This window comes from Perca fluviatilis, chromosome 13, assembly GCF_010015445.1.
Source record: "Perca fluviatilis chromosome 13, GENO_Pfluv_1.0, whole genome shotgun sequence".
Lineage (NCBI taxonomy): Eukaryota > Metazoa > Chordata > Actinopteri > Perciformes > Percidae > Perca > Perca fluviatilis.
In genome coordinates, this window is record NC_053124.1 from 21,788,902 (window position 1) to 21,908,959 (window position 120,058).

At 40.6% G+C, this 120,058-nt stretch overlaps 8 protein-coding genes and 2 non-coding genes across 20 annotated transcripts; 3 read left to right on the forward strand and 7 right to left on the reverse strand.

Moving 5' to 3' along the window:
• Positions 1–7,612: 7,612 nt before the first annotated feature.
• Positions 7,613–15,343, forward strand: s100a10a (S100 calcium binding protein A10a). Its single transcript, XM_039820928.1, has 6 exons — positions 7,613–7,745; positions 9,108–9,269; positions 9,412–9,571; positions 13,832–13,900; positions 14,699–14,844; positions 15,049–15,343. Exons 2-6 carry the CDS (start codon positions 9,129–9,131, stop codon positions 15,196–15,198), a joined length of 666 nt encoding a protein of 221 aa, XP_039676862.1. The 5' UTR covers positions 7,613–7,745; positions 9,108–9,128; the 3' UTR covers positions 15,199–15,343.
• Positions 15,344–17,920: 2,577 nt separating this feature from the next.
• Positions 17,921–33,656, forward strand: snx27a (sorting nexin 27a). The gene is made up of 13 exons (XM_039820137.1): positions 17,921–18,397; positions 21,587–21,812; positions 21,992–22,184; positions 22,597–22,661; positions 23,780–23,884; positions 24,199–24,277; positions 24,586–24,749; positions 26,208–26,297; positions 27,379–27,528; positions 27,786–27,914; positions 28,151–28,210; positions 28,387–28,435; positions 29,389–33,656. Exons 1-13 carry the CDS (start codon positions 18,081–18,083, stop codon positions 29,457–29,459), a joined length of 1,698 nt encoding a protein of 565 aa, XP_039676071.1. The 5' UTR covers positions 17,921–18,080; the 3' UTR covers positions 29,460–33,656.
• Positions 33,657–38,969: 5,313 nt separating this feature from the next.
• On the reverse strand, positions 38,970–57,314 carry chrna11 (cholinergic receptor, nicotinic, alpha 11). Of its 2 annotated transcripts, none has more exons than XM_039820987.1 (10): positions 56,594–57,314; positions 54,009–54,148; positions 53,578–53,622; positions 52,833–52,942; positions 52,661–52,740; positions 50,147–50,314; positions 49,862–50,056; positions 47,403–47,489; positions 45,916–46,025; positions 38,970–44,381 (listed from the first exon to the last, which is right to left on the reverse strand). In XM_039820987.1, exons 1-10 carry the CDS (start codon positions 56,643–56,645, stop codon positions 43,644–43,646), a joined length of 1,725 nt encoding a protein of 574 aa, XP_039676921.1. In that variant the 5' UTR covers positions 56,646–57,314; the 3' UTR covers positions 38,970–43,643. The 2 variants fall into 2 exon arrangements, with proteins under 2 accessions (XP_039676921.1, XP_039676922.1); XM_039820988.1 differs by having other exon boundaries at positions 54,009–54,179; positions 56,594–56,631.
• Positions 57,315–61,861: 4,547 nt separating this feature from the next.
• Positions 61,862–69,848, forward strand: LOC120571552 (small conductance calcium-activated potassium channel protein 1-like). 2 transcript variants are annotated; one of them, XM_039820560.1, is made up of 11 exons: positions 61,862–62,364; positions 62,755–63,667; positions 64,038–64,133; positions 64,769–65,068; positions 65,266–65,301; positions 65,651–65,772; positions 66,188–66,329; positions 66,418–66,528; positions 66,952–67,079; positions 68,756–68,825; positions 68,940–69,848. In XM_039820560.1, exons 2-11 carry the CDS (start codon positions 62,789–62,791, stop codon positions 69,168–69,170), a joined length of 2,115 nt encoding a protein of 704 aa, XP_039676494.1. In that variant the 5' UTR covers positions 61,862–62,364; positions 62,755–62,788; the 3' UTR covers positions 69,171–69,848. The 2 variants fall into 2 exon arrangements, with proteins under 2 accessions (XP_039676494.1, XP_039676495.1); XM_039820561.1 differs by lacking the exon at positions 65,266–65,301 and having other exon boundaries at positions 61,863–62,364.
• A 56-nt stretch (positions 69,849–69,904) lies between these two features.
• rps27.1 (ribosomal protein S27) lies at positions 69,905–73,723 on the reverse strand. 2 transcript variants are annotated; one of them, XM_039820568.1, is made up of 4 exons: positions 73,588–73,723; positions 72,803–72,911; positions 72,078–72,188; positions 69,905–70,156 (listed from the first exon to the last, which is right to left on the reverse strand). In XM_039820568.1, exons 1-4 carry the CDS (start codon positions 73,591–73,593, stop codon positions 70,128–70,130), a joined length of 255 nt encoding a protein of 84 aa, XP_039676502.1. In that variant the 5' UTR covers positions 73,594–73,723; the 3' UTR covers positions 69,905–70,127. The 2 variants fall into 2 exon arrangements, with proteins under 2 accessions (XP_039676502.1, XP_039676501.1); XM_039820567.1 differs by lacking the exon at positions 73,588–73,723 and adding an exon at positions 73,505–73,558.
• LOC120572115 lies at positions 70,456–70,585 on the reverse strand. The gene has a single exon (XR_005641370.1). It is a non-coding gene; the product is annotated as a small nucleolar RNA SNORA35 (small nucleolar RNA).
• LOC120572116 lies at positions 72,377–72,506 on the reverse strand. The gene has a single exon (XR_005641371.1). It is a non-coding gene; the product is annotated as a small nucleolar RNA SNORA35 (small nucleolar RNA).
• Positions 73,724–74,301: 578 nt separating the features above from the next.
• On the reverse strand, positions 74,302–81,436 carry lrrc71 (leucine rich repeat containing 71). 5 transcript variants are annotated; one of them, XR_005641240.1, is made up of 20 exons: positions 81,250–81,436; positions 80,343–80,381; positions 80,128–80,262; positions 79,417–79,515; positions 78,738–78,833; positions 78,475–78,550; positions 78,310–78,384; positions 78,084–78,152; positions 77,793–77,952; positions 77,622–77,705; positions 77,406–77,480; positions 76,610–76,714; positions 76,452–76,515; positions 76,282–76,355; positions 76,138–76,164; positions 75,951–76,059; positions 75,488–75,579; positions 75,194–75,324; positions 74,852–74,952; positions 74,302–74,725 (listed from the first exon to the last, which is right to left on the reverse strand). XR_005641240.1 is itself a non-coding variant. In XM_039820564.1 (19 exons), exons 1-18 carry the CDS (start codon positions 81,317–81,319, stop codon positions 75,205–75,207), a joined length of 1,569 nt encoding a protein of 522 aa, XP_039676498.1. In that variant the 5' UTR covers positions 81,320–81,436; the 3' UTR covers positions 74,302–74,725; positions 75,194–75,204. The 5 variants fall into 5 exon arrangements, 4 of the variants coding, with proteins under 4 accessions (XP_039676498.1, XP_039676497.1, XP_039676499.1 ...); XM_039820564.1 differs by lacking the exon at positions 74,852–74,952; XM_039820563.1 differs by having other exon boundaries at positions 74,302–74,952.
• Positions 81,437–82,070: 634 nt separating this feature from the next.
• ash1l (ash1 (absent, small, or homeotic)-like (Drosophila)) lies at positions 82,071–112,504 on the reverse strand. Of its 3 annotated transcripts, none has more exons than XM_039819500.1 (27): positions 112,244–112,504; positions 111,219–111,313; positions 107,556–108,349; positions 101,898–106,290; positions 97,824–98,490; positions 97,496–97,669; positions 97,270–97,364; positions 96,668–96,741; positions 96,464–96,509; positions 96,110–96,218; positions 95,695–95,901; positions 95,330–95,476; positions 92,553–92,661; positions 92,258–92,407; positions 91,696–91,763; positions 91,340–91,506; positions 90,427–90,579; positions 90,081–90,135; positions 89,523–89,655; positions 87,871–88,143; positions 87,370–87,456; positions 87,165–87,255; positions 86,783–86,921; positions 86,487–86,659; positions 85,979–86,145; positions 85,161–85,614; positions 82,071–84,496 (listed from the first exon to the last, which is right to left on the reverse strand). In XM_039819500.1, the coding sequence occupies exons 3-27, from the start codon at positions 108,162–108,164 to the stop codon at positions 84,405–84,407; spliced, it is 8,832 nt and encodes a 2,943-aa protein (XP_039675434.1). In that variant the 5' UTR covers positions 108,165–108,349; positions 111,219–111,313; positions 112,244–112,504; the 3' UTR covers positions 82,071–84,404. The 3 variants fall into 3 exon arrangements, with proteins under 3 accessions (XP_039675434.1, XP_039675431.1, XP_039675432.1); XM_039819497.1 differs by having other exon boundaries at positions 85,134–85,614; XM_039819498.1 differs by lacking the exon at positions 112,244–112,504 and adding an exon at positions 112,018–112,208 and having other exon boundaries at positions 85,134–85,614.
• A 1,364-nt stretch (positions 112,505–113,868) lies between these two features.
• si:ch211-81a5.1 (E3 ubiquitin-protein ligase RNF115) lies at positions 113,869–119,304 on the reverse strand. 2 transcript variants are annotated; one of them, XM_039819502.1, is made up of 10 exons: positions 119,144–119,304; positions 118,829–119,033; positions 117,460–117,518; positions 117,238–117,295; positions 116,941–117,152; positions 116,228–116,296; positions 116,050–116,128; positions 115,718–115,811; positions 114,704–114,819; positions 113,869–114,484 (listed from the first exon to the last, which is right to left on the reverse strand). In XM_039819502.1, the coding sequence occupies exons 2-10, from the start codon at positions 118,904–118,906 to the stop codon at positions 114,362–114,364; spliced, it is 888 nt and encodes a 295-aa protein (XP_039675436.1). In that variant the 5' UTR covers positions 118,907–119,033; positions 119,144–119,304; the 3' UTR covers positions 113,869–114,361. The 2 variants fall into 2 exon arrangements, with proteins under 2 accessions (XP_039675436.1, XP_039675435.1); XM_039819501.1 differs by lacking the exons at positions 118,829–119,033; positions 119,144–119,304 and adding an exon at positions 118,002–118,792.
• Positions 119,305–120,058: the final 754 nt, after the last annotated feature.

Sequence of the window (120,058 nt, forward strand, 5' to 3'; positions counted from 1 at the left end):
TAACAAATGCTCCAGGTGAATGTGGAAAGCATACGTTTGGCCACTACGTTGCGCTATGCTTTGGGTTTAACTGTAAAACAGATTGTCACAGTGATTTCCTGCCATGTTTTGTCAGCTGTGGAAGAAGCAGTCCTGTTCCTTTACTTATTTAGTGTAGGCTACTTAAAATATCAAAAGTGAAAGCACTCATAGGCTAAGCAGAATGGCTTCTTATAATGTGTTGTGTAATTATTGTATTATGTGATTATAACTATTGATGCAATGAAACTGTAGCTGGTGGATGTGCAGCATTCAATCTTTTAAGGGTTTAAACTGGCCTTGGATTAAACTGGTTTAGCAGTGCATTATATACTATAAAATTATGAAATAGTTTGAATGTAAAATCTTAATCTGCAAACTAAAGCTGTCAAATAGTGGAGTAAAAAGTAAAACAATTTCTACTTAAGTAAAGTATTTTAAAATTGTTCTTGAGTATAGTAAATGGGAAAATGTACTTAGTTACTGTCCACCACTTTGATAAAATAAGATAAAATAAGATAGACTTTATTAATCCCACACTGGGGAAATTCCTGTGCTACAGTAGCTCAAAAGAAAAAATGTACACACATCAGAATAACACAAATACACATTAATTAAACATAGAAGAAATATACATAAACTATAGGAAATGGAAAAATGTAATATAATTAGTTATAATAATAATAATAGTATTAAAACAACCGTATTTACACAATAAACAACCTTTATATAAACAGACAGTATATAAACACAGATATACAGATGAGTAAGGTGCAAATGAATACATATTGCACAGTTGGAGGTGACACAGGAGTCCACAGTGAACAGAGGATATCCTGTGAGGGTTTAAATATAGGAGCCTGTCGAGACGCTCCCTGGCTCTGCAGCGCCCTGGTGTTTTAAGTATTCTTTCTAGCAACTATTTATGATTTAGAAAAGAACTGACAAAGCCTGAGGCTGCTAAACAGTCATGTAGCGGCATTTATCTACTCCAGGGAGCTGCACACTTGAGATGTTGATGCTTTCCTAATATCAGAACAGGATAAACTAAAGTTATTGGGCCTTGATGGTGTTTTAAGCCCCCAACATGGACTTCAAGGCAGTGCTGCGACCGTCAACTTCAAGGCACCTAACCTTAACCCTAACCCTAAAGGCCCAGACACACAAAACCGATAATTGGCTGTTGGACAGTCTGGCAAGGTCAGTGATTCGAGTCTGTTCGGTGTGTTCCGTGCTGTCGTTCGTCCGAGGGGCCGTCGGCCTTCATTTTGGCCAATTTGACATGTATAATCGGCGGGGCGGGCACTGCCGGTAGTCGGACTCAAATGACCCATCTGATTGGTAGAGTGCTAACCCGGAAACAGGGAGCGGAATGAGCGTGACTAGAGTGTCTCAAAATCTGACGAAGATCTGACCATTGTTGATCTGAAATGAAGACAGATTCAGCAACTGCGTGGTCTATTTCTTAAAATGTTTTCAGAAACACGTTTTGGTGAACTATTTTAGTAAAATATGAGATTGTATTCTGAACAAGCCACCACGACAGTCTGGCTTTGAATTTCCGGAGAAACCAGACCCACGTGACGCGTTTGTCCAATCAGCTGCCGGTTTTCATTTTTGGGCGACAATACAGTTTAGCGCCGCCTGCTGTTATGGAGACGTATTACGTCTCGTTGCTTTGGTGTGTTCCGAGGCACTTTTTTGACCAACTTGGGGAGACTGATCAGCCCAACTGCCTTTTCTGCCAACGTTTGGCCGTCGGCTCTGTGCGTCTGGGCCTTAACCCTAACCATTGCCTAATCCTAGTGCCTTCCAGGAGGCGCTGCCTGGAAGACGATGTTGGGGGCTTAAAACACCAAACACTGTTATTGGGGGAAAGGAGAGTACATAGTTCAATGGGTGTTTTTTACTGTGTATTGTACCTTAAGGTCATAAGTCTACATCAGCATATGTAGTTACAGATGTGCCTACATTTAACATTCAGCAATTCAACTGTAGCTAGAACTATATTTTTATGACAAGATGTATTAAACTGTGCCAAATTAGAAGATTATATAAAGTGCACAGTCAAACTGTATGATTGCATTGACAAGAATTACATCCAGAGGGAGGATCTAAGCAGTTCATTTATATTGTGTATCCTATTTCTTTCATGGCTTGATGCACAATAGAGAGCGTTCACACAGTGATCAGAATAAATATATATATATATATATATATATATATATATATATATATATATATATATATATATATATATATATATATATATATATATATATATAAAAAAAGTGTGTTTATATGGTTTTAAATATCTTGGAGTACAAGTGACACCCACTTTGGACAAACTATTTAAGGGAAACTATAACCCTTTGCTGGAGGAATGCAAAAAGAAACTTCAGACTTGGTCTGTTCTCCCACTGTCTCTTATTGGGAAAATGAATGTCATTAAAATGAGTATACTCCCTAAGTTTATTTATGCTTTTAATATGTTGCCATGTTATATCCCTATTTAATTAATAGATGTTTAACAAAATGTATATGGAACAACAAGACCCCAAGGATTAAGCTGTCCACTTTAACAAAATCATGTTTAAAAGGGGGCTTGGGACTTCCACATTTTTTATGGTACTACTGGGCTTGCCAAGTTAGAAATATTATAAGTTGGAAGTTGGGAATTAGTTCTCTTTGGGTAGCACTGGAATCACTAACATGCTATCCACTGGAGATCACAACAACACTTTATGTTAACAAACTGCAGTCCCTGATGAATGTAGAGGGGTTCCCCCCTTTACAAGCCACATTGAAAGCTTGGCAGGACTGTAATAGGTATCTGAGCACAGAAGATCACATAAGCAAAAACTCTCCTATTGCATTTAACCCCGACTTTCTAGCTCTTTCTCAAACTGACTTTCGAAATTGGTCACTTCATGGTTTGAAAACTTTTTCAGATATGTTTGATGAAGACTCTGAATCCGTTAAATCCTTTAGTGCTATTTGTGCAGAATATCAAATTCCTAGAACAGATTTTTTTTTAATATTTGCAGGTTCATCACATCATCGTATCTTTATATAAAAAGGGACAATTAGATTCTATCCCACTGAGCTGGAACAATTTATTATTTCTGCTACTTCGCTTAAGTGTAAGATATCTCACTTGTCTGAAAGTTCCCAGAACTCTTTTTCTTCTTTGAGAACAAATTGGGAATTAGAGTTTAAAAAGAAGTTTAGTGAAAAAGAATGGCTAACTCTGTGTACGGAATTGACCTCACCTTTAACTATAAACATTAAATTTAAGGAAACTAATTATAAATTCCTGTATATAACTCCAGTGAAGCTTAATAAGTTCGATCATATAAATTCTTCTATGTGTAGGAAATGTGGAACTGAATTAGGAACATTCATGCATTTATTTTGGTATTGTAAAGCTGTTTATTCCTTTTGGGAGAAGATTCATAAAGCAATTCATTCATATGTGTAACTGTACTTTTGAGTTATGCCCTATGTTATAGTTGTTGAATTATGATGTGGAAAATAAGTTTCACTATACAAAAAAATGTGTGTTTACAATGTTTTCCTATTTTGCCAAAAAAAATTATACTTACTACATAGATTTCCCAGTCAGGACCCATATTGGATCAATGGCTGGAGCAGATAATAGACTTGTTGCCCACTGAACAAATTACAAGTAAACGGCATTCAAGACTGCAAGATTTCTTATCCACATGGTCCTTAGTACTGAATTATATAAAGACTATAAAATGATGAATTCACATTGAATAATGGACAACCCACAGACTGTGGTAGCGTAGGATTATTTAAATTTTTTTTGTCTTTATTGTTTGGTGTGGTTGTATTTTGGAGTATGTCTTGTATGTCTAGTTTTTGTGTTTTAAATTGTGAATTAAAAAAACTCACTAAAACATGTCATTTGGTGCATAACTAAATTCATAAAAGTAACTAATCCAGTTCAAGCAGACGTATAAATAAAGCCATTTGTGGGGAAACATTACATTCATTCTATATTAAATCATACGCTCCTGCCATATCAGAACCAGGCTGCGCGGCATCTAGAAACACAAACTGTGTGTGTGGGGTGGAAACCTCTGGGAAGCGTTTAGTTAAGTTAAAACCAGTCAATGTGGTGGTCTCGCCCAACAAACTCCTTAAAAGATTCATGCAGAGGATTCAAAGTACCACATTGTTCTAGTTGTGCAGTTAAGCTGCTGCTTGGGCAGTTGGATTTCGTTGGCTGTGACACAAATAGATAATAACCAAACACACCTCAGGAGCATTACATGTAATGGTTGTTTTTCTAAAATACTATTTGGGTGTAAAGTATGGAGTTGATATAGAGAGCTGGTTAGGGGAGAAACATTCACTGGGTTGTCAGTAAACACCTGTGAGAAGAATCGCAAGACTCCTGACAGCAGTCTGAGTTTAGCATTGGTGGGAAAAGTACTGAGACTTTACTTGAGTAGAAGTAGCAATACTGATATAAAAATATTGCATTAAAAGTAAAACTTTCAAAATCATACTTATACTACAAGTAAAAGCACAGATGTATTATGAGCAAAATGTACTTAAAGTAACAAAAGTTAAGGCACTTATGATTTATCATGATCATTTAATTACTTTATATACTGTGGGGTTGTTTAATCTTGCATGAAACAATGCATAATGTTATATGAACTGGTTGTATGTTTTGTATTTAAATTATAAAACTACAACGTATCTGCAGCTGTGAAATAAATGTGCAGGCAAAAAAGTACATTTCTGTCTGAATTTTAATGGAGTATAAGTATAAAGAAGCATCAAATTGAAATACTCAGACAAAGTACAAGTACCTCCAAATTGTTACAGAAGTACAAGATTTGAGTAAATGTACTTTCACCACTGGGGGTTTATATGGCAGAGAATGAACAACAGCAGCTCTGGATATTTGTGTTTTTTAAATTGCGAACAAATATATAATTTCTCATGCAAATATATAAACATATTCATTAAACATGATGTTTAGCTACAGAAACTAAATATTATGCAGACCCTAAGGCGCATTACCAGTTAAATCCACAAGATGATGCACATGAAGCTCTATTCAGGCATCTGCTCAATCACTCAAATGCAGTAGAAATGTACTACTGCTCTACATTGATGACAGCTTTAGTTACTTTTTAGATTGATCTTACATAAATAACTGATTATTAGTTTACAAAATATAATGTAGTAATGAGTCATAAATGTATTAAATAGTAGAAATTAAGTAGAAAAAGCTCCACTTTGACCAGCTGTGACATTGAAATGACATTTGCACATGAATGCATCACTAATATTAATAATCCAACATTATATAAACAGACATGAACCTGACAGGGGTCATTCTTTATAATAAGTACTTTTACTTTTGCTGTTTTAATTTTGCTGATGCTAGGTTACTTTTGAAGGTTTTGAATGATTTTATTTGTAATGGAGTATTTTCATATTGCAGTATTAGTATACTTTTATATAAGTAAAGGATCTAGATACTTATTTCAACACTGCTGCGGTCCACATTTTATGGTTACATTTTACATTTATTAAACTCATCCACCGCTCAGTCAGTTCATCAGCATGAGAGGAGAATATGAACATCTGACCTCTTTAATAAAGAACACACGTACCTTTCTTATTAAAACATGCAAATGTTAAAAATGAGGATGAAAGCAGTTTCCCCAGGTGTCAGTGGCAGTTTGTAATACTATATGTTGACCACAAGAGGGCCCTCAATTTATTCATTACTGTAAAGTGAACACCAAAACAGTCCAAAGAGCTTTATTCAGTGGTGGAAGAAGGTATTTTACTTCAGTAAAAGTAGCAACAACACATTGCAGAAATACAATGTACAATACACTCCTGGCAATCAATAAAGTTGTATTAATGTAAAAATATCAAAATATATGTGTTGATTACATTATAACATCACTGAATCTGAAAGGTACGGTTAATAAATCTACTGAAGTCAGAAGTACAATTTCTGTCTAAATTGTAGAGGACAAGAAGTAGGCTATAGCTGAAAATTAAAACAGTACAGTACCTGCGTAAATGTACTTAGTTACTTTCACCATTGGCTTTATAGGATGAATAAAATAATGAAGACCATGCAAAAAATAACACAAAAAAAAAAACTCTAGTACAAAAACTTGCAGTCTATCAGATAAATCAGGTAAATTATTATGTCCTGGAATGTAATCTGTACTCCAGTACTAAAGTAGTCTCTATAGAGCAACACTATGGAAGTCAACACTGTAAACTCAGAGTTGACCTTTGCGCACTATGTAAGTTTCTTAGGAACTTTTAATAAAAAGGTTAGAAAAATGTTTGCGTGTGTTGTCACTCATAAAGGACTATAGATAGTGTGTGGTAAAATGCTACTGATTGGCTTAGCTGCTTATTACAATAAGCCCCATCAACAACTCCATCATGTTTTGTTGACATTGGTTCAGGCTCTCTTCATTGCTTGTAAGAAATCCTCTAGGTTGCTCATTAGCCTATTTATTTTCTGCTATGATGTAATTCATCTTTAGTCTACACAGACTCAACAAATAGCTGAAGGCACTGGTCTTTTTTGCTGCAGCAGTGTCATAAGTGACAAAGCACACAAGAACATTTCATTTGTAAGATGAGTTACTGATTATTAATCAGGTTATAGTCACATTTTCTCCTTTACAGCCTACTAATGAAGATCAGTCTACGCTCTAAATATAGCCTAGTGGTATATTTATCTATTTATTTATTTGCCAACTTTACTGTAGTCTTGTTATTGAGGAGGAGATGGAAGTTATAGTCCAACATCTTCCAAACGTTTATGGAGTTGTGGGATTACTTTGAAATATAGTCAGTTACTGAATATAAATTGCATGGCCATTTCTGTAATCAATAACATAATCCATTGAATTACAAAAAATAAAGAATCTAATCTGAATATTTTTTGATTACGGATTACTTCAAAATCAAACGAAAATGAAAATATTGAACCTCATACTTAAAAAGTGGACGCAGCCACAAAAATCCAAGTTCCACAAATATTCTTTTTTTCAATGCATTTACAGTTGGTCAAATCAAATGAAACCTACAAAATAAGTACTGGCACAAACTAGGTGTACTGTGTGTATTCTACAGCCTGTGAGATGCTGTTTCTTTTGTTGTTGCGATTATTTTTAACCAAAGGCCAACGCAACAGGAGCACTCACTTAAAATTGTCATCTTTCATTTTCAATGTACATAAAAACTCAATTTAAATTCAAAGCTAGGTCACCGTTAACAAAACTGGCAACCTGAGAGGAGTATTTATTTTGATAAACAGTAGTAGGACATATTCGGCATTTAGAATTGGAATCATCAAAAGAAAAGTTTCATAAAAGACGTATAGGCCTAATCAAAAATGTAATCAAGTAACCATTGACAATCTAACTTAACCTTTTCAACTGTAATATAGTTAAATTACATGAAATACCTTTATAATATATTGTATAATTTAGTAAATTGTAGCCTAGTTATTTTTTGTGTACCGTATTGCTGTGGCGGGTCCGCCCACCACCGTCTGCACGAGGGTTCAGCGTCCACACCACGGTTGACTCACACTGCCCAGCAGTCAGGGCGGCGCCTGACTATAAAATCTCTGCTGCACTTCTTCCCGACCTCTGAACATTCCCACCTCTCCTCTGCCGACCACGTCCCAGCCCTGCACGGTAAGAACTAATCCTATACTGCTCTTGTCTAACTGTTGGGATATTCCTAAACCCTGTAACGGCTGCAAGTAGCCTACAGCCGGTTAATGTGGATAAGGAATGTGTGGGATTCATTACTTTATCTGCCAATCAAGGCTTTTCCTTTATGGATAAGCATGTCGGTGGTTAATCTTTTTTTTATAAATAGTCTTTGTTACAGAATTCATGTAATTTCCTATGTTGTTAATATTTGTGTTTACATTCTTTGGAAAGTTACTGTATTCATACGATTGTCTTTTTTCTAACTTTTGAACTCACATTTGGCAGCTATTTAAGAATGATAAGATTCATATGTTTGGCTTAATAGCACTCACTAAAAAAACTACGACTTATTTTCTACAGTTTATGACATTTTACTGGATACTCTCTTTCTTGTGTTGTAACGCAGTTGAGTCCATACATAGGTACACTAAGGGTGTGGTTGGACTGTGGGCATGTACACACATGTAGTCTGCAGCTATAGGGTCCCCTCTCATTTGCTGCACCAAGTTGGTTATCTGCACATATTTCCTTCATCCAGCTGAAAATTTCCATTCCCTCCTCACACAATTAACACACACCCCCTGTTTTTCCTCCCACTTCTCCTTTTTAACTGTTTCAACTCTCCAACAACAGTGTTCAGAATGGTTGAAGTTTCTGATTGTTTTTCCATCTGTTTTTTTCTAACAACCTAATAACAGACCTCTCACTTCTCATGAGGCAAGGCGTGGCAAGGCAGCTTTAATTGTATAGCACATTTCAGCAACAGGACAATTCAAAGTGCTTTACATAAAACATTAAAGAGCAGTTAAGAACAATCACAAAATACGAGAATAAAAGTTACAGTGCAGTTTAAGAACAACAACTATTTAAAGAAAGGCAGCATTAAAATGAGTATTACTCATCAGTGCTAAGGGCGTTAGAACAAAGAGAAAAGTGTTGCTACCCCATTATTAGGCTACATCAAATCTCCCTAAAAATACAATGGAACTAACCTTGCAGAACCGAGTCTGAAATGTATTTCACCCAAGACATGGAATTATTTCTCTGCAAGATCCTCTGATGGAGCTCAGTCTCACTCAGAAATAGCAGATTGTTGATATGTCAATGCAGCTTTTTTTACTTGCAAAAAAAGGCTACTGTTTGAACTCCCCCATGCCCTTTAAACTCCTTAGATAAGCTCATCAGTAGAACATACTTGACGACAAAACAAAACAAGGTTTTATCATTAGTCTTTTCTAAGTTCTCTGAGGTCTTGTTTTAAAATTGTTCAATGAAGCTGAACTCTATGCTGTCATCGATCACGTTCAGCAAGTTCTTCTCTATTTGAACTTTGTTTTCCAGTCTAAACACACCTCAGCAACCATGCCTTCAGAACTGGAAACAGCCATGGAGTCACTTATCAAGGTGTTCCACCGGTACGCCTCTAGGGACGGTCGGAGCGGCACACTCAGCCGGCGAGAGCTTAGAGAGTTGATGGAGAACGAGCTGTCTAACTTCCTCCAGGTGAGAAGGGACCAACACATAAAATGCATAATCACACTGTCTAGAATTTTAACATGTTCATCATTGTACTCCTTATCACATAGTACGGTATAACTCAAAGTTTTCCTTGTCGATGCCCCCCCTCTCCCCTTCTTTAACCCAGTCTCAGAAGGACCCTGCCGCTGTAGACAAAATCATGAAGGACCTGGACACCAACGGTGATGGCCAGGTGGACTTTGAGGAGTTTGTTTCTCTGGTTGTTGGACTTTCCATTGCCTGTGAACAGTGCTATCAGATGCACATGAAGAAGATGGGGAAGAAGTAAACGACAAAAGAGAGGAGAAAAACCGAAAAGCATTTTAAGTTTTGTAAAGTTTGTTCATGAAATACATTGAAGAATTTCAAACCTGTTGTGTCTGGTGGTTATTGTATGTGTACATTACTGTATATTTAGGCACTGGTGTTTGCCTGCAGGTTGTCATACTTTTTCATCATTTATATAAAAAGTATTCCCCAAATCATTGCTATTTCCCAGCTATTACTCAGTGCTTATTGTTATTATTATTATTATGAGCCCAGAAGAAGCTCATTCCAGAGATCACAGTGTACTGACTCCCTTGGCAACTCTTCCAGCATACTAGAGGTGTGATGCTGTAATTCCCACCTGTAATTTATGCTTCCCTGCATGTGAATGCACAAAAGAACCTCTCCCACTAAGGTTCATAAAGTCCTCCTTATCGCTGCTCTGAGGAATCTGCAGAATGTTCCAGTCATGAACACACCTCTCTGTGAAGCTGATGTTGCAACGCTGATGATGCATTAATGAAGAGATAAACAAAGTGATAGGGTGCTTTGTAACTGAATAAAGTATATTGCATTTTAGTCAATTTGATTTTACTGAGCAAGACAAGAAATGTGGAGGGCCTGAATCACGGGGCACAGTGACTCAGTACACCACTGTTTCCATCATATTCCTTACATTGTGTTTCATGTCTGGTGGAACTTGGACGTCACCAGATAATGAACAGGATAACCACTCCTTCTGACTATTCCCTTTTTTTTGTTGCTCTAGAATGTAGTCTCCAGGCAGCACTTCTTCTCAGGCTATGTGCTGGCACTGACAAGTTCTACCAATCAAATGTTTTAAGTCATAAATGGTTAAGATAAGACTTCTGTAATTCAGGGTTTGGCCCACAGTGGCGGTCAGGGTCTATCTAGTGACGTAGGCAGAACTTTTACTGCCTGGGCAGAGCCAGTCTGGAAGGCGAAACTCAGGGTGAAAAACCCATGAGCGCCCTGCACACATCTCCTTTGGTAGAGCCTTGCCGTGTTCATGGGTTACAGGCACAGGGCAAACACGCAGGTTGTTAGGTTACAATTGTGTTTACACAAGCACCACACCCATGTGAGCCACAGCTGAGTGATTTCCTACTTTGCTGACTCTTTTCTTAATAATATCCCTTTTGTGTAGTTGAGTATGGGGTGCACTAAAATCATATGTATGTTTATCATGTGGCCTTAAACAATACAATCATTATTTGTAAAAAATATCTGAGGTCATATCTGTGAACAGACCTGAGCTTGATTCCTTAGCGAGGACACTTAATACATTTGTCAGTTGGAATGTACCTGCATACTCTTACAGTTTTAAGATTTCTCAACTGATACACAGTGAAGGTGTGTATTGGTTTGACTTCAGCCATTAGCCAACATTCACGAATGCATACCACCCCTTCCTTGGACACACACAGGCAGAACAGCCCCTGTCTGTGAACAATAATTGTTAAACAATAACAGCAATGATCGGAACGTACCAAACCCTTCCAACATCCGGTTTGTAGCTGTTGCCGTGGGAAATGACATCAAACCACTTGGATCTTGTTATAGCTGATGATAAAAAAAAAAAAAGTCAAAGCTTTTCATATCTGTTTTCTCCTTTTTGCTGTCACTTAGATGTGAGACAACGCTTTGCTCTGTAGGGACCTTTGTTCTTTGTCATTCCCCATCTTGTTTTTCCCTCATTTCCTGTTTTCTCTCTGCAATAAAGGCATAAAATGCCCCCACAAATCCAAATAATATAAAAAAAATTAGCAATCTTCTTTTTAGTTTCTGGTCAAATTTTCTGTGGGGTGTCATTGCGGAGAATAATGGCTGCAGTATTTTTTTTTATTCTTGGGTGGATGTTGAATTGAAAAGTGCCGTTGCAGCTAGTGGGGCGTTTGGGGTTTGGTTAGGGAATCGTGTTGTTTGGAGAAAGACACAAGTGAACACTAATGGAAAATATATGCTTTCTTATCAGTGTACTTCTGCTTGACCACTAGATGGCATAAGATTGTAACTGCAATCATAATGTTGGCCATGACTAGTACTGCAAATAGTTTCATATGAATCACAGCTGGATATAATACAGAATGTGGTTTCCATGGATACTCCCTCCCTGTTTTGTATATCTGTGTGAGTAAGATGGGGAAGGAAGAAGACAGGAAAAAGGACAGTGCAATGTAAAAATCTCAGATTGCATTATAAATTCAGCTGCAGAGTGCATTAATGTTGGTGACAGTGACTTCCAACCTATGATCTGTACTAGACTTTGAGTGAAGTTGTAAATTAGAGACCTAAACAATTGTACCCTGACCAAAGAGGAGAGACAGGAAAAGACCTTTGATATCTAACTCTATGTCATGCAACAGACCTCACGCATATTGAAACAAACATACACATAGACTTGCCACAGTGCTAATTTTTATGTCTCTGATTTCTGGTCTCTGCAGAATGACTCATGAGCTTCAGGGACATGACTGTGAGTCACGGCCTGCACCACAAAATTGCAAGGAAGAGAGGACCCACTCAGGACCATAACAATCCACCCTCAGTGAGTCACTGTGCCCAAATGTTTTCATTTTGGAATTATGCACATCTCAAACAATTAAATAAAAATAGAAAAAAACAATTATATACACAAAGAAATTAGTTAGTACAATATACAATTAAAGTGTTCTCTGATGCTTGGATAGAAAATACAATCCATATTTAACTTAGAACATACCTTGCTGCTCATTGCTTTGGTCTCTGATTTTCAAGAAGGGCATTGCAGCCAATGTCTCGTCACAATTGGTCTTTATCATTAGAAAAGTCAGAAAAATAATCAAAATGTATTTAGGGGTGTGTTGCACAGAAGCATACAAACACGTAAACTCAAACAAAGAAGGGGATGTGGAATTATGATTCAAAATGCAAGTGCACAAATTTGTAATGATTAAAGTTAGTTTTGTCTTTGGGGGAAGAAAAAGATGACTTAAAACTTCTCAAAACAGCTCTTTCTCTTTTGACCCCACAAACAAGAGTCTTGAGTGGTTTGTTTTTGCAAGGGTCTATGCTCAAGTCTATTACACATTTGTGGATTTTCTTTAAAATGGTTTAACAAAAGTGACCTCTAAATGGAGCAGCTGTATGTGACTACACCATTACAAAAAGTGATTCAGTTCACATAGTAATTACTGTCCCTCCATTCATCAACTAGCAAAACATCTTCAATGAACAAGAGAAATGCAAATAAGAATCCAGTTTGGGATGTTTCCCCAAAGTCCATTTCTTAAACAATTAATACTAACCGTTCTTTTAAGAGTCATATTTGTCATAGAAACACAAGTGAATTAAAAGCAAACATAAAATCCCACATGTCTTTAATACATTGCATCAAAGAGTGAAAAAAAAACTTTTTAAAGACTGTTACATGACTAACTTGGCTTAAATTATACTGTAGCTGTAACAGCCATGAAGTAGTACAAAACATCCCCTTTTGCTTTGAAAAACAGGCTTAAACATACACATGCTGTCTACAGTCTTCCCAGCAATAGTTACAGGTTCAAATGCAATCCTGAGATCATAACATTAGAAAGATCTTTTAAAAAATCTCTTCTGAATGCAAACATGCACGACACTCATCCAACTGTAAAACATTGTTCACATGAAGTGTGAAAGGGCTCACAGCAAACTCCTTAACAACCAGCATGAATAATCATCAGCTGTTAGTTGATGAATTTCTAAGCAACAACAATAAATCCAGTGTTTCTTAAAGAATAACTTGGGAAATTAAAAAGTATCAAGCCACGAGGGGAGAAGTGGGAGTGGTTGGAGATGAAAGGAGTGTTATGGAGGGAGGGATAACGGGTGTGGTGGTATATAAAGCATCTTTTGCATCCTTTTCCATCACTACAGCCAGTGACTTTCACTCTCCAATCTCCTTAAATCTCTGCAAATCAGCTTTGGTGAGTAGAAAATTCTTCTTAGGAAATTCTTCTTTGAGTGTTATTTGTATGAAATACAATTGCAGTTACCAAGTTAGCAGCTCTGTGTGCATTTTGTGTTTTTGAGCTTGTCTTCACTTGCAAAAGACATTCCTCATTTTGCTCCGCTGACAGTTATTTGACTAACTTTTGCCTAGAATGTCCTTTTACTGATGCATTGTACATTTAGAAGTTAGCATCAAGCTTTCTATCTTGTGTAAAATTCAAACCAAATTATACATCGGAACAGTAATATGGTATCTGTTATGTGCTAGACTCCTCCACAATTCCCATCAGTTTACAAACCCTCTGCTGCCACAATTTCCTCAGCTTACCACACCCCAGAGAAGGAGCAGCACCACGTGAGTCAGAATGTAACTAGAATGGACTCTCTTGGGTTCATAGAGTAAGTGGAAAAAAAACACTTTTCACGCATACAGCATTAAGAGAATAGAGGTCATACATCAGGGACTTTTTTTTTTTTTTGCTTCTTTACCTAGTTCAGTTGAGTTACCTGGAGAGATTAATTAAGCCGTTGCCTTGACAATGTATCACTCAGCAGAGACCGTGCGTTAGCAGCTGATGACAAAATAAGACTGGCGTTTCCCCAGTCGAACCCTAGGGTTTATTTTTATCCAGCTTGACGGAAAACCCAGAGAAAAACAGCTCTTAATAAATAAAATTAGAATTCATTCTTTTGATTTGTCTATGTAATTACACTACATATCAATGAATTAGCCACTTAAACTGTGGGAGGAGTCAAAAAAACTATTGGCCAACACTGGAACAATAGTGAAGCAGATTTGGATGTCAGATTTTAAGGACTACGCCTTTTCCCTTTCCTCCCCCTGCAACCATTCCGTTAAATTGTGGAGAAAAAGGCTATCCTTTGTTAACTTACAAATTTGACCACAATGACACACTATCCATTATAGTGCATGTCAGTGAAAGTTAACAGACTTTGCCTCTAGATGGAGTCATAGCAGCATTAAATGAGAGCATCATCCTTAAGCAACTTCTAGCCATCTGAAGATGTAGAAGGAAAATACTGGGCCAATCTGACCTGAACCCGTGCCACCCTGACCATACCATGCCAACACAGGGACATGAGGAAAAATTCCATGTTCCATATTTAACTTTATTCTTTCTGTCCCTTTGAACCAGCTATCATCATGTCTGATGTCCAGAAGGCTATGACCCTCCTCATTGAGTCTTTCAGCAAATATGCTGGCAAGGAGGGTGACAATCAGACCCTGAGTAAGGCAGAGCTGAAAGAACTGCTTCAGAATGAATTTGGAGATCTGCTGGGGGTGAGTGACCTCTGACCTCTCTCTATCTCAGTCCTGCACAACCCACAGGATGCACACTGGCTTACTGTACATGCGTGCTGGGGTGCATTGTATGGAAAGGATGGTGAATGCGCTTGGTAGAATTTGTGTATCGTCCCAGCCTGTAGTACTTTCCGGCCGTGCACATGCCCAGTGACAATTCTTCAACACTTTTCTCACTTGCAGAAAGCCAATGACAAAGCAGCAGTGGACCACATCTTCAAGAGCCTGGACGCAAACCAGGACAACAGTGTGGACTTCAACGAGTTTGTCAGCATGGTCAGCTGCCTCACTGTGATGTGTCACCAGTACTTCCACCAATCAGCCAAAAAATAGGGATCCAAGCACCACCTTGGGGCCAGCAAAGAGATAGAGATCCCATGAAAGCTGAAATAAATATACTATTTACTAAAAGATCTTGAAGTCACAAAACTATATATTGTAATGCACAATGAAATAAACTTCTTTCTTTGAAACACTTGACTTGTGCACTTGATATGTTACTGAATGGTCAACAATATTTGTGACAATATTGGATAGTTGCACAGACGTGCAGCTCCATAGTCTAAGTAAGCTTATGATACTTGCCCAAAACACTTGAAGTGGTTAAGTTTTGTTGACACTAAGCTTTCACACCTTAAAAGCTACTGTGACCAGTAGCTTATGGTGGCTAATGTTAGCAATCTTTGGATGTTAAATGTTGTTGTATAAGCTAACTTTATGACTATTCTCTACTTGTTCAACTAATATGTTAACAATCTCAAACAATACTACACAGGTGGGGTTAATTCACTAAACACGCTTTTTTTGCAAAATGCGTTTATGCATGCCAAACAGACAAATAAATATATATATATATATATGTATATATATACATATACATATGTATATATATACATATACATATGTATATATATATATATACATATATATATGTGTATATATATATATATATATATATATATATATGTGTATATATATATATATGTGTATATATATATATATGGGATTAAATCTGATCTGACAGGCTGGAGCTTTTCCATACTGTATGGAGGTCTGCATGTTTCCTGTGAATGCCTCAGTTCCACTGCACAGTCGAAAGACATGCAGCCAGGTTAGATGAACTGAATTACCTTTAGGTATGACTGTGAATGCAGTTGTCTGTATGTGTTAGCCCTGTGAGAGACTGGCCTGAGAGACCTGACCTGGTTACCAGGGTAACCAGTCTCTCACTTGCATGTCAGAATAGGCTGAATTGATGAGAGGATGTAGAAAGTAGAAAAAGTGGATGAATAGCATAGTTAAACTTCCCAACTACATGTGGATTACCAGTAAGTTCTCTGGTTATACGTTTTCAAGTAAAATGAATAAGAGCTTTGAATTGAGTATTTTCCATGGCATTGGTATTAGCCTACTTTAAAAAGATGTTTGATTACTGATTTAAATTAGTTTATTTTACTGTACACTTTTGTCCTTTCCGCTTCTTTAATCAACATACATTTTTAGACTCTAGTCCATGATCAATATTGGTGATGTGTGTCACTAAAGCAGGGAAAAGCTTTCGCAACAATATTCTTTTAACGCCATTTTGAAAATTAGTACTCATGTAACTTGAGGGGTGACAACCTGCAAGTTTTCATTCCAAACAAACACTGCAGCTGGTGACTTCACAGCTTACTTCTCCCTCTATGTTCTAAAATTAGTAATCAGCACCTCTATTGCACATGATTGCCTGTCCCTGATGGATTATGCAAGATAATATGAAACACAGCACAATATATCACTGTTTGGCATCAGTATTTAAACTGTGTCACAAGGCAGCAAATCAGTGAGTGAGAAATTAAATATTCGAGAGAGGGAGGGGGGGGACAGGATATCTAAAGGAACTTGAAAAGAGCCACCTCCACTATAAAAAAATGTATATGATGAATTGCTACTCTCCTTTAGGTGAAGACCCCCAGTGACCCTGGATAAGTGTTAGAAAGACACACAGCATTTTCTGGTATTAAAAGCTTGCTTTAAAGGGAATGGACTTGTTTTATTGTTTAAAAGTACTTTAGACAGACCCCCAGTCAGATAATGTTCAAATAAATATCTATATTTTCTATGATCTCTTACTTTCACTGAGAGAGAAATGGTAACGTAAGCTAAAAAGGAACTTACAACAAATCAATAAATCTCTTCTTCATATTTATTTTGTTACTGTCATATTAAATAACTTAGCATTGAAAGATGAGAGTAAAACAGACCAGACATTTGCCATGCTGATGGCATTACAATGCGCAGAAATATTGTAATATTGTATGTAGTGATTCTGTGTCGGCCCTTGCAAGCATAAAGCAAGGTACAGCCAGAAGTTATTATGATCTTCTTTATGAAGTTTTGTTTAAAAATTTGAGAATGGTTAGACATGGGAAAAATATAAAAATATAACGTACATGTGGGTCCCCGCGCATTCCGGTATTTCCACAGAAATGAGAAAGCAGACATGTCAATATTAAATTATCAAAATCAGAGGGAGGAAAAGGCATAGTGTGGAGAAAAGTAACTCAACAATGGCAACAGCTTGGGGATAACACAATAAAAGGGAGACATTTACACTCAATCCAAAAAGGAGAAGGCCTATGTATGTTATAAGGGGAACAAATGTATGTTATAAGGGGAACAAAAACAGAAAGAGCAAGTAACAGAAAGCAGGCTGAGAATTGGACACAGCAACCTTAACAGCACACATCACATTGTATGGATCATTGTGAGGTAGGCTACCAGAAACGTTAGAGCATGCTTGCAGGAAAGATATATCAGAGAAAAGGGACATGTGTGAAGAAAGGAAACTATTTGGGATAAGAGGAGCAGGAGAAGCATACTGGATTGTGGGCAAGACAGAAGATGCTTCCTAATGAGAACAGGACTGATGAGAATGAGATGAAAATCTGACATACTGGACACTGAAGGACTAAACTAACTCCAGAAGATGGCAGTAGTGCAACATTAAGGATGCAAGCTGCCCTTAAAACCCAAAGAAGAAGAACAGACCGCGACGCCTCCGGGAGGTCACGTTGTCAGGCCGTTGTCTCGTGACGCTACAGAGGGGCGGGTTTGGTTATCAACAACATAGTCTGTCTGTGGAGCTAACGTTACCGAGGAACAGAGCTCAAGTGTTGTTTTGAATTGACGATAAGACACCGACTGAAAGGGGGCTAGGGCCTGTGGATAAGATGGCGGATGTAGGAGACGATGAAACTCGGTCGACTCTCCCTTCGGCATCCCGTAACGGTCCGGTTGTCGGTTCGTCTGCGGGCACCGCGGGCCAGAACGCAGCTAGCATAATGGTAACGTCAGGTCCGCGGACGGTGAGAATCGTCAAGTCGGAGTCTGGCTACGGTTTCAACGTTCGCGGTCAAGTTAGCGAAGGAGGACAGCTTCGGAGCATCAACGGGGAACTGTACGCTCCTCTTCAGCATGTCAGCGCTGTTTTGCCCGGAGGTGCGGCAGACCGAGCTGGGATAGCAAAGGGTGACAGGATCCTGGAGGTGTAAGTCTGCTTCTATCCGTTCAGTATAGTCAGGTAGTTAGCAAGTAGGCTAGCTACCCTTAGCCCGTGTTCATCCAATTCCAAGCATGTGTTAACATTAGCTATTTTCAAGGTATAATGCTACGTGACCTGTCTTTTATGACAACAAACGTAGCTAGCTAACTGCCTTTTCCCCTTCAGTTTACGGGTTAATACGTAAACGAAACATTTAGAGCTGTAGCTAGCTAATGTTAGCTACACCAAGCTCACGCTAGTGAGTTAAGTAGAAAGGTAACCAGCTTACATAAATTGGACAACAGGCTGTGCATGTTGATTAGCTTTAGCTAGCGTCTTGTTTAGCTAGCCCTTTGCGCAGTGACTGCTTCAGCATGGCTGGTTGGACAACATTAAATGACAGCCTTGTTGACATTGTATTGTCATATACATAATAGTAGGAATGTGTATGTTGACCCTGCCCGAAGACGGTGGATCTGTGTGTGTGTGCGCGTGTGCGTCTTGTCTTGCTTGTCAGACTATCCTTCACAACAGGCATTTTGTTTACATGGGAAAGTTGTAGGTGCTTTCCAAGAAATAAAATCTTAACATAAAGAAATACCATTTCATTTCTATGGTGTTATCTTTTGTTTTGCCCGTTGTCCCTATCCGTGTACTGGATTGGCTTTGATATGCATGCCTTAATCCTGGAGACACCTTGCAGTGTTTTTTGTTTGGTCAAACACTTTCTGTTTGTGTGCCAGGAAAAGTCAGGCAAAGTAACTGTCAGTCTTTAACTAGAGGAGATTTGTTAAAATTCTATTTTTATATATATATACCAATACTTACAATATCCTAAAGAGAAAGCACAGCCTTTTTCAGGTCATATTTGCAGACAGTTATTTTTCTAAGAATGTCAGTCTCCATGACTAAACTAAACTATTGATTCTCCCACCATGGTTGTAAGTCTTGGCCTTAGTAAAGGGCAAATGCTGGAAATCGTAAAAGGAACGACTTTAAATGTTATAGGTGAATAATGATGTACTGTCCTACAGATAGGCTATGTGTTTCTTAGAAGACATTTTTTATGTGTCCATGCTATATGCTTTAACATCAGGATATGAGCAGTGAAAATATGTTCATGTATTACTGTGACTTGACTATAGGTTAAATTTAGAAAAAGGGAGAAGAGAAACAAGGAACACTGGTCTACTTCTACTTGCTGAGGCATCAAAAACAATTCACCCAACCTGTGTTTTCTGCATTTTAATTGCTAAATCTCTTTCTGGTCATATGACAGGACCAGCATTTATCATGTGACTTATTAACCAGCTTGAGCATTTTGCAAAAACTCTAAAGAATCCTCCAGTTAAGTATGTCATATGTCAGCATTTTACTAGTCTTATGAACAAGGATAGGGAACAATGCTGCTTTGCTGGTGGTAATAACCAGCTAACTTGTGTTATTTCATGACTCTACTAGTGCCTGACTATAGTTTGTGTTTTTAATAGTCACCTTTTAGAAAGAAATTCAATTAAAAAAAATGAACTTGCTGTGCTCTTGTATATGTACAGGAGAAAATAATGGGAGAAGTGTTGCCTTGGTGATAGGCTATTAGTGGATTAATGTCTTATTAATGAACTATTATCAGTTTTGATTATTGGTTTTCACAATTGAGATTCTCCTATTTTTTGAAAAAAGTTAATGATTGATAAAATAATTAATAATCTGGGAACATACTCAATATCTCGTAATTTCAGCCAACAAAATGTGAAGAGCTGCTTGCTTTTAGCTTTTTGCACTAGTTCATACTAATGTTTTTGTTTTTGTTTTTTACTGTTCGTCAGACATCACTTAGGCTATGGTAAATAAATTCAGAGTGCAATCTTTTATAGACTAAATATTTCATCAAAACATATTCGCTACACATTCACTTAGCCTAATTCACGTATTTCCAACACCCTTTGTTGCTGGTGATCAGCAACTGACACCTTTCTGGCAGGCATTGCTTTGCTTCTGTTTTGTCTAATAAGAGTATGATGTGATCATGTTGAGACCAAAAACTTCTCCTTCGATCTTCATCTTTTTGGTCACCTCCAACCCCCACTTTTGCTGTCCAGTTGAACAACTCAGAGGAATGCCGTCATGTCTATCTCTATTCCCATTATAAAACAGCTTTCCATCTCCCATTGTTGACTTTATTTTTCACTACCCTCTCTTTATCTGTTTGACTTATTCCCGCTTTGATCTATTATGCCATACAGATATACATTCATAAGCAATAGACCTTGCATGAAGTGGACCGACCAAGCTTGCACTCTTTCTTGCTCCCTCCTCTCCTGTGTCTGTCCCGCTGTTTCTCATAGGAAGATTAGCAGAGACACCTGATGCTGGTGCCATCTGGCCTCAGCAAAACCAAATTGGGAGGTGTCTTAAGGCTCCAAATGAAAGGGAGACATTCAAGCTGACCTGGTTACTTAGCACTCCCAACGTTGTATATATCAGTGGAGGACAGCATGCGTTGACATTACCACACACCATAAAAATGAAAGAGATGCACATTTGCAGCATTAGTAGAATATTATATAATTATGCCATCCAGATCTGAGATGAGTGTGTTGTTATTATTATAGTTAGTTATTTTGCGACATGACCAATCCACATAAAATACATTTTCTTTACCCAAGGAATTATAAAATTCAGTGTTTATTTCAGTTATATTCAGTCACAGACGTTCGACAACTGCCTCAGCTATTTGTGGCCTTGTGTTACCTTTCATAAAAATTATAACTTGCTGGGTTTTAAATGTGGGGAAAAGAGAGCACCAGTATTGGATTGGTATCTGACATTGAGAGATGCTCTGAGTTGAGGTATTGGAATTGGTATCAGGAGAGAAATAGTTGGATTGGTGCATCCCTAATTATTATTTTCATCAGAGATGCATTTTGAAATATTTTAAAAAGCTGCTTCAGTATACACGCTACACTAAATCTTACACTAATTTCACACCATAGCCCCACAGTAAAGGTGTAGTCAAGCCCCGCTCTGGTTGTTGTGTGTAGAGTGTTGAATTATCTGCCATGTTGAAACATAAATTGATTATGAGGGGAATAAACGGTAGGAAAGGAGCATTTTTAAAACTCTTTGCTGACTTTCTTTCTGTCTCTCCCTCCCTTCTTCCTCCACACTTTTTTCCTGCTCTGACTTTCCCTCCAGTAATGGGGTGAGTGTGGAAGGTGCCACCCATAAGCAGGTGGTGGACCTGATTCGTGCAGGGGAGAAGGAGCTGGTTCTGGCTGTGCTGTCTGTTCCAGCTCAGGAGGCTGATGGATTGGAAGGAGGAGAAGATGTCCAACCCAACTATGACTACAGTGACAAACAAGCAGTGCCCATTTCCATTCCCACATACAAACATGTAGAGCAGCACTCCGAGAGGTTTGTGGTGAGTATTGATTCGACACATTACCTTAACCCTTCTTTTCCTAAACAGGCTCTTGTGGCTGCCCCTTTTTTCCTATGGCAGTATTGAAAAAAACTTGTAATTCTTGATTGTAAACATCTGTTTCTTCTACTCTAATGCACTACTGTCTGTCTGTCCTGTCTTTGTCTCAATGACCATAGGTGTACAACGTGTACATGTCCGGTAGACAACTGTGCTCAAAGCGCTACCGGGAGTTTGCCATCCTGCACCAGAACCTTAAGAGGGAGTTTTCCAACTTCAACTTCCCAAAGCTTCCTGGTAAATGGCCCTTCTCCCTGTCTGAACAGCAGCTGGATGCTCGCCGTAGAGGACTGGAGGAATATCTTGAGCGAGGTAGGCTGATATGGAAAGGTCACTGGCGTTTAAACCCAATTGTGTGTTGATTTTTAACATGGGCAACAACAACATGTTTTCTGTTACCAATCCACATGCTGTTCGGGAAGAATTACAGCTCCATTTTTTTAAAGCCTGATATTTAAATACGAAAAGCTGTTTAGACCCATTAAATTCCACAATAGCCATACAAAGGAAAAAAAGAAATGATTTAACGTATACATGCAGAAATCATGTAGTTAGGATTGAAATTAGGCCGAACTCTGGCTGTGATCGATTTTCCACCGTACATGGAAATACTGTAAATCTGAGTAAAGGATACAGACAAAGTGACATTTGGCTATCCTTTGTTTATTTGATTTACTTTGACCTCCCCCTCTTTCTCTCCATCTGTCTCTCTATTTGTCTCTAGTTTGCTCTGTGCGGGTGATTGGGGAAAGTGACATCATGCAGGAGTTTCTCTCTGAATCAGATGAGGTATGCATATCATTTATTATTCGATATGAACAGTACTAGATTTGGATCTAGCTATTTCTATGTGAATTTTGATTCTGAGCTTTGAAAAGTTGTAGTGCTGAGTTTGAGCTTTGAGTCTATTTCAAAACTTTCTCAGATGTACAACTTTTGTCTTGTAAGCCAGGGAATATGCAGAGCACCACAGTACCCTCTGAGGTTTAAGGGCATTTTCAAACATCTTCATAAATTTACCTTTTTAGGGTATTTGCACATAACTGATCCCCATGTGTTTCATATGAAAATGTTCAGAACAAACTCAGCTTTCTTTATAGTGACACACAATCTGTCCCAGAGCAATGTGTAAAGAGACAATTTTGCGCTAAAGCTGCAACGTTGACATTCGCTTTTTGAAATTCCCTCAAATCCCTTTTGAAAAGAAACCTTAACTAATGATGTGTTGTACAAATTGTTTCTGTGCTTGAAATGAGTTTACCAAAGTCTTTAGGTCATATATTATTAAAATAGTAAATAAATGTCAAAACAAAACATCGTTTGGACGCACCGGTGCGTCTTTCGTCCTCAGAGGGTTAAACTATGCTTACTGAAATTCAGTCTTTCATTTGAGCTTTTAGATTGTAGGGTTAAGGATGTATGTATCTGATATTATGTATCTGATTTTGAACCTATTCAGGAGGATTGTTGTGGATTTTAAACTTGTGATGAAGTTATGAATATATCTATTCAACCTCCTCTAAAAAAGTTGGCTATTTCCTGTAAACAAGCATCAGCGGTTGACTTTAATTGCTTTAATGTAGCTGGCTGCCCATCATGTCTCCTAGCATGGTGTTTAAACATGAGAGCCTAAACAGTTAATTGCATTTACTTTCTAGTGTTTTGAGGAATGGCAGCATCAGAGACAAAAGCAATAATAGTAAATTAATCCAGCACTTAAAGAAACACAAATAGGAGTATTAGGACTTCAAACAAATATAAATTATGGTTAAGTCTTGTTTGTCTGTTTTTTTTTTTTTTTTTAATCCAGAAGTATTTACCAGTAATTCAGAACAGACCCATGCATGCACACTCATACAAGCAGGTGCACACCCTTGTTAATCCACACACATTGCTTTGCTGTGCAGAACTACAATGGAGTGACAGATGTAGAACTGCGGATAGCCCTGCCAGACAAGACCACCATCTCTGTTAGAGTCCGCAAGAACAGCACCACAGACCAGGTGTACCAGGTAAGACAGGATCTGATGTGATGATGCTATTATACACTTATATTGTAAATATTATTGCTCCATTGTTTGGACATCTGAATTGGACTTTGTATGCTCTTTTGTATTCTTAACTAAAATAATGACACTGAGGATTGCAAAATCAAATTATGTCTACGAGTAAATGTATGATATTCTATAAGTGTAGAACGGATGTTTACATGGAAAGAAAAATTACTAATGCAGACACTTTATAAAAAATAAACTTTCATTGTGCAAGAGAAATTTTCAAACAATGTTTTTCTTACATAACTGACTCTGTATTGCTCTTCCTGTAGGCATTAGTGATAAAGGTTGGAATGGACAGTATTATGGCGAGCTACTTTGCCCTTTTTGAAGTCATCAACCACTCGTTCGGTAAGAACTGTATGTATATTTGATGTTTGAGTGTTTCAAAGGAAAATTCGTAGAGCGTTTTTACATATTCTTAGCTTATTTAATTTAAAAGCCCTCTCTGGGTGACTTCATCTCATGATGACCACTTTTCTAAATAAAGACCTGTATCATCCCACTGGTGAGTTTAGTTCATTGGGCCTAGGGGTATGTACATTTTTGGACAGCAAGAGCAGGTCATTTGGTACAGGCTAGAATAAATTATTTTCTAGTGGATAAACAGACACCCCCCTTTTTTTCATCCCTCTCCTTGTTTCTGTTATTTGTTGCAGTGCGGAAGCTGGCGCCTAATGAGTTTCCACACAAGCTCTATGTGCAGAATTACACCTCGGCAGTGCCGGGGACTTGCTTGGCGCTCCGCAAATGGTTGTTCAGCTTCCAGGAGGAGGAGTTGCTAAGAGACAACCCGCTGGCACTGCACTACTGCTTTCACCAGGTGATAATAATTGAATCCCACTTTCCACTGAGTTAAGGGAACTCAACACAAAATTTGGTCTTCTGTTTTTTTTTATTTAAGAGTTTATATACTCCTTTCTGGGTTGAAACATGTTGGAGGTTTCAGCATTTTTGGTCATGGAGAATTTCTGCCATAATGGGGAAAACTTACTGTATTACTGTACTCTTTACTCTTAACTGCTTATATTTGTCTCTAGGGCTGGGTATTGTCACATTAAAAAATTTCGAAGTGATTTTGATAACGGTTCCTGAACGATTATTTTTCTATTCCATTCCAACATTACACATTATGGCACACATCTTTTTATTTATTTTTCAGCTCCTACTACGTGAGCCCCGTCTCTGTGCGTAGCATTGTGTTTTTACTGCGTGTCTCTGCAACGTGTAACGTTAGACAGCCAATCACAAGCATTATTTGATCTTGTTAGAATCATGCTGCATGCTTATTGGCTCACTGACTGATGAGATTTACTCCTCATGTATTGAAATTTGGTATTGAATGACGAGACATTTTTCGATACTAAGGAGGAAATTCGGTCAGTGCCGAAAAAGTACTGAATTGGGTACCCAGCCCTACTGGTCTCAGAATCTTCCAGTTTGGCTAGACATTTGGCTTTTCACATACAGGTTCACTCATCCAGAGTCAAGGCATACTTATTTTATCCAGCTTTACTAGTCATTAAACACAATATGATTATATAGCATCTTATGACAGCCAATGTAGACACTAAACATGCTTTGACATTATAACAAGCAAAATATGGCCTAGTGGAAGCTGCTGGGATATATAAAAAATGTTAAGCTACCACCAATCAGGAAGTCCTATAAATGACATCCTGAGAAACGAATATGTCTAGGCTCTGAAATGCCACCATTTATGTACTTAATCGGGAAACCAGAGAACCATGATACTCTACAAGAAAGAAAAACTTTCCCACAATTTTTGAAGAATAAAGTGTGAATAAAGTGGAAAAAACATTCCTCCTCTAAAAATAATCATAGCAGCAGCCTACAGGCTGTCCGCTGACCAATAAAGGTCACTACCTGAAGCATATTAGGCATGTGAGGTTCAGCAGTCACCCATTACAGCATTTTCTACTAGTAAAGTCAGCAAAAACGCTCGCTATAAAGCTCTGTAAAGCCAAGGGGAGCTGCAGATTCAGAGGATAATTCTCTGTAGGTGCATCCCTATGAGCAACCCCTTTTTAAAATGTAATTTGATACATTGTTATTATAGAAATATTGATTAAAGCCATTTTATTGAAATGTACACAATACTTTTTTGTTGTCATTGGTTGAACTTGGTTACTTGAGGCAGAGTATCTTCTTGCTACATGTTGTTTATGGATAATCCTTTTAGTGTAGTGAACTCAAATAATAAATGGTGTTGTATGTCTTCCTACCCCCTAAACCCCTCTATCCATCCCTGTCTGTCTAGGCGTTGGAAGATGTGAAGAAGGGATTCATAAAAACAGAGGACAAATCCTACCAGCTGCAGAAGCTGGCAGAGCAGCGCAAGATGGCCACGGTCAGTCCTACAGACCACTCTTTGTTCAGGGAGGGGATTGGGATGACTGCACTTTTTGCCTGCTGACCAGAGCCATCACCAAAACGTTACCAAATAGAAATGGAAAGAAAAGTCAAAAAACCTTTCACACAGAATACAGTCCCCTGTGGTATAAACAGAGATAAACCTATTAGTTCATATTTATGTTTGTTAAATATTAACTGAAAGTGGCACATGTGAGGGCTTCTGTGTCTAAATTTAAACTACTTTCACAGCTATCTAGCCATGCCAGCCCTAATATAGCCAGCATTTCATATTAAAATAGGCTGCGCCATACAACGAAAACAACAACATTTGCTTTCAGGTGAACAAAATTACTTGTAGGAACTTGTAAAAATAACAGTATTTGGGTAAAAGTGAAATATTGGTTGTGTACATCCTTACTTGTATCTTGTAAAAAGTCTGTATTTGCATAAAAGAGACACAGGGGGCGCCCGGATAGCTCAGTTGGTAGAGTGGGCGCCCATATACAGTATAGAGGTTTACTCCTCGATGCAGCAGGCTCAGGTTTGACTCCGACTTGCTGCATGTCATTCCCCCCTCTCTCTCCCCTTTCATGTCTTCAGCTGTCCTGTCAAATAAAGGCCTAAAAATGCCCCTAAAAGTAATCTTAAAAAAAAAGAGACACAGGAATGTGAATGGAGCAATATTGCAATGTAGAAAATAAGTGGTCCAAATTCAGACTCAAACTGAACATTACTGCATTAATTATTCTGTTACAAACTGAAAAGTTATACTTGTACATTAAGTCAGTTTTCACTGCTTAACAGTTGCCTTTTTGTAAACTGTGTGCTCTCCTACCTTAGAATATGTCCACTCACTGCTCCATCCGTCTAAATGCATTAACAAGAAAAATGTCTTAAAGTAGCAGTATCACATCACCATAGTTGGGGAACTCTGGTCATAGCCCAAACTGCTTGTTAACTGGGGTTTTAGAGTAATTGCACTAAGGAAAGAAAGGAAACCTAATCTTATTTAGATTGCCGTAACATGCTTACTTACAGTGTAAGTGACTGATGTGTGTGCTCTATAATACTCTTAGTACCTGAGTCTGTTGCGGACATGTGAAGGCTACAATGAGGTGGCGTTCCCCCACTGCTCCTGTGACTCCAGGAGGAAGGGACATGTCATCACAGCTATCAGCATCCATCACTTCAAGCTGCACGCTTGTACCGAGGACGGAACGCTGGAGGTGAGTGTTTGTCTTTGTTAGTTTGATAAAGAAAAGCAACGTTTTAATGCAACATAGTTGTTGTTGTTTTTTTTCATTTTGTGAAAATATGTATTGTCTTACATTATTGTATAAAACAATTTGGGCTTAAACGTATATAATACAATTCTGTATTGTCCTAAATAGAGTTCAGAGATACTAAATTGTGAATTAAACCAATGTTATGCTAAATATTTTTATATGCAAGGTGCTTACCTACTGTTAACTCTGTTCCTCAGAACCAGGTGATAGCTTTTGAGTGGGCGGAGATGCAGCGCTGGGACACTGATGAGGAAGGGATGGCTTTCTGCTTTGAATACGCCAGAGGAGAGAAGAAACCTCGCTGGGTCAAGATCTTCACTCCATATGTGAGTGTGCACATACCGTCACTACTGTTTGACATGTTTTGCAGTTGTTTTTTTTTAAATTGTGTTTATGTTTTTATTTATTAATTTCTCTGGAAATTGCAGTTTTAGAGTGACCTATGTTGTGATTTTAATTATATATAAGTAGTATAAAGCAAAGACCTGTCACTGTGACTTTGCTGGCTGATTGTGCTATGTTGGAAGGCTGACTCACAGTTCTGTTTGCTTTTTTCTCCCAGTTTAACTACATGCATGAGTGCTTTGAGCGGGTCTTTTGTGAGCTGAAGTGGAGGAAACAGGTAAGGACCACTCCTTTCCTCTTCCCTTGTGGGAAGAACATGACTCCATTCCAAGTTTGATATTCTAAATTTGTCTTTTTTTTTTTTTTTTTTTACAAATACAAGATGTTTCCTTCAGGCTTTTGTTTAAAATTGTTAATTTTATATTTATTGTGTATTGATTTATTTGCTGTCAGGTTGAGGAAGAGGCATCTGACAAAGACAACAAAAACTGCAGTAACAATGGTAAGCAGCAGAATTTATTTTCCTTAATACCGTCGCTAAAGCAAAGCACCAACACTGAAGAGTAGCTAGATTTTATCTAGGCCAATTCATAAAAAAACTGTACTGGTACTGAGTGGTACTTTGAATAACCGCACCCATCCAGCTCCACGAATTATGCAAAAATTCCTGACAAAAACTTAAAGGGCAAGGGCAGGAAGAGGATTTCAACTATGCTCTGTGTATTGAAGGCACAATATATATGTGAAGGGTTTACTAGTTGATAAGTAACTTTAGTTCAGTGACTATAAATCACACCCAGCCCTAAAATGGTGCTTTCAGATATGCTTGTGTTTTTTTATCTCTCTTGTGCAGCTTCTATTGCATTATAATGAACTGAAAAAAGTCAAGGGGAAGCTAAAAAGCAGAGAAAAGGCTGCATTTTATACACACTTTACCAGAGCTTCAAAATGTACTTAACTAACGATGTACTTACTAATCAGATTACTGTGAGAACACTGATGTATTTGGGCATACAGTGAGCAAAAGTCTTCAGAACAGACACATGTATGAACATGTGACTCGCTATCAGGGCCATCTCCAAGAGAGCCAGACATGAAAGGGAAGTTGAAGCTATTTGTCCCATGTGACACAGCACAAGACCAGCAATACAAGTGTGTGGACAAGCAACTGCAAGGCATGTTGATGAGCGAGCAACCTTTGGAGTTCAAATACAGATAATGAACAGCTGAGGACTGAGAAGGTTGAGGACATCCAGATATAAGACGGGACTTCTGTATGTAGAATCATAATTTCAAGCACAGTAGAAGTTCAGGGAAGTTTCTTAGTGACTGTGACTGTTGCTGAGACACTGGCCAATGTGTGTTGTGTTTTGGCAGCATTTTCATAAATCGCATGCAATAAAAAGCCCTATCATTCCGACTCTGACTTCCCTGAACCATCTCTCTGTGTTCCAGAGTATCTGCCTCCCCTGGAGACGCAGCAGAAGGGATGGCGCCACCTAGGGGGGGAGATTGCAACTTCCTAAAATAATTTGTCATCACTCGAACTAGAACTGGTCCACTTGCATCATCACAGCCACCCCACAGAGCGCCTATCGACAAACACAAGACTGAGTGAAAGACTGGGGCCATCCATGCCCCGAAAACAAACTGGAAGTGACCAATTTGGGAAATTGGAATGGCCGCACTTAACCGACCCCAGGAATACACACAGAAAGAAGAGCAATGAAGGAAAATAAACAAAAGCCAACTTCTATGTCATTTACTAGATCTCCATAGCGTGTCTGTTGTCGTCCTCCATGCATCCGCCCTGGTATGTGGCAGGACACGAGCAAATTTCTCGCCACTGGTTGAGATGTAACACATACGTACGGTGTGTGACTCGTCAGGGTCACCACAGCGCTGTGGCACCATTTGCATAAAGGGAGCAACTCGATGAACCGCCCCTTGATGAGAGAGCTGACATGTGGGACAGGATTGTCCAACTGGATCGGCTCGGTCCAAAGCCTTGAGGGTAGCCCTCCTTTGCTGGAATGAGCTGAGATGGTGGAGATGAAAATAAGGGAGGGATACAGAAAAAACGGGGGTTTCACTTCTTTAACAGTTAGTGATAAAGAAAGAAGGCTAAATCATGCTTTACACCGATGATGGACATTAACACAAAAATGATGTTTTCTATTTGTAAAGTAAGAAGTATTCTGTCCTTGTCGGAAAACATAGGCGACACAAATGTAACTAACTGAAAAAGGATCTGCGGGGGATGGTTCATAATTATATGTTTTAACAATCTTCTGATAAAATATAGATTAATATAAGAGCTATAATAATTGGTTTCTTGATCTAACACAACGAAACACTAACTGAATTGCATATAAATGGCTCTAAAATTGTAACCTTTTTTTTTTGGTCTAACCCACACTATTTTAGAACGACGTCTGTTGGCAGTCATGATGTCAGTATGCACAGTTATCCCGCTCGCAAGTGATTTATTGTGGTGATATTGTGGTGATTTTGCAGAGCTTGTAAGTTGAGAGGAAGAGGCGTTCTCATTCTCAGCTCTATGCAGGGATGATCTCTTGAACAAAAAGTTGATGGGCCAAGTGTTTTTGAAATGGCACAGCTTCTGACAGACAGATTGTGAATATAAAGACAGTATAAAGTTTTGTCCATTGAGGTGCAGTTTTCTGAACAGGCAACAGAGAGCAGCAGAGTGTAAGACAGATTTAGTCATAGGATTTGAGCAGAAATAGATATCTTCTAAGAGCTTCTTAAAGAGTGATCCCTCGGGCTCTGTAACTCACCCAAAAGTATCACTCCTCTGCAGTTTGTCCATTAACCACGTCAGGAGGACAGATGGTGTGTGTGTGTGTGTGTGTGTGTGTGTGTGTGTGTGTGTGTTGTGCAGAGAGTAGATGGTGCATAAAGTTGTGTGACTGCAACCACAACAATCTGCACACATAGCAATGCAAGCAGTGGTCTGCCTCTTACTGCACCTAAATTGGGACAGTATTAGTTGTGCGTATGTGTATGCACATGACATATTATATGACAGTTTTACAATGTACACAGATTTTTTGTGTTTTAGAGCAGCATTTCAGTTTTTTCACACAAAGATAACATAATGTTTTTTTCTCTGTGTAGATGTTCAGTTTAATTTGAACATTTTGTCTCACTTTCAGTGTGTAGAAAGCAGGTTTACATGCTGACAAATTCTTTTGAATGGAGACGATGTGCATAAATGTATTGATTTCTCTTGAATGCAATAGTTTTGTTTATGCCACTAATGGCAAGTAGTATATCTCGGTGATTCTTTACTGACTCATTCTTGAGCTTCACTCGCTGTCTGACAGCGGCTAAAATCCAGAAACTGAGAGTTTTTTATTCACACTGACTGTAAGAGCAAAAGTTCAAGTTCCACTTCAGTTATTTTAGATATTTTTTCTTACAGTTGAGCTTAGCTTTTGGTTCAATAAAATGTTTAATTCATGCCTAGGTTTAGTCATAATTTGAATTCAGTCAGATACCTTGGAGCATTCTTGTTAATGTGTGTATATGTGCCGTTTGTGTGTGCGTATGTCCTCTATGTTTATCATTGACATTGCTGATAAGCTTTTAGGCTCTTATTGGACGTGTCTGATGAGCTGTCGGTGTGAGAGCCAGCAAATGAGGATGGGATTTTGTATCTGGATGACAGCAGAGACACCAGACAGATGGAGACAAATGGGAGGTGTCTCCTATTGTCTAGCTAACATTCACAGCCGCTCACATGCTTTTTCAGCATAGAACACACACACCCACACATTCCTGTCTCTCTGCTTCTCTGTTTATAGTTTGACAAAATGGTTAAGTGCAACATTTCAAAATATTTTGTTATTTGTCACCCAGTTGTTGCCTCTGTGGACAGGCCTCAGTTATACAACAGCCTAAAGCAATACATATGTGTGTTTTACACACACACACACACACACAACACAGCAGATAGCTGAATTGTGAAAGAAACTGCAATGTGCAGATTGCTGGATGGTCATTTTGACAGCCAGAGTAATAGCCAATTTAGAGATGGATGACATAAGAATTGGAGCTGTTCAACCATGATGATGATTTTCTTTTCTTTATAAGATGTAGAGGGAGAGACATACAGAGCTGGTGGGACCGTGTGTCGTGGCATTTCTGTCCTCTGCTCATACTCTCCAGGTTGGTCTCCCGTCATCACAGGGGGGTGCGGTTGCCGTGGCAGCACCACGTTGGCTCAACACGCTCAGTGCAGCCTCTGTTCCTTTTATTCCTGTCAGCCAACTGACTCACTCCTCCCAATAATGTATTCAAAGCAGTGTTTTTTGTGTTTGATGTTTGTTCTCTGTCCCTGTGGCTCATGCTGCTGTGAATAGGCTTTTAGAAAGCTGCTGTTTTTTTTTGTATATTTTTGTGTTTCGGTTTGTCTTGTGTGCGCCAGGTGCCATTTTTCTGCTCAGTCACAGCCAGGTGCACGTACTGTCAGTTGTCCTCCGTTTCTGCCATCAGTGAGATAAATGTCAATGTAACAGTGTTTGGGTGAAAGCAGCGAGATAACAGGAATGTTAAAAAGCACGTCTTTATATGGTGGGCCCGTGTTTGTTCGTCAGTGTACGCTGTGCTGTAGGCCACCTGTGTTTGTGTTTGAGATGCTGGACAGCCTTGGCTTCTAATTGAATTGAGTATTTACAAAAAGATGATTGAATTCCACACAGGACTTAACAGATAAAAGAATGTTGGATGGTGCAGCAAACATGGTGGCAGTAGAACAGAAGGTTTGTGTTCATCACAAACGGCACTGAAAAGCTTGTCTGAACGATGCTGTTGCTATGGTAACATCAGTTTTCAGAATCTCGTGCCATATCAGCGCTGATTTCCATCACATTATTCGGTGGCAGATATTCTGTAAGATGTTTTCTGTTAGTTCGAAATTCTACGGCATTTCAGGCAGAGTCCAGTTTTTTCGAAGCGGCATTTATGAGGCCGCTCAGTCAGTCTCTTTCCTTTTGACACTGTTCGTTAAGTCAGAGCCGCTACGTTTGTCTCATCATTAACGCTTTTGTGTAGACTTGATGTTTGTCGACCTTTAGAACACACATCTGGCTCGGAGGGCATTGGCTGCTGGCTTTCCCATTTCAGCTGACAGGTCCTACCTATGAATAATAAAGGGTGGATGTAAGTGCAGTTTTACAAAATTGCTAGCCTTTTGTGTTATTAATTTATGTTCATTGTTTTGAAACATGGCTTTTCCATGGAAAGTAGGCAGTGACATTAATTAAAAGCCTTGTTTGTCTGTGTTCAGCATAACCTGTAAATAGTAATAGAATATCTCTTGGACAAAATGCACTCTTGTTTCTCCAACTCAAAACTTTTATTTATTTAAACAGAAATTATAACGATTGGGGAAATGATAGTGTACAACTGTAGAGCCACTGTTGATCATTAATTTTGTCTGTTAGGAACGGCTGTATGGAGGATTAGCTAACTACACAATGAAACAAGGTGTTTAAAATAGGGGAAGCATCTAAAACATCAGTTAACACCTGATGCAGAACTATGCTTCAAAATGGAGAGTTTTATATCTAAAAAATAATAATAAACACACATGAAGGTTAACTAACCAATAAAAGAAAAAGGAAAAACGATTTGAAAATGTGTAGAGTAATAAATTGTAACAATATTTTAAATAAAGTTATATATTGGGAACAAAAGCTGTCTGTCTGAGCTTATTTACTCTCTCCAGGACATAAAATGAACCGTGGACTCTTTCTTTATGTTGGCAGTAATCTGAATTAAGCTTGCAGGAGTCTTTTTACCAGCTGTTAAATGATAAAGCAGTTGAGTTGTGGTTATCAATGTATGGATTCTCTTCCTTTTTAGTGGGAACTGGCCAATGTCTTCTTCTAAAGACAAAGTGATAAAGCAACAGCAGTGCTCATCTGGGACCAATTAACTTCTTGAATGGAAAAAAAACCAAGCGAGTGCACCTAATAAGTTTTTAATGTCTTTTACATTTGAATTGGTCAAAAATGTTACAGCCATGCTGAACAAATTGCTTTTAATTAGTGTTTCTTTTGTGAGCTGCCAAGCAAGATGATGGCAGAATCTCATTTAATGCACTTCATTCAGTCTCAAGGTTTACTTTACCCGCCTCGCATTTAGAGAGAAAAGTAATTTGTGCATGTGTGGGAGGCTTTTATGCAAATGTAGTTCATATTGAATTACTGATGATAAATGATAAATTCAGAGCTAAATGTTTGTCACAGAATGACTGAGTTAAGGGACTGAAGCTAATTTGACAGGGATTTCAGTTTTTCTCAACATGTGTAACTGCAGTTTACAGCATGCTGGAAGAGAACTGACAAGGAACAGATGTGACCGTTTGCTGGCAGGAAACATTCCTTATCCCCATTTCTGTAGCTTAAAGGAGTTTTGAATTGAAAAGTACAATGTTACTACTTTTTTGGAGCTAAACCAATGACAGAACAGACCAAAGAGACTGTGCTTGATTAAAAGATATCTAATTTACAGTATGAACAGCAGTGCTTTGCTGCACTGCTTGTCTTCATAGTATACTGTCCACTCTTTTATTTAAAAATGCACATTTCCGGCCTGAAAACAGCCCCAGGTCTGCAGGAAAGGGAGAAGTGCTGTACAGTACATAACGGGTCCCATGGCAGGGAGCGCAGCCACTAATAAAAGGTCCACAGGCATATTATTCTGGCAGAGCAACGGGAACAGTGACATTTTGATGGTCACATGCTGCACAGATCTTTATGCCGGTCACTATGCTCAACAGGAGCTGTTGCAGTCTGTGAGGAGTTAGGTAGGGAAGCTAAGGTGAGGCATTATTCAAACCAAAAATACATCGCTTCTTAATGCACCCAGTGGAACCAAGCCCATAAAATGTTGTGTGCATTGGCACTGCTGGGGTGAAAATACTCATCTCATTAGAGCTGTCTCACGTGGGCACTATGCTGACTGCAGGCTACCTCCCTGACTTCACTTTCCATTTTTCTTACATCCAACTGAGTGAGAAGGTAACATTTTAACTCTTCAGTGTTCATACTCATTATCAGGTGTGACTATTGACTTATTGTTAATCCTTATCAAGAATATAAACTGTTACTAAGTAGCACATATAATCTTTATACTTATGAAATTACTTTCTGTAGCCAACATTTAGCAACCATAACCACAGTATTTCTACCCCAAAAACTAGCACTGTCTTTATTGTAAAACTCAACTGATAGTTAATATTAAAGGGTTGGTGTCCTGAGCAGGGAATGAAGTCCCACTCATTCTGTGTGTGTTGTAATCTGTTCTTTGTTTTGATAGGCGGTCCGGCCACGTCTGTTTGTGGCCAGGAAAAAATTTGGTATTTTACGTATTGGGGATGGTCTGTGAGAGCCATGTGGAGGCTCTCACAGACCTTTTTTTTTGTAGTTCGAGTACAGCCCTTTTAAGTAAAGACTTCAGTAAGCAATGATTTGATAATCTGCAGGTCAGATTATATCCAGACATGTTGTTTAAAACTGGAAATGAGTAAAGGAAAGTACAGTAAATAAGTACATTTATTCAAGTACTGTATTTGAAATACTTGACCTATACTTGAGTATTTCTACTTAATGCCTGCTTATACTGCCACGCATTTTCACAGTAAACATTGCACAATTAGTAATTTTCTATTTGATAATAATAACACATGTTGATAGCACTTTTGTACTTTTACTTATGGGTTGGGTTAAAACAGGGCTAAATTTGATTGAAGATGTCTAGGTTTCATATAACCACCATTTTTAACGTGTAATTATGACCTTCGCATTGAAATTTAGCCATTTAAATTAGCTTTGTTTTTTATCTAAATGTTGTTTATACATCTTTTGACATGAAAATGACCACATTAATCCTTGTTTGCATAACTTAAACAGTTTGTAGTGTACTTAGTTAATGAACAGTCTAAATAAAGTGAGAGCAGAGAATTTAGACCTAAGATGGGTCAACAGCTAATGGTTGAATACTTTGACATGTAGTGGGGAGGAGGAGAAAGTAAACCCTCTTGTGGAATACCTTTTATGAACAATCGACTGATTTTAACTGTCAGGCTGGAATAATGTCCTCAGACCAATAGAGTGGCTGCTTACCCAGTGGTCACACCTGAGGGGAAATGTCCACTTAACGTCCACTTGTGTTGAGGCTTTAGTTAAAACAGCGTGGGAGTCTCTCCGACATGCCATTCTCGGTTTTACACAGGAGCAGCTGTGGTGGTCTTAAGCTGTTGGATTTATTCTTTGTCTGTCTTGTCTTGCGTGTTTATTCACCGTGCCAAGCAAATTGCTTTTTTGTGTCCGTTCCTCAGAATAGGAGGATGTATCTGAAATCTCAAATAATGTATAACAAAAAAAACTTATATAATCATGTAATGTATAATTAAAAGGCATAACGGCTTCAAATTAAGACTCCTAACACCCTTCATGCATAGCCGTCCTGGATTATCCTTGTTTGTTTATCATAATTTTAGTAAGCCCAATTGAGTTGCACTGAATTGCAACATTCTCCAGAGGAGCAAGTAAGGACGAGTTAGTTGTGTAAGATATAAATGTTCCAAAAAACTTCAGTTGTGTATCATGAGATTTAAATTGTATGTTTATAATTACTTAAATAAAAGAGAGTTATCATTTTTGTAGTTGCAGCAAATTACAGCACATCTGCAGGTATGCTTCATACACATTTCTGCAGTTTCTAGGACATACTTCTTTTCGTAAAATTTTTTAGTCAAAGGTTTTTCATATGATTTCTTGTAGCTCTATAATGGTGAGGAAAATAACCTGCATCTAAAATAATCTGTGTCTGTATAAGGCTGCATGATGATGTTAACCTGGCAGATTCAGCACATGACATTCAAGTCATAACTGCTCAGACATGATGTTTATTTTTGCACTCATTCTGATTCCATCATTGGAATGAGTTGGAATTCACAGTGCAAGTGACATTGATAAAACTTAATTGATTTCCCCGGGTTGGAGAGTAAGTAAAATTCCTCAGTAACTAAACGTATGCCTTTGTCAATGCTTGCAGGTTCCTGAGTCAAAATTTGTTTAAAGGAACCTCATGACTGAAGTTATGTAATACTAAGGAATAATAATAAGGAAGTAATGTAGCTTTCCTTGGTGTGTTGGATGCATTTTATCCTAATATCCTCTTAACAGTTAAGCAATAAATCAGTGTAAAGTAGTACTGTAGCCAGTACTGTAGCCACTATAAAGAGCAACCAGTCATTGTTGACTTATTGTTTAAGAGGTCTGTGTTCCTCGGGTCGGACACCTTGTGTCCACTTAACCTTGTGACCGTGGCGGCCCAGGCTGGTTATATGGCGGTCTGTAAAGTGAGTGAATGTGGCTTGGCGGGATTAATCAAGCCTAACAACACATCTGTAGGTAGGCTCACTGGAAGGAGTGAGCATCAATCACCGTCTGGAGCATCTCTCTCCCTCTTTTCTCTCTCTCTCTCTCTCTCTCTCTCTCTCTCTCTCTCTCTCTCTCTGCTTCTCGTCAGCTGTATCGACCAGCGCTTTGGGACCTTGGTAATTAAAAGGCATTGATCGGCCTCAGCCGCAAGATGTCTGGGAGCTTTCATGCAGCAGAGCACACTGGGACCCTAAGAGAGAACAGGTGCGCATGCACATGGGTGTTAGCATTTAAATATGTGTTTCAACATGAATGAAATTAGTGTGTTGTGAAAATGTTGAATGTAGATTTTGAATTAACGTGTTTTCATCCAATTGCCTCGTATAATATCTCTGGCTGTCTTCAGTCTTTTTGGTTACACTTTACTTGAAGGCATCTACATAAGAGTGACATGACACTGTCATGAACGTTTCATAAACATTATAAACAAGTCATAAACATTTATGACATAACGCTTCTGTCATTAAATGTCATTCGGTTTTGGTCATGACAAGTTAGAATTAGGGTTAGGGTTAGGGGTCATGTGTCATGACAGTGTCATGTGTTCATTATGGTGCCATGTCACTCGTATGTAGATACCTTCAAGTAAAGTATTACCGTCTTTTTTAAGGCTAATTCATAGGCTTCTTTCTGGGTCATTTGTATGCTTTGCAGTGATTGCATATTTTTAGCTTACATTTCACCACCAAGTTACAGAGCCGTGTGAGGCCTAATGGGCCTCCAGTGAGGTTCAGTTGAATTACCCATCTGGTAAAATATCTGAGGCCTGGGAGAAAGCTCTAGGTCAGCGTGCTCTTATTGAATCAGAATTGCGGGGAGAAAAAAACAACAACAGCTGATTGATTTTAGGCATTCGCAAACCCTGAGGCTCATCTTTCCCATGGACACACACACAATCTTCACACACATTCTCTCTCTTCTTTCATTCCATCTGAGTGAACACAGTAAATCTAAGTGCTGCTAGATTGCTAGCGCTGCACATTTTTCGACCTCAGAGAGAAAGAGAGTCAGCCTGTCAAACAGGGGCCTTGGCTGCGCTGAATAAGGACCAGCACACTACTATAAATACACCCCTGATTCTTTACTCAGTCTGGCACACTGACTGAGTGACACAGTGAGGGCCACACTCATTCCCTGTGCTTGATTGACACATAGTTGCGTGAAAATATGTCTCTAATTTCTGTTTATTTCTTTAGTATATATTTTCCCTTTTGGTGTAATATACTGCAGTGGCCTTTGATTTGATGTCTGTGACTGAGTTATGCTTGTCTGAGCACCCATCTCCCCTGCCTCTGTCCCTCATAAATCTGATGAATTACCCCATATGCCCCCCTCTTTCCTCCATTAACCCTCCCCTCCTCTTCCTCCCATCTCACCCCCCGCCCCCCGTCTTCTCTCCTTCCTGAACGAGTGATCAATTAAGGCCCTGTCCAGCTCTCACTGCGCGTCAGCACTTTCTCTCCCCCTCTTATCCCCTCTCTCTGTCATTTTTTTCTTTTCTTTTTGGGTGTCAGGCCAGCCACTGTCAACACAGAGAGATCGGGAGCAGACCAAAGGTGGTAGAAAAAAGAATCCTTTATTTTCAGGATGAGAAATGCTCTGTACAGATGTGAGTGTTCAGGTGTCAGTATGTGCTGGAAGGAGAACATCCTTCTACAAACCTCCCGGCAGGAAGTTTACTTTCCGCCTGCTAGGAGACTTGACTTTAGAGAGAAAGAGAGAGGAGACAGAAGATGAAGAGAGGTATAGAGATACATTATTTGTACAACTGTCTCTACACTCTGTAGCCATTCACAGTGAGATAATACATGTGTATAGCCACTAGAGATACTGGTCAGGAAGGGTATAGGTCAGGAATGTAGTAGACATATGTTGTCCTATTGGATCTTAAAGCAAACATTGATAGATTTCCTATAAGAATCAGGCTGCCAAAATTATATATTTTTTCTTATTATCATCAAATCCCAGTAAAATACCAAAACCAACAACACATTAAACAAGTGTTGTCTGTGTAGCCAAAGCCTGATATAGCTTATTCCTCTGTGCCATAGACCTCCATTGTTTAAAAAAAATAAAAACACATGAAAGAGACACAATTCTGTACTGGGTAAAATGTTCCTTCAGCACAATAAAAATTGGCACTTGTGTTTATTTAAAATCAATCCTACAAACACCGCCCTGCTGGCATAAATACTCACTGGAGCACCAAATGTGTATTAATCCCGCAACTGAAAATAGTCCCCAAACAAATGCACTATTTACTCTTGTTTGACAAATGTTTGATAAAAGCTATAGTGCAGATGTTTTAGAAAATTACTTATATGTTTGTGAACTGTTTTTAAAAAGTCTTCATTAGGAACTAATGGGCATGAGTCTGTGTGCCATATGTTTACATCCACACGTTTTTATGCAAATTAAGTGATATAGAATAAAAATTGCCTTATGGAAAATTCGATTGATTTTCATGGATATCGACTCAAAGTTTATAGGCTCCGTTCGGTCTCATCGGATTTTCTCTTGATCGATATACGGCTTATGCGATAAACGCTGATGGAAACGTTATTTGCCGAATAAATAATGAAATGCGAATAAGTTTTAGGTAATTTTATGGTTAAACAGACGCACCTGTCCGAGTCAAAAGTGGTGAAGACCGCACGCCCAATGCGCACTGCCGGGAGTGCCGACGCAAATGTCCCTTATCATGGAACGATCGTCTACTACAGCCTGTAGGAATACGAATGATAGCCAGCCCTTTCTATTGACAAAATTCCTGCAGCCTTCAGCAGGGGGTATAATCGGGACATGAGTCCCGTCTATTGCGCCATACACCTTTGGCACAAGGTGCGCTCTATTACGCAGCGAGATGTCATATGCGCCTTCCACTCCAGGTAGGTATATAGCCTACCTTCGCATCATCCTTGTTCGTATGGCATTGCACACGGTGTAAACACACGGTGGTCTTGATGACCCAAACGTTTCGCCTACCACTCAGTACTCTGCGCATGTAGCCAGTTTGTAGAGCGCAATTTAATTTAATTTAATTTAATTAGTTTATTTGTCAGGGACAATGTACAAAATACATTAATCTTACAAAAATATGTTTTGTACCAGAGTTAGCTAATGCTAGTTTCCATCTGCAATCCCCGGGCAGGTGCACACAATATTAAAACATTATATGGCGATACGATGCTCGGTTGGAACCGGAGGGCAATGGCTTATCTGGGTCAAGGGACGGGCCAGTAAAATAACAGGTTAAATCCGAAAATGCTTCAACCAAACGGTTTCCGTGAAGTGTCTCTAAACCCCAATCTTCCAGAACTGTTTGGAGCGCTGTCGTACCCACACCACAGGCCGCCTCCGTTGTCGTCAGGCATTTACGTGCATCTGCATCGTCATAGCAATGTGTTGATAGTGTAGTTTTCTTATTATAGCTTGATATGTCGCTATCAGCTGGCACATAAGCACTATTGCAACTTCTGCAATTATTACTCATATGTAGGTAGATGGCGCAATCTAGTTTGTCTAGCAAAACTTTGTTCGCAAACGTTTGCTTGAATGTTGTGCGATTCAGTGTGAAAATGAATGGAAACACCATAAAATGTCTCAAATCAATTCGATATACCAATTTGACCGCAAAACAGCATGCAACGTCATTATGCACAGGTTTTTATTTGCTTTAAAGCCGTTGGATGGAAACACACTTTCACCAGCTTTATTCGCATTAGTTTTTGTTATCGAACAATTCAATTGACAAGTGGATGGAAACTTAGCTAGTGTGGGAAAGTATTAAGATACAGAAGAAACGTATTGTAGGATTAGGTTTTTTTCATGGGATTTATTGACAATATAAAAAAAATAGAGTAACTTCTTATTCTTTGAAGGGTTGTTTGGTTACTACACTCAAACTGAGGGATAACTTCTTTATGTCTCGACTTATAGTTTGAATGTATGGTCGAATAGTGAGCTCAGCTTGCTTTGCTCAATTCACGGGTATCTGCCACTCAAATGCAAAGTGCAAAACATACTTTATCCAGTGTTTAATGCTGAAACATTTGTTTTTACCAGTAGTGTTATGTGTGTGGTCTACAGTATGTAGCTGGGCACCTATATGTGCCTAATGCAGTGCTTTCACAAATACAGAATTTGCTTTTTACTTTTTTTTTTAGAAACTATTTTTCCTTACATTTTTACATTTATTATCAGTGGTTGTGCACAATAGCTGTATCCACATGAAAACTAATATTGAAGAGAATGTGACAGTATCGCGGAATCAGTTAAGCAATTACCTGTGCTGAATTGTACAGGAATTGTACACTTTTAGGTAGATTTCTGTTGATCTAGACATTTTGAATGGCTCGTCTTTTTCTCATAACCTTGGGCTGTGTCCAAAATCACTCACTTATTAACTCTTTCACTATTCTCTTTGTAATAGTGCCACTAGTTACATGCCACAGACATTCTACTGTGGGTTAGTTTTAAGGAACTCTATAGCAGTAAAAAACGGAAATGATTTTGACCACAGCCAAAGTAAGAAGAAAAAGGTAGATTGGAAGTTTGATGTAATCTAAATGCATCTAATTTCTTTGTGAATTGTTAATTGCATATTACAACTTGACAGCCATCCTTGGAAAACTTTAACAGTTGAACCCATTTAAACATCCATGAATTGAGCTAAGCTAGGCTAACCTTGCATTCAACACACATTCATACAGCTAGCAGAAACACAATAAAGTCAAATTCCCTCAAACCCACCAACTAGCCTAATTAAAGACAATTTTTTGTTTATTGGTTACCATTTTTGACAAATGCTCTGTAGATGAAGGCTGTACTTTGAATTTAAACCATTTAAATCATCACTTTTTTTCAACTGGACCCAAATTCATGAAAATACAGCTCTATTAAAATCTCATCTTTCATTTTAGAAAGATGTGAAATCCCCCATGAAGCTATAAACCCCTAAAGGGATCTGACATACATTTGATGGGATGTTGCTTCTCCATATAAGTTTGGGGATTTTTAATGATCTTTTTCCCCTTCTCCCTTTTTTTGTGCCTCTCATGTTCTTTTGAAGACCTGACCTCCCATTTCAGTTATTAAACCTTTAATATGAAATCCAATAAGATCCATTGGTCTATTAGGACCTGCCAGATACAGTTAGGTAACTGCTTCATGAGTTATTATTGGCTCAAGCCTCCACTGTGGTGCAGCTACTGGCCATTGTGTCGCTGATGACCGGTTAATTCAGTATCCCGGTCCTGATAAGCACTGCACACTGTGCCCGCTGCTGAGGAGCTTTTGATCTCTGCTGATTGTTGCAGATTGGCAATCGTCTCAAAGAGATAAGACCTTGAAATTTTAAAGTGGTTTGCGAGCACAGAGGGTACTTCATCTTTTTAAAGCTTATTAGTCTTAACGATTATCCAAGGTCTTTTAATTTGACGCTCATTAGATGGATGTGATCAAATAATAAATGAGATCCTCTTCTGTTCCTCTCCACTTCCTGATCTGCGGTCCACTTTTGTATATCTGAGCATCAAGCTGCTTACTCCGTCTAACTATGCCAATGTCACAAGGGATAAAGTCTCATCCTTTCACTGCCGCTCTTTGTTGTCTTTAAAAAGTCTCTTTCTCCTTTCCCTGCCCTCTCCTCACATCACTTTAAGTGATGCAGTCCGTTCTTAACATGTGGGAATGAAGGACTGTCTTTTCTCCTCAAGAAAATAAAACAGCCAAATGTCTGTCTTATCTATCTGTGTCTATCTATCTTATATATGTCTCTTTTCCCATCTTACCATCTCAGTCTCTTCCTTGCTTTAATAGCGTTCTTACTTGAGGTTGCATTAGACTTAAAATCTCTTTCTTTTTCTCTTTTTGACTCTTTCCCCTAATTTTGGGAGGAAAGTCTTTGAATTAACCACAAGAATCCATTTCACCTTGTTAAGAATCTGATAAAGCACCCTGCTCGCCCTAATCTCATTTTAAATTCACTCTGCGCTCCCTTCCTCATCTGTTTTCTTCTTATATTTCAGTCACAAAACAAAATGTATTGCAAAGAAAACCATTTATGTTTTTGTTTCTATTTCCAAGTTCCTTGCAATCACGAATCACAGAGCCTACAGTCTGCTGGAAATTGTGTTTCCTTGGATCCAGTCCTACTCCATCCTTCATCCTATATTTAATTCCCCTCATCCTCTCCTTCACTTTTCTCCTCCTCTTTTTGCCTCTTTGCTTTTAAACGAAGTCCTTTGAAACAGCCTCCACAAAGTTGGGGGCAGACATCAGGATAGAAATGGTGCATATGATGTTGAAAACGCTGAAAGCCACTAGACACAGACGATCAATTACAGCACCCGCAAATTTCCACTGGTCGGCCATACTCTCGGCCTCGTCCTGCTCCCGGAAACGGTCTGCCATGTAACGCACCTCCTCCAAGATGGCCTGAAGCTGGGGGTCTCCTATCCCCGCAGTTGAGCACCCTCCAAGCCCTCCGGGTCCACCTCCAAAGCCCCCACCACTGGAGACAGTGCTGGGGCAGCCTACAGTATCCATATTGGGGGTAGGAGGTGGTGGGGAGCTGCAGAACTGAGATGGGAGGTGCGGAGGTGGGCTTCCTGCTACCCGTGGAGGCCCTGTGGAGATGTTATTCCTCTGGAGAGGCTCTGAGAGCATTGAAGGGTCCTCCATGCTCTGGTAGCCCATGTAAAGAAGGTTCCCATTGTTGTTAGCGCTGGACTGGGCGTGGAGGTGAGGATGCCCTGCATGGAGGGGCCCTGTTTGGAGAGGAGCCAGGTTCTGTGGGTGCAACGGATGGAGGGTGGGGTCCGGAGGGTTTGGGATGCTCCCGCTATGGGAGCCCGAGGAGCAGCGCCGCAAGTGGGGGGCACAAGGGGGCCGCTCCGGGTCGTCATTCTCTCCTGGCCGCTTCATACGCAAGAACCACGCTACCCACTGCAGCAAGACGAGCTGCACCTGTAGAGAGAAAAAGAGAGACACTGAGATATGTAAAGAGGAGAGTGGAGGATTGGAAGTAGCAGAGCGAAAGAGCAATAAAGCATACAAGGAATCAAAAAAGAAAATAATAAGAAAGCTGTCAAGCATTGAAAACCACCTTCACATCTTGACCTTCACATAACACCAGTTAAACTGGGTGAATAGCCTCATTTGTCATGGATTGATGTTGGTGCTGTTTCCAACCTTGCATCTTGTTCAAAATGCAGCTGCACTTCTGTATAAGTAGAAGTATGAGATCCTCGCCAGGGATGCCTAGTTAAAAAGCCTGAGGCAAAGAAGAATTTTAGCATTAACTGTATTTTCCAACAGAGAGGATACTAACAAAGATAGCATTCCATTTAAAACTGTGGAGTTATTGAGATTAACTTGCAGATTACAGTGTAATGAGCCTCCATAATGTCTCAGTAAACTGAAGCATTAAGATTGGCTGCTCGCAAGTTAGTACGACTTTAAAGCTTGTTCTATTCTACTCTTGTTCCTCTACTCTTCCACAACATATAAAAACAAAACTCCCTTGGAAAGAGACTACATGTCCCCTGAAAGGGCATATTGGCCTAGCAGCATCCAGATGGGTGTATGGCATCAAATGAGAAGCTAATGTCCAGATGACGGCTCAATTAGTCTCCACCGAGTGTGTTTACTGGCCAGGTAACAGTCCCTGTTGCTGCTGCTGTTGATGTTGTTTTTGTCTAGGCTGCAATTATGAACTGTGCTGGTTCGATGCACTCATCTGAACCGCATCCATTAGCTTGTTAATTGGCCGTCGGACTGTCTGAACAGGCTATTCATCAACAGAACATCCTTCAATGTGTCGATATATGCAGCATATGATCTGCATCTCATGCAACCAAGCTATTTGTACATATATCGATAAATGTAGACCTGTCAATTTTTAAAATGACAAACAATGCCATACTATATTTCATTTGTTGATTAGTATTACAGAAAATGTTCTTCTTTGGCAAGACCAGCCATTCTCTTCAAATGTCTTTATTTTAGAATGTTTTTTTCCCATATTTCACATTTTTGATATGTTCACATTCGAACAAAACTTTTGTAAAAAGACTTCATGCATTTTTTAAGAATTAAACAGAAGGCAGGAAAAATAAGAAAGAATGAGTCAAATTGAATCCGCCTACATATTCAGAGTGCTTTGAAACACACTCCTGTTGAAGTCTGTGGCGAGGCATTTGATGAACACGCTCAGGCAAACTGACACTGTCGGATGAGTCATAGCCGAGGAAGTCAGAGAATAAAAAGAGAAAGGAAACTGGCAGAGGAGCACAGGTAGCACTGACAGATGGATGAAATGTTACTAAAAATGGTAGAGCATGATACAAATGATGATGTGAAATAGAGATTAATAATAAGAATGTATCATATCTGAAATAGGGAGACCAACCATTTACAGGATTTAACAAGTTGCAAAGCATGATGTAAATAACTGATAATGCACTGCAGCTTACGCTGAAGAGTTGGAGCTCAGCCTTACCCATTTTGGCATGTTTCCTCCATTTGGATCATGGTGATGATACTGCAGAACCACCACTGTGGCGATGACTGACATCCCAACGATGATCATTATGCTGGCAAAGTACTGGCCTGGGTGGAGTAGAGAATGGAACATTTCAGTTTTGAGTAATTTTGCACATTGTAATTTTCATACTGGCCTATCGACAGCCGCATTGGCCATAGCAGGTTCTTGTTTGGCACACAGATCAATAAAGTTCTCTTTATTGGGAAAAAACAAAGACAAAAGCTACACAGTTATAATAAAAACACATGTTCATTTTCTGTTTCTTTTTTAAATATCTTCATGCCAAACAGGGACCTTCAACCCACATTAATGCCTGCTAGTAACAACATTGTTTTTGTAAAATCAACAAACAGATTATGACTGCGTCAAGGTAGTTATTTTTAATTGAAAGAATTATGCTGAAAGCAGCACTCTGGTGATTATGACAGTACATCATTTTTTTTCTAAAGTTTTTAATGACCAGGATTTGTGTCTTTAGGCAAAGATGGCCATTCATCTGTCTCTGGCTGCAATCTTAGCTCACTAAATATAATATTCAGCAGTGTGCCTGCAATCAATTTAGCCAATCAAATTTTAAGGTGAGCAGATGGCTAAAGTTATTTCTTATGGGCTTTTTTTCTCCAGTATCACTATGTAGTAATATGTTGTAATTGTGTTTGTTTTTCTTTATTTTGTGTAGTTTTTACTCATTCAAAGATGAGAGTCTTGGGATAGAGGGTGTGATACCCTGGACAGATTGTAAAGACCTCTGTGACACCTGGAATTTTTAGCCATGCTAGCAGGCTATCATCAATGACAATGTTGGTCGGTTCAGAATGAAATATCTCAACAGCTATTGGATGAATTGCCATGAAATGTTGTACACACATTCATGATCCCTAACAGATGAATCGTTCTGACTTTAATGATCCCCTGACTTTTTCTGTCAGCAACAATTGCCATTAAATTTGGTACAAACATTCAAGTCCCCCTCAGGATGAAATTGTAATAACTTTGGAACTTTTCATTTAGAACCATCATCAGGTCAAAGTCTCAATTCATCCAGTATTTTGGCTTATGATTTATGTTTATATTTATGATTTATAAAAGCTGCAAAACTAATGACATTTCCGATGACATTCAATCCGCCTCAGCTGTACTTTGTGTTTAGAGGTAATTAGCACGTTATCATGCCAACACACAACAACTACCAGAGCTCAACCAGAAGCTAGTTCTTACTGTACACCACTGGAAATTACTACTGACACTCAAATATTAATTGTCACTTTCAGATTGAAGCTTGCAGTATTTCTAATGAGTAAAACATGTTGATTTCATATTGACAATCATTAATTGTTGTAGCAATGCGTTTTAATTGGATGTCATAATTCCAGTTACTGTAAACAACCATGTGAACCACTCGTGAAAACATAAAAGCACACACAAACACTTCTGTTACATACCTATAAGAGGGACAGAGTCCGATGTGGCTGGCATGATCTCTGCGACCAGCAACATGAAAACAGTTAGAGACAGCAAGACGGTGATACCTGCAGGTAGGTAGGTAGGTAGGTAGGTAGGTAGATAGATAGATAGATAGATAGATAGATAGATAGATAGATAGATAGATAGATAGATAGATAGATAGATAGATAGATAGATAGATAGATAGATAGATAGATAGATAGATAGATAGATAGATAGATAGATAGATAGATAGATAGATAGATAGATAGATAGATAGATAGATAGATAGATAGATAGATAGATGAGTAGAGGTACTTACATTAATGTGTTTTTGGTATTTTGATAAATGGTCACACTCTGGATGAGATCACATTCGATTTATGTAAATGACCAACTAATGCTCACACAGTGAATTACTTTTTGACATTCTGTACCTCTACAGCAAAAATACATTTTTATTAAATTATCCCAAATCGCCTGTGTGCACGTGAACACACACCTCACGCGCTCCTGCACTGAAACTCATCTCCATCTCCATTTATCCACCTCCACACTATCTATCTCACTTCTCCAACAGACAGAATTTAAGGAGTGCTTTGTTGGCATAACTGTCCCCATACAGAAGCATTCAATTAAACTCTGATGCCGAGAGATAAAATATGAATCCCCTTAAAGGATATTAAGAAAATTAAAATTCTTGTTTTATGTTACTTTCTTTCTCAGAAACAACAATTATTCTTTTTAAAAGCATGCACCTCTCAGGAGGCCCAGCCATTTGGTCCCTGTGTCTCCTCCATCAAGTGGAGTGACAGAGTATTTTCCTGGAAGGCAGTGTGTAAGCTCTCTCCCCCTAATCAATTCACTAGTCTTAATTACATCAATAGGTTAATTGGCCGTGTGTGTAAGGCTTGGCATTATTTTCTGTCAAGAAATGCTGCGTAATGCATCCTGTATTGAGGTTAAAAGCATGCTTTGACAATGCTGCCGTGGCTCCCCTCTGAGTTCCCTCCCACTCAGTCAGGAGTCAAATAGTATTTACAAAAAAGCATAAGCATTTATCTATTTTTTATTATTAATATTGTTTTGGTGTGTTTGGTGATTGATCTGACTGGTACAAAGCCAGTGCAGTAATGTGATGTCAGAAATAGGGCTTATTTTTATTCAATTAATCAGATTTTTTTCTCAATTAATTAATTGATTCTTTTTTACTATAAGATGTATAAAAAAGTGAGAAATGCCATTTTAATTTCAAAGAGCATACAAAAAACGATTTAACTTTTCAGCTCTTGTCAGAAAGGTCAGATAGTCTAGAGTCTGTTTGTCTGATGTGGTGAACATTATCCATCTTGTGCTCTCAACAGGTTGAAACAGAAATTAAAATGTATTTGCAACTGGTGCCACTGCTTCCTCTGTCTCTCTTTTCCAGTCTATTTTAATGTGATTTGGTTGTCTCCCACCTTTCCCTCCTCATCAGTCCTCCCTCTCTCTTTTGTGCTGTTCTGTCTCATTCTTTTCAAATTCTTCTCTGTCTGCGTTTCCTTTTCGCTACCTCCCCACAGCCATCCGTCTCTGTTCTTCCTTGCATTTCTCATCTTTCTATTTCATCCTGTACCTTTACATTCACACCTTGGAGCTTGAGAGCACCCAAGTTGAGAAAGAGATTTGATTTGGTCATGGACACTTTATTGGTAGGTTGGACGTTGAGGGAAGGGAGTGTGGTGGCCTTTTCAATGTAGATTTTCTAGCTGGTCCTTGATGTAAATCTATTAACATTAAACACGCTGCACAACTCTTCTGTACATCATTTTTTATTCACCTCACCTAACTTCTGTCCAAGGTTGTTTTCACTTTTACAGAATACCATATTTCTAATTGACTACAGAAAATTGTGTTGCATGAATGCATATCCATCCTTTCTCATAAAACATTTGTAAAGTAGATTTCTTTTGATTTTGCATTGTTTATGTCCATGTTTACTAGCTCGCAGTCTTTTCTGCCTTTGTTGGCATTTTACCACCACATGTAGATCAGTGAAATAGTGTGGTACCATTGGCAGGAATGTGTATCGCATCACTTACGTGTTGTACATATTCGTTTGGTGAATCGTGCTCATACATGAGCGCAAACAAAACAGAAACCATTTTTTTTTTAATTCATTGTGCTGCTATTGGTCAAAAACTCCATAGGGTACCTTTAAGATTAAATATATGGACCATGGAAACAACCTCAGACACCACCATAATGACGGCAAGATAGATGAAAACAATGTCCAACATGTTTGTAATTGTGATGGACTCACATTGAAGCTCACACATGTCTGCACCTCGCTGTTTGCGCATTCCTCAAATTTAAAACCGAGACGTAAAACTAACAAGCCCTCTATTCCCATTTCTTGTGTCCTTTTGCCCCATTACAACTGACTTTTGTCCATCATTGATCTTTTTGATCCACTCACCCAGTGAGATCTTCTCCCCAGAGTCAGCTGGTAGCACAAAGATGAGCAGGGTCATCGAAGACAGCAACACGCAGGGGATAAGCAGGTTCAGTGCATAGTAGAGCGTCCGCCGCCGTATTGTCACAACAAATGTCACATCTGGGTAAGGCTCCTTACAACAGTCGTAGAAGGCCTCGTTTCTGCTGCCGGGAACTCCTGGAAGAACAGGGACAGAGAGAAAGTGACTCTATTGCTCTGCGACTGGATGATTTTGAAGATACAATGCAAAGGTTTCACCTTACTCACCAACTAAGTCCCACTCTCCATTGGGCATGTATGCTGAGGTGTCAGCATCGTTCATCTGGAGGTCCAGCAGCCAGCCATCATACGTCCAAGAGCCGAATTTCAGCTCACACTTCTGGATGTCAAAAGGGAACCAGCGAACATCCACGTTGCATGTGCTCATAAAGATTCCTGAGAAAAAGACAAAAGAACAGGAGGCAGAGGGTTAACGCTCCACAATCAAATGACAACATTGACCCCTGCAGTTTCATGTACAGAGGTGACAAGGGAAAGATTACCAGGAGGACCGCTTGTTGTGCAGAAAACCTATTCTGAATATCTACTTGCTTGTCAAAAAGAATCATTTATTTATTTCATATCTACCCAACTCCAAGGACTGAGTTCTGAACTCAACCACCGCCTTACATTTTTATATAGACATGGTGTGGAATTTGCTGCATCACAACCAAGAGTGCACACTGTCGTAGGTTTTTTTTTATTAACATTGTGCAAGTCTATAGAGAGTTTACTATTTTGAAATTGAGATTGAGGCTGGAGAAGTGAAAGCAAAGACTAGATGAAAAACAACCTCCCATCAAAGAAATGTGTATAAAAAAAAACTTGGCAGCAGAATTGTCACCTGCCGGTTTTAGATATTCTGCTCTGCGAACAAACATTATTTCTGCGCTGTCTGCACACCCAGCTGTTAGCTAAACCTTGGCCATAGAAGGAAATAACCACAGTGACACTGAAAAATGAGATTGTGTACCGTGCCCTAATCAGATTACCACTTTTATTATGCAAAATAAATGCACTGCCATGCGCTCGCATGAATATGCATAGACACACGCAAGCACAAAATCATAAAAACATACTTCCACGCTGGTGTCCACCCCCAAACGAAGAATTACAATGATCCTTGCAGTGGTCGCTGGAAAACTCCAACCCTTAAGTAATTACTGAAATAAACGAATCAAGCCTTGTTGAGACGTTCAAATGCACACAGAACCAAAATGCCAATGAAGCCTTACAGCTCTCAAAGACATTCATTATGAGGCTGCCGACATGCAAATCAGCCTTCAGAGTGGAATGCAAGCAGAGTTTGGAGCAGGTTGAAGGCTGGTTTCAAAGCAGGGGATCACAAAAATGACATCAAATTAAGTAGTAGCTATAAATTCTTCTTTTTATACACACCTACTGGCTCTTTCAAATCCAGCTACTGACACCAAGTTCTTGCCATTGCTTCATGGGGATGATGTCTTTATAATTACTCCCGTTATGAACTTCTGAGACAATAAACCTTAAATGATGCTGATCAGATAAAAGTTCTGTCTGCCTTTGCAGTTCACTGAACTACACACCTTCATGCACAGTATATTTTTGTACCCTGCCTCTCACAGATATCCAGTAACCTTGAAGCAACGCTCACAAACATGACACCTGGAATTTTTTGCAGCTTAGAATAATCTCTCCCTCTCTCACGCAGCACATCTCCCAAAATAAAATTCCATCATTCTGAAAATCGCTTCCCAAGAAGGCATTACAGGCCTGGAGACAAACTTTTTCCCATTTGCAAATGTCATCCAATCAAGATATGAGCTAGAAACCTGTTACGCCTTATCTCCTGTTATACCAATAAACCCAAACATAACACCTTTACCTCTGCAGCTATGAGAGGCTTTCTGCAAATGATGTGCAGCAGACACGTGAGATCCACTTCCTTTGAATTTGTTACCGTGTGTCAAGCTCCTGCTCCATGCCTGCCACCCACAGACCTGTTGTCTTTTATTTACCGACAATACCAGCCCAAAAAGACCTCAGGAATTGCAACCAGGCTTGTGTTTGGAAGTCAAACAAGCTGTTTTGCTGCTTATTCTTTTTCCATTTACTCCATCTCTCCCTGCTCTTTTTCGCACGGTGTTTTGGTGTGAAACCTCTCCTCCTTATTCTACTAAAGCAGAGCACTGTCTTTTTATTCTTTCCCTAATTGGCTCTGATTCAAATCACTGCATTAAGGAGCTGTATTTACATTCAGCATCAGCCTATTAATAAACATGGGCGCTAAATAGAATTGATATGGGTGGCTTTCTGAGCTCGCAGTCCTCGGCTTTTACTTCAGAAGGCCATTTAAACTCAACCTCCTCTAACTCTTGGGATTTGATCTCAACCCGCTGTAATCTGGTGTATAAAGAAGCGACTGAGAAAATACAAAGTAAAGACCCGTGGAAACCCAGGGGAGCCGTTACTTTCACACTTGCATGGGTCTCGCATTTGGGTTAAGACAGGAAACGGAGGAAGCGAGCGTCTCCTATTTATAGGTGTTACTCACAGCGCTGGGAATCTGTAACCAGTGAGTAACCAGGGATGCTTTTTTTATACTAATAAAATATTAATGTCAAATATACAAACAGGAGAGACATGCAGAGATTGCAGAATGAGATGCTGCCGTCGCACCTGAAAGAGATGAGGAAGTAATAGGAAAGGGATAAAGAATAGTGAGAGCCAGAATTAATGAAAAATTAAAGAGGAGACGCTCACCTGGAGGCAGATACTCAGCATAGCCACTGGAGTTCACCAGAACATTGGTCTTAAAGGTAGAGTCAAAGTCGTCATCTGCACTGAGGAAGGACAGGGGAGGACGTGACACTACTTGTTGTAATAACAATGTGTGTGTATGAGGGGTGTGTTAAGGTGTTTATGCGTGTTTTACCTGTTGTAGAGCAGGATGTCTGGTGTCCAGACCTGATCTGTGGTGAAGCGGAGGTTTTTCACTCCGGGATGTTCGCTCTGGTTCCATTGGAGATAGTGGTCGAACCAACTCTTAAACACACAAACACAGATACAGTTAGAGCTGGGCAATATATCGATATTATATCGATATCGTGATATGAGACTAGATAACGTCTTACATTTTGTATATCGTAATATGGCAAAAGTGTTGTCTTTTCCTGGTTTTAAAGGCTGCATTACAGTAAAGTGATGTCATTTTTTGAACTTACCATACTGTTGTAAATGTTCTATTATTTGCCTTTACCCACTTAGTCATTGTATCCACATTACTGATGATTATTTATCAAAAATCTCATTGTGTAAATATTTTGTGAAAGCACCAATAGTCAACCCTACAATATCGTTGATCGTGATATTTGATTTTCTCCATATCGCCCATCCCTAGATACAGTCTGTATCCCAATGGACTACAGTACAGGCAAGCTGCTTTATCTCCAATCCCATCAGTTAAGATGTAATAGAATTCAAACAGATCATACATATAAATTAAATAATTCAATGTCAAAAAGGTGAGCTATTTCCAAAAAACAACTTCACTTTCTAATAAATTTTAGGATGAGAGTGTAAGTCATAACTGTAATTTACAAGGTAAAGACCATGTAATCTAGTTCAGATAAAAATCACCTGAACATATAATACCAGCAAATTAATTATTACATCCTTACCATCCGTAGCCAAATGTTAGAGGTGAGCACCTGGTTCTTCTCATCCTGCAAAACATTTAAAGCATTTTTAGCACATTTATCATTTGCTTGGTAAATCACATGGCATAGAGAAGATTATTTTGGATCCTTATTGAAGATTCACAAAATTCACAGATATTGAAAAAAAGGCCCCCTGTTATTATTAATAATAATGATAATCTCACAGTTACAGGCATACATATATATACAAGGCCTAACTCGGCACCAAATGATGATTGAATTTCAGGCTCATTTCCATTAACAAAACCAAACTACAGGCTGCAAATCCTTTTTGTTCTAAAAGAAAAAAGCTTCATCACGCATATTAAAAAAAACATCATATATTTTAAAATTAGACAGCCCAATGAATGATGAGAATCGGGTTGAAACCAACTGCGTCTGTAGACACCTACCACATCCATGATCTGTATCAAACTGAGGGAGAAGACAACGGTGAGAGGGTGGGAGTCGTTGCCCACCGGCCGCTCCATCCGGTTGTAGTCCTTCAGGAGGTTCTTCAGCAGGGTCCTCTGGTGAGGACCCTGCATCGACACTGGAGAGGCCGAAAAATATGACATTCAAATCTGTGAAAACAAGCCACACTCCACACTCTAATAATACCTCTGTATGTTAAAGTTTAGGTCACATAATGATTATTGTCTGTGTTTCCTGTGAAGTGAATAAAAATGAGGAAAACCAACAACAAAAATTTCACTAAGGAATCAAATGAGAGTTTTGGGGTGGGAATATAGTCAGGCATGGACAGACGCTGAAAAAAGAAGAACAAATGTTGCTGATCAATTCAGAATGTTTAGCCCTCAGGACCTTAAATTCCCTTATCTATAAATACCCAAAGAACAAGACTAAAAAGAAAAACGATGGAGGAAAGATAGAAAGGGGATTTAATGATGAAATTAGCAGAAATTAAACATGATCTTCTTATCAACATTAGTCACAGTTATCTTGACTTTTATGGTTTTGAAAAATGAAATATGGAGGAGAGGTCCAGCTCCTCAGTCAGATTTAAACATTTAACATTAATATCAGAAGATACAGACCGAAATTGACAAACACCAGAAAGATTCAGAGAGAGCATGCAGAACAGTCAGGAAACAAAAAGTAATCTAATAAGAAATAGCAGGAAATCTTATATGGGCATGATTGACACTAATGTATAATTAGGTTTGTTTGAAATGCTCAGACGAAATACACCGTTGAATATATTTGTGCACTCATTGAATGGACTTGGAGGGAGTGTAAGCAGACTGTACTGTTAACCACAAATGTGCAGACCAATTTAAAAAAGGATGTAAAGGATGTTGTGTTACAATAGCTGTAGTATAACTAGCTTCTCCTATGTTCCCTGGTACATCAGTGGTCCATCACAACACAGTCAAACTTCATCCTCTTACATTTTATTTAATATTCTTGTTGAGGTCCCGAGTTTTCTAAATTTACCATTTATACCACGTGTCAAACTCAAGAACCGCAGGCCAAATCCGGCCCCTCGCAAATTTTGATCCAGCCCGCATATCAATGTATGTTCACAGTAGATTTTGGCCCGACTAGATGTGAGCCAAACCAAAAAGACAGGAAACTGTTTTACAGATTGCAGTTGTGCAACACTCAAAGCATAATTTGGCAGATTTGCCAACTTTGAGGCTTAGAAATTGCCATAAAACCAGAGAGTTTACATATTCAGGCTGTGAAACAGGTTGTTGTAAATAAAAATGTATCTTTGATTTGCTAAACTCTATGATGGCTAAGCTATGATGGCTGAGCTTTAGGGCTTTATGTCAACCAAACTGTTAGTGAGAAAGCTATATGAGACACAAATGATACAGTCAAAGGTATTATTCAACTTTTCGGTTAAAAAAAAACATGTCAAACATGTCTGGCACTTTATGTGATTCTCATTTTCCGGTGTGGCCCTTAGTGAAGTTGAGCTCGACACCCCTGATTTATACCATGCTGAAGTACAGGGAATTATTATAAAATGATGCTCAAAACATCTAGGATTTCTCCAGTCAGTGCAATAGCGAAGCAAGCAAAGAATTGGGTCAAAGATTCAAAGATTTCGCTCAGTCAGTCTAAAGTGCTAGAAAAGCAGATACATACATAGAGTGAGAAATTGAACGGTGTGTCTTTTGTCTCTCACTTTGAAGCTTATATATGGGGATGTCAGGGTTCAGGGGGCTTTAGTGCTAAGAACATAACAGGTTTAAGCGCCAGCGGAGCAGCGGCAGTGTTCATGCAAAATTCAGTCAGCAGCAGTATAGTCTGAAACTTTTCTGTCCTCTTCTCTTTGCTGGACTTTCTGGTACAAACCCTTCCTCTTGAAAACACAAACAAACAGAAAAGCGTTTCACTGCTGGTACTTCTGCCTGCTGGGAATATTCACCCACTCTCCTCAGCTCTGTCATCAACTGTCAGCCTTTATATTCACTTCTGCTGCTAGGAGCCCTGTCAGCTCAGCTGCAGTAACGCGTCCACATCACAACGGGGGAGGCAAGGAGAGCCGATCTATATGTGCAATTCAATTAATCTGTGACCTGTTTTCTGTTGGGGTAAGATCCTCTGTCATGGACACAAATTTGGAAAGAGTCTTGTGGAATGAGGGAAGAAAAGCTATGAAATCCTATGAATGCTCAGATTCTTCTACACACTGTTTCTGTCATCTGCCTCGCTACACAAAATCAATCTGCCTGTTTAAACATCTCATGTAGAGGCATTCAACCCCTAAGACAACTCAGCATGTAATTCCAGAAAAAATAAGAACACAGTTATGAAAAATCTGCAAACAGGTGAGCCAGATTCTCACTTTTTTTCTCCCTTTGAATTGTATTTATTCCGGCATATACTTCCCAGATCAAGCATCAACAAAACCGACTCCAATTAAACTCCCGATAAAATCACACTTTGAGACTTAAGTGCCGCTGCTGCAATTCTGATCCCCGAAAACAAAAAGAAAGACAGAGACAGAGGCGCTCAAGCTTACCGTGGATCAAAGCAGAGAATCCAGAGAGGAGCAGAGCCAACGAGTGCCACATCCTGGTGGTAAGGAGCAGGAGAAAAGAGGAGGAAGAAAAAAGGAGAAGCTCCGGATGTTAAAGCAGGAGGAGGAGGGAGGAGAGGGAGGACAGACTCAGGAAGCTGCTGGAAATCCCCCGGTCTGCATCCAGTCGGCATCAGAGGGAAGGAGTGTGAGCGTGTGCTGGAAGAGATGGGAGCTGAGAGAGGGAGTGCAAGAAGAGGAGGAGAGGAGATGGTGACTGTGGGCTCTCTCTCTGTCTCCTTGTCTCTCTGGGAGGTGGGACTAAAATGGAGAGCACAAGAGAGAAGAATAACAGTGATGGGAATGAAAGAGGTTGAAGATAAAACAGGAGGTGGAGGAGGGAGAGGTTTTAATTGCCATGAGTTGACCTTTTTAAAGACAATTGAAACAGATGATGTGCACACTTTAAAACACTAATGGAGAATTGATAAGGTAAAGTGTGATATGGAAAAGGAACCCAGACAGAAAAAGTGGAAGAGTAGCTCATAGACAAAAAAGAAGGGGAGCCTTTAAATACAGAGAAGTGGGGAATATTTTAGATATGCTTTTGCCTCTTAGTGCCTGTTTTTGTGCAGTAAAATTGTAAAAGATGAATTACTGTTTCAAACCTTATTCATTTATACATGTCTTTCATTCCCTTTCCTATTGTGTGTGTGTGTGTGTGTGTGTGTGTGTGTGTGTGTGTGTGTGTGTGTGTGTGTGTGTGTGTGTGTGTGTGTGTGTTTTATGGCTGATTAACATAGCACAACATGTATCAAAACGTATGGTATATACATATGATAACACCCCACAGTGGTTACAGTCACGCACTGCTAGACTGGAACTGTGAGTGTCTGAGAGAGTGTGTGTGTGTGTGTGTGTGTGTGTGTGTGTGTGTGTGTGTGTGTGTGTGTGTGTGTGTGTGTGTGTGTGTGTGTGTGTGTGTGTGTGTGTGTGTATGTGTGTGTGTGCTTCCCTATTCAGCAGAGGTTAGCTTTGAATCATAGGGGCAGATGGACCCCAGTTTAATTGCGAAAGTGCTGGGCATTGCAGGAGGGCATTGGGAATGTGCATAGTTAAACTCTAATTCTCATTTGTCCTCACGAAATGCTGATGCAAGGGCAGAGGCAGCGAGAAACCGAAAGACTGGGGAGAGAGGGAGGAGGGAGGGGGGGGGGCAAGAGAGGAGGAAGAAAGAGTTGGACTGTATAATAGATTACCCTATTACTTCTACTGCCCTTCGGAATTACCCCTCTCCTAGGCAGCCTGTCACACATCCAGAGTGCTCCCGAGCTGCAGATTCATGCTCGGCTGCACACAGAGGAGAGTGAGAGTGGCCCTCTGAGGCGAAAAGAAGGATGGCTAAGTCACTGGTTAAAGCAGAGAAAACTGCATCAAGCATGGAGCGAGGACATAAAATGTGCATCAGCAATGTATCATCAGAGGAGACGCATCCTGTTGCTGCTGCTGCTGCTGCTGCTGCTGCTGCTGCTGCTGCTGCTGCTGCTGCTGCTGCTGCTGCTGCATCCCGGCTATATTGTTGCTTAAACGTGTGCAAAATTGACTTTGAGTTCATCTCGTGAAAGAAGGAAAAAAAAGCTCCTTGCTCCCTGCGCCAAGCACCAGTGTGACACAGTGCCTGAAAACAAAATTCATTAGGCTTCATAAAAATACAGATTGGAGGCACTGAAGTGTGGGTGACACCTGGTGGTTTGTTTTTCCAACTGCATGCTGGCTGGAGCTCAGCAACACTGGCAGGAGTGAGGTCATGGTGTTAATTAACGAGATAGAAACTGGGCGAAATGAAACGAGAAGATAATGAAAGCCAATGTTGTAAAAAGACTAATTAGGAAACAATACAGGCAGATGAATGAAAGCACTGAGCAGGGTGTGTGGATTAAAGCCATATCAGTGATGATGACAGTTGGAGGAAGAGAATGAGGATTGTGACCATCATTTGGACAGTAATATTGTGCCACAGACCACTCTCTGCACATTTGCTGATCCTGATTGTGATTCTAATTGCACAGCAGTGGTGATGGCCATGGCTCTGACCTGGCATGACTACAGCTCATCCCTCTGTGTGCTAAATGCTAAATGCTGTCCCTGACAATGCAGCCATCAGCCATCAGGGCTTGCTGTGCTGTGTGTTTTTAATTACTTGGCTGATTGGATCAGGCCTACTCCTACGCTGACACGTCTCCTCTACTTAATAGGGTGTTATCGACAAAACCGGCACATACATTCACTTGACTGTTGCCTGTGACTTCTGATTTGTCAGAGTGGACTTTTTGTCTTGAATGGAGTTGAGTAGATTATGTTTTCTTCTAATAGACAATTAAATCCTGCCCCAGCCAGCTCTGTAGCAGTTAGACAGAAGTAGACTGTTGTCCAATAAACTTTTATGGTGTGAAATCTTAAAAGCGTAACGTTTCCCTTCCCCATTTAGCATTGAAATTCTATAACAACTAGTAAAAGCATGGTTAATACAGCAGCAGCAGTGTGATCATGCCATATGAAATGTATAGCTGTGTGTATGTGAGGTGTGCATCTGTGTGAGTCCGAGTTAATGTGTTTATTTACTACACTTATTTTTATTGCTGTTAACTGTTTTTTTGGACATTTTATCGTATTCACTGTAAAAATTTGACTCCTTTTATTATTTGAACTGTTAAAAGCCCTCCTAGGGACAGGTGTTGCAAATTAGCCATGGCTACAAACACTGTGATACAGGCATCGGATTGTTATTTATGTAATAATCTATGTTTTTTGTATCTGTCCCTATTTAAATAAACTAAGAAGAAACATTGTAGATGAGGCAAAACCAGATATATTGTCTTTTTTTCTGCACATTCTTCTTTCTTGTCAAAGCCTGCTGTTTATGTTATCCACAATGTAACTCATCATGAGAGTTTGGTCATACATTCTAATGCTAATGCTAATAGCTAATAGCGGCTAATGTAGCCTCGATCCGCCAGCTCTCATGTGTCCTACAGCCAGGAGGACCGCCCAGGTCTGGGGTTCGATTCCAGCTGTGTGAACTTTGTTGCACACTGTAGGTTACCCCTCTCCTTCACTCCCCCCATTTCTACACTGGTGAATAAAGGAAAAAAAATGCTTAGCTTAGCATAACGACTGGACACAGGGGTAGACAGCCTCCCTGGCTCTGTTCAGAGGTAATACAATCCACCTTAACATTAGCACATTAATTAACGTGTTATGTCTTCCATACAAAAAACTGAAGTGTAGAAAATAGAAATAGCCTAATCAGTTATGGTTTTACAGTGGATTAGCTATGCGTCAGACTATTTCTTGGCCAAATGCAGTGATTTCCCAGAGTCTCTGCTGGTTGCCTGGCAAACTCACAATAACAATTTCCTAGTTGTAGCTTCAAATGAGGAATTGGACTTGAAGCCATTTCTGTAGTCTAATGGATTATACAGTATTTGTTCTCCACTAACAGGACTTATTTGAGAACAATTGTTCATTGATAGATTTGTTAAATTCAAAAACAGATGTAGGCCTACTTTAAAAATAGGTTTGGGTTGTTTAATATAAATGCCAAGTGATGGAAATGATTGGAATACTGTGTTTTGAATTAGTGGTCTGAATTTGTTTATGAGAAATGGAAGAAATTCAAATTCAACCTTTTTAACCATTTATGGCTTAAGATGAAAAAGGGTTTGTTAGAGATTATTGTGAAAGGTTCATTGTAATGTTATATTCTTTATTTCTGGTCATGGATATTTTTCCTTGCCATTATCTCTTGAGAGGCATAAAACAATTTTATTTTCTAACTCTTGGCAAATAAGCACATTTCCCAAAATGTCAAACTATTCCTTAAACCATTATCGTGACTTTTGACTTTTAAACAGAAACATTTCTTACTGCTGTTTGCATCCTTAAGGTCATTCTTTATCTTTTGACCAATGCGTCTTAACAGATCAGACTGAAGTAATTAATACCAGAAGATGAAACGCACTAAAGATTCAGGGCATAAAACAGATTTGTCATTTACCAGCAAAAGCAATTTGTGGACTCAAAATATTCCAGTTTAATTTCACTTTCTTAGCAGCCAGAGAATGATTTGCAATAGAAGAGACTAATTGAAAACGCGCTGGCTACCAGCCACAGAGGCAAGAAGAATTGACATACTTAGCTACCAGCTACAGCCGCCAGGATTTATAAGCACTTGGCTGGAGGTTTGAATTAATTTGAAGCCTTGCAGATGTTCATATATCCTTTCAGCGTCTTGTTATTAAAAGGACACCTTAATTTAAGAACATTCATAATCTTTATCACCAAAGCAGAGCAGAGTCTTGCTTCAGCAGACCAAATAGTCATATTTTAGGATCTAGTTCTCTGCAAGGATGTGAGGTATGGTCTGTATTTTCCAGCTACCATCCGGGTTTGTAGTGTTGACAGTCATGCACTGAGGCACAGACAGTTGGGAGCTTCCTGCCTGCAGAATATAAAAACAAAATATCTAGACAGCAGCATCTGGCTAAGTATCAGAGTAGAACATAGTAGCTTTAGCATAATTAATCTGTTTTACATCCGCTGCTCTCCCACCTGTGCACAGCCACATCCCCTTTCTACCCTCCGTCTCCCTCTATACATGTTGTCTTCAGATTAGATAATGCCTTTCTTTATCCCGCTACTATCCGGATTTGCTCTGCCCACGCCTTTGCTCCTAAGGTCTTTCCATTTGGAGGGAGCTCTAATATTTGTAGACCCATCTGTCGCAAGGATTTCGATAAATGATGCTGAATGTCATTGTTATGACTTTAATGCTTAATACTCTACCCCACTCTGTGGATATTGTTCGCTTAAGTAGTGACATATTTGATTCATAAGCTCATAAGTATCAGATATCTGTCTCACTTGATTAATCTGCAGTACTAATCTGCTGAATTGATTTTGAGGACCGTTATTCTCTTTTGAAGATTAGATATTTATTTAAAAGAAATAAAGTTTGTATCACTCACTTGCAATTCTCCCATGATAATAATGACAGCAATTGATGATATTACAAATGAAGAGTGATTTAATAGCATTTCTTATCAGACAGTTTTTTTGACACCAGGGCACCCATGTATAAGCAAATGCCCCCAAAACACACACACACACACACACACACACACACACACACACACACACACACACACACACACACAATCGCGGCTAAAAAACAGACAGATGACTCATTCTTTGCCTTTGCTCCATGCAACATCTGCAATTTAGAGACTTTGCAGTCATTAAGCCCCTCCAGCTTTAAGTAAGATGCCCTGATTGTGGACAAATGTACAATGCTTGAAAATCGAATGGATATCCGCCGGGTATTTACCTCATATGTCGTCATATGCAGGAGAGGTTCATAACCTCTGCTTGAATCTATGGGAGGGGCTTTGTGATGCTGAGGCTGCTAATGGATTTCTGCAAAGTTTATGCATCCAGAGCAGGGACATTTGTTATGTTTTGATCTGATCATGCTGAAGCCCATTGGTGTTGCAGCTTGATTAGTTTTTATAGTTAAAATTTTGAACTTCTTAATAAAAGTGGTGTGTTTGAGTCCAAGTTGCAACAGGATTTTATTTGGAGGATCTCTTTGTGACTCAGGCAGATGTGACCTTCAGGACCACACGAAGATTGAATTTAATTTTCCAGATAAAACAGTTGTTGAAAGAGTTAAGGCCTTTTCTTCTTCTTCGCAGACTGGAAAACCTGACTTAAAGGTAAGAATAAAGAGAGCTGTGTGGAAAGGATTTTAACATTTTTGAGCAGCATACTTTGTGACTAAATCTTAATTAATGTGATTTACAACAAACAGTTGTGATTGGCCAAATTATTTAGGATTATTTTGTTGCTCTTTAGATTTTCCATCATTTTAAAATCATATGATTGACTGATAAATACAAAATAATACAATTAAGAATAATTAATGAGCATGAGCTAATTATTTCACAGGTATAAAAAAGTTGGAAATCTTCTCTGATGACAAAGCTGACAAATGCTTTTCTTGTCTGTTAAACCTCTAATATTGTCCTCCTTCTCTCTCTCTCTCTCTCTCTCTCTCTCTCTCTCTCTCTCTCTCTCTCTCTTCTCTCTTCAAACCTCTTAAAAAGATTCGGTGAATCATCACCTGTAAACCCTCTCACCATGGAGCACTCCCCCTCTATGAACTTGTCAGTGGTGGATGGAGACGATGTGGCGGACCAGCGCCCCCTCCTCCCGCCAAGGATGGCTCCTCCACCTCAGGCCTGCTCTCCGCAGTGTGGGATACACCACACAGTCCAAACATCAGCCGATCACACCGTGTGGCTGGACAGAACCCAGGCCATGGCCACCACACCTTTATACAACGGCCACCTCTATGTCACACCTTCACCTCGCTCCAACAAAAAGAAAGACAAAGGCAAAGAGAAGAAATGTGAGAAAAGGTCAGAGAGGATTAGTCAACATCCAGCACACAAGGAGTGTAATCACCAGTGCAAGGCCAAAACCACAGGAGCTAACAGACTCCAGGAGAAAGTCACCTCCTACACTGACGTCCACATTTCTCCCTGCGGGTCAACCTTTAAGGCCCCCTGCAGGTCACACTTAGACATCAAGGATGTTGAGGGTAAAGGGCAACGCAAGTCAGGCAACATTTCTTTGGAGATGCACGACTGCCAGAGTCTCCCAGAGATCATCATCACCAGCAAAGATGATGACTTCCAGTCACACAATGAGATGTTCCAGCACTGCCAGGACCTGAGTGAGGCTAAAGGCCTTCTGCCAGGAGCCGAGAGTCCCAGTCCAAACCCCAATCCCAATTCCCAGACCAGCCCAAAACAGGAGAACGCCAAGCAGGATGCCAAGGAGGATGCCAAGGATGACTCATACTGGAAAACCCACAACATCGGCTGGCGACTGCTCCACAGGAGGGCTCTGTTTTTGAGGAGGCAGCAGTTGAACGACTGCGCCCTGGCGGTGGGGATTTCCGGGATGGTGCTGATGGTGATGGAGACAGAACTCTCCTGGAGCGTCTACAGCAAGGTCAGAAAGACCAGACTGAGGCCCTGAGAAATCCTTTGAAAAATGGGAATGTAAAAGTTTTGCAAGATAAAAAAGTAATGAAATCACACTGCACACTTAATTTGTCTCCCTTTTTCCCCACATGATCTTTATAATTTGGCCATACTGGAGAATCTGTTGAGTCAGTATGAGAATTGATCTCCCACCAACTGCAGGAAAATGCACAGAACGCCCATAAGATTATGTTAATTCCATAATGCAAATGGATTGTCTAAATATATGTAAGATTATAATGTTACAGAGGATCACTGATGCCTTTTCATAGATTATTATGGAGCTTGACAATGATGTTATGTTTGTGTGTGTTTATCTGTATGTGTGTTTCCCACAGAGCTCTGTCTACTCCCTCGCTCTCAAGTCTATCATCAGTTTTTCTACGGTCATCCTGCTGGGCCTCATCATAGCGTACCACTGCTGTGAGATTCAGGTAACGTATCTGTTTATAATTATGCAATAAGGTTTTGTTTTTGGTTTTGGTTTCCTCCAAGGACATTCTCTCAAATTTAAAGATTTTCTGTAAATCTGTGATAAAACGCAGTCCACATTTGCATTTTCTGGATAGTAATTTCATGGTGGAAGTGAAAATGGTCCCATTATTAGGAACTAAAGTTTCTACAAATTCAACAGTGGTTCCCAACCTTTTGGTCTGGTGGCCTTCTAAAATTGAACAAAGTCTACTTAAGCCTACTCATCATAAGTTATGGCACTGTGAGCAAACCAAAAAGTGTTTGTTTTATTTGAAGTATTTTTAGAGGTGTGCAATATTTTACAAGAAGAAGCAACATTTAAAAGGAAAGGCAGAAAAAATTAAAATCATTGTGTGAAACAGAAATATATATACTCATGATGGGCGGTTTTGAAAGAGGAGAAGAACCAGAGCTCCCTCTGGAGCGACAAAGGTTGTAATACAACGTTTTCCAGATATGCAGCGGTACTTCTTAAACGATTAAACAAAATAAGATCCCATTTAAGGTCTCATTTAATTATCTTGTGAGCCTCCAGATTTATCTTCAATCCCCAAGTAAGATGCTTATTTGTACTCCACTTTCCACTCTCTGGTAGCTCTACGTTCACGACATTGGTGCAGAGGATTGGTGGATTGCCATGACATCAGACCGTTTGGCTCTGGTAGCCCTGGAGCTGGCAGTAGTGGCCATTCATCCGTATCCGGTGGGTCTGATGGCGTACTTCCAGCAGACCTTCCAGCACTCCACAACTCCCCTGACTCTTTCGGAGACAGAGCTGGAGATCATGCTGGCTCTTCCCATGTTCCTTAGACTCTACCTGCTGGGCCGGTCCATGATGCTGCACAGCCGCCTCTTCACTGACACCGCATCTCGCAGCATTGGAGCACTCAGCAAGGTGGGAGGTCACCCGTGGGCTGCTGTTATGATGACTTTTAAATATCTATTTTGATATGATTTAAAAACAAAATGGGCATAAGTCTGCTAAGGGACATTATTCATTGAATATTAATGTCTATATTTTGGAAAGTGATTTGGTCTGAGCTTCCCTTATTAAAATTTCATGCACATTTTTTTTTTATGTCTCATGTCTAGGTGGGCCAAGGGATCTGTAGAGGTGTGACAATTGAGGTGTGACTATCACAGTTTCGTCCCCATGAATCCGAGTGGTTTCACATGCTGGTTATGTCCCTGACTAGCTCTCCTCTGCTGGTTTCTTTTCCACAGTTGATAATATGCACCCGGCTACTCCCCTCGCTTATAAATGCTATTTAAGAGAAAATGACCTTTGTCTCCCCACCGCAATGCCAAACCTTCTATCCATGTATCAAGCCAGATTGAGAACAAGTTTTCTTATCCCTCATGTCCTCTGTATTATATAATCATAATCTGACAGGTGCTATCCTAAATAGTCGGGCAAAGTAGGCCCCTACCTACTATAAAAATCATGATGCAAATGCATCCCCTTTTTGATCTTTAGATACACTTCAACACCCGGTTTGTGGGGAAAACACTAATGACCACCTACCCCGGGACTGTGCTGATGATTTTCAGCGTCTCTCTGTGGATTGTGGCAGCGTGGGGCTTACATGTTTGTGAGAGGTATGTGATGGTATATCTGTCTACTCCTCCATCTGTAGTGGTGTCTTTAGTGCCCAAGTCCTACATCAATTATATTTACTCATCATCCAAATATTGTCAGATACACAGTATTACTTTAATGTTTCAACTGCAGCAACAAATCTAATGTTTGCTCTGTTTAGATATAGAGATCAAATATCACTTGATCTTAACTTGATATTGATAATTTTTTTATATTGAATGTTGGTGTTTTAATACAAAATGCAATGTAATCTAGAAGTGGGTAAGGAAAGAAATAATCAGTAATGTGAAAGTAGAGCAGACATTGATTATTCACCTACAGCAGTCAGATAAAGTTCAGTAAAGCAGCATTTAAGACCAGGGAAAGACAAATTATAAGCTACATGTAAATTTAATATCCCTTTTATTCCTACAGACACCACAACTACAGGGACCTGAGTAGCAACTACATGGAGGCCTTGTGGATGGTCTCTGTCACTTTCTTGTCCATCGGTTATGGAGACGTGGTGCCTCACACCTACTGTGGTCGCAGCATCTGCCTCCTCACTGGGATAATGGTGAGACGGAAGGTTGATAGATTTCTCTATAACAAGCGGAAGTCAGATCTTGACTGTAAATACAAGTGACTAATTCTGACTCTCACAGGGAGCTGGCTGCACAGTCCTGGTCGTGGCGGTGGTTGCCAGGAAGCTGGAGTTGACCAGAGCAGAGAAACATGTTCACAACTTCATGATGGACTCCCACATCTCCAAGAGGGTAAATACCAATGTTTCCCTCAGTGTGGCTTTATGTCATATAGTAATGTTAATTAAATAGTCAGTCAGACTATGAATATGTCTTTTTTTTATGTATCGTAACAGCTTAGTGTGCCGTTTTATCCTAGCACACATCAGATAACACATGTCAACTCATTGTTTACAGAATATTCCAGCAGCATGTTTTTAGAAAAGCCTAAAACCAGAGAACTTTTATTGGAAAACAGCTGAATTATCTCACCCCACAAGCAGATTTCTTCTTGTATTAGGAAACATCTGGTTTAAAGTTGAGTATGGGACTAAATTACTGTAGTACACTGGGTTAAACAGTTATTATGTTGCTGTTGTTCATGCAGTAAATAACAGCACTTTCAGGTCATGTGCCTAAAAATAAAATAAGTGATTTTCTACATCCTTTCACTAGATAAAAATTGCTGCAGCAAATGTGCTGAGAGAGACTTGGCTTATCTACAAACACACTAAGCTGTCAAGAGAAAGAGACCAGACCAGAGTCCGCATGCACCAGCGGAAGTTGCTTCTGGCCATCCACCAGTAAGACACTTTACCCTCATAGAGCTGTTTCTGTACTGTCGCAGTGCGAGATAGACCTGCCTTTTCACTTTATGTGCTATATCTATAATAACCACCTGTTTATCAATCAATGCCTATAAAACCTTTATTTTCATATAAAATAAAATTAGTTTTGCATCCTGGTAAACATTTAAAATAATAAACATGAACGCACACCACTACCTTCCTAACGTTCTCTCGATCAGGGTTCAATTCTTCAACATACTATGACTTTTTCATGAATTTTTTGCGACATGCTATACTATGACTTTTTTATGACTTTTTTCGACATACTATACTATGACTTTTTTTCCGATATACTATACTATGACTTTTTATGACATACTATACAATGTTTTTGTTATGACTTTTTCCTACATACTAAACTATCATTTTGTACGACTTTTTTGTCTTCAGTAATGTGAACCTTAAATACATCTTCGAACCGTTGCTTTATGTGCTTCACAGATATTTCAGTGAGACAAGCTGCTAGAGATACATTGAAGATTAGAGGTTGAGGGTTCAATTCTTCAACATACTCTTACCTTTTCCTACATACTATACTAAGACTTTTTTATGACTTTTTATGATATACTATACTATGTTTTTGTTATGACTTTTTCCTACATGCTAAACTATCATTTTGTACGACTTTTTTGTCTTCAGTGAATGTGAACGATAATACAACTCAGAACCATTGCTTTATGAGCTTCACAAATAGCTCAGTGAGATAAGCTGCTAGAAATGAATTGAGGATTACAGGTTTAGGGTTCAATTATTCAACATACTATGACTCTTTTGACATACTATGTCTAGACTATGACTTTTTTTCGACATACTATACTATGAATTTTTAATGACTTTTTTTTCGATATATTATACTAAAATGTTTTATGACATACTTTACTATGACTTTTTTAAGACTTTTTATTACTTTTCATAGTCATTCTATACTATAACTTCTTATGACATTTTATGACATACTATACTATGACTTTTTATGACATACTATACTATGACTTTTTATGACATACTATAGAATGACTTTTTTTCGAGCTCAGTGATAAGTTGAAGACTGGAGGTTGAGGGTTCAATATACTAATATACTTCAACATACTATGACTTTTTTATGACTTTTTTCCGACATACTATACTATTACTTTTTTATGACTTTTTTCGACATCCTATACTATGACTATAGTATGACTTTTTTAGGACATTTGTATGAAATACTATACAAGAGTGGTTTGTTTCTGCTACAACCTTCTTGGTACTGTGTCCCAAATCCATACTACATACCAATTGTATACAGTATTCACTACATACTACTCGTCCTAGTACGCAATCTTCGCAAAATTGTAACAGTTTTTACCATTTTACATTTTACACTATGATACAATACATGTGAAACTTCACTAAGAGACAAAACATTTCCATTAAGATGTAAGAGATGATGGAGCTGTTTCACTACCACCAACAATTCAATTCAAAACAGAGTCTCTATGTAAAACTGTTGACACTGTGTTGCGTTTATGAGTTGTTTATTGGTAATGTGGATGAACTGGCCCTTTAAATTTCTCTCATCACTTTTTCTATATCATAAAAGTAGTTATGTCATACTAATCTCCTGTAGCACCTAAAACAAAAAATGTCCCTAGGCTGCGACAAGTGAAGATAGAGAAGAGGATACTTGCAGACCAGGGAAGCACACTTGTGGACCTGGGCAAGGTGAGAAAGGCAAGTGATAGCCTCATTTTCTATCAAAACTTGGCAAAACCTCAACACCTTCTTTCTCTTCTTCTCTAAATGGACCTACGTGCACCACCATGTACATCAATGCAGATGCAAACCCTCATGTATGACGTGCTGTCGGAGGTGCAGGGCTGCAGGGAGGAGCTGGACACACACATCCACAGCCTGGAGAAGCACGTGGAGGAGCTGAGAGAGGGCTTCAGGAGCCTGATGCCACTCCTTTCAAACACCCTATCCACGCAGAACTCCTCCATCCGCCACCTAATCAGGGAGAGGGAGGTGAAGACGGAGACCGCTGGTGCGAGCGTAGACAGAGGCTGAAGGTGATGAAGAGGCTTCTCATGTGCTCCTGGATGAGTTATATGCCTATCATGCAGCTAAAATGATCATGTTGGGACATTTTTCTGGACAGAGGAGGAGGTAGACAGATGTGTTATGTAAAATTGTATTTAAAAAAAAACAGGCAGCACCATTTTCTGTAGCAGAAATACCGTAAAACCAAAATATAGAAATTATTTATAATTTACTGCTTATGAAGAATTTTGCATCTTTCATGGGGTGACAGAAAAAGACTTAGTAAAATAACAACCTGCCAACAAACATGTTTCAATACTAGAGCTGCAATGACTCATTTAAGGTACATTTGATTTGCAGTTTTTCTTGTAGTTACATGGTAGTAAATTAAACATTTTTGTTATAAATGGCCATTTTGGTTTTTGTGTTTTATAGACTGACTGATAATGAATAGAGAATATACTGCGATGAATTGATAATGAAAACAGTTAGTCAGAGCCCTAATTAATACATTAACGACCCAAAAATAAACCTGGAACGTTTTGGTGTCAGTGAGCAGATTTCCCTGTAAACACGGCACTTTCTTTCTGAGCATGTAATAAAAATTTGATTATTTAAGTACCGTTTGGTTTTGTACTATTAAGATGTAACCTTACAGAAGATAACCTGTAGTACTTTCTAATAAAAATACTGCTTTTGTTTCAATGTTTCACACAGTAAAGATTTTTTTTCCCCCCTCAACGAACCACACAAACCATTCCTTTAGCCAAAACAATATTTTATTAAGAGAGACAGGGTTGGAGGGTGGAATTACAGCAACAACCGATCTTTCGACATGAACTGTGGAAATCCATCTGCTGTCCAGTTCGTCTTCAGGTCTTGTTTCAGATCGGACCGCTGGGTCTGCCCCCATATCGGGAGGCAGAAGGCGCTGATATCAACCGGTCCATCCCCTCCTCTCCCCTTCAGCTCCGGGGAGAACAGCTAGTGCTGCTTCCTCCTGAATGAGCACCCTGCCAGAGGAGACAATGACAGTCAGATAAAAGAGAAGCCTTACAGTACAGAAATACTGCAGGCAGTGCATGCTGCTATTGTCCTTCACAGTGCTGATACAGACAAGAGTCATCATTTCCCATCATGAATGATTAGGTCAACATCACCTCCCACTAAGTAGTGACGCTAGCTAATGCAACACCAGGCTCAAAAGTGGAAGCAAAACTGAAAGAACTAATTAAGATTAAACAAAACTACACAATGCTAACTATGCCACCAGCAGTACCTGAGTTACACTACAAAGTAGCTATAAAGTATATTATGTTCTCAGCCTTCGAAAGGGGGGAGCCAGTGGTCTAGCTCAACCCTTCTGCAAACTGAGGTCAATCTGGCACTGGAATGAGATTGGAAGACCACGATAGAGGAAGTCCAGTCACTTGGCAGTGCGGCCAACAAAATTCCAAAATGTGTCACATATGAACACAATTAATGCAGACATAATCCCTTTTTTCAGGGTCTGAAGCATCAGGCATATGCCAACAACTATGTTAGAAAACATTACTTGTCATTACTTGTCTTGGCTGGGCGATATACGATACAACTTTGTCAGCCGAGGCTGAAATTCTTTGTGCATCCCTGGCGATATGGTGAAAATCAAATAGCACGATATTTTCTGATCATATACCTCAATACCAATATTTTAGGGCTGACTGTTGGCGCTTTCACAATGACATTTTTGATAATCAGTTGGATATAATAATAAGTGGGTACAGGCGAACAGTCTCGTAAGTTCAAAACAAATCTGTATTGCAGCCTTTAAAACCAAGAAAAGACAACACTTCTCACACAAGTTCTGATCATGAGCACAAAGCAGTAAGATGCATGTGTGAGGCCACTGAACAAGAGGACTGTTTTACAGAGCAACCAATTCAATACTCATAAGTATAATCGCACAGTAATTTCAGTCCTATGCAGATAAGGCAAAAGAAAATAGTTTGGGCTCAAACTAACAAACCACATTCAGTTTTAAACCAATTCTTGAAAGCCCTCTATGGAATATATTTGTATATGTAATAATATTTATTGTATAGTGCAGAGATTAGGGTCCGTTACAGAAATACCATCTGTAGTCTGATTTATATAAGCAAATTTAAGGGCGTCAAAATAGTAGGGACTTATTTCCCCCCCCCCCCATTCTGTTGCTGTTGAAAAAGGACCCTTTCCAAATGCTTGCTACAATGAATAAAATATGGCACAAATTGGTGAGCCTACATTTTAAGTTCCTACAAGCCATACCATATTTCAGCAACTTGGAAATGGTAGGCATATGGCCTGGATCAAGGAAAAACAGTAAAGTAAATATGTGATATTGTAGCCTAGAAATCTAGACGCACCCTATCGGCAGCAAATTTAATTTGCAGCCAGGTGGGTCTAGGCACTCTCCGTTGACTTGTGAGCTGGAAAAACCAAACTCTGGTCAGGCCAATCACATTGTGTATAGAGTCGGTGGGCGGGGCTTATGGCTGCTGGGAACAGCGGTCTTCTGGAAGACTTTGAGTTCAGCTTTTCTTTGAGAAAAGAACGGCACTGAAATCATTCTTAAAAAAGGAAGATGTGTTCGGAGTTTTGCCGACCGGATACGGCAAAAATGTAATCTACCAACTAGCTTTGTCTTCTTCGTTGCTCTGCCTGGTTGTAGCGCTATCCTATTGTGTGCAGAGGGAATTTGAAAGACAACAGTTTATCCAACCCCTCGGATTGAGCCCCGTCAATGGCGAGTTCCCAGACCCAACATCTTGATGTGGATCTAGCTTGTCAGGCTAGTGATATTGTGCTGCACGAATAAACTTGACTAAAAGCTCAACTCTGTATGTTAGTAACACCTGTGCTGCGGAGCCAACAGTTAAACTAGTAAGGTGTATATTGCAGGTTAATACTGACCCTCTGTGAGACGTGCTTTGCCTCCAGTGGGCTGACACAGGACTGTTGAACAGCCAACACACAGCACGACTGTCTGAGCGTGGCTGAACACTGTCGTGATCTTGTAGCATCCTGGAAAAGACAGACAAAGGCACCAGTTACAACACTGACAAAACCCAATGTTACCACTCTCAAGCTGAGGTGATTTAATACCAACTATGCCAAATGACAGTGTCTGATGAAGTACATTTGTATGGAGATTAAACAAGCTACAGAACACTAACTATCACTATGTATCAAACGGTTGCTATAGAGTAGATATTTGTTCTCAGCCTTCGAAAGGGGGGAGCCAGTGGTCTAGCTCAACCCTTCTGCAAACTGAGGTCAATCTGGCACTGGAATGAGATTGGAAGACCACGATAGATGAAGTCCAGTCACTTGGCAGTGCGGCCAACACACTTCAAAATGTGTCACATATGAACACAATTCATGCACAAATAAACCCCCTTTTCAGAGTCTGAAGCATCAGCCAACAATCTGGTAAACTTAAGTCTTTTTTAGAAAACGTTACTTGTCACACTGGCTGAGATAGATAAGCAATGGTTCAGTAAGTTGTGTTCTGAATAATGAGCACATGATGGATCTTAACGGAGTTAACTGACTGGCTCTTATACACAAAGCTGTGGCATCCGGATTTTAATGTGCTGCATTGTCCTCCTGCTCATTAGTTTGTAGCAAAACTGTACCTGGACATTTCACATCCATGAAGTAAGAGTTGGGACTCTGAACAAGACGCTTCTTCTTGTGCCTCCTCTTCTCCTCATCAGGGGATGGGTGCAACAAGTCTTTTGCGAGCTGCATTTAATAAAATAAAAAGGGGGAATGAACAAATAGTAAGAGAACCAAAAGAAAATATAAATATCAACTCTGTGACTAATGATTTAAAACTAACGTTACTATGAACGATAACGCACAGGTAATCCCAGTGCAGCTACCCAAACACTGGTCAGTTAACATTAAACGTATTACTTGGCTTAATAGAACATGCGTTAGCATTGTTTAGTCCTGCTAAACGACCGCTACGTTAGTACGTAGCTAGGCTTCTCGACTGGCCTACATGACTTGGATTAGGTAACGAAGGCTACGCATTTATATCAATCGCAAGTGACTCTCTTAATGTTTGAGGATCAGTGGTACGTTAACCTAATCATCAACCTAACAACATCAACAGAGATGAAATTCCGACTATTCATGTTTGTTTTTCTGGGGCATGAGCCCGTCCAGATCATCCGTTGAACTGGCTCCATGTTTGCGGTGTGTGCGCAGCCATCTTGTGTCACAATGCTCTCGCAATGCAATCGAACGTGCACAATTATTTGTGTAAAACTGGGACCAAAACTCAGCGAAAGCATCTAAAACTGGCACCAGTCGAATCGCTAATTTCTTACGTAGACATTGAGCCGTTTGGAAGCTCTCCAACACTCCATTAAATGGTAAAAATTTCATTTTACAATAGCCGGTGGATACTCACTGGCATGTTGGCGAGGAAATAGCCGCTGCCGAAAAGGAGGCATCACCGGAAGCGACGGGTTGATATCGATGGTTCCTTTGAGCACGAGCCGGACGTGACGAATTTTACAAGACATGGCGGCCATACTGGTGAGGTCCAAACTCCACCCCGCTCCCTACGTCCTGAGCAAACTTGTATATCTCATCCCCAAAAGTCCAAATATCCAAAACGACAATTAACTATTTTGACAAAAAATAAAATACTATGTTGTTTCCTATGAAAATTGCAAATAAGAATATAGAATATAGAATATTATAGCCTAACTAAGGTAATATAAACTGTATTGACCCCACAGAGTTTACAAAAGCAAAGGGAAAAACTGACTGAGTGATACAAATAAAACAAGAAAAGAAAATACCGATAAAATAGAATAAAGCTATATACACTAAAATAACATAGAATAAAAGCTATATACACTAAATACACCTTTCACTTAAACACATATGTACATACATGACGAATAGTACAGGAAAGATTATTGTACCTATAGCAATACACACACGTTGTGTACCATTGCACTTAAAAAATACAAATATAATACATAAATATAATTGCACAAAGATACACTCCCCAATTTTGTTGCAAATCACAAAATGTAATATAACACAATTATTATATGATCACCAAGAGTCTTTGTTTATAGTATACACTTAAATGAAAACAAACAATGAACAGTGAAACATAAAAGTTTTTTTTTTCCTTTCCTTTGAAAGTGGTTTGGCACCAAAGCAGCTGCAAATGTATCAGATGTAACAGAATAACAATTTCAGGATATGTTCCGATTTTTTCAAGTTTAATACAATACCAACATGCCTATATGTACACTGAAACAGTTCTGTTTCAATGCAATTCTTTCTCCGGTTCATGCTTGCCATGAAGTGATCCTTTCTTAGGCAAACTCGAATGTAGGAGATAGGGGACAAAATCAATAGTTCTGTGGGAGGAAAAAAATCATCTCTACAGTTCAGATGAAGCTAACATCAGCAGCCTGAAGTAGAAAAATGATGTGGGTATCTTCCAAAGTTATGGTCTCATTAGTGTGAAATGTATACTTTGTGCTACAATTCCTTTACTGCAGCTCATCAAGGAAAAGGAAACCCTGTGGAGCAAAAAACAAAGAGAGAATTTCACAAGGAAACAATAACTTTGACACAAACGTGCCTAAAACACCAGTCAAATTTCCAAAACTGGTGCAGTCTTTGGTAGATAAATCAGTGAGTGTTACCTGTCACACTGGCTGACAACTGTGAGATATGATAGCAACAGTTTATTAGGCACTTTTGGTAAATGGCTGTTCTCAGCCTTTGTCCTTGGTGTAAGTTCTGACTGTGAGCAAAACAAAGCAGTAAAACAGATCTGTAAGCCGGGTTCTGATTAGCATCTGGATTTTAATGTGCCACATTGTCCTCCTGTTCAGGCCCTGCCTTTTTGTGTACCACAAGAATGCTACTGTTAGTGCTTCTATTTGTTCATCTCATGTGTTACAAAACCACAATAGAGGACAAAATATTTTTATTGTTATATACCAAATTATTAGTATACAGTTAAGTCTGTAGAAGCAGATTACTTCTCTCAGCACTATGCCCCCTGTTCCTCCTCTTCTGTCTGTTCAGAGCTGTTTTTTTCTAGCGGATCTGTGAGTGCCATCAGTTGCTTTATCTTCACATAACATTCACACTCTGGCGGGAAGCGGTTTCTCTGAAAGACAGATCAGAAATCATCATACAAACCATCTTCATATTCCTCTGCAATTGTTAATCAACACTGTAGATTTAATCAAACATGGTGGTGAATTTATGGTAAGTCACTGATACACCTGATCTAATATCTAAGTATTGAGTCCACTGTAAGTGACACACACCTGCAGACAGAGACGCAGCAGGCCTCCTCCCTCACCCTGCATCTCCAGTGATGTCAGGAACAGAGGCAGTGACTTCTCTGTAATTCTGTTTCCTGCACAAACACACACCATAATGTAAACTGTAAATAATAAACCTCTCCTTTTTTTTTTTTACGTTTTGATGTATCTTTTTTTTCTTCTCTTAACAAATGACAATAAAAACAGTAAACATATGTAATATGTAAATTAATAGTCTAGAGTGTCCTAAAATCAACACCATCTGTGCTAAAAGGTCTTAAAAAGTAAACCTTTGCACAATGATTCTGAGAGACTCACAACAAAATGGACATTCAACATTAATGACAGTTGAAAATATTCCTGCTATCAAACTTAACTGTAGCTGTGCTGGAAATAACATGATGTGAAAAGTTTCTGGATTTGATTTTTTATTTCAAGCTGCGATGAACACACCAAAGTTACTGACCTGCCAGGTTGAGGGAGGTAAGAGTTCTGTTTCCGGGCAGAATAAGGTCACCGTCCCTGTGCTGAACCGACTGGTCCAGCAGGGGGTTCACTTTCTCCAGCGACTCGCCCTGATGGAGGAGAAGGAGAGAAGTAAACAAGAGCATGAAAGAACATTTTTGCTCAAGAGAAAATTGCATCAAACAAACCTCATTCAGGGCAGTACTTGATTTATCCTGCAGAAGAAAAAAACAAAGTAATACAGCTGAATTATTAAAAGTACTGTACTGTGCATGTCTATATACATGATGATGCTTGTTGGTACACAGATGCAGAAAGCATGTTTCTGGTACCTCCTGTGCAGATAGTTGTTTCTCTTTGCCGCCCTGCTTGCCACCTTTACTTTGAGACACCTTATTATCAGCAGCTGGGGGGGGGTATAAAGAGACAGCAATGAATAGATAAACACCCTGGCTGTCAGAGGATAATAGAACAAGTGTCTATCTGTGAAGGAAGAAATTACATTTCTTGTTAGACTTTGGGTTCTCTTTGTAGGCAGCTGGTTTCTCATCTTTTTTGGATGTTTCCTGTAAGTTAAAAGAGCTCAACATTACTTGTCACGATTTACAAACCACAGATACCATATTTTCACTTTTGCTGTTTGTTTTTTTAGCATGTTACCTTTTTTTTGCCTTTGCTGTCCCCTTTGCTGACGCTCAGTGCAGTGCTGCTGGCTACTAAGGAAAGTTGGTCAGCAGGCTGGTCAGAATCAACCCTTAAAGATGACTACAAAAATAGAGTTTAAATGTGTTTATTATTATTATTATTATTATTAGAATGTCTCATACATGTCCATGCACTTCTATACTTAGTACTTAGAACCTGCTTGAAACTTTTCAAACAAGTTCATTTTTGCAGATTAATGTTAGTCAGTCCTAGTTTATATCCTTAACGTTCCACTTCCGGGATTGCTCCGTTGCTGCCGGAAAATCCGCCGGATTTCACTCATTTAGGCCGGATATCCGTTGACTTGGCATCTTAAACTCCGGTTGATTTATGAGGACTATGGTTAACCTTTTCTCAGATCTCTGCAGTGTAAATCCAGACAGCTAGCTAGACTATCTGTCCAATCTGAGTTTTCTGTTGCAGGACTGAAACAACGTTTAAACGTACACACGTTCCACCAAAACAAGTTCCTTCCAAGCCTATTTTGCAGCGGCACCGCTGCTTTTCTCCGGTGCTTAGCACCGCCCAAGACGATTCTAATTGGTTTAAAGAAATGCCAATAAACCAGAGCACGTTTTCCTCCCATCCCCGAATGCTACGTGGAGTAGCCAGACCCTCCTCCAGCACACTTGGGTGTCTGGCAAAGCGAGACTAGTCAGTCCTTACTTTTTGAACAAGACACTTTTATTTTTAGGATTACGATTAATTATAAAATAGAGTTGGTATTAATATTAGACACTGCTGCACTTACAGACTGCCTTCTTTCCAGAAGCATCTTCCTCCTCTCCACAACTTCTTCATGAGTGAGAGCAAACTCACCAAGTATCTGAAAATGTAAGTGGTTAAGGGGTGGATGCTTATTAAATTACATTATATAATGCAAAAAGCAGAATATAATTTAAAACAACTTAACCACTGATTTAAATGGGTTATGTTCCAGGTTAAAATCATTAATGTAAATGGATACTGCAGCCAGATGAGCAGCTCCTGAGTCTCCAATCTGATTGTTGGACAGTGAGAGAAAGAGCAAAGCACGATTCAACCGCAGGCCCTGGGAGACAAAACAGGATGAAGACAACGCCTCAGTGGTCATGAGGGGACATACAGCGGAAAATGTGTAGTCAGTTCTGGGTTATACCTGTGCGATATGTGTAGCACCTGCATCACCGATAGAATTGAACGCCAGGTTGAGTGACAAGAGGTTCTTGTTAGCAGATCTGGTTGTTGAGAGAGCCAAGCCAATTAGACGAGCGTCCTCGTCTCCTATCCGGTTATTTCGCAGGGACAAGTGAGTGAGGCTTGACCAATGAAACACACAACATGAATCAGGCATGTTGGTGCTTCTATTTGTGTGTGTGAATGCAAATGAAGGTTTATTTGAACAGGTTCTGTACTACTATGTGAGATATGTAACTGCTTGGTGACTCACACGCTGTCTTCAGAGAGAAGAAGGTGGTAGCTCCGCTCTGGAAGAGGGTTCTCCTCCAATGTCACAGCTCTAACATAAAACAAAGAGGAGGGGAAGCATCAGTAACCCTCTCAGTGTTTGACTGATAATGTTCAACATACTGTGGTGTAATTATGTCTGCAGCTCTACAACATTTCCGTATACAAAACAAAGTCTCACGGTGTGGCTGACAGTAGAATCCACTCACCTGAGGTTGGAGCACAGTGATATTGTGTTCATAAAGGAGATTACCATTCCATCTGTAAGTCCCGCCTGCCAAAACCTGCGACGCAGAGGACAAGATCAAACAAACAAGAACAAAACAGTGACAGCTGTAACCCTGTAACAAAGAGTGCATCAGCTCATTACTCACTGAAGGCTCTGTAGCTTGCTCAAGGAAAGAAGCATCTTCTGTAGCACTCTGGCAATCTGCTCATTTACCTTCCACCCTGTGTATATTTGAAACAGATTATGTTGTGTTTTCTCCAACATCCAGCAGAAATACTGAATGACACCAAATACAAGTGGGGGAGGGGCATCGTTGGTTGCAGAATGCTCAGGAAGTCAATTGAGAATTTAAAAAGAGAAAAAAGGTCAAACCAGAGACAAATATGGCTGTAAATGTTTTGTTCTTACCAGAAACCTTCAGGTTCTTGGCGCTGTGGGGGTCTTCATTCTCCAGCTCCACTTGGAGGCATGGCTTAGGTGCTTTAAGGGTTGACAGGATGCACCCTGAAGGTACAATTGTGACAATTATAAGTGAGCTGAAGATAAAATTATAAAAAGGGCAATTATTGTACTTTTAGACTTCCTATATAATGATCTTTACAGTACAGCAAAGTATATTTCCAATGTGTCAATGTTTTTAAATTACTCATTCAAGTATCCAAAATCAGATCAGATTTGAGGTACAGTCAGAATGAGATGGAATAATGTCAATGTTAATTCAACTAAAGTCTACTCCGTTGGTCCGGCGATTGGCACGAGACTTAAATAGCCAATTTGTATGACGTTGTGTTGTGTTCTTTAACCTCCCAATGTAGCACAAGTATACTTTATATTTTACAACTATTTTTTTCTTCAGATCGTTTATAGATCTCGACACTTCCGACCGCACTTGAAGGTTACACAAACACCTGGGCAGTTTAGTGCTTGTGTTGTTTTTTTTTAACCCTCATAGTTTTTTTTAAACTTTCCTGTGGCAGTGGTAGAGGCAGCGAGGTTTACTGTTTGGGACTCTTACACCAGCTCAAAACGGACTGACAAGCCTGATTGCCGGTTTCATGATTCATGATGCAGAAGTACTTCCACTTACTGTAACCAGCTGCTGCTCCACTTTTTGTGATTTTTTCTAGTCTCATCTGTTTGCGGAGCCTGTCCCTCAAATTACTCCACTTTTTTTTCACCTCAGCTTCTGTTAGGAAATAATATAAATTTTACATTAAGAACATCTCTCTCTCTCTCTCTCTCTCTCTCTCTCTCGCTCTTACCTGTCAAGAGCAAGACGTATTGTGGAGAATGCTTTTAGGGGTCATGGCCTCCCAATGGCGTTTTTCTACAGGCACGTACTAGGGATCAAGCCAGAATATGCAGAGATAATTGTGAAGGCTACACTAGTACTTCACAATCTACTCCGCCAGGAGGCCATTTGAGAGGGAACTACTCCCAGATGGGCTTTCCAGGGTCTACACAACACAGGGACACATAACTCAATAAGGGTAGCCATGCAAGTGAAAGAGACCTTCACTAATATTCAAAATCTAATCAAAGGATCAAAACAGCTTCCACTCTGCCACATTCCTCTCATTATAATGACTGGAGGGCGGCGAGTTTTCGCGCGGCGGTGTGAAAGCCACTTGAGTATGTGAACTCAGCCAGACATCAGTTGCAGTGAACAAACAATTCCTGCCATTTACAAATTACCACTAGAAAATATACAATATTTTATACAAGGTAAAACAAGATAATAGTATGTGCCAGGCGTGTTATATAACAGCCGTTCAGATCAGGAGCAGCTCTTGTTTACCTCGGCCCCCTCCTTCAGTTTCAGTGGTGGAGGAGGTTGGTTGCTTGGCACTGACAGTTGGGATATTCTTCATCTTTAGAAGAGCACAAAGCCCAGGGAAGTCAATCTTCACATTGCCTGAGCACTGATATTCATCTGTGGGATAGAGATGGTTTAAAGCACTGAACATACAACTATCATCTGTTAAAAAAAATACAGTCTGATAAATTACTTACCAAAGGTCTGAGCAGGCAGTTTTTCATTTGGAGTCAGTCCTAAAAACAACAGAAAGGCCAGAGTTTATACCCACTGAGCATTTCTCAGTGTCATACTTGTTGCGAAATAGCTTGTGATGGATAGTAGTATTTCACCCTAAGAATTAGAACATGCTGGCCCTGGGTAACAGTAGGGTCCAGTCTGCTGTGTCAATGATGCAAGTAAAGCTATCGAATGTGTGAACGGTGCAGTTGTAAAGGCATTGAAACTGACTCAAAAGAAGAAGAAAAAAATGTTTAATTGAAATTTTAAAAAAAAAACTATTCTTAAAACGTCTTTATAAAATGTACACATGATCTCATGACATCTCATGATGAATAGACATGTAATAACGGTATTAAGATGACTTTGTTTTCATTATTTAAAAACTAGCCTACTACTTATTTCCAAAGCTGGAAAGTAACAAAGTATTGCACTGAAGTACCATTTTATGCTACTTTATCAAACTACTTTTCAAAGGGAAATATTGTACTTTTTACTCCATTTTAATACAACACAAAATAACAGGGATGCCCTTGTTTAACAGGGCCTAGTGTTAAGTCTTTTGATGACTCCTGTTTTGAACATAAGTAGCTAGCTAAATTGTGAATGCTGGACTTTTACTTATTATGGAGTATTTTTGTAGTGGGGTATTAAATACTCTTAATACATCTTTCACCAATGCTCATTGTAAAAGCTGTGTATTTAACTAAACCTGTCAAAAATACATCTCATAATTTACAGATTAGCTAATTAGATTTAAAAGCTGTCTTATAAATGACAACTAACGTTAGCTAGCTAGCATAACAGCCCCGTCAGCGAAGGGACTGCGAAGGGACTGTAAGGTTAACGTTGACTCCCGACCTGATGATGAAAGACTCATCTTACCTGCATTTTTCGAGACCTCGTCCTCAGCAGGTGCCTTGTCTGCTTTCTCTTTTTGTCTCTTTCTAGACATTCTCGTGTCTTAATGCCGAAATAAAACTAGCTAGCTAGTTAAATCATCAGATAAATTAACGTCGCTGTTGGCGTTACTACGGTAACCAACTCTCAGTCCAACCTGTGGAATTCATCGCGAGACTTTTGGCAAAGCACTTGTACATGGAAGTTTAAGCACTCTCGGAGCGGAGTTGTTCCTTTCGCTCTTGGCATTTTTTAAACTTATCGTCGGTAAAGATAGCTTGTTGTAAGTAGCCTTTATGTTAGTAGTAGTATTTAAAAGATTAACAATAATGGTAGCCTGTGTCATTTAACTCATCGATGTCTAACTCCCATACTATCGCGAGTTTCCAATTGACAGGTGCCAAAACAATGAGAAAGTACAGATTGCCTGTAAAACTGTTCCATTCAGGCCAAAAACAGTTGAGGATGAGATGGCTCACACTTTAAATTCATGTTGATTGTTGACTGTGGTCTAAATGATAATATGATCAATCAAGTTTTTCTGATTGTTTGTATTATCTAAAAAGTTTCACTCTGCAGAGCCCACTGTATGGTCAAACCGAAGTGTTGTGTCTTTAACATTTCAAAGAAGATATATACATGTCATAACTCTTATTTGACCTTAATTTTAGGATATGACTATAGTTTAGCATAGTTTTCTCAGATTACTCTGAATCGCATCAGTAATAAACTGAACACACACGTTGAAAATATAGCTCAAAGAAATTTGCCAACTACTTAAGGAATATTAAAAGCACAACAACATAAAGTGTATTCACAATAATGTAGTGCTTTTTATTAAAAAACAAAAACAAAGAAAAAAACAAATATAAAACAAAAAGTAAAAACCAACAGCATTTTTCATGACTTAAGAATCATAATTACAAACTTTTAAGGAGTGGAAGAAGTTTTTTGACAAACTGTACACATCACAAAATGTCCGCCAGTCTGCCATTTACAATGCTTGCATCTTATTTTGTGATTGTCTAAAAATAACTAAACAAAACACACAAAACACACAAATACAACAAGCATCATACAATGACTGCTATCACAAAACGGAACCATTTCCTATTTGAAAGACAAAACAAAAAACAATAACATGATATTGGGCTGACAGCTTTACTTTTGTTTCTGTCACCGTTTAAAAATATCATAACATTTTTATGTTGGTTTGTTTTTTTAGTGTTCAACACTTTGCAGCAAAAAACAAGGAGTACATTTCTCCTTTAAAAGTAATATTATTAACAATATTCAGTGACAAAGATGTCGTTGCGGAGTCACTGACTTGTCCCAATGCCTTCTGTGTCCATTTGACATTCTTCTTGCTCATGCAGTACATAGATGAATTTCATTTATAGGCAACGAAAACTCAGCTTAAGTTTTTATGTCGTCAGGACAGTTACAGTGAGATTTTCTGGACATTAAAAAAATTATTTTCCTCCGAGCTTAAGTGTCTTCATTATAGTAATACAAACAGAAGAAATTATAATATTATCATTACTATAATAATAATAATACATTTAGGGCTGAGTCCTGTACATTACAATAATAAACAAAATCATTTTTTTTTTAAGGTATTGCTTTTGGAGACACTCCTCAAGTGTGTATATTTACATAACTTGGCACTGTACAGCTTCCCGTTCCCCCTCTCTTCCTCCGTCAGTGTCTCATTCTCGTCACTTCTCTCAGTTAACCACACCGGGACATTGCAGGCTGTCCCTTTTTAGCAGAGGCATTTAGGGGGGAAAAAAAAGAAATCTCATCAAATATCACAATTTCTTTTTAAAACATTCTCCATGGCAACCAGGAACATAGTCTAAAGACAAAAAAAGATCTTAAGTCCCTTCCCCTCGCAATATACAGTATACACCGCCCCACCCGTCTCACAGAATATAAGAAAATATGACCATCACGATACATTTTATGTTTAAGTAAGTATTGTTCTCCATAGTTTTCTTAAAACTGTTAAATTGCCATCGAGCCCTTAATTTTTTTTCAAATTTTTTTTTAAAAAGGTATATCTTCAAGAAATCTGGCAGAGTACAGACACACAACAAGTGTGTACACACGCACACACTCGCACACAAGGCAGTCGGAGAGCACGGCTGTGTAAGGCGTTGAAGCCGGTGTCCCCCCGAAACGCCTGATTTAGTTAAGCTGGTGAATCATGTTACTTCAAAAAAGATGGCAAAGCTGACTGCCTCGCTAGAAAATTAAAGATTAAAATTAAAACCTCAACAAGACACTTTGACCGACAAAAGCGCACACTCAATCTTCCCTCCCCTCCCATTACTCTAAAAACACCCCCCCCCCCCAATTATGTTCCTAAATGAGTTACTACAGTATAACAGGAAAAAGATAAAAGACTTTTTAACTCGCTTTTTTTTCAGACTGCATCATCCAATACTGTGAGAGTGTTAGTGTGTTTTCGTTATAGATACATTACACAGAGGTTCACAATATCCATGGTACCAAAAGTGCAGTTCACCACCCTCATTCTCTCTTCTCTCATGAGCAGCATCTGAGCACACTGCTCAACTTTACATTTCTCCTATGCCATTCTCCCCCACGGTCCTCAGCGCTGATTTTCTCTCATCGGTTATATTTTGTCATTGCAGCTAGGTCCCACTAGGGGGAACAATTCTCCAGCATTCACATCCCCACTGACTGAAACCATCCCTCCATCCCTATTCAGTACCACTTGTTTCATTTCTGATGCTTGGTTGGGGAATTCATCTACCCATGTCTGTACTATTCAATGCATTTAAGTGCACGGGTTATTTCTCCTATGTTCATTTAAAAAACAAAACAAAAAACAAGAAGCAAGAAGTCTGGGACAGCTCTCTCTTCATGCTCCTTGAGAATTTTTGAAAAGCTGAAATTGCCATGGAGTCAGCGCTTCCAAACCCCCTCCACCCTCTCATAGTAGAGATGACAGTCTTGGAAGAGGTAAACCGGAAGAGGCCCCCAGGGATACATTGTGGTCCTTAATGGTCGGACAACCAACAATGCTGCGTTTCCCTTCTTGCTGTCTCTCCATGTTCTGCCCCTTGCTCACAAAAGTGAAAGGCTGTGTGCTTGACAAGCAAGTAGCAACATTATTTTCTGCCCACGAAATCACCGAATCCGAGCGTCCGTCGCCGTAGCCGCCGCCCTGCACCCTCCTCCAGGAGATAAGTGACATCTATGGCTGAAGAACACAAAGAGAGAGGGGATGTGAGCTTATAAACCGCTGACATACAGGGTATTATATCAAAGGAACAGCAAAGGTGTGTCTCTTCTGTTACTGATGCATCAAGCTTCCAAGTGCTCAAACAGTCTGACAGAGTTTGCGTCCAAAAGTGTTTGCAACTCTCTGAAACCACCTATTAGACTATCAGAAAGGTGTGTTCGGGTGTCAGCAAATTCTATTCTATCCTTTGCAAGAGTCATTCCAAGTTTTGGTATCCTCCTTAATTGTTGTTCTTTCTAGTATTCCATAAATAAAAAGTCAAACTGATTGGTTTCTTTTTCATGCTTTATCATAGCTCATGACTGTTGCATGTCCCGGACCGACATGTGATACCGTGACCGACATGAGCACAGTATCGGACCCAATACTGGTATCTTATCTGTGCATCCCTAATGACTTAACATAAATATGAATACAAGCTAAATCTGAGCAGCATATTTTGCTTCCTCTTTATCCCCCATTCCCTCTAACGGAGAGTTTTTTGCCCCAACTTTGAACTTAACCATTCAGAAATAGTGTAAGAAATGTTTTACTCAAAATGTTTAAATGATGCAAGTAATCAGAAACTTTAACCCTAATTCATCTGTTGACCTACCCCCCTGCTTTGTTCCCGGTCCCTCACCATTCTTGTTGGGAGTTCTGTGCAGCAGATCCAGCAGAATTTTGTTGAGGCGTTCCCTCTGGGCCTCTCTCCTGCCCAGCACAGGGTGGTGCAGCGGTGAAGAGGCAGAGGACGACGGAAGTTCGAGCATCTCTCCTATCCTCTCTGCGGAACTGTCCTCCAGCTCCTTGCGCTCCTCACACTCCTGCCCTTCCTCTTCCTCCTCGTCTTCATCCTCGTCTCCCTCCTCTTCTCGTTCCACTCTTCTGGCCTTGGCTGAAAGAAGTTCAGGATCGTCCGGATTCATGTCCACGTCGTCCTCCTCTCCTCTCCCGTCTTCAGCCTCAGGTGGGAAGTCGTCGCCCCGGTCGCAGGAGGAGACGTCGTCCTCGCAGCCTCCAACTCCTTTGGGTCGTTCGCTCTTCCAGGCAGAACGGCCCCCGTTCCTCTTGTAGTTGTCAGGAACATAGTGAGGCTGCAAAAATTTCACAGGGTCAAACAGCGTTTGCAAATACTAATCATGGTTTGATCTAGCCGACTCAGGTGGTTAGGGCTTGCAAATGGCCAATAAAGTTAGTGCAACACAGTTTAGAAATAACAAAAGGAGTTCTGCAAACTATGTGGTAAGCAGGTGTGGTTTCTCTCATTTTATTCCAGTTAGCCCCATGATCACCTGTGTGATTGTGCTGCCCAAACACTGAGCACAACAAGGTGCCAAGGCAAAATGTGCCCTGGGCTGTAATATTACCTCCACTCTTAAAATATCTTTTGGTGTCTATAAATTAGTAATAGATCCCAGTCCAGCAGCCCCACCCTGTCACAACCCCCATCACTCTTACCGAGAAGTCTCTTTTGGGTGCGAGCCGCTTGGGGAAGTGGTTGAAGGCATATGGCTTGGTGCAGACTGGGTAGCGGTTACGATGGATCTTGTAGAACAGGTGAGCCGATTTGTCCAAGCGGTAATCACAGATGTACACATCCTGCTCTTTTACACTCTTCGGTCGTCCTGAGGGAATGAAGACACTTTTAGATGAGCCAGGAACTGCTGTAATTTATGTCATTATAAAATATTTGCATATTTGTTCTGGTATATTTTTGTTAGCCTGTCTGAGGTCAGAGCTAAGCCATAATGGGATTGTTAACCTCCATTTATGAGCACTGTGCGGCTTCATATTTACACGCACATTCACACCTGAGACAAGCACGTTGCATTTTTTACAGTTCACTGAATATCACTCAAGCAACGAGGTAACCTCAGAAGTAGTTGTTGAAAGAATGACTTAATCAATTTGAAAAAAACTCCATTCAAACCAGCGCGTGAGTTTGCATGAGTGTGTTCCCCCTCACCCTTGCAATAAGTGTAGAGATCGAGGACACAGCAGGTTGCCACCACTGCCTCCAGGGGGATGATCTCGTAGAGTGGCATGCGGAACAACTCATTCTGGTAGAACCGCCGTGATGGAGAATGATGCGTCTCGTGAGGACGGAAGTAGTGGTGGCCAAAGGCAAACCTCTCACCCCTTTAGAGTTTGAGTGGATACAGAAAAGGCCAGCACATTAGCACTATAATATTCAAGAAACATGTAACCATTCTCACTTGCAGGTATCTACAGTGTTCAAAATACTACATCTGATTAACTTACTTTTCATTCTTCCAGAGTTTCTCAATTCGGAAGATGTCGAGTTTGTCTCGGTTGACGTGAGACAAGAGACGGTAAGACTGTCTGACAGGCTGGCCCTCAGGCGTGCGTCTGCTGTCTCTCATCAGATACACACAGTCACCTGCACACAAGACAGACACTGACAGTTGACAACTGAAATTGACTCCTTGATACAAAAGTCAGCTGAAAGGTTGAGTATCACATCTCCGTTCAGTAACACTTATTTTTTCGAATTTCGGAGAGGATCCAATTTTGGCAGGTTAATGGTGATGTCAAAATGAGACGTTAAACCACTGGAGATAAGCAAAAACAAGATTTTTCCAGTTCCAAGCATTTGTGAGCTTATGACTGCTGAATTATATACCTTGATGTAGCAGCAGGTCATCTCGAAGGAGGCAGATGTAGTAAACAGAGCCAGCTTGGGCATAGCTAGGCTGTGGAATCATGGGAACTTCCTGTAACAACAATAACACATATGGGTGAGATCAGATGGAAGATGTTGGTGATACTTAGGCCCAGACAGGAACTAAGGTTCAGCATTCATGGCTGTTTCAAGGGGATAGACGTACGTTGTCTACAGGCCGAGGGTCACATTGCTCACACAGGTAGTGCTCCACCTCGGTCTCCAGCCGCATGCAGTCAAAGTGCTGCCACACCTGGAGTGACAAAAACAATTGTTGAATCACATGAAAGCAAAAAATGGATAGTTGAATCATTTACTCTCCAGCTGGTTTCGACAGTGGCTCACTCTTAAAAAAATAACAGTGATGTTCTGAGTCTGTATTACGAACAAAGACAAACACATTTGTAACAATCTCCTTGATTCCCAACTGTGGTAGTTTGTATTTGTAATTTATTTTCTAAAAATAACAGAAAATATACACAGGAGGACTGAATGCACACTCCTTTGGAAAATCTCCCTGAAAAAGTAGTTAGGTGAAGTCTCAAGACAAAGCAGTCACTATAACAGGTGTAACCGATCAGCCAGTGAGACTGGCTTTATATGCTAATATAAATATAGATTGTTTACCCACTTCGTTCAATTATACGTTTGACACTTGGGTTCTTACCATGCACTTTTCACACTGGATCATCAGGCCTTCGTCCTTGTACATTCCACAGATGCAACGGATGATGTCGTCGTCCTTGTCGTGGGACCCCGGTCCTCCTCCTCCCTGATGGTGGCCATGGTCACGCTCCAGCGAATCCGAGCTGTCGGCCTCGCTGGCGGTCTCGCCCACAATCTCATCAATCTGGACAGCAGCTTCATGACGAGCGCTGTAGTAGGCTTTCCGCAGCCGACACACGTCTCTGCCGACCGATGACTTTCTCCCGTAATATTTCTGGTGGGAGAACAGCACAGTTGTAAATTAAGCTGCTTTATTTATTTATTTTTGGCAAAAACAATAAATTTACAGGAAGACATCTTTGTGAATCTGTGTGTTGTTCGGCACAAGGACAACACCACCTTACAAACAGCATAAAGAGATGACATACTGTAAATCATTTATAAAAAGGCTATAAGAATCCACATTTGATCCCAGAATTATACCCTCATCAGTCACGTCTCTCAGACAATACTTTTTGCGGGCAGGCCTACAGGCAATTTGTACTGCAGAACAACGGTTCATTCAAAAAAAAAAAACATTCAAAACTGTCTTTTCAGCTGCCATAATTTTACAGACAACGCTACACTCAACAGCTCTCAATGTAATAATAGACCACATTCCCCTCACACTTTTTTCAGTCTGGCAAAAAGGGTCTTGGGACCAAAGGGTGAATCTAATTTAGACATCTACTTCAGACTTCTCTGACTGGAGGAGTAAGCTCCTCTGAGAGGTTTCAAGTGGCACTTGTTTAAACTGCTAAGCTATACAGATGTTAATCAAATGGGCCTGCAATGTGTACGCAGAGGATCAGCAGTCATGCAGTTTTATCCCATTTGGGAGGTGTTTGTGTGCGAGACAGAAAGAAAGAAATTAACTTAGTGAGTAGGAGGAAGAATGTGTTAGAACTTGAATGATCATTTTGATGAGGCTTTTTGATATTGATCGGGCTCTAAGAGAGACTCACAAGTGTTCCTGTGATAAGTTTTTTACAGTAAATGATGAAGACCGGATGCTGCCGCAGTCTTTAGGCAATTACCACAATGATCTTTCTAAGTATTGTTGACATACATCTGAAAGGTAGAGAAGATCTAAACATCAATTAAGCATTTAGTTTTATAGATAATTTTCAAATGATGACTCTCTTGGTAGTGGGTTTATCCTTCAGCCTTCAGCACCATCTAATAGGGCATTTCCACTGTAGGAATATTCTCAGGGGACAAAGATCCTTTTGAAGAACTCAGAATCTAAACCTGAGCTTTGACCAGAGGAACCAAGGACTAAATGTAGTTTCTGTAAGATAGATCCAAGTGTAAAACAAGTCCTTTTTTATATCTATGGGTAGAATACTCTTTGGTGGTTCCGGAACCATCAAGGCGATGCTTGCAAGGCTTAATGTTGCTGATTGGTCAAACACAGATGCTGTGGCAACTACTACAAGGAAGCACTGTGTGTATTTCAGTTTTGCCGACTATTGAAGTTCATCCTTTCTAATACTTAGTTCTTCTCGCAGCAACATGTGTTGCTTAACTGACAGAACTATGACATTATTTATGCAAACAGACACAAATAGCAGGGGACCATACATTTAAGCAACTGATGGGACACCTGCTTACCTCAGCATTGCGGAACACTTTGAGCATGTCTGTGTCGAACGCTTCAACGGTCTTGTAGTGGCCGGTGAGGATTTGCTTCTCGATGGTGCTCAGGTCCAGAGGGTCAGACACCTTCTCATAGTACTGGCTGTTCCTGAAGGCACAGAAAAACCAGCAGGATTAGTCTCTGCAAATCTGGTTTGAAAACATTCAAAACTTGTTAAGGCTGAGCATCCCCAAAAACAACAATATTTAAAAACATTTGGTGCTTACAAATCCTTGAGTCTATAGAGATTTTAAGGACGGCCCAGTGGCGGCCGACTATGACAGTGTAAGTACCATGTAGACAAAGAAAAATTATGAGCTGCTATTGTTTTGACACAAAGTGATTACTATCAATACTGGAAAAAGAATCAAAGCCCAGGCTGTCACGGCTGAAATGTGTGGCACAAGATAAAACTGTTACACTATGTGGGTGCTGCACACTGATAGACCAGATAACACTGCTGTCTGGAAAACAGTAAAACATTATGAATAAACCAGACCAAATGCGGGTCGGCACCTTTACACTCTTCTTACCTCTTTCTGGATGGGAGGTTCACCAGCGGAGCAGCAAGTGTCTGGCCAGCTGAATCTGAGGGAAGACAGAAGAATAACATTCCTGTCATCATTTTTCAATCATAGCGCCTTTTCATTCAGTGAATATTAGATATTAGCTGACAGATGTGTTTAGGCCTGATCAGACCTCAGATCCGGATAGAGGTCATACTAATGAGAATATTTAATAGCATAGTAAAATAGAAGGTTACAAATTCTACTGGTGCCTACACACACCAGTGTGGGCACATACTGTGTATACACACACACACACACACACACACACACACACACACACACACACATATATATATTTAGGGACACTAACCCTTATAGCTGGTGATCATGTCACAAATCTCCTTGAAGATGTGTGCAAGGCGAGCAGTGCGTGTGACTTCTGTGTTTTCCTCAGCGGCGGCAAGTCTCCGTGTGCGTACTGACCGCGACGTCTGCAGGGCTGAGAACTGCGTCAGGAACACGTCTAGAAACAGGGCAGAAATATTCAGATAATTTATGTTTCAGTTACATGCTCAGCAAGTTGTTGCTACATTAGAAAAAGTGCATATACCTCTTTCACACCACTGACCAAGGTTGGGCCAGGGTTGTCTGAGCAGTGTTCCACCCTTCTTTTGGAAATTCAAACCAAGACATGACATATCTGTCCAATAGGAGTTTTCTGTTGCACGACTAAAAAAAGACTTTTGAACGTACACGTTCCACCAAAACAAGTTCCTTCCCGAGGCTATTTTGCATCGGCACCGGGGCTCCGTGCGCCGCTTATGATTGGTTTAAAGCGATGCCAATAAATGTCTCAAGCTTTGTAATAGCCCAACAAGTTGTTCAATCTCCCAATCAAGTGTTAGGTTTGTGTTGTCTCCTTGAACAGAGTAGTACTTCTCAATACTGTGTTGTACTTCCAACTCCAGAGGCTATTTTGCAGCAGCTTTTCACGGTGCTTAGCACTGCCCATGACGATTGTGATTGATTTAAAGAAATGCAAATTAACAAGAGCATGTTTTTCTCCCATCCCAGAATGTTGTGTGGACCAACCAGACCCTCCTCCGCAGCGCTGTGAAGGAAGGTCTGGCAAAGCGAGACTAACCTGGGTTTAACCCTGATTGAGCCATTGGTGTAAAAGGGGTATTAGCTAACACGTTTATCCTGACACAATTCAGCTAAAACAGAACTAATTCTTAAATTTATATCACGATCTCTTCACACTTTTAAGCCTGTACACTCACCTGACTTAATGTTGCCGTCATCACGAATCACTCCCCCCCAGCGCGTATACAAGGACAGGCTGCTGGCGTCCCTCTCTCGCTCACCCTCTCTCTTCAGAAGCTCCTGTTTCTCCCTCATCTTCTCCCAGTTCCTCAGGAGAAACACTCGATGCTTCAGCACAAAGTTCCTGATAATTGAGGGAGAGAGGACAGGAGTGTGAAGACGGCGTGTGTCTGTGAGTGCTAACATCAATGCCTCACACTTGACAAAAAATGTGGTTGTTATAATAATATAATCTGTATTACAATCAGTGTAATTAGAGAGAGAGTTCTGTTTCCCTTATGTATTGCTCGTGTGCCAGTTTGTGTCTGTTTACCTCTCTCTGTTGGACATGGGCTTCATGAGATGAGGGTAAAACTTGTTGCTGTCACTTGACTCTTCCTCCTGAAGATAAAGAAAGTTGTATTAAAGCACCAATCGTATTGGAAATCTACCATTGGCTAATGAGGTTACTTATAACTCTTGTTCTCATTTCCAAGTTCAATCAGAATTTGAAACCACGATGTATATCGCTAAAATAAACATATTCAAAATATACTATGATATACTGTACATGTTAGGTTATACCATTCAGCCTTAAATCAAAAGTATACCCTTTAAGGTATTCTGAGTTACTTTTTTAGACACCTTGTGGCCCACTAAGAGTACCTCTGAGACACTGACAAATTCATGCCCTATATAGACACTGCACCTGATATTTAACGAGAAGCTGCTACACTTTTATCAACCAGGCAATAGCTTTAGCTAGATATTAATAGGCTATAGTTAAAGGTTATAGTAAAAGGATTGCTTTTCTCTAGCAAAAATAGTATCTGATCTTAAGTACTAGTGATCCGATACCAACACAGGTTCTATTTGTATGTACATTGATCACTTACTCGTTTCTTGAGCTGGTGTTTGGACTTCCTCTTCTCCTTGAGCCGACCCAGTCGCCGCGTCCCACCTGTCTTCCCAGGCAGGCCGTTTATACGCTGGCTCTTCCCTCCGATGATGCCCCGGCAGCTCTCCGAGCCACACTTACACACTTGCTGTAGAGTAGAGAAAAAGTGAGTTGCAACAGGTGAGAAAAGGGTTGTGCCACGATAAAAGCAGCTGCGATGACACTGCTCTGAACATGAAATATGTTAAATTGTTATTCCATGAGGAGGTCAAACATGGTGGCTGGTGCTTCACCTGCTCTTCTGTATTGAAGGAATGGAAGTTGTAGTCATAGGTGAGCTCAGTGCCGCTGGTGATGTCCTTAAGAGCAAAGAGACCTATTCTGTACACCCCATTTACTGACCTAAGAGAGGAGTCACAGGGAGGTTGCGTGAGAGGATGCAGCATTCACATTAGGAATTTTATCATTAATTATAAAGCATGAGGAAGTTTGTTTAATAAACAACATTAAAATGAACTACTGTAAATTTGCCATATTGAAGTTAAAGGAGAGGAAAGTTAAAGGATATTAAGAAAGTTAGAAAAATAATGAAGTGCACATAGCCTCTGAAGTGTTTTGATCTGTCAGGAGGTTACTAGATGTCTATGTTAAAGCAACACTAGAGAACTTTAACCGCTTCGGTGCCCCTACAGGTTGGAAGCGAAATTGTCCATTGCATTACATTGTCCAGTTCATTCAAACTACAGATCCGCTACCCGATCTGGCAAACTTGCATAATGTAATGTAATGGACAATTGCGCTTCCAACCTGTAGGGGGACCGAAGCGGGAAAAGTTATCTAGTGTTGCTTTAAGAGTAGTATTTTACTGATAAATGTTGAAGATGACATCATATCAGGGTAAATTTATTAATAGGGCAACAACATTAAGTTACTTCAAACACATTATTATGCAACAGGCACCAGAATAGATTAAACATTTTTTATAAATTCACCTCTGAACAAAACAATCATATAATTTTCATGTCAAACTTGCCCGTCTAAGGAGAAAGAAACAACATCCGAAACAAGATGGAGAGCATTATGTAAGGGGGGTGTGAGGAAAATATATAATCCCGCTGTTTGACGTAAAGTTTCTGTCATGACTTTAAGCAATGTTAAACTAGCCCTGTTAGAATGGGCCCGGTTTCAATTGCTCAATTTGGCAAACGCTCAACATGTTGTCCTCCCTATTTTCCCCTTCTCCAAACGAAAGCAGTGCTCCAGCTTTTCACTATTCTTTTAAGAATAAAGCACACTATTCGGTTTGCCAGGCACTTGATAATTTATTCCTTCTATAGGGGTAAAAAGCTGGTTCAGCGCATTGTCTTCAGGCACTACAGCTGTATCTAAGGCCTGGCTCCATGTAATCTCTCTTCTGTGACAAGATAGATGACTCGTCAGGCTTTGTGCTGAAAATCCTCCATCCTTGTGGAGTCTTTTATTTCAGCCCAGCCACTCTACATTACACACACACAAGCAGCCACACACATACACCGACCAGCGTCCTAGATTATGAGCTAGTCTATGCTGGAGGGCAGAGCGTAGTTTGATAGTGTGACTCTCTGGAGGTCATTAGCTGTCCGCAATCAAACCCTCTAAACTGTGCTGAACACGTGTTGCAGATTTACCATATAAAGGCAAACCATGTCTTAAAGAAAAACCTAAGTAGGTCTCACTTATAAAAGTCTGGCACAGGGAGGCCTGCTCAGCCAGGTCTCCAATTGCAGTGGCTTTAGCCATGATGTGAGAACAATCCCTCAGGAACCCAGTGAATTGTTTTGGCGTGGTGCAAGGCCTTTAAGACATTTAGGTCTTTGAACACTGCCAGAGACTGACTGAGGTGATTTCATCAGATTACCAAAAGAAAACCACATTAATAAGGTTTGGGTTTCAAGGCAGAGTTTTCTCATTTACAATGACATGCACCTGCTACACGTGTCCCTTTTAGAGCTTGTGTAAGATATCCAAACAAGGGCAACCTAATATTAGCTAACATACACTGTGGCTACTTATCTGTATCTTAGGTTAAATGCTTTAACTGTATATCTGTAATAAATCCACATAACTTAAACAACCCCTCCCCCTTATTATCTGTTAACATAAGTGAGGAAATCAAGAATACAATAACTGTGGCAGGATTTGTGTGGCTTGGCTGGAATTGTCTCTATTTGGATCATACCGTACCAAAATTATTATTTCTATGCTGAAGATCTTTCTCTCCTTTGCCTCATACAGAGTGAGTAAGAAATTACCCAGCTCACCCAAATCATTAGCACACAAACAGATAGCAATTAACTGAAACTATTAAGGTAATAGGCTGGTATTTTCCAGTTCGTTAACCGTAATGGACGGAAGCATTTAGAAAACAAAATACTGAATTATCAAGCTGGGACATTTTCCAATCAGCTTCTCCCACTCTCATTTTACAACGACCCAGCAATATTCTCAGCTTCACTTGTTTAACGCGGCTTCTTTAATAATACTGTTGATGTACCGGACAGGTTCCCTGTGGAGTTTTAGACCTCTAGTAGAGCCATAGAGCTGTTTTTCGATGAGTAGGGCTGCGTTTTGTTTGTGTCGTGCACTAACACAAGGACACACATGCATGTGCACACATGCATGTGCACAAATGCAGGCGACGCCATGCAATCATACCAATGGTGTCACACTATTCCACTGATCTACAGGGGGCGTTAGCCCCACTATATGCTGAAATGCGCCAACAAAGATAAGAGAAGAAGAAGCCAACTGCAAGCCAATAAATGGATGTAAACAATGCTGGGTTTTAACTACTTGAAGTCTCTCATTTGAGTAACAAATCAGAAACCAAAAGTGAAAAATTTATATTTTTTGGTTTCAAACTAATTCTCGTTTATGCTAGGTCAGGCTCAATTATCCGTCCTTAACAACTTGTGGCAACTGCTCATGCTCGTGCCTGAAAAGGCTTAGCCAAATCTGTGGTTTGGTGAGAACCCAAAACCACCACAAGGACATTAGGAGGGAACTGGTTTAAAGCTACCATGGCACCCACCACTTCTGCATCTCACAGTTGGGTTCACAGCTGTGGTTTATGAAGCGTGCCTCATTGCCCATTCTGTAGCTGTCGATCACCATGCCGCTATCCAGGTTCAGACAGTAGTGGCCACTGTGGGAGAAGTACTGTTCCATCATACGGCTCCTGAAATATGGTAGGAGAGACGTAGTGGAACATAAAAATAAAAAAAAGAGGTTTTAATTAATTTCCATATCAAGATAAATTAAGTCGTGAACTGAGGAAGTGAAACAGGCATAGACAAATGCAGAATATTCTAAATCTTCTGACATTCACATATTTTTGGGGGCATATCTGCCACCCAACAAGGATTTCTTGCATTATAGGTGACCTGACTGTCTCACCTAAACTCCTGTTCGCTAACCACCTCTCCCAGGTACTCGATGATAAACTGTCCAGAGCGAAGAGTCTCCTTGGTGCGGATGCCCCAGCCCTTGCCCTCAGCACGGAATCGCTCCAGACACTGGACCCAGTCATGTCTCTGGATGTGCTGGTTGTCACACTGATCACCAGATGGACACGTGCTGGGAGAGCACTCAGCAAAACTCATCCTGCAGAAATATGCAATGATTTCTTTTTAAAGGAGGTTGAAGCTGACTCTACACACTATGTATAACCTCTTTTCACCTTTATTTCATTACTAAACAAACTTTACAACAACGTGCCTAACAAACATGACTAAACCTGAGTAGATTTTTGTAATGTAATCAATGGGAAACCTGTTAAAAGCCGCCACTATATTCTGTGATTTCTCTTTACCTATTCAAACAATCATCCATGCAGCCTTTTTCAGTCGAGTCCTCACGCGGTCTACAGCTGCATGTAGTTGTTTCATAACCAGAAAGAGGCTTCACATCCACATAGACATCTATGACACAAACAGGGGATTACCGTTTTACATTTACAGTTATTGACACTCTCATGAAGTGTGACCAGCAGTGGCAGCATCAAGCATTATTAAATCCTGTTTTGCAAACAACGCATATAATTGATAATGAGGATAACAACAGTTAAAGCAACCAACGTGTTAAAACAAAGAAATGCAAGCACATACATTGATCAGGCTGCAAATTATATTCTGGCTAAATCGCTGGAACAAAGCCAGATACTCACTTGATCTGATCTTTTTATAAAGGGGGACATCCGGCCTCTTGTAAAGCTGAAACACAAAAACCGAATGGTAAACACAAAGGGGTTTAAAGACAAATACTTATGTGGACCTTCACTGGGGCTGTACATTTTGAAATGACATGTCAGTAACTCACTATGAGCATGGGAAAACTCTAAAATCATATAGTGCTCAACATGACTGATCACCTGATCGTGTTTCCACAGCCATAAGATGTCGTAAGGCAACTGGAAATCAATGCGCTTCTGTCTCAGGTACTTTCCTGAAAAAAACGTGGGGGAAATTTGAAAGGAGACAATAAAATTGAAACGTAAGTTAAGAAGTAAGCCATTTTTGACCACCTACATAAATCACATTGATATTCACATACTGTATGGAAATGAGACGTCTAATGTCTTGATGAAACTTTTTGTGCATTTCATCTTATCATAGCTGAAAATGTTGGCCTGAGGTTACTAAAAGGGTCCTGTTCCTAGAAACAGGTTTACTGGATAGCTTTGATGAGTAACCCCAGAAGCCCTGGGGGACTGAAGTAGAAAGAGTGGTTGTTTTTTAGTCAGCAAAACTGACTGATCCAACTTCATGAGACAGGCGAATGTTTTACCTCTGCATATAAAACATGACTGATGTCAATAAACCTTTAAGAGCACCAGAAAACATAAATACCTCAAATAAGATTTGTTGAGTGTTTTAAAAGACTGGTCGTTACTTTGGTTGTAATTACATGTTTAAATCCTGTGTTATAAAAATAGGAAGTGCGGTGCAAAAAGTGATCCTATTTGAGACTCACCAACATGTATAGGAGATGGAAACAATCCATACTCATGTTCCCCAGGTATGTATTCAAGTTTCTCTTTCTTTAGCTGCAGAAGCTGACTCCGTGGGCTGCAAGGTGTGGTACAGAAATGGTAAAATGTAAAGTTTTAACTCCAGAAAAACTGTATATGGTGCATTGACATCTAAAATAAAAATCAATTTCAGAAGAAGATTTAGTTTAAGATTTCTCTAGAACTCACTCTTCGGTCTTGTACACATCAGAGTAAAGTCCCGCCTTCTGAAATTTCTTCTTTGGAGGTCTGGCTGCTCTCTTCTCCCGTTGGCTGATTATGGGCATGGGCGGAGCTTGTTCCCTGGAGACGGTGCCTGGGCGTTCCGGGGAGCAGTGGCCATCTGGCTTGCTTTCCAGTGAGCTAAAAATAGAACCATGACTTGGTTTCTAGTTACTACTGGATTTAATAATGTTCCTTTAAATACCAGCATTGAATCCTAACATTAATACTCAGTGTAAATCTGTGTCAGTGTCCCACAGCTCAGACTTTTAAGTATAAAGGTTAATTTCCTTACCCACGAAAGTGCTGGAGCTCGTCCTGGGCAAGCCAGCTACTTCCTGTCCCAGCTCTGGACGTTACTACCAGGTTGCCCAGGTTCTCCTCTCTATCCGGCAATCGCTCCTCAGTCTCTTCTACCTCCCCGTCCTCTTCTTCCTCCTCTTCTTCCTCATCCCCGTCTCCGTCCCAGTGCTTCTTCTTCTGACTTTTTCTACGCTGGCCCTGGACTACCGACTCAATAGCATCTGTTACAGTGTCCCCCTCCCACCCTCGGCCCCCTGCTGGCCGTTCTGCCCCTCTGTCCCTGTGCCGGGTCTGGTTCAATTCAACCACTGGTGGTGGGGATGGCGGCGGGGAGGGTAACGGGTGTTTCCTGGGACGTCCGGGGCCCCTCTTCTTCACCACGTTGTTTCCTGTGCGAGCCTGTCTCTGTAGCTTCTTGGCACGCAGGATTTTGTTCACATGGTGCAGGCTGTGTTTGGATGGCTGCGCCCGATGGGAGTGGTGGGGCAGGGAGGCATCCAGGCAACTGTCCTGAGAGGGGGAGAGGCAGGAGGAGGAAGCAGAGCCATGGGAGTGAAAAAGTGAAGGTTGGTGATGGTGCTGCTGCCGGTGGTGCATGGATCCTTCATGCCCTTCAGGGGTCGAGAGGGCTACACCTCTTGTCTGGATACCTGATGACCCTAGTCAAAGAAGAGAAGAAAATGAATACTGCATATTTAGGTAAAAGTGGTCACTAGTACATGGAGTAGTTTATTCACCATCTCTCAGCAGCTCGTCATTTTCTCTGACTCTCCTCTTGACGCTTTACATCCCTTTCCATTGTCATCTTTGTTCAAATTTCTTCTTTCCTCATTTAAATGCATCTTAAACTGATATTTCACCCTTGTCTTCCACACGTTCCCCTTCCTACTTCCCATCCTTTGATATCACAAGAATTTGCTTCAGTCTTCACACATCTTCCTCTTTCCTCTTTTTTTCCTCATTAACATCATTCTCCTGCCCCTCATCGTTAGGGTTGGGTACCTTTCGCATCTGAACCAATACTAGTCCCGATACCGGTACCGGAAAATCGGTTGTAAAAATAATTCCAAACCTATTTACTTAGAACATTATGTTATTTATTTTGAATATTTTACACTGACAGAAATTAAACAAAAATAAAAATAAAACCCCTCCCTGTCTCCTCCCAAACCCGTCCCTACAACCTATTAAATTGAATAATTAATTTCTTACTCACTGTAACATTTATTCTTGTATTTGTATATTATTATATTTTAGCCTGTTATATTTTCATCATGACCGATTTTAATTGCTCTTTAATGTTTCATGTAAAGCACTTTGAATTGCCTTGTAGCTGAAAGGTGCTGTAGAAATAAAGTTGCCTTGCCTTACAGCCTCAGCCTGTCAGTCAGTCCCCAGGGCACAGAAACCACCGTTGTGCCTGCTCGTCTCAGAGGAAGTGTAATGTCAACAGCACCGCGACTGCTTCCGGCTCGCCATTAATATCATATCACGGTGAAAAGTGTCTGCGTGAAGTTTTGAAAAACTGTAACCACACTTGAAACTGCTTTATCGGCATCGCTGTGACTCACTGTGACTTCAATAAAACTGCAGAGCTGACGTAGTTTGCTCCGTCCGTACCTCTGCACGTGCGTGTGTGTGTGTGTGTCGGACCTCTGCTCTCTGTCAATAGAGGAGAGGACAGATAAGCTTGCGCTTACTCTCAGGTACCGAAATTTGGCACCGTTTGATTTTACGTGAACCAATACTCGGTAGTACCGACGTGATTCGGTCGGTACCGGTAAAAGTACAAAGTTCGGTACCCAACCCTACTCATCATCCTGACTTCCTTACCCTCTCCCTTCTTCCTCCCCTTGCCTGACCTTTGAAAACCCTTCCCTCTATATTTCTACATCTTTTAATTAATCTCACACTCACCCTAGTCTTCTATGAACTATGAACACCTATTCCTTCACTTAAAACATATGACTCACTCATCACTCTATTTATTCCCCCCAACATCTTTATACTTTAATTGCCCCTCTTTCAGTCAACGAAGAAAGACATTTTATCCCTATCACTTTTTTTTGGCACTAATTAAGAAAGCTTCCATTCAAATGTTTCAATTTGAATGGAATTAGATTTTGGACGAAAATGCCACAAAAGAATACTAAACATTGCGTATTTCCAAGGTGGAGAAGTTGCAAAAAAGCAACTGAAACAGATAATACATATTTAGATTAATACATCTATACTATACTTGTCATATAATTGGTATACATCTATCAACACTATTATTATGTGTCATACATGACTCCAGGTTCAGTGAAAGAGGGTTGTCCCATGTCCAGCGACCCACAAAGACTAGCCTAGTCACAGTGAGATCAGGGATCCCACACATGTGAACTAAGTCACCAGGTAAGACAGACCAATTAACTAGCTTATCAGAGAGAACATTTTTAACTATTGCATGACCACTGCCCCATCCCCCTGTGTTATGTGAACAGCTTAGCATACGGTCTTGATAGGTTATCATGCATGGTTTAAATATGGCTTACTAAACAGTAGTTGACAGAAACAAATATTTATTTGCATTTTCTTTTGTTGACATGAAATTTACTTAAAATCTGAACGTTTGGATAGAAACCTAGTCTCACCCTGTTTTTGCTACATATTATCCTTGGCCTCCCTTACAGTCCTTTTTCCCCACTCTCACTCTCAACCCATACTCTTCAGTCAGTATGCATTTACCTACTTCCATCATTCCCCACTTGTCCTTTGTGCCAGCCCAGTCCCCATCCTTGGCCCTTTTCTACCTTCACAGTCTGCGACCGCTGGTTGACCCCAAGTCCTGAGCTCTAATCCAGGATTACCACAGCGTGGTTTGAACTGCACCATGCTGCCTCAACAGGGACCTTACAGCTTCCCATCTCAGTTACTAACATGCACATAAACACAAACATCCACCCTACCGGTGCTCACGCACACAGACATACAAGCACATCAGACTTTATTAGGGGGCATTCAAAGTCACACTGATGAAGACCATTGCTGAGGCGCTGTGTCTTACATCAGAAACATTAGCTCAGTCCAGGTGCTGGGTGTACAGAAGGATAGGACTAGGCCTCACATTGTGGGCTTTTGAGGGAAATGTCCACTAAATATAGCATGTTAACAAAACACTCCACCCCTTTTGCTCTGGCAAGAATGCTATATCAACTGTGGCCAACTGCGGCCATCCACACTCACAGAGGGGCCAGTTTAAGTCATTACGCATGCTTTTTCTTGCCAAGCCCACTAGTAAGAGCTACCAAATGTCAGACAGTGTGTGCACAGGGGGTGTCACGGTCACTGTTCAGTGGGAATTTTTTCACCAAAATATGTGGCCCATTCCACTTAGTATTTTCTTTGTACATATAGGAGACAGATGAGAGCGCAACAGAGACCAAACAGATCAGTGTGGTTTGATGGTTCCAGTTGTAACCACTACACAACTTCTCAGCACTATGAAGGATTACACAGGCTTAACTGTGCAGAGATCAAGCAAGATTTGAGAGTCCTCTTGCTGTGCCATACAGCAATGTCTGAAACGGTTATTGCCCAAATACATAGTCCTGGAACAAGTGCTGGATCTTATTGATTACACACTGTGCTAGTTAAAACATAGCTGTGTCAAGCCATAAAGCTAATCGGACATCATCCAATCATATTCAGCCACAGGATTCTTGCTACAACTTCATGTGCAGACCTAATTTGGGATTTTGTGCAAAATTGACTCCAATAACCTTTAACAATGTAAAATTTAATTTGGGTCAAAAGATTTTCTGTGCTGAATATCTCGTCAAACTCAAAAGCATATAGGGCTACATGAACTATATGGGATTCAATGTCCAAGAACAAATGAATGCAAATAGCTCCCTGCTGCTACGGTTACTGGTTACTATACAGTCTTTTCTTTTTTCAAAATGAACTATGCAGATGCTGTTGTAACCTATAGCCTGTATCAGTTAATCAGTGGATGCTCTGCTGTAGGCAGCACATTCATACAGATACATTTACAATTAAACAAAAAAAAAATTAGACTTACCTAACTCTCTCCTTTCTGCTGATGTTGAGTGTTCCTTCCTCATCGGCCGGTCCATGCGGGAGAAGCTGGGGCACTCTGTGACTACCTCAGTCTTTCTGCTCCTGCCCCCCTTCAGCGTAGTACGGGTGAGAGCAGAGGCAAACAGATTTGTAAGGTTTGGAGAATCATGGGCTCCAGGCTCTACATCCTCTGTGGGGCTGAGGGGCTCCTCATCCTCGCTGTCTGAGCAGCCTGCTTGGTCTTCAGCCCGTACATCTGAGAACGGACCCTGGCCAGGTGCCACACGACTCCGTGAAAGCTTAGAGTAGTCTGTCTTAGAGCTGCCCATCCTGAACCATGATTCTACTTGGTGGTGACCTTTTGAGCTGCTACCGAGTGCAAGCCTGGAGGGGCCTAGACAAGACATGGAGCTCTCTTTGCGCTTGTACCTTTCTGCAGATGAGGATGAGGAAGAAGAAGGAGAGTGGGCAGAAGTGGAAGCAGCTTGCTTGCTGGCACTGGTGCTGGAGGTGTCTCGTCCAAAGCGGCATCGTTGTAAAGACTCTGCCATTCCTAAACTGGCAACTCGCTCCCCTTTCCCTGGTGCTCCACTCTCAGAAATCCCTGCACTAGCCCGGCTCCCTGATCCTCCTCTTGCTGCTTCCTCTCTGTCCTCCTCAGCACAGCGCTCTCTGTGTTTGTGTCTGTGTTTGTGTTTGTGGTGCCAGTTGAAGGAAAGCTCAGAAGACATAGGTGGATATAGGACAGGCGACCTTCCTCCTCCCAGGTACTCCTGCCTAAGCAGCTTATGTTTTTTCTTGTGAAATTTAGAGGGATTCAGCAGGAGATGTGAAGGGTGGTGATGATGCATGTAAGATGTTGGGGGAGGAGGGGGGAAAGACGGTGAGTGATGAGAGTGGTGGGATGGGGCTGTGTGGGGTGACTGGTGGTGTGGGTGGGGATACAGAGCACTAGCTGGAGGATAGCCTCTGTAATAGCCCAAACCCAGAGGCCCAGAGGAGTAGGGAACACTGTAGGAGGGGTGGTAGAAGCCTCCACTGGAGAGGGGGAATCCAAGCCCAGGTACAAAAGGAACCTCAGACATGGACTCCCTCAGTTTGGGAGGCCGTCCCCGTTTCTTCTTCATGTCTGGTTTACGAACATAGTGCAATGGGTCACAGGAGTATGCAGGATGGGAGTAGAAGCTGCCAAAGTTAACCCTGAAGATTGTAGGCAGGAGGTCCCTGTGGACATAATGATGTGGAGGAGGGCCACCTGTGCCTCCTATGCCACCACTGGCCCTGCTCCCCACTCCTGGCACTCTACTTGTTCCTGCTGCTATGCCTATTCCACTGCTAAGCCGGTGCCCTGTTGTACGGTGTGCTATCCGTATTTCACTCAGTCTCACAACAATCTCATCCAGCTCAGCAATAAAGTCTGGGTCATGCCGCCGGGAGCGCAGCTGCAAGTACTTCTTCTTGCGTTTCCTTTTCTGTCTCTTTAGCTTGTCATAGCCAGGGCACCCATGGTTGCGGCGTTTGCACTTGTGCTTATGTTTCTCCTTGTGTCCTATTAAGGAGGAGGCGGGAGCTGCTGGGTGAGGTCTCCTGGGATCGGGTGATGACCTTGCCCCGTGGGGTGATGGAGAGGGTGAGGGATGTTCCATAAGGACAGCGGAGTGACGTCGCCTTCCTCTAGAATTAAGGCCCACCCCTGGACCCATAGCTGAAGCGATGACCCCTGGCATTAATAATCCAGTGCCCATCCCAGGTGGCATCCCAATTCCACCCAAACCTCCAGCTTTTTCACCACGGTCAGAGGTGCTGTTATTGTCCGTTCCTATTCCACTGTCACTGGGCACTGTCTCCTCACTGTGTGACTCACTGACTGGTGATGGAGTGGCTTCTTTTAGCTCACTTAGGGGGGCAGGGGAGGTGGGATGCAGCGGCCTGGGAGGGGAAAGCTTATGATAATGGTAGTGTTGCCTGTAATGGTGGTGGTGGTGATGGTATCCACGGCAAGTTGACTTTTTCTGGAAAGCTGCTGTGGCCATGGATGATGATGTTGAGCCCAGTCCTGGGTTGCGAGGATTAGGGGCTGAAAAGGTTGGGGGAGGGAAGGAGAACGTGTTGTGGCTATGATGGGGGTTAGAATAGTGACCTGCAAAGTGCACCGAGCCTGGCTCCACAAAGCTCGCATCACTGATGGGACTATGGCCTCCACTAGACTGTGAGAGGGAGGGGGAGGGAAAGACCTCTGAAGAGGAAAGCTGGTGCTGTTGCTGGGACTGTGATGGATGGTGATGAAGAGGGGAAGTGGTGTTTGGGGATAGGAAAGGTTCTGGAGTTAGTGTGGCATTAGTCGCTGATTTTGGTTTACGGCCTCTCCTCTTACCCATGTATATTGTGCCCTTTTTACTGACATTAATTTGTGGCCCTAGTTTTCCCCCAAAAGAAGCAGCCAGGGAGGACAATGATTGGGTTGCAGCTTCCACAGAGCCAACCACCCCACTGGTGGTGCATTTAGGGGTGTCTTCTGGTCTTGGGCCTAATAAGATTTGACTGAGAATGCGCTTCCGTTTCATACTTTTCATCTTATTGATCTTGCCTATGATAGTTTTCATGATAAGCTGCCCATTTCCTTTGCTGCGGAACCGTTTGTCTCCCATGTCGCCTGCCTCTGGAGCCAACGTGGGAGGCTGACCCTCCTGGGGTAAGGTAGGAGGAAGGCGCTTGGGGCGTCCACGTTTTCTAGGCATAGGTTTAGGGGGGTTCAGGTCCACCTCTGGGTGAAGAACAGGGGGATCTTGCTCTTCTTTGGACTTCAGTAAAGATGAAAAGACCTTGGAGGGGGCCAGCTTGTTAGTAAGGCACCCACGGGGCGGAGCGTCAAGCCTTGGCATTTTGGACTTTGGCCTTCCCCTTTTCTTAGGCTGGGGTGGGAAAAGCTGTGACGATGGACTTTGTGGCACAGGTATTGGTTTGACCTTATTTGGGTTTGGAGGCCTGCCCACAGGTCTCTTAACCGGTGGTGACAGCATTTCCAAGCTTGAAGATAAAGGCAAGGTGGTTTTGCTCTGGTCGAAGGGACTGTCCTGGCCTGCTCTTTGACCCTGTGGCTTGTTCATAACACGGGACCAGCGGGGTTTCCTTCCTCTGCGTTTTTTAAGGGGTTTGCTGTCCTGCTCTGCTGGAGAGTCTATGGATGAATCAGGAGAATCATCTCTAAGAGGCGTTGGTGGGCTTTCGTCACAATCTGGCTCTGGTGAAGAAGACACCCGTTGTCTTACAGGCTCAGGGGGACTGCAAGTCCGACCAGGTCTGCTACTATCACGATTGGGACTTCGCTTACTTGGGCTAGAGCTTTTCCCCCTCTCAACTCGCAGTGACTGATTACTAGCCCCCTTGTCTTTCCCTTCTGGCTTTCCTGTTCCTGTTGGAGGAGGGCACCTGGTTAAGTCTCTAGGGCTGTCACTGTCCTGTTCCCTCTCACTTGCGCTGCTTTCCTCTGCCAAGGCAGGACTCTCTCGTGCATGGTGTCCTTGTGAGGGAGCAGGGGAGCCCAGGTGACTTACTGCACTCAATGTCCTCTGCTCAGCTGAAGTGCTAGAAGAGGATGAAATGGGATAAGATGACAAAGATGTGGTGTGGACCAAGCAGTGAGCTGGACGGGACTGTGGCTTAGAAATGCTACTGTTGTCATTGTTGCTTTCCATTGACATGGCTGACAGGCGTTTATTGCCATAGGTGAGTGCTGGGCTGCTGCTGCGACTACTGCTGTTGCTGATGCTTTTGCCACTGCTGCTGCTACTAGCTTTCTCTGCCCCTTCTGTGTCCTCCTGTCTCAGTGGTGTCAGGGGGGAGGGATTTTCCATAACACAGTCCTTGTTCCTAGAACCATAGGGCCGACCAGGTGGCCGAGATACAGGAGGTGGTGGAGAAAGGTGTACTACTCTTGAATATGTGTTCCTATTGGCCATAGCCCTGTCTCGTTGCTTGGCTGTGGGGGCCATAAAGCCTGAGCTTGGGAGAGGAGGAGCGGGGTCAATCTTTGCAGGTTTGGCTGGCTTAGGGGTTTTTGATGGTGGGCAAGTCGCTATGAGTTGAGCTAATTTTTCAGTGACTGTGGGTGCTCCCCAATTTTGAACACCCTTGTCCTTGTCTCTCTGACTTTCAGTGCTGTAGCTGTATTGAGGAGGTTTAACAGCCTCGAAAATGGGTTCTTTTGATGCAGGTAGTGGTGGAGAAGGTGAAGATGTCCGGGGGTTAGGTTGTGGGGTTGGTGTTTTCTTCCCAGAGGGATGCGTTTTGCTGTCTGGTGGAGGGCGGTGAAGGTTAAGGGGTCTCTCAGATGTGGTGGTGGCTGCTTTCGTGTCTGGCTTTGTATCAGACTTGCAATCCATCTTTGGTGAACCCTACAAATAAAAATAAAAGAACAAGATGGCAAGTTATTAATGACAATTAATAGGTGGTTAATGGGGAGGAATAATTTACTTAATACATTTGAGAAATACCCTGTCTAACTGCTAAATTACATGGATGTATGTACTGTATCCAGTTTTTTCTCTAAACATTTAAACACAGGTTTAAAAGTCATACACTGTAGTGTACAAACTATTAATCAGAAATAGGTTTCTATACCCATTTACAAACTGCAATACATTGATAAGATTTTCTGTCTGCTGCTCCCCAGGCATGCCCAGGGGGGAAGTTACACTCAACTCAATAACACTTATCAGGGTCAGATTGGGGACAGAGAGGGAGAGCTACAGAGGGGGTCATGCAGGGGAGGGGGGTGGAGAGTACATGGCCGAGCAGAGACAGAGGATAGACGACACAGACGAAGGGAGATTGGAGGGGGCGGTGCATGAGGAATAGGGACAACAGAGAACACAAAGAAAACTAAAGAACAATTTATGCTCTTTATTTGTGCAATAACATGGGGATTACTACGGTAACCTTTTTGTGGGCCACTGCCTTACTGACGACTGACTAATAACATTTTAAGGAAGTCAGGTAAATGTACACAAAATAAATATACAGGAGGGGAAAAGAACTCTCCGCTCTCCATTGACTTATATTGCGTAAAAGGTGCCTTCTCATCAATTCCGTATGCTAGCAAACAACAGAAAAATGCCTAAAAGCTGCTATGTGGTGATATTCAGTACCAACAATGTCAAGAACCCATAACTTAAGGTTTTATAAGCTGCCGACACGAAAAACTGAGCTTTTATGAAGACAAACGTGGATACAGACGTGAGGAATCAGCAGAGAGAATGGGGAGACTGCGGGATCCTGACACTACCCTAACAATATTCCCAACGTTACGTTTTCTTAGCTTAATTTACAGACATGTAGTTAGTTTTTCGAGTAAGCAGCTTATAAAAACTTAAGTTAGGGGTTATACACATTGTTGGTAGTGCATCCCACCACACAGCAGCTTTTAGGCATTTTTCTGTTGTTTGCTAGGAGATGGAATTGACGAGGAGGCACCTTGACGCAATACAAGTCAATGGAGAGCGGAGAGTTGTTTTCCCCTCCGGTGGGCGTGGCTTTCAGAATATGATGGGATCTGTTTCTATTGGTGGACATGCTGGCTGTTAATACTGGATGTTCACTTTTGGCAAAATATGAATCCATTGCTGAATCAAAATAAATTGACAATGTTCTCCATCTTTACCCTTTTTGCCAGAGCGCTCCCATTCACTTGGGAGGGTGACAGCATGGTAATGCTGGCGGGAGGAGGAGCCGTAGGAGGTGGCGTAGGAGGTTTAGCAGAGGGGGTTGATGAAGATGATGAGGCTGGTCTGTTGACACTGGGACTCTTCTCCTTATCTTTTTCCCTGCCATTTGAAGTACTCTGGCTCTGAATGCTTGCCCCATCACCTGTAGCCCCTGCACGGTTTCCACGAGCACCGCCTCCTCCACGCCCCGTATGCCTCACAGTGGCCCTGAAGGCTGGTCGGCACACGTAATTCTCCAAGATCTTAGGGGGCTTCTTCGTGCGTTTAGCTTGAAGGCCAATCTTAAGTTTGACATTGCCTTCAGACAGGCTGCTCTCTTTGATGGAGAAATGGGACTGGTCATCACCGGCACCTCCTGGCCCATTTGCTCCTGCCCCTCCTGCACCAGCAGAGACAGTGGCAGCTCCCTCCTTCTCTCTGTCTCTCTTCTTCTCCTCCTCTTCTTCTTTCTTTCCACCCCCTCCCTCCTTCTCCCGCTCCCCTGAGGGGACACCTGAGAGAAGAGGGGGTGAAGTCGCGGTTCCCCCCTGGTTTTTCGGATCCATCAGAACTTTACTATGTGTGCAGGTTTACTAGGGAGGGGATGTTGCGGATACCAGGGAGAGTTTTGTTGGGGGATGGGATAGGGGTTAAGGGGAAAAAGGGGGAGGGGGATAACGGTGAGGGTGAAGCTTTCGAGGTGGCGTCTGTCCCTTCCTCGGCTGTCCAGCCCTCTTTCTCCGTCCTTCAACTGTAGAGAGTAAAGACAGGTATAGCAGGGAGAGAGATGGAAAGGGGGGGTGGGAAAACAAACTCCATATTAGTCACCGCAACACAGAACATCAACCAAACATTGACAGTTTTAAGCAGCACCCTGCAACTGAGAAGTATAAAACATCTTATAATGAATGATGGTGGAAAGCAGACAGAGGGCAACCATTTTTTTATCATCTATTTGGGTAGAGGCTGTCCTTCATCCCGTCTGGGGGACTTTTTATGGTGTGTTTGTCCTCACGGCCTATAACAATGTGACCTATTTACACAGACAAGGCTTTTCTACCTGAGAAATGTAACCTTAGGCTCAAGGACTCTGAATTGTCCACCTGAGAACTACAAAGCCTATAAGGTCCAGAGTCAATAGTTAATCCCACAGTGCTGCCACATCCTTACAAGGTGTTACAGGGTAAGATGTCAAATGAGCAATCCCTTAAATTCCCTCATTAGTTGCAGTGAAAACAGGTGCCTGTGATTGTTGCAAAGTGCTCATACCCTACGTTAGCACTGCAGCAACAGAGAGCAGCATGTTTCTTAATTGTGCACCTTAGAGGACAGCCCAATTCAATGAAGTTGTCTACAGCTCCCTGTGGTCACTGAGTGATTTAATGCGGATTCGTCCCCAAGCAGGTGCTTTCACTGGGTGAAGTCATTTGGAGGCAATTCAGAACTGTGACCTCAGCATATTGGGCCCTCTGGGACTAGACAGAGGATCCGGCCGCCTTTCCCAGCCTTTGCCAGCAGCAACTGAGAGTGAGTGATAGAGCGTCAATGTGCCGGCGGTTTCTCTGCGCCCTACATTAGTGGAGAGCACTAAAGGAGCCACTTAATGGGGCCTGAGGAAAGTCATGCAAGTCGACACATCACTAGTGTCACAGCAAGAGAGGAAAAAAACAGAAATCTACCCTATACAAAGTCTTATACTATGTTTGTTTTGGATTATAACTGTGGAAAACAGTAGTAGAGATTTTTTTGTTGAACCACACAGTAAACGCAGCCCGATTTTTAGAGTCTGGCCTGTGGTTCCCCCACGCCCTCTTTTCTGTGTTTACTTCAATTACTCACTCCGTTTCGCCTCAAAACTGCAGACTCCCCCTCGCTACACATACCACGCTCAAATCACACCTCCCTCTTTTCTTTAACACTCCATCAATCTCTCTGTTCTTTCACCGTTTTCTTTAAGCTTTTCTGTCCTTATCCTCCTCTATTTTGCAAACTTGGAAAGCAGTAGTAACAGCACACAAACTAAAGTCACTGTGTTCCCACTTTAATCAAAAACACATTTCACCCCCCACCCCCCAACTCTGTTCCCTGTGTCCTTCTCTTACAGAGTGACAAATGTTCTCCCCATTCTTTTATACTAAGCGCTTGCAGTGATACTAGCTGCTTCCGTTGCCTGACAGCAGCTATGCCAAAAATAAGCCACTGTAGCACCTAACTCTGTGAGAGGCTACTGACACAAGTCTAAAAAAAAGCTGCCTGGAGAGTCAAAACATTCGTCTCACCTCTAACAAGCTAAGCCAGGTCATTTACTGGCACTTGTTCTCCTGTAAATGATCTGACAATGGGCCGAATCGCTTTCTAATTTGTGATTGATAAGCTGTAACACTAAACCATGTCATATCAAGGTACTTTTGTATTTACAAAGCAGTTAACACTACACTGCAGTCATTTCGTTTTTTACAGTCATACTGCAAAACACAAGAATGACAGCACTATTGGTTTTACAGACAGATATCAATCATGCCTGCCTGTTGTTTGCTTTTACTTTAAGTACAATAACCAGGAATTAAAGTAGAGAGAAGGACATATAAAACACGAGCAAATGTCAGAAATTAAAATTAAAAACAGGAGAATCAATAATCAATATCAGGCCAACAACCGAAGAAATGGCAGAGCAGACTGGAACGTAGTAAACAACTTCCCGCGCCCCCTCCCATTTCTTTCCTCCCCTTACTCCCTCCCTTCTCACTTTTGCACACGTTGTTCATAACTGCTGATTTCCCTTTGGTCATAGCAATAGTATCCAACCCACCCACCCCCAACATAATTCACATGAGGGCTGGCGTCTGCCCTCAGAACTCCGTGTCATTCCCAGGGCTTTTACTCTATCGGTATTAGTACAGAGCCGTGCTCAGGGAGGAAAGCAGCCAAATTCCTTTACTGCTACCATTAGTTTCTTTCATTTAATAGCGAGTGTTCCAACATGATTCTAACACACCATGACCTTAAACTAAAGAGACGGCTATAACGTTTAAACCTCAAAGATTAACGAATTGCGGTAGAGGTTGCAATAAATCGGACCGGAATGACAGATGTCAGTCAGAGCAGCACCATGCAAACATCCTCAGTCTGTAGCAGCCCGGAGGAGTTCCTTCTGTGGTATTAACTGCTTTAAAATACACTTGACTGCCTAACATTTGTGTATAACATTTTAAGTAATTACACTGTCACTCGTGTTATGCAAAAACGTAGCTGGCCAGCGAAGGGCTGAACAACCCAAATAACGTTATCTGCTTTCGGTTTCATACATTCAACACTGCCCCTCTGCCAACGCATCACCCCTAATTTACTCAGCCAATTCCTCCCGGTTTTGTCATACTCATAATTACTGTCTCAATCGAAAGGAAATCCGGACTGAGACATGCTCTTGCAGTTTCTTAAAGTCGTTAAGGTGACACTGCAATGCATGCAGTCGAGAAATAATTTAGCAAACATCTTCTTGACAGGGCTGAAGGGACTGATAACACTAAGACTGAGCAATCTGCTCCCTACACTGTTATGTCAACAGCAACAATAAAATCAGCAAATTATTACAAAGTATCATATTAATAATATTAACCCACCTCTGTAATTGTCCAGAAACGGTGTTCACATTATTTGGCTGTGTCCTCCCTTCGTGTGTATCAACGTGGTGGACACATACTGTATCTTCCAAGTGCTGAATTGCCCAAAACCAAAACATGAAAGAATGTCAGATTTGGGCTATATCAATGTTGTTTTTAAAACATAAAACAAAGACATGTACAATGAGCTAAAGCGACAATCTGAGGTATTCAAGCTACAATTGCATAACAAATGTTTATGCTGTTTTCAGATGTGCCAACTAGGTTATAACAAGGTAATAATCTTGAACGCAGCCGCAAATCTCAATCACAAATCAATGCACACAGCTCTGACCACGTACAAAAAATGATAGTTAACCTTGCCACCTCCAAAACACAAAGTTGCGATGGTGTAAGCTGAGTGTCACCATGTTAAGCATCCCCCCAAGAATATGTAACGTTATTACAGAATATTTAGGATAATAGGCAAGGCGGTAAAGTAATCGGGTGGTCACTTGGCGCCTTATAACCCGTGCATTGTGAAAGGTTTGTTTATTTTGTAACACGCGAGTAGCTATCATCCGTACAATAATATACAGCCTGTGCTACATTTGGTATCAATGGCACTGGCAGCAGCTAACTAGCCATCTATCAGCCTGTTTGAGGGCGATTTAGGCAAATTTCGCCCAGCACAGCTTTAACTTAACGTTACACTGTACGTAAGCTGCGAATGAGTGGCTAACGCCTACAGCTTTCAAACTATTTCTGCAAACCAAGTGAATCTGACACAACCCTGCACAAGTGATGCACATAATCTTACATCTCCGTCACATTCTCGTAGGCACTCGTGTTACTACATCTCAGCTACGACGGCTAACGATGCACTAGCATGTCAGCTAAACCATAAAAATCTCCCGACGTTGATTCAAAGACAAATGAACAGCAAAATCGAAAGAAATACACTCGCGAAAAACGAGGCGAGTTAAATTCCAGTGGTTATAAAATAACAGATGCAGTGCCGTGTAGGTTATTAAAAAAACACTAACTGTCAACAAAATGGCGGCTGCGTTGAATCAACAGAGACCCGAAATGGATCTCTTTCTATTTCTTCTTCCTTGGTGTTAAAATCCTTTTTCCTGACAGCAACTGGTATCCGTAATATCTCCCGAGATGCTCCGAAATCCACTCCGACGCGCCGTTAGCTAGGCCTGGATGTGTCAGCACGGGCCTCTCTCGTTAATCGGGCCTCCATGTCTACTCAGCCCGTATCGCTACTGTGTCAGTACAACACGGGCATTCTCAGTCCCAGAGAGGAGGGAGGGAGGGACGGAGGGAGGGAGGGAGTGAGGGAGGGGGAGGACCGGGGAGGGCGGAGAGGAGAGCAAATGTCGGTCGTACGCGGTTCATGCGGTCCTTGGTCATTGACAAAAATGTATGTGTTTCATTATTTCACTATTTTCGGTTGCTGTGTTTGAGGTTGAGGGTGTGTTTGCTGGTATGCAACAGTCAACTGTCCAACTGGCGGTGCCAGGTGCACAGTGTCAACATAACGTTACAGTAAACGGTAGGCTACAGACGTGAGGAGGCAACGGGAGCACTTTTGCCTATAAATAAATCATTCTGCCCCATAAGGATGTTAGTTCTTCTTTTCTGTTGTAGCTGAATTATTAGTCTACTAATCGATCAGTTTATTGATGTTAAATTAATCTGCAACCATTTGTAATAATCGATTAATCGTCAAGTTATTCAGTAAAAAAAATGCCAGAATGGTTCCAGCTTTTTAAACGGGAGGATCTGCTGCTTTTCTCTATTTATTTATTTTTTTATCTTTGGACTGTGGGTCACACAAAAGAATAATCTCAAGGTTTCAATTTGGGGATTCGATATAGGCCTAGTGATGGGCATTTTTCACCTTTTTTGTGCCAATTTTAAACTAAATTATTAACTGCTGAAGCGAAAAATAAACTAGTCGATCATGAAAATAAGAAATAGTTGCAGTGCTATAAAGTTGTTTGTATTACAGCAGCCAACTACTATATTATACTAGGGCTGCAACTGGTTATTGTCATTATCGATGAATCTGTTCAGAGTTTATAAAATGTCAGAAAATAGCAACAACAAAAAAGAGTGCCCATCACAAGTAGCTTGTTTTGTCCCAAAAAATGTTAATTTTAGAATTATATAAATTTAAGAAAAGCAGGAAACCTTTACATTTGAGAAGCTGTAACCAACAAATGTTCAATTACATGACTTGTTTCAGCATATTCTGTACTGCTGTATTTGGCTCCATAGCCAACAATCATATTCTACTGTATTGAAAGCGAGATTTTATATTTCTATGTATATCTATGATAAAACTGCACTATTCTATTTTATTCTATTTCAATGGATAATACTATATTCTAATGTATTATTCTACATATACTGCCATATTGAAAGTAACCCTTTCTATTGTATTATATTCTATTAAGATTCAAGAACCAACAAAAAATTACTGTCATCTATTAAGCTGTTACAGCAGTGCTGACCACAAAATGCAAAAGGAACACGGAAAAGCCTTAAATGTGCTGATTATTAAAGAGATTGGTTGGTAGACCAATAAAAAGGTCTGCAGTATGAATGTACAGTATCTGGCACTGAATCTCTCATAATTAGGGAGATGGAAGAAGCATTGTGGGGATCACAGGGTTAGCTTTAATATCTGGAGCACATCAAAGCTGGATCGGATTGGGTGGAAAAACAAAATATTCTGCATTAGGAAATCGTCTTACCAAGAGCCTTAATGCAAAAGTGTTACTTCATAATTCTGTGAATTCACATCATTTTGACAACCACTGGCAGCTCAGTGGTGGAAGTCAGTCGTTCAGAAAACCACTTAAGAGAGCAGTGTAGCGAGACGGACACATCACCTCCACATCTCGTCTGCAAACTGCACATCCTTTTGTGTGTAGTGTAGCCTAATAATGGTGAAGATGTTGGAGTAGAAAACATAAAGGTCCTTAGCAGAGATGAGTGTACTGTAGTGAGAGTTGAAGCTGTAAGTTATGACTGTGATGGATGTAATGCATTTTATTTAAACGCAGACAGTGCAGAGGGAAAGGTCTGAGGTGAGAAGCATGTCTCTTGAAAAAAGTAAAGGGAGGTAGATTTGCTTGGCCAGTTTCTCAGATTGCCTGCCTCTCCTGTTGCTCTGTCCTGATGGAGCGAGGTTCTGGGGGTTCTGATGTGGGCAGGAGGCTGTTGTCGACACCGTCAAGGCTTTTTCTGCACACTGGGCAGGTATCATGCTGCGAGAGGGAGAGAAAAACGTATTAATCTGCAGGCAAAAAGTCAATGATATAACAGCATCTACAGTACAACCTGAGATCAACATTAGTAACAACAAATGTTTCTGTATTGTCGTCACAGCCCTGAATTCAGGATGTGTGACACTCTTAAAACCTTGACAGATCTAACAGACTTTCAAACCCCTCAGCCCACTGATCACATCCACTCCTCGTTCTTACCAGCTCCAGCCAAGGCACGATACATTCACTGTGGAAGTAATGGAGGCAGGGTAGTTTCCTGACAGACTCCCCTGATGAATACTCCTCCCTACAAACTGGACACTCCAGTCTGCAGTCTGGGAGAGACAAACAAGAAAAACTGAAACAGAAAGTATGAGTGGTGCAGGAGAAATAGACACAGAGAGACAGAAAACCCAGTCATAAAATTATTTTTTAATGATGAACACCTCAAATGAGGAAGACAGTTCTATAGACTGTTACAGTGTAACAGCGATACTTTTGTAATATAGTACTCTGTTATTTCATTTAGCAAACCCAGTTTAATGATGTGGGAATAAAGATTTATTCATACCACTTTACAACAATTCACATTTCTTTTACCTGTTTTTATAAATGGTCAATAAGTAACAGTAATGAGTCATTGTAATACATAAATAGAACTATTTTGGGGTCTCCAGGCTGTTGTAATACCTTTCACTACCTTTGAAGTAGTGCATCCTGGCAAAAAACTATGAATTATTTACTAATACGCTACTCATAGTTAGAAAAGAGAGGGGGGGGGGGGCAAGATAATAGGCGGAAAGGAAGGTTGAGAGGAAGAAAAGAAAGTAATAATAAAAACATAAGCAGAGATAAAAAGAGGAAAGGAAACAGAACGATTTAAGACATTATTTAAGATAGGAAAGAAAGGAGGGAAGGAAAAATAGGAGGAATGGGAAGACGAGATGAGGGAAGGAGAAACAGAAGGAGGAAAACAGGGATAAAAGAGGGGAAGGGGAGATAAGAGGAGGAAAGGACAGATAAGAAGGAGAAAAGAGTGAAGGAAATATATCAGGAATGATAGGAGGAAAGGAAAGATCATAGGAGGGAAAGCAGAAAGAGGAAATGAGAAGGAAAAGAGATAAGGGGAGGAAAGAAAAAGTGGGAGGAAGGAGAGACGGATGATAGGAGATGGGAAGGAAAGCTAAGAGGAGGGAAAGGGATGTGTACAGTGTGCCATGCTGGGATTGCTACCTGTCTGTTCTTGAGAGATGCAAACTGTTGGCAGGGATGAGATCATCTCCTTTTCTGCAGGGGGTGGACCTGTGCCCTCCAGCTGTCCTAACAACTAGGTAAGTGCGAAGAAACAAAGAGTATGGATATATAGGAGGAGACATGAGGGGCAGAGAGGGGAAAGAGGAAAAACAAGAAATGAATAATGATAATGTTTGTAACTTGATTGTACCAGAATTTTGGGGGTTTGTTTCATTATAAAATGAGGGAAGAAGAAGAAGAAGAAGAAGAAGAAGAAGAAGGAAACCATGCTAAACACAAAGCTTAGAAATATAGATATAGATATCACTGACCTCTGTGATAACAGCATCCAGACCTCCCTGACCCCACGCATAATCTCCAGGGTTTGAGTGCAACTGTAGCATGCTGGATCTGAGCGAGAGCGAAAGAGAGAGAGAGAGAGAGGTTACCACACAATGTTACATGAAATCAAAAGTAAATGATGTGAATCGAAAATTAAAAAGCGTTTACAGTGCAGCTGGTGCAGCACCGGAGTTTCTGCTGTTGGCAAACAGGCCGGCCAAGAACTGCTGCACGATCCTTGAAAGGGCAAAAACAGACAGCAAAGATGTCTGCTTTAGTGTGCTTTCAAAACACATACTGTACCTTTACTTTATATTCAGCAGTATAAATTCATGCTATGCCTTTATGATTGTATTGGAGTTAGTAAATCAATTAATGCACACAACAGATTAGGAGTGTTATACAGCATATTATATATACAGTAAGTCTGATGCTCATACTGCATGATTGATGTAGAATAATCATTTTACATAAGGATCCTTAAGTATGGAAGATTACAAAAGTGTTACCAACTTTAATCACCTTTTAAAGCGAACCAATCCCATGTAATGAAGTGTACAGTATGTATACATTATTAAAAAGAGTTTCAAACTTGTAGAAACTTATAAACCTGAGGGTACTATGAATGTTTCTGTTTATAACAAAACTAGAAATAAGAACAATAGACAAGAAACAGCTGTTTATGTGTTTAAACTGTATGTTGGTGGTTATTGGTTATAGGCTACATGTCTACATTTTAGTTCCTTGTAATGTAAATCACAAGACATAAATAGAAAGAAATCAATAATTCAGTAGCACACTAATGGCATACTAAAGGATGTTTACACCGTCAGAGTTCAGCACACACTGGTTATGTTTCTGTGTACTATGTCCACACACACCCTTCCACTGCAGGCCTTTGTTCAGGCCTGGATGACCTCTCTTGTTCAGGTTGGGAAGGTGACTCTGGTTCTCCGGCCTCAGTAAAGCCTGGCGACACTAGAGAAAGACGGCTCTGACCTGCAGATATCTGCTCGCTGTCATCTGGGTCGCACTCTGATGAGGGCGGATGAGACAGCAGAGCAGAGCGCTCCATAAACAGCAGTTGCCATAACTTGGAGAGAGACCAGAGAACCAATGTGTCAAACAAAGCCTGAGAAAAAGAGGAGTGTACTTATTAAAATGTCATAAGGACATACCTCTGAGAAAAGCAAGTTTGAATCTTCACTGGCCGCTGATCTGCTATTCTGCAAGAGACTAAACAGGAAAATACAAATTGTTTTTGATATCAGTGGTTTAAAATGAAACACACAACTGTTACTGCAGTGACCATTATGCATTCTAATACTGCCATGCTTACGTTTTTTATAAACAAGAGTATATAGAGAACAGCACATTTAAACACCAAAACTGAGCTGTACCTGGAGTCTTCTGTCACCTCTTCAATGAAGTCAGAGTCACATCTCGGGCATACAAAATCCTTGAAGAGAAAATAAATAAATACACTACATGGCCAAAAGAATGTGTACACTCACATTTCTTGTCTCATGACAAAATGATGGGGATTAATCTGCTGCTATAACAGCCTCCATTATTCTAGGAAGGCTTTTGACAAGAGCTTGGGAACTGGCTGCAGAGTGATGTGGGTGATAAGGTCTGGCCCACAGTCGGGCTCCAGTTCATCCCATCGGTTGTTGGATGGGGCTCAGCCCTGTCTTTATAGATATGGCTTTATGGTGACAGGACAGACAGGAAAGGGGTGAAGTTAGAGATGGGTATGGCATGCAACAACAGTTCCCGGCAAGAATCAAACCACATACATTGCATTTATATGGTATGCTTCTTTACCACAAGGCCACCAGGACGTGCTACGTTGAAAGAGAAAATGGCCTTTTCCAAACTGTTGCCACAAAGCAGGAAACACACTATAGTCTAAAATATTAGCTGCAGCATTATGATTTACCTTACACAAAAATAGAGAGACAGGGGATCCCTCTGCCCCCGTTTCCTGTCTGTCAACCTTTAAAAAATGAAGGAAAATAGACGACAAATAATCTTTTTTAATATCTGCATAGGGGTTTCCACGTATTTTTGTCAATATAGCGCAGATGAATTCCATCTACTCTCTCTCTCTCTCTCTCTATTTCTCACTCGCACAGTCATACGCGCATTTGCTCCATCGTAACTATATCTGTGCGTAATCGTGCCGTGAAAAGTGCCAGCTGCGCAACAAATGCGCTCCAACAGTGGCTTTCACAGCGCGCTCCTCTGCAGAATTTAATCTCCAAATAAATCAGTAAAAGTTCATCAGTTTTGTCTTTCAGTTGGGCTTAGACGGGAGGGTACACAACTGATCGCGCGCCAGGGGTTAACGGCACCTATTTGCGGCTCTGTGGCATGTAACAGTTTGATAAGCGCTTCTGGTGCATGTGGCGACACCCAGCCAGCCCCTCCTACGTCTCTCACACGCAGTTGACAGAAGACAACAGTCGCCAACAGGGGTGCTTCTAAATATGGCAACGTGAATCACCAGTTTTTAGCCAACTCCCTCTATCTCTATAATGTAAGATATTGGCGCATGCTGTAGCCTACCCACATAAACAACCACCAACAGGCTGCAAAATGTGTGCTTTGGTGATCCCGCGAATTACATCTAAAAAATCTATCATGCAGTTAAATACTTTCAAAAATAAATAAAGAGCTCTAAAAATCGCAACCACTCCGTCCATTCGCGTGGGTTATTCTCAGGCCAGCACGTGTGGAATAAAAACACTCTCCAAAGTGACTCACCGGGATTTTGGGGTTTGTTTCACATTTACAGCAGTGACAGAAAAACCTGTGTTGTGGTGTGTCCGCAGCCTCCGCCATCTTCACGGTGACGCACAGTGCCTGACCTGACGTCCGTGTAGCAGCCCATAAAAGTCTAACTCGGTTGTCCAACGGGTCCGAGTATTCCCGGAGAGTTTGGTGCCCGTGAGATATGTCAGAAAAACGGCTGTAGACAGATTGCACAATCATATCGTTAACGAACAACGGCAACACCCTCCTCAGTTTCATCTTTATAATAAAGTTTGTTAAGGAGAGATTAGTAAATATATAAATAACCTTCGGCGTCAAGATCAAGACTTGCTTCGGTCACTGCTGCAAAGATCAAGTTGCTAAAAGAAGCCAAGAGCTCCAAAAGCAACAAGTTGGATCACGGATGTAGTTTCCTTCAAGTGTGTTGGGTGTCGCTAGAGAATAAAAAATGTTTAAGTGGGATCCTCTCTTGTTTTAAACACAAATTTGGTTCTTATGTATTGAATCCTCTGCCTAGATTGTAACCAACTAGTTTCGGTGCAGAGCTCGATGCAATCGGTTTCCTAGCAACGCAATTCCAGCTATAAAATGTCATTTTATGACAAATAATCTGTGTAAATATGTTATGATACTGAACTTGCTTAAAGCGGGAGGTTTGAGTCAATTAACACATTAACCCTTCCATTCGACCACATCGTCCTCCTGGGTCAAAACCATAGACTGTACCTATATTAATATTAACAGTCTATGGTCAGAACTGAAAATCACTTTTTGTAACGTGTCTCTTTTGGCGCTTTTTTCAATGTTTTTGGCACTTTGAAGTTTAACGCTTCTTCTCACTACCATGTATAAACACCACTAACACCAAGTCATTACTAGATTTACACTTGTTTTTGGAATTCATAGCCAATAAACCTCATTTATAGGAAATTAGGCTATACCTCTTGAGTTAAAAAGCAGAAATTGTGATTTTTTTAGGCTAATATTAAAAGGAAGGATAATCACAGGATGTGATTCCTTTTTGGATCAAATTTTTGGCTTCCTATTTTCTGAAAATTCAAATGATTGTATTTGAACATTTTGTCAGAACAGTGCCATACTTAGCTAGCTATGAGGAATACATGTTGGCCAAGCTCAGGGGGCTGAAAATATTATAATATTTGATAATATTGTTTTTTGTACATTTTCCTCCAGACATTTTCCACCCTGTTAGCGACATAT

What these genes read in the sequence shown, in the direction of transcription:
- s100a10a (XM_039820928.1), top strand. Translation starts at nt 9,129, where the DNA reads ATGCCTTCAGAACTGGAAACAGCCATGGAGTCACTTATCAAGGTGTTC. An exon ending in AGCTGTCTAACTTCCTCCAG is followed by an intron (nt 9,270 to 9,411) that starts GTGAGAAGGGAC and finishes TCTTTAACCCAG; the next exon opens with TCTCAGAAGGACCCTGCCGC. An exon ending in GAAGAAGATGGGGAAGAAGT is followed by an intron (nt 9,572 to 13,831) that starts AAACGACAAAAG and finishes AATTCCCATCAG; the next exon opens with TTTACAAACCCTCTGCTGCC.
- snx27a (XM_039820137.1), top strand. Translation starts at nt 18,081, where the DNA reads ATGGCGGATGTAGGAGACGATGAAACTCGGTCGACTCTCCCTTCGGCA. An exon ending in AGTCATCAACCACTCGTTCG is followed by an intron (nt 24,278 to 24,585) that starts GTAAGAACTGTA and finishes TATTTGTTGCAG; the next exon opens with TGCGGAAGCTGGCGCCTAAT. An exon ending in CCGAGGACGGAACGCTGGAG is followed by an intron (nt 27,529 to 27,785) that starts GTGAGTGTTTGT and finishes TCTGTTCCTCAG; the next exon opens with AACCAGGTGATAGCTTTTGA.
- chrna11 (XM_039820987.1), bottom strand. Translation starts at nt 56,645, where the DNA reads ATGTGGCACTCGTTGGCTCTGCTCCTCTCTGGATTCTCTGCTTTGATC. An exon ending in TGGAGAGTGGGACTTAGTTG is followed by an intron (nt 50,057 to 50,146) that starts GTGAGTAAGGTG and finishes CTGTTCTTCCAG; the next exon opens with GAGTTCCCGGCAGCAGAAAC. An exon ending in GAGGAAACATGCCAAAATGG is followed by an intron (nt 44,382 to 45,915) that starts GTAAGGCTGAGC and finishes TTCTCTCTACAG; the next exon opens with GTGCAGCTCGTCTTGCTGCA.
- LOC120571552 (XM_039820560.1), top strand. Translation starts at nt 62,789, where the DNA reads ATGGAGCACTCCCCCTCTATGAACTTGTCAGTGGTGGATGGAGACGAT. An exon ending in GGCTTACATGTTTGTGAGAG is followed by an intron (nt 65,773 to 66,187) that starts GTATGTGATGGT and finishes TTATTCCTACAG; the next exon opens with ACACCACAACTACAGGGACC. An exon ending in CACTTGTGGACCTGGGCAAG is followed by an intron (nt 68,826 to 68,939) that starts GTGAGAAAGGCA and finishes ACATCAATGCAG; the next exon opens with ATGCAAACCCTCATGTATGA.
- rps27.1 (XM_039820567.1), bottom strand. Translation starts at nt 73,543, where the DNA reads ATGGAGTGTTGGAGAGCTTCCAAACGGCTCAATGTCTAC. An exon ending in CATGGATGTGAAATGTCCAG is followed by an intron (nt 72,189 to 72,802) that starts GTACAGTTTTGC and finishes TGTCTTTTCCAG; the next exon opens with GATGCTACAAGATCACGACA. An exon ending in CAAAGCACGTCTCACAGAGG is followed by an intron (nt 70,157 to 72,077) that starts GTCAGTATTAAC and finishes CTCCTCTGGCAG; the next exon opens with GGTGCTCATTCAGGAGGAAG.
- lrrc71 (XM_039820564.1), bottom strand. Translation starts at nt 81,319, where the DNA reads ATGTCTAGAAAGAGACAAAAAGAGAAAGCAGACAAGGCACCTGCTGAG. An exon ending in AGCAAGCTACAGAGCCTTCA is followed by an intron (nt 78,385 to 78,474) that starts GTGAGTAATGAG and finishes TCTGCGTCGCAG; the next exon opens with GTTTTGGCAGGCGGGACTTA. An exon ending in AACAACTATCTGCACAGGAG is followed by an intron (nt 76,165 to 76,281) that starts GTACCAGAAACA and finishes TTTCTTCTGCAG; the next exon opens with GATAAATCAAGTACTGCCCT.
- ash1l (XM_039819497.1), bottom strand. Translation starts at nt 108,164, where the DNA reads ATGGATCCGAAAAACCAGGGGGGAACCGCGACTTCACCCCCTCTTCTC. An exon ending in CATGATCACCAGCTATAAGG is followed by an intron (nt 90,136 to 90,426) that starts GTTAGTGTCCCT and finishes GTCTTCCCTCAG; the next exon opens with ATTCAGCTGGCCAGACACTT. An exon ending in TCCAGTGTGAAAAGTGCATG is followed by an intron (nt 87,457 to 87,870) that starts GTAAGAACCCAA and finishes TTGTCACTCCAG; the next exon opens with GTGTGGCAGCACTTTGACTG.
- si:ch211-81a5.1 (XM_039819501.1), bottom strand. Translation starts at nt 118,157, where the DNA reads ATGGAATTCATCTGCGCTATATTGACAAAAATACGTGGAAACCCCTAT. An exon ending in CAAAGGCCTGCAGTGGAAGG is followed by an intron (nt 116,297 to 116,940) that starts GTGTGTGTGGAC and finishes TGCCCTTTCAAG; the next exon opens with GATCGTGCAGCAGTTCTTGG. An exon ending in CATCTCTCAAGAACAGACAG is followed by an intron (nt 114,820 to 115,717) that starts GTAGCAATCCCA and finishes TGTCTCTCCCAG; the next exon opens with ACTGCAGACTGGAGTGTCCA.